The 144179-nt window shown below is 46.8% G+C and overlaps 4 protein-coding genes and 2 long non-coding RNA genes across 13 annotated transcripts; 3 read left to right on the top strand and 3 right to left on the bottom strand.

The window, feature by feature from the left end:
- Nucleotides 1–62486: 62486 nt before the first annotated feature.
- LOC147988124 (uncharacterized) lies at nucleotides 62487–72163 on the bottom strand. 8 transcript variants are annotated; one of them, XR_015617811.1, is made up of 5 exons: nucleotides 71243–72162; nucleotides 70980–71154; nucleotides 70756–70898; nucleotides 70188–70306; nucleotides 67965–70106 (listed from the first exon to the last, which is right to left on the bottom strand). It is a non-coding gene; the product is annotated as an uncharacterized LOC147988124 (long non-coding RNA). The 8 variants fall into 8 exon arrangements; XR_015617812.1 differs by having other exon boundaries at nucleotides 70221–70306; XR_015617813.1 differs by lacking the exons at nucleotides 67965–70106; nucleotides 70188–70306 and adding an exon at nucleotides 62487–62754 and having other exon boundaries at nucleotides 71243–72160.
- An 813-nt stretch (nucleotides 72164–72976) lies between these two features.
- On the top strand, nucleotides 72977–85097 carry LOC147988123 (uncharacterized). The gene is made up of 7 exons (XM_087542615.1): nucleotides 72977–73187; nucleotides 75785–75836; nucleotides 76093–76396; nucleotides 78983–79323; nucleotides 79563–80178; nucleotides 80424–81077; nucleotides 81116–85097. The coding sequence occupies exons 1-7, from the start codon at nucleotides 72977–72979 to the stop codon at nucleotides 81518–81520; spliced, it is 2583 nt and encodes an 860-aa protein (XP_087398741.1). The 3' UTR covers nucleotides 81521–85097.
- A 5119-nt stretch (nucleotides 85098–90216) lies between these two features.
- Nucleotides 90217–92068, top strand: LOC147988122 (uncharacterized). Its single transcript, XM_087545634.1, has 3 exons — nucleotides 90217–90939; nucleotides 91026–91309; nucleotides 91394–92068. Exons 1-3 carry the CDS (start codon nucleotides 90759–90761, stop codon nucleotides 92066–92068), a joined length of 1140 nt encoding a protein of 379 aa, XP_087401760.1. The 5' UTR covers nucleotides 90217–90758.
- On the bottom strand, nucleotides 91930–108564 carry LOC147988120 (uncharacterized). The gene is made up of 3 exons (XR_015617805.1): nucleotides 107727–108564; nucleotides 92357–92773; nucleotides 91930–92064 (listed from the first exon to the last, which is right to left on the bottom strand). It is a non-coding gene; the product is annotated as an uncharacterized LOC147988120 (long non-coding RNA).
- Nucleotides 99291–101802, top strand: LOC147988121 (uncharacterized). Its single transcript, XM_087545635.1, has 3 exons — nucleotides 99291–100056; nucleotides 100586–100869; nucleotides 100957–101802. The coding sequence occupies exons 1-3, from the start codon at nucleotides 99867–99869 to the stop codon at nucleotides 101785–101787; spliced, it is 1305 nt and encodes a 434-aa protein (XP_087401761.1). The 5' UTR covers nucleotides 99291–99866; the 3' UTR covers nucleotides 101788–101802.
- An 8134-nt stretch (nucleotides 108565–116698) lies between the features above and the next one.
- LOC147988119 (uncharacterized) lies at nucleotides 116699–119117 on the bottom strand. Its single transcript, XM_087542614.1, has 5 exons — nucleotides 119058–119117; nucleotides 118801–118974; nucleotides 118371–118718; nucleotides 118185–118280; nucleotides 116699–116731 (listed from the first exon to the last, which is right to left on the bottom strand). Exons 1-5 carry the CDS (start codon nucleotides 119115–119117, stop codon nucleotides 116699–116701), a joined length of 711 nt encoding a protein of 236 aa, XP_087398740.1.
- Between the last annotated feature and the right edge of the window lie 25062 nt (nucleotides 119118–144179).

Raw genomic sequence — 144179 nt, 5'->3', positions numbered from 1 at the left:
TATCATGGCGCTCCTGCCCGAATAATTACGCGGAGGGGACGAAGGCGATGCGGCGGATCTTGAGGGTATGGTTGCTCGGCGTCGCGGCATTGTTGGCTACGCAAACAAGCGATGGCAGTCAGGTAGTGCTCTCGGGTGGCTATGGGATCAAGCGCCAGAGGAGGGGAACGAGCACGAGATGAAGGTGAAGAAGCAGAGGGGCTCGGGCATGTCTCCTCGGCGAAGGGAATAAGCACGGGGGGCGATTTGGAGGCGCTAAGGAGGAAGTGGCGACCTCAAGCGCGCGTGCTACCACGACTCATCCTCCTCGCGAGGGGTTGAAGATGACCATACCCCTCGCTGGGCTGGACTGGGCCATTTACTGTAGCTGGGCTAGCAGTGGTATGTTTCTGTGTTCTTTTTATTATTATTATTTTTTACGAAGGGTAGGGGTAAAAATGTCCACGGAACGTCTCGATGACAGTCAAACCCCTTTGGTCGGAGGAAAACGGCACGGAAGGGTATTTTCATAAAGGCACTAAACGGTAGAGGGGCAAAGTTGAGCATAGGTAAAGATGAGACTAGGCGCAAATTAGGGTGAAAAATGGAATTCGCGAACATTTTTTGATATTGTAAAAAAATTGATCATTTTTAAAATTTCATGAACATTGTATGAATTTGTGAACAATTTTTAATATTTGGGATTTTTTTTGACTACGTGCTTATTTTTTAAAAAACATGAAAAAAGAAATCTCCTGAATATATTTTTTTCCAAATCTTGTACATTTTAGAATATGGGAACAGTTTTTCAAAATCACAAATATTTTCTAAATTCGGAAACATTTTTAAAGTCATGGACATTCTCTAAATTCATAAAAAATATGATTCCTCGAACATTATTTTTCCATATTTGAATTTTTTAAATGTGAATGTTTTTTGAAATCCTGAATTAAGGAACAACAAAAAAATAAAAATGAAAATAAAAAGGAAAAAAAATAAATGAAAAAAACAGGAGGCATCACAGCCCGCACATGGGATGGTCCAAGGACGTGCACGCGCGGGTGGGGGGGGGGAGGGTAGGTGTAGGCTTTCTCTCTATTCAGCGTGTAGGTCGCCCAAGGAGCTCCCTCGATAATGTAGCGATATTATAACATCTTGGAAGAAAATGCTTTCCATTGTGTTTGGATTTATTTAAATAAACACAAATAAATTTATATCAAATGAAAAATTCTGTAGAAGGTTAACATTTTTTGAAAATTCCAAACATTTTTCTAAAACATGCACGAAAGATTAACGTGGACACTGTTAAAAACATTCAAAAAATAATACGAAATTTTTCTAAAAACGCATTGTAATTTGAGATATGCTTTTTTTACAAATTTCCAACACTTTGAAATTTTCAGAACATTTTAAGAAAATACGACCATTATTGTGAAAGTGTGGACAATATTAAATCATGAGTTTTTCTAAAAAAAAGCAAACGTTTTTAAAAAATTCTGACAATTTTTTAATGTTTTGAAAACCTGAACATTTTTTTTAAAATACAACACCAAAAAAGGGAAAAAAATCCTGAAGGAAATAACAAAAATAAATCAATAGGAAAAACAGGCCAGGACCTTTTAGAAGGTTCCCAAAGCCATTTAAGACCAAACAAGAACCTGCTAGATATTTCCTAAAACCAAGATCAATTAGAACATGTGTGAGTAAATGGGCCGGTCAAAAAGGGAATCTCTGCATGAGCTGCATGTGTGACTCTCTCTGATAGTTTGAGACACAGCGTCAAATAGGGACTACCAGTTGCCCGCTTGGGCTATCGCAAACATTTTAGCTGGGTCCTACACACATGGGCCATACGCCCGCCAACGCATGCAGTGTGCAAAAGAGCCCATAGCGGGCCGATCGATTTTTCAGTTGCTAACCTAATTATATGAATTCATAGCCATGTCAATAATTAATTAAATATGATTCAAGGGGTTTTTAAATTCCAGTCAAACGCTCGCTTCTGTTGCCTTGTCCGCTCCGTATCCGCTTCGTGTCCGTTTCTATTCGTACTCGTATATGTTTTCGTATACATTTTCGGGGTTTCGGTATTCGTTTTCGCTTTTGCAAAAAAATATTTAAAACAAATATGGTAACATCATGTTCCATCCATAATAATCTTTTTCAGGGTTTCTGTATTCGTTGTCGCTCACTGGGCGGCAATGCAGAGCAGGCCGGGGCGGTGGCGGCGGCGCGCGGCAAGCAGAGAAGGCAGGGGCGGCGGCGTGGGGGAAGGGAGGGGCCGGGGCTCAGTGGGCGGCGACGACGAGGCGCGGTAGATCGGGCGGCGACGGTGAGGTCGGGGCAGAGAGGGCGACCACGTCGGGGTGGCGCGGGGCGGCGACGGCGTCGGGGCGGCGCGCGGCGACGACGGCGACGGCGAGGCGCAGCCTGGCGGCGTCGTCGATTGGGCGGGGAAGAACGAACTGAATGCAAATTTCACAAGTGCTACTTATATAGACGAAGCATTGGTCCCGGTTCGTGAAAGAAACCGGGACGAATGTCTATCTTTAGTCCCGGTTGGTGCCACCAACCGGGACCAAAGGCCACTTTTCGGCAGTCCAAAGGGCGGGAAGCAGAGGCCTTTCGTCCCGGTTGGTGGCACAAACCGGGACTAAAGGGGGGCAGTGGTACCGGTTGGTGCCACGAACCGGGACCAAAGATACTCATTGGTCCCGGTTCGTGGCACCAACCGGGACCAATATCTTGCACCTGCCAAAACCGCGGTGCGGTAGGATTCTAGAATTAGTACTATAATAGTCTGCTTGCCGCCGTCGACCTGTCGTTGTCAGCTCGTCGGTGGTGTCTCAAGTGGTGACCAATTGATGGCGAATAGGAGAGACCAGATCGGAGGATCGTGGAAGCGAACAACTAGGGCAAGAGGTCATGCAGCTGTGGTTTGCATACAAGAGATTAGGATTAAGGGCACGAAGCAAATAGGAACCCGCGAACGGGCTTGTCACGTGGCAATTCCCTTGTGGGCTTTTGAGCTTTGCATTGAGCGTCTAAGTTTGATGGGGTCAGCCCTAATTTTTTTATTAGGGTCAAAGCATGTACGTATCTGTATACTATACGCGGCCATAAAAATTCGTTGGGTTCAGCTGAACCCAACACCAATGTGCTGGCTCCGCCCCTGGGTACAAGATAACGTACATTATCATAGAGTCAAACTCATTAATTGATTAGATTGGACTGGAGCTTGGTTCAGTTAAATAATACTACTACTGTGGATATATTGGCACTCTGCTAACATATATAGTTGAGAAAAGTTTCTGGTAACTACATCTACGTACTACCCTAACTACTCTTCATCGTTAGAGATGTCCACGACAAAGGTGCCAGGCGGCGACTGGACGGGTGGGTAGGAGCGCTCCGGCTCAACCTCCTCCTACTCGACCTCATCCATGTACACGAGCATCTCCGCCTCCTCCGTGGCCTGCTGCGCCTCCATCTCCTACCGGCGACGGCGTCTTGCCTCCACAGCCGACTTTGACCGAAGGGAATGGAGGGTGGCCTGCTGCTTCGCCTGCAGATACCCGTCACCAGCATCCCCACATCCTCCTCCCGCAGCACATCCCCCTCATCCTGAAAGTCCTCCTCGTCGTCCTCCTCCAACTCCTTCGGATCCTCGTCGCCTAGCCCGGATCTACTCAAGGAGCTTGAGCCAGCATTGCGGCGTCAAAAATGGCTCGCTCCTCACCCAGCGGCGTGGGGGCATGGCTACTAGGCAGGCGGGTGGAGTGGAAAGTGGCGGCGGCGGCAGACAGGAGGAGGAAAATGTGGATGGGTGGTAGGATTTCGATGCCGTCGGTTGACTTAAATAGCCGGGTAAGGCACTGCGCGGCCTGCCGGAACTGCACCACCGTTCCGACGGAGGAGACGAGTTTCGGACCGCCGTGTTTGAGTGTGTTTCCGGCTGCAACCCCTTCGTTAGTCTGACGTGGCGGGCGGGCCCGGGCACCCACATATGCGCCCCATGTTTGGGCTGGATATGAGGGGTGCCGGTCAGTCCGGACGTTTAAGGCCCGTTTGAAGCATCCGTCTGGGTCAAAAAAACGTGACTGACCAGTGACCGAGCGGCCCGCCCGGACATATGAGGCGGGTTTGAGGGGCCCGGCCATAGATGCTCTTAAAGCATACAAATTTTCTTGCAAAAAAACGATAATATATATTGGGTAACGCTATTAGAAGCGTGAGTGTAGAATAGCTTATTCTATAACCCTAGTAACGGTATATACAAAATCTAAAGCACTATACAATAATTGTGAAATATCTTTTTTACTATTCAAGTTAGTAGTGTGTGTGTGCGCGCGCGCGTGTATATATGGAATTATGGACACACACACACACACACACACACACACCATTGAGTTGACACCAAAGTTTGGTTGCAACAGAAAAGAACAGCTGATTATTATGAAGAGGTCTGAATGTATGATATTTCATGTGGGGGAATAGTGCAATGTCATTCAGTTCTTGAAATCAAATAACACACACTTTTTGCGGGAAAACAACTCAGACTAGCACTCAGAGGTTTTAGGTTTAATAAGATATTACAAACTAGCCGTACCCTATCTGATTTCACCAGTAAGGTAGGTGCAAAGAGCATGGGTGGTCAAATAGGTAATCCGTAAGAAGAGGTTTTAAGACTAATCCGTATAGATAGTTGGGAGTTGGAGTAAGAAGAAAACCTTATGCCGTCACAAATTGAGCAACGTGCCGGCATGCGAAGCGCTTCAGGCTTCCTACCTGGGATCGAGTACGTGGGTACAGCCGTCTCCGTCCTCTCCTCACGACAGACCTCCCTTCCACTCTAGCGCCAGCACTGTGGCGTCTACTGTAGCGCTAATAGCAATCACAGTCATTTAGATTGAGACGCATGGCTGCCAACAGAGCTCCTGCGGCGCCGGGTGGTGCTCATGGCTAAAGCTTCCATTAATTGTTGTTTGACGCTGACGCATCCCCGTTCATAGTCCTGGACTCCGGGACATGCGATGTGTCTTTTTCTCTGCGAATCGACGTTGACGCATCCTTCCTCTGATCTGACGGTGAGTTCCAGACGATATTACGGAAGGAATAATGCGCGACGTGCGATGTGGTGTCACTGGAACACGTGGCGGCAGATGCGCATCGCTTCCGCGTACGAATTAGGATGCCAAATCGACTAGGGTGATGTGCTCGTCGAATTGGCGCCAAATCGATCGAACGTCTTTTCTTCACTAGCTCCGCTTCTCTGTCCCCCTTCTTCCCTCGCTCGCTCGCTCTCCTAACCTTTCTCCCCTTCCCTCAAAAAAAAAAAGAAAAAAGAAGAAACCTTCCTCCCCTTTATATATCGGTGAGGGAACCCAGGGGCTTGTGTGACCCTCAGGCGGCTGCTATCGAAATCTCCTCCACTTTCTTCTTCTCCATCAACGCGCCTTCAGGTGATCCTCCATGTTCCTCTCCGCTTTCTTCTTCTTGTAAACATGGAGGATCTTCCTCTCGGATTTACTACATGTTTCACTATCTTTAGCGTTTTGTTTTCTTAAGCTGATTAGAGCTGCTTAGGGCCTGCCATGGGCGCTCCCGATTTCTCTCAACCAAATCTAGGCCGGTCAATTCACCGGCCGGGATGCCTCTCAGACTCCTGCAATGGAAGTGGAAGGAATTCCCTCTCTTTCAATCTTGTCAGTCGTCCCAGCTTTTTGTTTTCAGCTGCCCAAGCATTCATTTTGCTCTACACGCACACTTGTCAGCGGACATGGACTCACTTACCCACCTATATCTATATATTGCCTTGCCGCACACCGCTGATTGTCGCTTGAGTAATCTATTCTTGCCATGGCCGCACGCACCTCAGCTCGATCCCCTTGTCGTTCTTCATGTTTGCCTTGTTTCGGAAACAATCGAGGCTCCCTACCTGATGGTTCTTCTTGTTATTTACTCTACTTAATTATATCATCAGATCAGTTTGAAGGAAAGGGTGATTGACTTGATGATCCTTCTCTTACCTTCTTGTTTAGGTTGACAGAAATGGAAGGGGGAGCAGCAGCAGCGATGAATAAGCAAACAAATGGATATGTTTCGCCTGCTGCATTTTGCCTTGTAAGTCAGTCCCGGCCGGCCCCTATTGCTCCTGGCACGTGGTTTCAAGTGCCCCTCCTTGAATTGATGGATATCCTTGCTCTGTTTGTGTTGCTAGGAAGCAGCGACTGGTGATGAAGGTGATTACGAACGCGTTACAGTTGTGCTTCCCCCAGTTCGGTGTCAAGACGGACCAACCTGCGTCTTCAACGCAGTAGCCTACATGGTGGAGTCGCAAAACAAGCAAGTTGTGATCGATGTCAAATCCTTTTTCGCCGACTACTTAAAAATGCTCAAGGTGCCGTTTGGCCAGGATCGAAACCGAGTGATCACAGCTCTCAATATGTTCAAGGATGAAGGCGTGATGGCTAGTATTTGCGGTGGTCTTGAGAAGACGAGGGTGCACATATCTGGGTACGAGTGCTCACAAATGACAAGCCTTGAGGTGTTTCGTAAGCTTGAGTCTGGCACGCCGCTCCTCGGCACTTTCCCAGTCCAGGAAGGCTTTCCTACCCTCGGGGGTAAAATCTTCGAGGTAAACCCTGATAAACCTGCACTAGGGACCCACATTGTTATGTTCGTTGGCTACGGTGAGAGGAAGGGACGCCCATATCTTGTGTTCCTCAACTCCTCTGGCCTCCATTGGGGAACACGGGGACTAGGCCGTGTTTACTTTGATCAGGTGTGTCAGCTGGACTATGATAAAGGGTTTCAATTCATCATGGTGACAGTGGACAATGGGCTGGGTACTTCGCTTGCTGTTGCCGTGCCTCCGTCGCCTGATGACAATCCACTTCCGCTCATCGAAACGTAAGGCAACAACCAATCTGCACATTCCCTTCCCTTCTGTATTTGATTTGTTTCTTGCCCCAAACTGATTCTATATATTTATTTATTTTGTCCTACTACATTCAGATCATCAGATCAAGTGGAGACCTACCTAGCAGGGCACAGTTACTTGAGCTTTCCATATGATGAAGCATTCACTTACGACACATTCGCTACAACAAACGATGAGCTTATGGAGTTATTCAAATCATCTCAGGTACCAAGAATACTACACTATGATTATGTCATATTGCTGGCTTAGTTGTGACATGCTGATCCATATTTAATAATCAGCGGTAGTTTTTATATTTAGCCAATAATAAAGCTAATACAACTCTATCTCTATCTGAACTGAACTGATGCAGCGGCCGGGTGTTACTCATAATGTTTTTGTATCCGCTTGATGCTACATTTTGAGATAATAAAGTCGCCCTTAGTATTCAAATATTCGTGTATGCCCCGTTTAATGATTGATGTGATGATCAAATTAATGGTATTTTTTCTTACATGACTAACTGAAAATTGAACTACCACGTGACACATGTGGTAAGCAATCCAAACAACTAAAAAAAAACTGAAAATTGAACTGAACTGAATTGTTTGTGGTTTGTTTTCCAGGAGAAGGCATGTGGCCATCAGGGTGCAACCTGCGGGCAGACTCCTTATTCCCACAAGATGCAGATCCTGAAAAACAAAGAAGCAAGTTTTGCTAGCGGTGCGTGGACTGAAGACTGAAGTTGACAAGCGGGACGATGAGTACGTGAGTGTGTACTCAAGTTTGGGAGAGGGATTTAGTCGTGTATTCTGGGATGGCCAGATTTTGCAAAGTTGGAAACTTGTTTGATCGATAAAATTTGAGCGTGTATCATCGAAACCATGGTTTATTTTTCAAAACCAATGCAAATTCAGGCCAGGCTTGGTTTGCTCGCACCTGTGCCGAACCACCATGGCTATGAAGCCTCCCACAGCACTGCTCCTCGGAACTAGACTAGCATAGCAACACATGAACACACGTTCGTAGAGCTGCAGCTAGATAAGCTATGGCGAACCTCACGATCAACCTTGTTTATCGACGACAACCCCTGATTTCTTTGCAATCTCAAAACATGAGGCATCCCCCTTCCTTTTTAAACACATTGGAAGGGCCCAAATAATCAATCCAGCATTAAGTCAAAGCGGTGGAATTCCATCTCATCAAAGGACTACAAAATATGGAATTACTACCCAGTCAATAAACTATGCCATCACCAGAGCACGAGAGGAAGAATAGATGAATCCTATAGGCCAAACTCCAACTTCCTTCCGTGGGGACACTGTTATATTATGCTTCAAATTCGTGAACAATTTTCTAAATTCACAAATTTATTGAAAATTGCGATTTTTTTCAAATTCGTTAACAATTTTCTAAATTCATGAAAAAATTTGTTAACAATTTTGGAATTTCAAATTGTGTATGAAAACTTTACAAACATGATTTTTTTTCAAAATTGTAAACAAATTCCCAATAATTGATAAAAAAATTGAACACAAATTGCAAACCACGTTTTTTTAATATTTCCTTTGCTTTGGAATGCAAACATTTCTTAAATTTTTAAATAAAATTTCGAAAAATGGAACATTCATTTAATTCCTGAATAGTTTATACAATTGTAGACAATATTTGAAACACAATACTATTTTTTGGTATTCCAAAAAATATTTATTATTTTGAAAAAGTTTAAAACAGGAATAAAAACGTTCCAAGAGGAGAAAAATGAATTAACAAAACAACAGAAGAAACAAAAACAATTAGCAGAAAAAAAACGCTTAGGCCTTGGCCCAACTACGAAAGGACACCACTCCCGAGCGCGTGTTGGGACGGCTCAATCGTTCGCGGATTTGGAAAGAGTTTATCGATTTTGAAAAAAATGTTCACGTCTTGGGAAAAATTCATAGATTTATTTAAAAACGTTTGCTTTAAAAGTTGGAAATTTGAAAAAGATTCACCAATTTTAGAAAAGGTTCGCAAATCTATTTTTTTAAGTTAACACATTTGGAAAAAAAGGGAAAAAGTAAAAAGGAAACAGTATTTAAATAAAAGAACAAAACCCAGTTTAGATAATCATGAAAAACCCGGGTTGCAAGTTCACAAAGTTATATTTGCCAGATAAAGTGCAAAAAAGAAAGAAAGTGGGCACAACAAGTAACCTGTACTGGTTGGCTACTAGAACTTGAAGTAAACATTGAGGGCTGGAGTTCAAATCTCTTGTGGTGTATATTTTTTGAAGAAGAGAAGGAAAGAGGGGGGAAATACGTCGGTCCGTGTATCGGTTGGGCTCATGTATTTGTGAATACATCAGTGTCTAACATGCCATTCACCAAGTCAGTCAGCGTGCGGTTTTTTCTCTCAGCAAACCGTTTGATTGGACGAATAGGGAGAAATACTTTGGGAAAATACTCTGCATCACGATCCAACCATAAACGCTTGATCAACTTCTTCAACCTTGTTCAGTTTCTTCTTCTTTAAGATATTAGTCTTGACATGCTTGTTGAAAATAGACTTGTTATTTCCTTCTTTTTTCTTGTTCTGGGTACTTCTCGAACATGTTGACGGTAGATTTAACCTCGCCTCCTTTCTTCGCAATGTTTTTAACCCGAGCTTTTTGTTCAGCACTAAGAGATGCTATCCGAATTTCAAATGATATCTTTTGTCTCTTATGTTTTAGATTAATGGCGAAATTTCTTTATGAAGAAGGCAACTTTGTAATCACATATATAAATGACAGGACAACGTAGAGCACGAATGGGATGAAGTTGGGTTGCGAGAGGGAAGAGAAGGAAAGAAAGTAACTGACCTCCCCTGCCTTCGTCTCGCTCAGACCTCCTCTCGCCGTCCATCTCGTTGCCGCCGTTCCTTGCGTCGAGCTCCTCCGTCCCCGTCTCTGCTCGTCGGCCAGCCACCTCATGCTCCTGAAGCTGCAGCCAGCGAGGCCTCCCCGGCATCCGTCCATCCTTTGCAGGTTCATGCCGCTGCCGGGTGCTTGGCCCTCTTGTTCAGGTCTCTGGTGCTCGGGGTCGGCGGCAAGGAACGGAGGACTGCACTGCAGCTGGAGGTGTGCTGCCTTACCTCCGCCTCCGTTCTCATCCTTTGGTCGTCTTCCAGCTCCAGCTCGCTCGCGTCGGGTGATGCTGCCTTGTCCTCCTGCCAAGATGCGGTGTGTGTGGGGTGGGGGAGAAGATCTGTCGTCTGCCGCAGTCCGCAGACCGTGGGAGGGAGTCTGGGTTGACGTAGGAGAAACGTCGATGCTACTAGTACCAACTGGGCCAATGGGCATCAATCCTCGACTTAAATGATGCTATAATTGACGAAGTAATGACGCACCCTCCTCCCCTGCTGTCATATGTCCTGTCGGCTGCTCTCGTTGGTGTGCTGTCGATGAGGAGCGAGGAGTTCGTCCACGCAATGTGCTCGGAGGCTCTCATCTCGATGTCTCGCCCCGGTGGCGGCTCCCCGACTACTACCTCCAATCATTTTTTAGTCTGCATATAAGGCCAACTCCACCACAGCCCTGTTCGTTTGGGGTAAAACGGACGAACCAGACGGCCCAGCGCGCCGTTTCTGCTCCGGTGCTCCCCCCGGGGCTGAACGCGGGGTGGAAAAACACATCAACGGCCAGGATGAACCAAAAACGGTTCATAACGAGGGGCACGATCATCTTTGTTGCCCCAGCGTATAGCCGTCGAGGAGTCATGGGAGGCCCGTACGGGCCCGGTTAGATCGTATGCCCGGCCGTATACGTATGCCCGTCCGTATACGTATTTGTTTGTATACGGCGGCCTTTCATGCACGCGTGAAGCCGCCCGCGCGTGGGGCAGCACATGTCACGGGTAGTTGCCAAAACTGTCCCATCATATAAATGTGGACGGCAACCACCTCCGGCCGCATCCCCCACCATTTCCCCCCGCCGCATCGTCTCCCTCTCTCCACTCTCCACTCCTCACTCCCTCTCCTCTCCAACCTCCTCGTCTCCCTCACCGCATCCTCTCCATCGCCATGGCGGACGAAGGAGGCGAGCGCCCCGATTGGGGCGCAGATCTGGTGGAGCAGGCGCGGCAGGTCGCTGCGGGCACCTTTGAGAGGGGGCGTGCCGGCGTACAGCGCGGTGCTCCCTCCGCTGGAGATCTGGAGAAGGCGGGGGCGGGCCGCAGCGGCGCGGTCCAGCCAGATGCGCCCGCTCTGGCGAACTCCGGCGAGGCGCAGAAGGTGGGGGCGGGCTCTGGCGAGGCGCACGAGGTGGAGAAGGTGGAGAAGGTGGAGGCCGGCTCCGGCGAGGAGGAAGCGGAGCAGAAGGTATCTGCGGCTAACTTTTAGTTGGTAGTTTTTAGATTGTAGGGTTTGTGGCCAGAACTTTGTTTGGTTAGATTTGTTGGAGGTAGGGTTTTCTCTGCATTAGGGTTTTTCTATATTTGATTCATGCAAGAATGGTGGACCACATATGATTATTAGATTAGGTTAGAAGTAGCCAGATTGAGGGATGGGGTTTTTTCAGATGCTTATTAGATTAGTAATGGAATTTTTGCAATTCTTTAGGTGTTTGGAGTCAAATATATACTTCTGTATTGGTTTGGGTTGGTGCTTGCTTTAGTTCTTTGGCTTGATGATTAATTAAATAGATGCTTAGTTCTAGGGATTATGGCTGTCATAGTTGCAATTCTTAGATGCTTGATTGATGCATGTTGTCATAGTTGCAGTTATTTGATGATTGATTGATGCCTGTCAGGCAGAGGCTATGAGATGGGTTGTGCATGGCCTTGTGTTTTTGGAAATTGTCTACGTGAGGTGATTAGATGGTGCATTAGTTTGGTTGTAAATATAATGAAGGATGTGCTCATGTACTGGGTGTTGTCATGTTAATCAAAAAGAGCTTCTCAAGGGCTGGATTTTTTGTGCTGGATTGGGGCTTCTGAAGGAGAGGGAAAGCATGGTCGAGGGGAAGGGGCAGTCTATGCTTATTTAGTTTGGGTTAGTAGTGGAATTTTGTCGTTGCTTTAGAGATATTGATAGCATTGAACATCCTCTGCAATGCCGTTGCTTCAGAGATAAAAGCATCTTGGTTTTTTTTTCAGATGCTTATTAGATTAGTAGTTGAATTTTTGCTTGTTAGAATTTAATTAATATGAGGATGAATACCTTATTTAAGGGGGAATTTAAGGTCAGATAGATGTCATATGATTATTAGATCTGTAGTTCAATGCTGCTGACATTTATGATTATTTGATTTGATCTGTGGTTCAATGATACTGGATGGAAACATATCGTCAAAGGGGATGGCTTTGGACAGCTCCGCCAACCCCAACCACCGTCGGAGCCCCCATCCCTCCTACCGACCTCCCCCCCCCCCCTCCCCCCCCCCGAAGCACCCTGCTTCGCCCCAACACGGGTACTAGCGCAGACTGGTGAGAGATCACCAACAGCTGCCCGTCCGCTGAAGAAGGAGGGTACATCCGTCACCCCCGTCGCCAAGGATGGACCCAAGGGAGGACCTCCCGTGCCGCACGCCGTCGTCCAGATGCCGGGGAAGAGGACCATGGCAAGACTCGATATGCCGCCACCAAGCCGCAGCGAGAGGCCGCGTCACCACCGGACGATGCCACCACCCCCGCGTGTGCCCGCCACTGTGCTGCTGAGCCCCGCCATAGCCCAACGCCTCCGGCAGCCAACCGTCCCTTGCTGGCTGGGGGATCCTCAAAGAGCGGAAAGGAACGGCCCCGCCGCCGCCTACGTCGGCCGGGCTTCGCCCGGCGGCGCCTCTAGGTAGCGGCGAGGGAGAGGGGGCCAGAGGGGAGGGTGTGAGTGGCGGTGGCGACGGGATCCCCCGTCCGCTCGCGGAGCTGCTCGGGGGATAAGGTTCGAGCAAATTGTTTTCAATGCGAGGTTTCGTTAAGCCTGTCAATTTGGTTGAGACTCAGATTAAGGTGAGCAGTATTGTTGACGAGGTGACATGTGGTCCCACCCCCTCTGCTTGGTACCCTGAAGCCTTTGCATAAGGAGAAGGATGATGCCTCTCGCCTTGAGCAGAGTAGCAGCGGCCTGGAAAAGAAGAACATTGCGGGTAGCATCCCGACAGCCAAGCGTGCATAGTATAGGTTGTTGGAAGTTTTTGATGAGTTGACGAAAGTGAGAAAAATGTGGGGCGCTGAGCAAAAGATGAGAGCCTACCTGGGCATGTACAAGAAACGCTTTCGCTGCAAGGCATTGCTGCATTGAGCACTTTGGCAGGCATTGTTGAGAAGTTGAAATTGCACCTTGCAGGATGTTTCTCACAAGATAATGTTTGTCCATAATGCTTCCGTGCAGAGGTGGTTGCAAGTCTCGATATGGATGAGCTGTGTTAACAATGTGATGGTCAGTTCGGTTACACTTGAGCTACGCCTAATGGTGTTGGGCATTGGTGCTTTTGTGTGTGGCTCAGGCGATGTCCCTTGATGTGGTGTCTATGTTTGCCCTACCCCAAAGTTGTAGTGTCTTTCTTGTTTTTTACTTTTTACTCGGTTTTCTCTAATTAACCAGGAGATGTTACGTTTTAGGTCATGTTTTTCTTTATATACTGGACCATCTCTCTTCTTCACAATGAAATGTAGGACTCCCTACCCACGCTTCGAGGTTCTTGAAAAAGAATTAGTCAATGGGATTATACCTTGCATTGATATGTAAATGTCTTTTTTTTTATCCTAACAAGATACCTTGCATTGACCAACATGAGCTCCGAGCCTCCAGGATTAAGTTGATTTTGTTACCTTAGATAACTAATTTCATGGACAATTGGTTAAAAGCAACTGGGTACCATACCTTCGGATAGCACATATTTCATTCTTTGTTTTAGAGCCTCTCTTTAGCATTTGGATACAACAAGTATATGTGGGTTGAAAAGCAATATTTGGCTGTCTGTGGTGTAGTGAAGTAAGAACATGAACCAATTGCAGTACTTGGCTTATGGATGTGAATATGCAGGCATGTCCTTTTCACCGAGTGGAGGTGTCCATGAGGCCGACGTGACCATGGAGGAATGGTACATGTACCTTCCAAGGCCCCGAGGATACGGTACAGCCGTGACTCGGATTAAGCTGAAAACTCCATCCGGATATTGGAAATCAACTGGGAATGACAACATAATCCGACACCAAGGCGCGATCATCGGCTACAGGAAGCTGCTCGGCTGCGGCTTTCATCTCCGTGAAAGAATGCGGTCCGAATGGTCGATGCACGAGTACCGCCTCCACGACACCACAGAGACAGAGGTACCATTCGCATCGAACGATTTCTTTGCTACAACCCGTGACAACACATTGATTTTAATGTCAAGATGATTCATCAGACCACCTATGCGTTGTGCCGGCTCTACAAGAGGAAAGGCACGACCCCGTCGCCGGACGTGTCCAGCGCCGCCATCGCTGCTGACGAAGAGGGCGCCTTGAGAAAGGTCGAGTCTAGTGCCGCCGTTGTGGTCCAGGAGGGCGTCCCTATGCATTTCGTAGCCAGCGGACCCGCAGCTAGCACGGAGGGCGTCCAGGTGCAGTTGGTGCCAAGCCACGCTGTCGCTAGCACGGAGAGCCTCCTGGTGCCGTTTGTAGCCAGCGGCACCGCAGCTAACACGGAGGGTGCCCTGATGCAGGTGATGTCTAGCGGCCCCGCCAACAATGATGAGCAGTACAACTTTCCCCACATCGAGAACTTCTTCATCGGCGAGGGCACGGAGGAAGTCCCGATGCAGTGTGTGCCCAATGTCGACACGGCCAAGGATCCCATACAGGTCGAGTCCGAGCCCCATGGTGCCAACACGGTGAATAAGGAAGGGCTACAACCCATGCCTGGCGCCGCCAACCCAGACGAGGGCAACTCCTGCATGCAGTTCATCTCCGACAACGCCTGGTACAACAATGCACTCGAAGAAGAGAATAACTCATGGACGCAGTTCACCTCCGACGACGCATGGTACAACAATGCACACGAAGAAGAGAATAAGTCATGGATGCAGTTCACCTCCGATCACGCATGGTACACGAACATCAACGGGGACGCGGATGATTCCTTGATGTAGTTCATCTTCGACGACGTTTGCTACCCGGGCGCTAACTGACAAAGAGCAATAGAAAAATGTAAAGAAAAGAATCCGAAGATTCCTACTCCATAGTTGTTTGATATTTATAAATAATATTTCCTAGTCTTTTGTATGAGTAAATGTTGAGGTCTCTTAACCTCATGAGATATTTTTCGAGAGTATTGCTACGAATAGAAATTGAGATATGAAGATTTTGAATAGAGGTCCACACCTCTAGTTTGTAAACTCATGTTTTCAAACTTAGGCGAGTGTCTGACTGCAGCTAAGTCTCTAAGTGGGAGAACTTAGGCGAGTACTGGACTGCAGCTAAGCCCCCGAGTGGGAGGTTTGCTCTCCACTCGGTAGGATTTTTCAAACTTAGGCGAGTGCCTGACTAAAGCTAAGTCTCTAAGTGGGAGAACTTAGGCGAGTACTGGACTGCAGCTAAGCCCCCAAGTGGGAGGTTTTCTCTCCACTCGGTAGGATTTTTCAAACTTAGGCGAGTGCCTGACTGCAGCTAAGTCTCTAAGTGGGAGAACTTAGGCGAGTGCCTGACTACAGCTAAGTCTCTAAGTGGGAGAACTTAGGCGAGTACTGGACTGCAGCTAAGCCTCCGAGTGGGAGTCTGGCTCGCCACTCGGTAGGATTTTTAAACACTTAGGCGAGCACTGGGCTGCAGCTAAGCCCCCGAGTGGGAGTCTGGCTCGCCACTCGGTGGGATTTTTAAACACTTAGGCGAGCACTGGGCTGCAGCTAAGCCCCCGAGTGGGAGTCTGTTGATCCACTCGGAGGACCAAATCTCCTTCTTGGAAGGCTCGACTCTTCACATTTCTGGCATGGAATCGACGCAAGTCTTGCTGATAAATGGTCGATCTGATCATGGCCATCTCCCTCTCTTCTTCTAGGAGGTCGACTGCATCTTGCCGGGCTTGTTCTGCTTCATCTTCGGTATAAAGTTCGACTCGGGGCGCGTTGTGAAGAAGATCACTCGGCAGAACTGCTTCGACTCCATAAACCAGAAAGAACGGAGTTCTTCCAGTTGACCGATTTGGGGTGGTCCTCAATCCCCACAGAACTGATGGAAGCTCATCGACCCATGCGCCCGCTGCGTGCTTGAGATCACGCATCAGCCGGGGCTTTAGTCCTTTGAGAATCAGACCATTTGCCCTTTCAGCTTGTCCGTTCGACTGGGGATGGGCGACCGATGCGTAGTCGACTCGTATGCCTTGAGAGGCGCAAAAAGCTCTGAACTTGTCCGAATCAAAGTTTGACCCATTGCCAGTGATGATGCTATGCGGGACTCCATATCTGAATGTTAACCCCCTGACGAAACTGATAGCGGTGCAAGCATCAAGATTCTTGATAGGCTTAGCTTCAATCCATTTGGTAAACTTGTCGACTGCCACAAGCACATGTGTGAAACCGCTCCTGCCTGTTCTCAATGGACCAACCATGTCCAGTCCCCAAACAGCAAAGGGCCAGACGAGTGGGATGGTCTTCAGGGCTGACGCAGGCTTGTGTGACATGTGGAGGGAGGGAGGGACGAGGGAAGGAGCGGCGCGGTGGATCGAGGGAGAGGGAACTGGCGAGGGGAAGAGGGAAGGGGGGATCGGGCGAAGGGGGAGAGGGAAGGGGGGATCGGGCACAATTTTGTTTTGATTTCTGCTCGAGCCAACAGGTTATCTTCCACCTGACCTGATCCACACCAAGTTCCCTCTACTAGCTCGACTGGTTAACAGCCAGTTCTCACACCAGGAGGTCCTGTGTTTGATTCCCAGGCTCCACAAATTTTTTTTATGCATTTAAAATGCAGTTTGATACTTATTTGTGTTTAAATATGTTCAAACTTGTTTAAATCATAACAGTAATATTTTTTTTATAAGACAGTAATAATTTTTTAAAAAATATCATCAAACAGTAATGCCGGTGGAGCGGGGGAGGGTGCGCGGGGTGCGGGGGGTTGGCGGTTGAGTAGGGGAGGGGTGCGGGGGTCGGCGGCGGCGGCGGCGGTTGAGTAGGGAAATCGAGGGTGCGGGGGGTCGGCGGCGGTGGCCGGTGGACCAGGGGGTGCTCGGCGGCGAGGGGGGCCGGATCTGGCGAGGTGGGATAGCGATCGAGATGGAGGGGGATCGAGATCGAGTGTCCATGAAATTTAAAAATATTCATGATAGTTCAAAAAGTGCCCATGAAATACAATCGAGAAATGAAGGCTACGATTTAAATACAATCGATCTTAGCTAGCTATCTGTTCACAATCTTCTTGCCCTTCTTTTTCGCAAATGGAGTTCTTCTGTGGAACGGACGTCCTTTAGGTAGGGTGGTCCTGCTTCTTCTTGTGGTGTATGCTGCTACTTCATCATCGTCGTCATGTTCGATCCTCGGGTCGCCGTACTTGTCGAAGTCTTGCTCATTGGCTACTCCATCCATTCCGATAATCTTCCTTTTGCCTCTCCTCACGACAACACGACTGGGCTTTGACGGGTCGGTAATGAAGAAGCATTGGTCCACTTGGGAAGCCAGTACCCATGGCTCATTTTTCGCGGTGACGTTTGCGCCCGCGGTCTTGGATTTGGCTTCGGGTATAACCATGGTGGTGAAATACCGGTCTTCTTTTAGGACGCTCTTGGCCCATCTGACACGGAACATCGGGACCTTCTCTCCAGCGTAGCTCAGCTCCCAGATCTCCTCGATCCTTCCGTAGTATCTGTCCTTGTCGTTATCGGTGTAGGATTCCATCGTTACCCCGGAGTTCTGATAACCATCGCTCTTCATGTCCTTGGCCTCGGTGTAGAATGTGTAGCCGTTGATATCGTACGCCTCATAGGTCATCAGGTTGTGCTCGGCGCCCTGTGACAAGGCGAATATGAGTTGTTCTTCCGCGGAAGAATCCTCATGTAAAGGGTACGACAGAAACTTCTGCTTGAACCAACGCGTGAAACATGAGTTGTGCTCTTTGAGTATATCTCCGTCCGTCCTCTGTTGGCCTCGGTCATTGTACATCTCCTTAATAAAGGTTTTGTGCTCTACCACCCAAGGATCGACCACGTCTATGTGTTGTAGCGCGACTAGGTTTGCTCTTTCAAAGTCGGCGAGTCGACCCTCGAAGTCGACATGCATTTCGCGATGACCCTCACGGTGACCCCATCCAGCGAGCCTGCCGAGGTGCCTGTTGACGGGCAGACCAACGGGGTTCTCGATGCCTAGATAATTCGTGCAGTAGGAGATGCACTCTTCGGTCAGAAAGCCCCTGGCTATGCTTCCCTCTGGACGTGACATGTTGCGAACGTATCCTTTGATGACACCATTCATCCTTTCGAACGGCATCATGCTGTGCAGGAACGTCGGCCCGAGTTGGATGATATCGTCCACGATATGGACCAGCAGATGCACCATAACGTCGAAGAATGCGGGCGGGAAGTACATCTCAAGCTCGCATAGTATCACCACGATCTCTTCATGTAGCCTTCTGAGTTGCCTCACGCCAACAGACTTCCGAGAGATGACGTCGAAAAAGTTGCATAGGCCAAATAGGGTTTCACGGACGTGCGCGTCCATGATCCCACGGATTGCAACTGGAAGTATCTGCGTCATCAGCACGTGACAGTCGTGAGACTTCATCCCGCTGAACTTCAGCTTCGCTGGGTTTAGGTATCTGCTTATCTTCCCCGCGTAACCATAAGGAAGTTTTACTCCTACGAGGCAGGTGAAAAACTGCTCGATCTCCTCCTGACTTAGAGTGAAGCACGCGGGAGGGTAGTCATTTCCGGTCTTCTTGGCCTTTTTGCCTTTGCGACGACTTTCCGTGTCCTGCTTCGCCTCATCATCATCATCATCATCATCATGATCATCATATATAGCGTGAAGCTCCTGCCTGATGCCCATTGATTTCAAGTCTGCCCTTGCTTTCGGCCCATCTTTGGTCCTCTCTGGCATGTTGAGCAGGGTACCAAGCAGACTCTCGCACACGTTCTTCGTGATATGCATGACATCAAGGCTGTGAGGCACACGGTGGATCTTCCAGTACGGCAAGTCCCAGAAAACAGACCTCGTTTTCCATACCTTCAGCAGCGGCTCTGGCGCCTTTCGCTTCTTTCCCGGCTCTGGCGCCTTTTGCTTCTTTCCCGGCAGTGGGCAGTCTTTCCAATTTTTCAACAGCTCGTCTATTTCCTCGCCGCTCCTCGTACGCGGGCGTCCTCGGGGTTTGGTTTCACCATCGAACAGATCCTTGCATTTTCTCCACGGGTCATCATCGCGAAGCCACCTTCGATGTCCCATGAACACGGTTTTCGAAGACCCGAGATCTCTATCTAGCTGGCGATACGTTGTGTCATCCATGCACCTGACGCATCCAGAAAATCCGTGGACCACCTGCCCCGCGACATATCCGTAACCGAGATAGTCGTGCACCGTCGTGAGCAGCGCGGCTCTCATAGGGAAATATTCTTTCTCTGCGGCGTCCCACGTATTGGCTGGCATTTTCCACAGCGTGTCAAGCTCCTCTTTCAGCAGCCCCAAATACAGATTGATGTCGTTCCCTGGTTGTTTCGGTCCTTCAATTAGCATACTCATGTGAATGTACTTCCTCTTCATGCACAACCAGGGGGGAAGGTTGTACATCCACACAAACACAGGCCAGGTACTATGTGTGCTTCTCTGGCTGCCAAACGGATTGACTCCATCGGTGCTCACGCCCAGCACGATGTTCCTTGGATCGTTCCCAAATTCTGGGTCTTCGAAGTTCAACGCTTGCCACTGGCTCGCATCCTTAGGGTGACTCAGCATCTTGTCTTTTTTATCTATCTCCGGATCATTTGCGTCATCTTCTCGCTTCTTCTCCTCCCTATCCGCGTGCCAACGCAGGAGCTTTGCTACCTTAGGGTCCGCGAAATACCGCTGCAGACGAGGAGTGATCGGAAAGTACCACACCACTTTTCGAGGAGCTTTCTTCCTCTTCTTGTATCGAGTGACGCCGCACACCGGACATATGGTAGACTCCGCGTGCTCGTCCCGATAAATGATGCAATTGTTCATGCACACATGGTATTTCACGTGCGGTAAATCCAGAGGACACACGATTTTCTTCGCCTCCTCCAAACTGGTCGGGCACTTGTTCCCCTTGGGAAGACGTTCGTGCCAGAATGACATGTTCTCGTCGAAGCATGCGTCGGTCATTTTATGTTTTACCTTCATCTCCAGAGCCATGAGCGTTACTTTCAGGCGGGTATCCTCGGGCCTGCATCCTTCATACAATGGAGTAACCGCGTCTAACTCAAGTTGATCCATCTTGGCTTTCTCTCGGGCGGCAGCTCTTGCGTTATCCGTCTGCTTGAGAAGCAGCTCTTGAATATGAGGGTCCTGCACCCAGCCCATCGATGGTCCAGCGCCGTCTGCTCCGCCGGCATCATCATCTTCATGATCATGCCCGTCGTCTGCTTCGGCATCTTCCTCATCATCATGTCCTGCATCTTCTACACGATGACTGTGTATAGCATCACCGTCGTGATCATCTCCTGGGGATTCTTCGTCTTCTCGCCCGCCCGAGCCGCGGTGGTTGTCTTGCTACCCTTCCTCATTTCTTGCCCGGCCCCCATGGACGACTTCGTAGTCATCTTCATCACCTTGCCACCGATAGCCATCCATGAAACCACGCAAGAGCAGGTGGTCCCGCACCTGCCCGGATTTCGGGTCCGCAATAAGGCTCTTCAGCTTGCATCTTCGACACGGACATCTTATCTCCGTCTCGTTCTTTTGAAGCATCTCGGCCTTCGCGGACCTCAAAAACCTATTCACGATGCCTTCGGTCATCATGCGGACCATGACCGCCTGCGGGGTAGAGCAAAACGATATTTTAGAACCAAGAAAAATTTTGGCATGACTTTCCCTAAAAATAGGACCAAAAAGAATGCTTAATGCCAAAATTCTCGCCGAAACGGAAATGAATCAACATTCCGGCAAAATATTGGCAACTATCGCATTTCAAATACCGGTACACCTTCAAACACAAACACATATGCAACACCACAAACATATGCAACACCACGAACATACATAGATCTAGCTAGGCCATAAAAAGTGCATGTGCACATTGTTGTAGGGAGAACAACATAAATATAGCTTCCCCCCTTACTTACCTATCAAAACAAGGTAATTTAACCACTTAAATTGAATGAATCTATGGTGGAAATGAGGTGAAAAAGAGGAGGCACCTGAGACAAGGAGGAGGTGGAGAGAATGAAGTGGGGAGAAAGTGAGTGTGGGTAGGAGAGGCTGTCCAAAATATCTTGTTGCTGCCCACTTACTAATGGCGCACCAACTCTAGATGCGCCATTATTAATCCAGGTTACTAATGGCGCACCTTCTGGTGGTGCGCCATTAGTAGTTTTGCAAAAAAAAACATACTAATGGCGCACTGTCCCACAGTGCGCCATTACTAGTTTAAACTAGTAATGGCGCACGGTGGAACAGTGCGCCATTAGTAGTTTTGCAAAAAAAGGAATAAAAAATATAATAAAAAAACAACATTAGTGGCGCACTTTCCGACAGGTGCGCCATTACTAGTTACAACTAGTAATGGCGCACTGTGTCTGGATGCGCCATTAGTATGTTTGGACAGGCACACTAGTTCAAAAAAAATTGATACTAATGGCGCACTCTGGGCCAGGTGCGCCATTAGTAGTTTCAACTCTAATGGCGTATCAGAAGGTGGTGCGCCATTAGTATATACTAATGGCGCACCGCTTGTCTGGTGCGCCATTAGTGTCAATCCCATCTATAGCCCTTTTTCTAGTAGTGCGAAGAGGAGAAGCCGTGTAAGACGAACAATGAGCTCCAAAGTGGCACCTTCAGCAAGGGAACGACACCATCGCATCGCCACCACCCAATCCAAGGACTAGGGTTTCCCCCGGAGCACTCCGACGACAAATGAGATGACGTGACATCGCCTTCAAGAAGGGGACGACGCTAGAACGCCGCCGCCGTCGGCCTAGCAAAGCAGAACGGGTTTTCACCCCGGCCAACGCTCATCATCACCGGATTGGGTTATGGACAACCGCAACGCCAGCATTGAACGACCCACCCCGTTCAACACGCCGCCCACACGGCCATGCTGACCGTACAACGCCCGAGTCGCGTGCTCCGCCCATGAGCACCCCGACTACCACCAACCGGGCCGCCGCCACGGCATCCGAGCCCCACCCTCAACCAGGACACAGCAAACCGACGCGGCCAACCGGAACGAAGCGGAAGGTCGCCTTCCACCCCAAAGCCGACACCTTGGCATGGTCCATGACCTCGGCAGCCGGATCTGGGCCAGGGGAACTCCGGCGGCCACCCGCAGCAGCTGCCAGATGCAACGGATCGGAGGAGGCACTACCCTGCCCCTTCCCGAAGTACCCTGCCACCACCAGCAAGCCTCGCGCGCACCACCACTCCATGGAGCCACCCCGGCCTAACGCGCCCGCCGCAGAATCCATAGAAGAGGGAGGGAGAGCTCACCCGAGCCCGACGCAGACGAACCGCTGCGAGAGAGGCCCACCGTTGCCGTGCGCAGACCGGACGACCACCGCGCCTGCAACAGCGCCGCTGCATACCACCCAACGCAGAGGCCCCAACGGACCCCTGCCACCACCTCCCACCATCCGCCGCCAACCAGAAGCCAGATCCGGGCGGATCTGGCCGAATTCGCGCCAGCACGCCTCCGCCTGAAGTCGATCCACCCACGGCCGCCGCACCGCAGACCCCCGCCCTTCTCGCCGGCGCGCAACCATCTGGTTCCCCCGCCGCCAAATAGAGCGCGCGCCGCCGCGCAGCGGGGCCCCACCACAGCCTCATGCCACCGCTCGACCGGCCGTCTCGCGCCAGCTGTGGAGCACGAGCAGAGGGAAAGAAGAGGCCCTGCCGCCGCCACCGCTGGTCGGGCTTCAACCGGTGGCGTCGCTGGGCGGCGACGAGGGGGGAGGGCAGAGGAGGGAGGGACAGAGCCGCGCTGCTTAGGGTTCCCCCCGGTCGCTCGCGAGAGCGACACGAGAGGGGAAGGACTCGTTCGCGAAGAGCCACAGATGCCTCGTACTCTCCTCAATTAAAGATTAGCAAATATTGTACCATATGGTAGCTAGCTGGACACGTGCAATGAGAGAACAAGCAACTTGGTGAGATAAAGTGTGCATGAGGCAATGCATGCGTTTTCTTTGTGGATGTATGCTGAAGGGTATGGGAGTTTAATAAACTGTATTTTGCAATGTCAAAACAATCGAGTCCTTTGCTTATTTGATGTACTTGTCAGGTTTACTCAAAGGTGCTGACAAGGAAAAGCTGAACAGTGGAGTGTAGATGCTTATGAAGGAGGCGTCTCGTCTAGCGACACTTCTGGTTCCCGTTGGTGATGATGGTGTGAACATCTAGAGCGGAGAGGAAACGATCATATAGCAAAAAAGTGCTTGGTGGAGTCTGGAGCGGGGCTGGAGCGACTCCTTTGCTTCGTTTTTTAATTTGCCTGTAGTCGCCTATCAATTTGGGTCTTTTCCTTGTTCTTGAGAGAAAAAAAATACTTTCAATTTAACAGGTGCTTAGTATGAGGAGAAAGTTCCCTTGGTGGTCTTAACCAAGATCATCGTTACTCTATTGTGAGGATCTTTTTGTTGATTATCTCCACTCGTTTACCATGAACCTGCCACAACCTGATAGGCTTGCACTGTGCCGTTTAGCACTTCTAACAACAATGGAGCGAAGATTCTATTTGACCACCTTTCAGTTCGTCCGAGTGAGGTATAAACTATGTATTTTTCCACGTGGCATAAAGCCAAGGTCCTAGTTCTACAAGTACACAATACTATTAATATATGATTCTGTAATGATCGTTGCTTGCTGCAAACTATAGTGGGAGGTTTGCATGAGCGAATGCTTTTGTGGATTAGGTTTCCTCCAAAGTCTCACGAAAGCTACTGAAATTGGAGGCTAGCCATTTCTTATAGAAAGTTAATTTGAGAGCACTGATATCATGGAAGGAAAACATGTGTATATATAGATGGGGTTGTATACTACGATGGGGGGTCTTTCTCATGCTTTGGATGTGCTTGAGAAACTCCAGGGAGAATCGAAAGCATGATAGCTCACACCAAATTCGACTTGTTTCCTTGGTTGCAACCTCAGTACTAGCACGACCACAACTTTCTCGCTACCAAATGGTTCATGTGAGCGGATCGTTTCAAGAGATGTTTGTTAAAACTAGGCATACGAAGTCTCCATGTGAATACATCGACATGGTTCAGGACATGATTCCTATTCCTGTTAGTATTAAGCATGGCGTCCTGTGGAAACTGACTACACTGTCGTAACCTAGTGTCAGAAAATAAGGGGGAAAGAGGCCTGAAGCTATCCCTGTCCGAGTATTAACTGACAAAGAGGCGTCACATACAGGAGTGAGAAGTTCAAGGAACAAGTTGAGAAACAGAAGCGACATCAGAGACTAGTACTCAAGTTTTGACCCTCCCTCAGCTAACAAGCCGGATGCTTCATTTCAGGCTGGCTGCTACAACTGTTACATCCGAATATATAATCCAAAATCCAAAATGGCACGGTCCATAGGCGTGTCTAGCTTTCCCACCCTAGGTGAAAATGAACGTTAGTCTATGCTAATGGCCTAAATTTTCCAACATCAGTAATGGCATCCCCACCAAGCAAGCAAGTTGTGCGAACAATTTGCGGTAAACCCAGAGTAATCAACGGACAGAGCACGAGACGACATCGAAGCATACGTTCATTCCTTCCCCGTTTTCCTCGGAGCCTACGGAAAGGCAGAAACTCTTTTTGCGCGTTAACGGTACCTGCCAGTACATCTGCCACGACACATTATTTTGAAGATTCGTGCTAATATATGGCTCACCATCCTGTATATTCTCTGTATTGCTTTCTAGCTGCCCGCATTCTTATTTAGTCAAATCACAGTAAATAATGTATCTGCACTGTAATTTTGGTGTAGGTCTACTATAAATACAGTGTAAAGAAATCTACCTTAGTTATATTGTAACTCTACTCTAAATCCTGTAATTCATATTGCAAGTTTACACTGTCAGTGTACTATATAGAAAATGCATTTTAAAATGTATCGTCTACTGTTTTTAACACTGTAACTGCAATACAGGTCTCGCTCCATTCAAGCCGGGCCCAGCGCAGCCTCAGCGCCCGTCTGAAACAGGCAATGTCCTTTATTCCAATCCCCCCAAATTTTTTAGGCGAACAACACTTCTTCCAATTCACTAGACACTTGCCGCCATTGCATTCCTCATCAGCAGCCTAAAGATAGTTTCTTCGAATCTTGTCCAACCGCTTGATCGCCCATTTGCTTGGAGCAAAGCAGGTTAGGAACTAGGTTGCCATGGATGTTAGAACTGAATTTATGTGAGCAACCCTTCCTGGTTTAGCCATAAGCTTTCCTTTCCGTCCTTTTAATCTACTGGCCATATCCTCTATCAATAGCAGTACCTCAACTCTTCTCGGTTTCCGTAGACTTAGTGGTTAACCAAGGTAGTGACAGCAAAGTCAAGGTTCTTGCAGCAGATAGGGAATGCCGTGCATTTCTACAGGTTGATCTTCAAGCAAGAGGCCTCGCAACAAATGTTAAGAATGGCTTTTGTCGCCGCAATGTCATGCTTGTCCGGGCTTAGGAAAAGAGCAGCATCGTCCGTATACGTATTAGTCCGAAGAGAGGCCGCTTGCGGACCAAAGCTTGGTCAAAATGACATGATCAGATGCTAACTCAAAAAGTCTGTGGAGTGGTTCCATGGCCAAGATGAATAGCATGGGGGACAGGGGGTCTCCTTGCCATATGGTTAAATGGGTGGCCCGAAGCGCCATTGAGCAAGATCCAGGAAGAACTGGAACTGAGTATGAACCAGCTATTGAACAACATCATGCCATCTCATAGTAAGACCATAAATAGCAGCAAATCTATGTGTAAGGGTGCGTTTGGGGGGGGGGGGGGGGGGGGGGTATTGCCCCCATCCCTGGAAATAATGTGAAGTTGGGAGAATTTGGTGGGCTTCGATTAACAGCTGAAATATCAAGGCGGTAGGTATGTACGCTCGATGAATCGATTCGATCGGCGGAGACATACTGTCAGGACCCTGATCTATTCCAGGAAGAATTCAAGATCACGTAACTGATTCGAAGACGGATCGAGAGGGGATCAGGGGAAGAAGAAGAGGAACATGAACCGTAGATATTTCACTCTAGAGAGATATGATAACTTTTCTTCTTTTCAGGGCCTGACAATACCCCATTTTAAGTTTCTGCCTGTCCACGAGCAGCTCGAGGAACGTGTGTAGCTCTTGGAGGGGGAGGAACAAACTCTGGCACTGGCGGAGCCTCTTGGAGGCCAGATGGGTCATGACCCCCCTTCCAAAACTACAATCTTTGACTACTAAATATACTGAGCGTTTTGGTCCAGCCCATCAGTGAATGATACCCCCTGCCAATTGAATTATTATCTATGTTGGTTCTAGAGCATTAGATCGATTAACTGGAAAGACATACGCACTCTCTACTAGAAGCAGCTTGATTGATTGTTTTATGAGCAGCTTCCTGCTTGCGGCTGCAACTAACACGGGATTCTTTCTTGCAGCTTCATTAGATACATTCGCTGGTAAAAATATGAGATAAAATACGAGAGAGACTAGTAAAGTCCAAAGGGACAGATGGAATTAATTGTTGCTCCTTCTCAAACGATCCAAGAAAACATGGGGTAAGAGGGAGCACCTTAAAATTTCCCAAAATTTATACCTAGGGTCAAATAGGAAGAAACTATTCTTTTTGGTTAAATAGGGAAGAAATTTTTTTAGACGGTCCAAATAATGAATTCTCTCTTGTGTGATGTTGCTGAAACTTGTTCTCCCCTTAACTGTCACATGCTAACACTATTTAGCATGACAGATCCACTGGTTGCAGGAAGCCAAGAGCACAAACTTCTGTTACATGTCTACAACTTTAACCTACCAATCACTATCTATGTGTACAAGATTGCGTCTTCACCATGGCGTCACATGAACATGTACGCGCAGATGATGGCCGTGGTCATGGCCTCATGCCAGGTGACGAGGATAGTAGTGGCGCGTGGCATGGTGTGTGAGCACCCCGATGAGCATGAGGACGTGAAAGATCTAGTGCTATAGCCTACGCTGTGTAAAATCCCCGAGCACCACTGATCCGGCGCGTGTGACGTAGAACACGATACCGCCGGCGTACACGATTGCCATGGCCAGCTCAAGCGACAGCGCCAGGTAGCACTACGGGTGGCCCTAGTTGACGACCTTGGCCTTGCGTTGGCCTCGATGCATGGGGAGCACCGACAACTTCAGTGCTGCCATGTACGTGAGGAAGATGATGGCCTTGGCACATCCACGAACGGGAGGAAGGCGACTGCCTTCGGCCTGGCGAGAGATGACTCATGAACGCATACAGATAGGAGTTGTACATCCTGTGCGTGGATTTGGTTTCCTCCAAATTCTCATGAGAATAGCTAATTAAATTAGCGGCTAGCCCTATCGTGTTGATAATTTAAGACCATTGATGTGATATTCGGAAGTAAAACATGTGTATATATAGATATATGGGTGGAGTTGCACACCACCGTAGGGCCTTTTCTCATCCTTTGTATGTGATTCAGAAATTGGAAGGAGGATCAAAGGCATGATTGCTCACAACAATTCAGCTTGGAACCTCAGTATTAGCGTGAGCATAATTTTGTTGCTGCCCCGTGATTCATGTGAGCAGGCCTGCATGTGAATTGTTTTTTATTTCAAGATATGGCTTGTCATGTTGTCTCATGGGAATGTCAACGTGGTGCACAACTTGGGTGACAAAGTGTGTATGAGGCAAATGTATGCGTTCTCTGTTTCTTCTTTGTTCATGTATGGGAATGGTAATGGTACTTTTGCTCTCTAGGTGGAAACCCACAGGAAAAAAAAGAGACAAAGGAAGCAGAAGAAGGCGGTAGAGATTTGAGGGCTGACCTGCTTTGATTTGTCGAGATATGTTTTGAGGGCTGACCTGCTTTGATCTGTCGAGATATGTTTTGAGGGCTAACCTGCTTCGATTTGAGGTCCAAGATCTCTCTTGCCCTCAACCTCCTTAGGAACAGGTTCTTTTATAAAGTCAGTGATCTGCCATCAGCGTTCTATAAAACATTTCACAATAAATGCTACCCTCTGATACAGAAAAATAATACATGCTCTCAGGTAGGAGCAATATATAAAATGAATAAGACGAGGGGGAAATAATACAGCGGGGGAACATATCTGCACCTCAGGTCTGAAATGATGGTTTTTAACCATTTGACATAGTCTCATAATTATTTTATCCAATACCTAAGGACAATGGGGGGAAAACCGAAAAAACATCTAAAAGCTGATAACGCGTACAGAAAAAAAAACTGAAGGGAGCACCCAGCAAGTGGCGTGCTCCCAGCCCATCAAAAATGACCCTTGGGGGTACTCCAAGGAGCACCCAGCAAGTGGCGCGCTCCCAGCAAGGGGCACCCCAAGGAGTACTCTCTGATTAGTTGCTCGACAAAGTCGCGAGTGAGGGCAAACTCCCTTTCGAGCTGGGCCAGCCCCTTACATTTTCTTTCTCTTTTTAAATAATAAAAAAGGTGTACGCAACTGATTTGAAATCAAGATTGCTATTTTCCAATCGCAATACGTGTGCCTAGATACTATGTTTTTATATTTAACCTTTCCCAAGTTCGTGAAAAACCCTCGTTTTGAGAAGCTTCCAACCGGGTTTTGTTTCTTTTCTCGTTGCGTTTTTTTTCTAGATCGACTTTTGTTTGGTTTTTCTATCTTTTTCAATTTCTTTTCTTGAATCTTTTTTTCAAAATTCTCTACTTTATTTATTTATAATTTCTTTTTCTTTTTATCAAAATTTACGAATTTTTTATAAACTTATGTTCTTTTTAAAGTCAATGATCTTTTTCAAGTATTAATGATCCTTTTTCCAATTGGATGAACATATAGCAAATTTGACTAACTTTCTTGAAATTCAATGAACTTTTTTTGTAAAATCAGTGATATGTTTTCAAATTGATTTTTTTTCAAATTCAATGAATTTATCAAAATTCATTCTACTTTTTTCCAAAATCGATGAATTGTTTTCAATTCCATTTTTTCAAATCTGATGTACTTATAGTTTAAATTTGATGAAATTATTTCAAATTGATGAATTTTCTAATAATTAATTAAATTTTTTCAAAATGGTTGAACTTTTTTTTTCAAATTTGATGAATTGTTTTTCAATTTTTTCCAAAATCAATTAACTCTTTTCAGAATCATTTATTTTTTTAAATTCGTGAATTTTTAAAGTTTTCTGAACTGTCTTTGAAATCCGTGAACATTTTAAAATTCATGAATTATTTTTTTCGTGTATTTTTTTGTTCTTCTTTGGAAATCAACGGCTGACCGGTCAATAGTTTAACCTCTACAATTTGAGAATATATTTTCAATTCATGGGCATTTTTTCAATTCACGTACATTTTTCAAATCCCAAAATATTTTTTGAATAATCAATTTTTCTTGACTTTACAAACTGTTTTTTGAATTCATGAGCATTTTTTAAATTCATGACCATATTTTGGATATCAAAATACTTTATAAAACTATGAAAATTTTGAATTTGTGAACATTTTTGAATTAATAATTGTTTTTTATTTCGTGAACATTTTTTAGTATACGATCGTTTTTCAAATTTGGATTTAGTTCGAAAATAGCAAACATTTTATTATTTTATGAACATTTTTTGTATTCATGATGACTTTTCAATTCATGAAACATTCAATGAATTGGTGAACAGTTTTTGAATTGAGAACTCAGAAATCATGAACATTTTTTAAATTCATGTAAACTCTTTGGTGGGCCCCTTCTTGTCTAGCCCTAACGTTTCTTCTTGGGGCCACCCGTGGCACTTTTAGTCCTTGTTTGTGTAGGAGTAAGTCATAGGATCATGCGAAACCCAAAAAGAGTGCCAGATCTAGCCGGGGCCAACGCACGCGACACCACCCTTGACCCGCAGCCGCCGGAGCAAGCTCAGCACACCGCATCGCTGACCGCACGCTTAGGCCGCCACATCGCCGACCGCTCAGGCCACCGTCCCGACTGTCTGCCGCCGCACCACCGCACCCCACGCCAATGCAACGCCTGCACACGCCCAGGCTGCCCCGCGCCAGTCAGGATGGGCGAGAGGAGGGGGAGGATGCCCCCTGGCTTCGGCGGCGGTGGCAAGGGGAGGAGGGAGGGGGACTGCGAAGGCATGGCAGCTAGGTTCCCCCCGGGGGATTTTTTGTTGCATTTAAGTCCATCGTCATGGATGTCCATATGCACTGCCCGTTCTCGTCCTAATGCCGAGGTAGTGACCAAACTCCTGTCGCGGTACGGTACAGCTACATGCCAGCTTTTCATTTGGGACCGCATGGCTACAGCCTGGGCCATAAAATCCTGAAATAACTTTAGGACGCTGATATATATTACGTCTATCTGTACGCTGTGTTAGAAAATTTCAAAATCCTAGCTGCTCATGGTGGTAATGACCGAATCCAAGGCCATCCTTAACTAGCTAGCTATTATTCGTACGTATATTTGTCTTCTTCTTCTTCTTCCTTTTCTAGAGTAATAATGCTTTAAAAAAATGGGTTTGAATTTTTGTGACAAGAACAATAAAAATTCTATTTACTTTATAATTTTTGCCTTTTCATTTTTTGTAATTTTTATGATGTGTTTTTTGGAGAGAAAAATGCCGCGAATATAAAGTACTCCAAAATACTTGTCATCAAAATGGATAAAAAGGGATGTATTTAGAACTAAAATACACCTAGATACATCCCTTTTTATTTATTTTGATGACAACTATTTCCGGACGGAGGGAGTAGCTAGGAATACTATCTGGTCAATCCCAGAAGAGCATGCAGTTTTGGAGGGAGTAGTTCTGTAGCAGAAAAACTAATTCCAGGTGAATTAAGTTGATTTGAAAAGTCTTGTTCATGCGCCAAGTCTATCTGATTTTGAGAGTGGCGGGGAAATCAAGGAGAGCATTGTTTCGTTCTGCGCACAAGCAAGCAGGCAAGCAATCAGAGGCTAACACATGGTTTCTGCCGGTCGACCGCCGGTCCGGCAACGTGTTGGAAACTTGTTGGCTCCACAAAACTGGTTCCGGCTTTGCCCTTGCGTTTTGTGCTCCTATCCTTTTCTTCTCCTTCATCATACTAGTATGTGGCCCAAGGGCATTTCAGGAAATTAAAAGGTCAATGCTTTGTAAAGATGGGCTTGCTCTCGCGTACAAGAAGTTGGCCTCCGTCTATATAAGGAGACACACACGTGTGTGCTCCCATCCACTCCAAAGTACGTACCTCACCATCGATTGCATTCCGGCGTGCTCACGTCAAGGAGGCAGCCATGGGCGAGGTTGCACCGGTGGTACATATAAAAAAATGGAGGGAGCACCCAGCAGGTGGCGCGCTCCCGGGCCATAAAAAATGACCCGGGGGGGGGGGGGGGGGGGGCACCCCAAGGAGTACTTGCTTATTAGTTGCTCTCGATGAAGTCGCGAATGAGGGCAAACCCCCTCTCTGAGCTGGGACAGCCCATTACCTTTTCTTTCTGTTTTTAAATTAAAAAAAAGGTGCACGAGACGGATTTGAAATCAAGATTTCTACGTTCCAATCGCAACACTTGTGCCTAGATACTACGTTTTTAAATTTATCCTTTCCCCGGTTCATGAAACCCTGCTTTTGGGAAGCTTCCAACTGGGTTTTGTTTCTTTTGTTGTTGCGTTTTTTTCTAGATCGATTTTCGTTTGTTTCTTCTACCTTTTCAAATTCTTTTCCTGAATAATTTTTTTTCAATTTTCACAACTATATTTATTTATTAATTTTTCTTTTTATCATAATGCATGATTTTTTTAAAGTCAATGATCTTTTTGAGTATTAATGATCTTTTTTCCAATAGGATAAACATTTAGCAAATTTGACTAAATTTCTTGAAATTCAATGACTTTCTTTTTGTAAAATCAATGATATGTTTTCAAATTGATTGAACTTTTTTCAAATTCAATTAAATTTATCAAAACTCATTCTAATTTTTTCCAAAATCGAAGATTTTTTTTCCAGTTTTAATGAAAATTTTCAAATCCGATGTACTTCTATTTTAAATTTGATTAATTTTTTTCAAACTGATGATTATTTAAAATAATGAATTAATTTTTTTGAAAATGGTTAAACATTTTTGCAAATTTGATGAATCATTTTTCAATTTTGGTTATTTTTTCAAATTCAATGAACTCTTTTCAGAATCTTGATTTGTTTTGTCCAATTCGTGAACTTTTTGAAGTTTTCTGAACTGTCTTTGAAATTCATGAACATTTTGAAATTCATGAACTTTTTTATTTTTCATGTATTTTTTTGTTCTTATTCAGAAATCAACGGCTGGCCGGTCAATAATTTAACCTCTACTGGTCCAATGCGACCAAGCAACCAGAGGGGAAAACCGGTGAGATGTGATCGAGCAATCTTCTACATGGGTTGGCCCGTGATCGTTTGCGCGTTAGAGCTAGTATCGACAAACGACGCTTAGAGCGCCGATTAGGAGCTACCGCACTTGATTACGGGCAGCCCTTTGTTTGGCCTATTGCGGCTCAGGGTGGGCCACTGAAAAGGAACGTTCCCATAACTGTGTTAACGGGCCGGGCTGCTGAAAAGGAACGAGCCACGCGCCAAATGTGACAAATAGCCGTGACGTGGTCGAGCGAGAAGAAGTGTGTCACATCCTGGGCCCGTCCAATTAGATGCTGGTCATCCGTTTTGGGAAAGTTCTCCCATACCGACTTTCCTATTTTATTTTTTGTGTTTATTTTTTTCTTTTTATTTATATTTTTTGTTTCCTCTTTTAAATTCAAGAATATTTTGTGAGTTCTTGAACATTTTCTGAGTTTAAGAAACTTCTTTAAATTCAAATATATTTTTGGAAATGATGAAGGTATCTTCAATTTGAGAATATATTTTCAATTCATGGGCATTTTTTCAAATTCACGTACATTTTTCAAATCCCAAAATGTTTTTTGAGTAAGCAATTTTTTGACTTTGCAAACCGTTTTCTGAATTCATGAGCATATTTTGGATATGAAATTATTTTATAACAACCATAAAGTTTTTGAATTTGTGAATATTTATTAATTAATGAAAGTTGTTTTATTTTGTGAACATTTTTTTAGTATATGATCAGTTTTTTAATGTGGATTTATTTAAGAAATTGCAAACATTTTCCCTTTTTGTGAACATTTTTGTATTCATGATAGGTATTTAATTCATGAAACATTCAATGAATTGGTGAACTGTTTTTGAATTCAAAATTAACTTTGGAAATCATGAACATTTTTTAAATTCTTGAAAACTCTTTGGTGGGCCCCTTGTCGTCTAGCCCTAATGTTTCTTCTTGGGGCCACCCCGTGTTACTTTTAGTCCTTGTTTGTGTTGGAGTAGGTCATAGGATAATGGGAAACCCAGAGACAGGCCTACTGCTAGTTGGAGTTGGGTCGGCGGCACGAAAGGGGGGATTCGCACTAAAGCCCTAAACCTTCCTGTGCGATGGTCTGGTTCTAAAGGAGGTGCCACTTCAATGTTGTGTATTGACCTTTTTCCTATTCAGACCACCCTAGTTGGGAATACTGTGTCAAATGATCCAGCGAAAATGACAGGACATGACATATTATGTGCCTGTCGGCGATCGTTATCATTTGATCCAGCTCCTCTGGCAGATATCGTGGAGCAACTGGGTGTCTAGACCGGAACCCATTAATTCTTCATGAAACAAAGAACCAGAAATAATAGCCATTACTCTATCCTGCCATCCCTCCTTTATAGGTAATAATCCCTTGGCCAGAGGTACAAGATCGATGTCATTTGGCGAAGCACGATCGTGTCTCCGGACGGCATGTTTGCAGGTGCACAAGACAAGATGATGTCATGCGGCTGCACTAAGAGTGGGCGTCAAGGGATACCGGCGAACGTACCTAGTCAGCTGTCCCACGACACTCCGGTGTGAGGTGCCGGCGAGTCGACGACATTGTCCGATCCAAAAGAGCTTGGTGAAGCCATGATGCATTGAGAGGCGCCGTTGTCGGGACTGTCTTGAATTGGTCAGACAAGCTAATGGAAAAATTTGGGTCTAATTCAAGGACGTCCAGAAACAACATGCATCCCTGAAATCCTTGAATTGGACCCAATTTTTTCCATCAGTTGGACCCAATTTTTTTTCCAAACACCCTCTATTCAACATGATCTATTTTTATATGCTTACCATGGCCAGACCTGAACGCCCTCTGCTCAACATGGTCTACTTTTGTACATCCTTGAGATGACCCCAACTTTTGCAAGAAGCTGGGTATGCCCATGGTAAGCATATATTTTAAATGATTTACGACACCGTATGCAGTTGGGACACATCCGGCCCATTTATCACCGTTTTGATCGAGAAAACTTCAGAAAGTGCGAAATTTGTAGAAAACCAAAACAACTAGGCATGGCGTCTTTAATTGGTCATACAAGGTCATGATAAAAAATTGGGTACACTTCAAGAATGTCGCAAAATAAGGTGCTCTTAGACGGAGCCTTGTGGCCTACCCGGACACTCTCCGTTTACATGGTCTAGTTTTGGCCATTCTTGAATTGATCCCAACTTTTCCAAGCAGGTCAGCATGCCCATGGAAGACATCGATGCCAAGTTTGAACAATTTCAGACGTCGTATGCAAGTTGCGACACACAGGGCCATTTATCGGCCTTTTTTGACCAAGAAAACTACAGAAAATCCAAAATTTGTCAAAAACGAAAACAAGTTGGCATGAAGCCTTGAATTGGTTAGACGAGTCCATGGAAAATAGAAGGGGTTAAAGAATGTCAAAAAACAACATCATCTCAGACTGAGTCTTATGGCCTTGTGGCCTACCCGAATACCCTTCGTTGGACATGGTATACTTTTGCATATTTTAAATTACCCCAACTTTTGCGAGAAGGTGGGATGCCTATGATAATCATCCATGTCAGGATTGAATGATTTTTGACATGGTAGGCCATTTATCTGTCTTTTTTTTACCAAGAAACCGTAGAAAATGAATTTTTTGTTTAAAACCGAAACAACTTGGCATAGTACTTTGAATTGGTCATATAAGGTCATGGAAAAAAACTAGGTTGATTTCAAGGATGTCGAGAAACAACACACTCTCACACAGAGCCATATGTTCAACATGGTCTATTTTTGTACAAGGCAGGCGTAGGGAGTAATCTCCCCGGACGGTGGAGCGAGCCATGGCTGGCGCTGCACCTCTATTGATGGAGATGGTCGCGGTGGCGGCAGAGCTCGGCTTCTCTCTCCGACCTGGCTTTCGATTCCACCCCACGGACCAGGAGGTCGTCAACTTCTTCCTCCGGCACAAGGTCCTCCTGTGACACGGAGGCTTCATCCCTGAGGTGAACGCCTACAGGTTCGAGCCCCACGAGCTACCAGGTACGCAGGTCTGCGCGCACTCCTGCACAACATGAGTACAACCTCAAAACAAATTTTGCCACACTTAATAAATAAAGAACCATCTAGTCTACACAAAAAGTTCAAGTGCAGCAAAGGAACAAAATAGATTGCTGAGGCATCAACACAAACACGTCCAAACAAAAAAAATGAAATGGGGGAGGGGGGGGGGGGGGGTGGTGGCGGGGGGATGCCACGAGGCGCACGAGTACAATCGTCACATGTTTCAGATTAAACCATATTTTGTGTGTGCGCACCATATTCTCATTCACTACCCAGTTGAATTTACACATGCATGAACCCATACAAAAGATAGTTGCACTATGAATTGGCTTGATATCCGTTTCATTTTTCATACTATAGCTAGGTGCTGGTTTAGGTTGATTCTTCTTTCCCATTGAAGTTGTAGTATATATGTCAATTGGCTTGATGCATATTCCATGTGTTCGCGCCTGCGTGCAGCCAAGTCTTTCTCGCCGAGCACAGCCGACCTCGGGGCCAAAGTGGAGTGGTACTTTTTCGCTCCAAGGGGCCGAAAGTACCCAACTGGGCATCGCATGGAGCGGGCCAGATTGAATGTGTTTTGGAAGTCCACCGGGAAGGACTGCCCCATCATGCACAACAGCACCATCATCGGCATGAAGAAGACGCTCGTGTTCCACATAGAGCACAGCTTTCTCTCTTCACTCTTAGAGCACAATAAGTCTTCTCTGTGGCCTTTCCCACACCAATTCTCAATCAAACTCTCTAGCGGCGAGCCGAAGGAGCACCACCGGCATCGCCCCTCACTCGCCGGAGCACGCAAAACTTGTTTTAGTAGGCCATTGGAAATGTATTTTTTGTTCCTTCTTTCTTTGTCGAAGACGGGGAATCAAAGCCATGATAGATCTCTTTGGATCGGAGTAGGCTAGATCTTTCCGGTAACCTACCTTCCTTGGGTGCGGATGAGCTCGATCCAGAGCCGGCCATGATGAAGTAGAGGCCGGTGATAGCAGAGAGATCGAGATGGAGAGGTGGCAGTGGTGCTTCCCATGAGCACTGCGATTGCCCTAGATCGGAAGGGGATTTCGGTGGGGAGTCTGGCGGTGCGGTTAACCTCGTACCGTGTGCCCCGGCCCCCACCTCTCTATATATCGCAGGTCACAGGGGCCCACCAACCATAAGAGGGTTGGGCGCCCCCGATCAGGGCGCGGATCTAAGGGCCCGGTGGGCCGTTGGGCCCACACGGAGGAGATCAACCTAACAAGCCACCCTCAACCTTGCAGGACCACACTGGATTGGACGGCCTATATATATAAGGAGGTGCACATAGCTATTTTTTTAAATAAAAAAAATCAAAAGTCTAAAAACTAAATTCACTTTTGGGGAAGTAACAAATATATTACCCTGTTGTTGCCATCGTCAACGAAGAGAGGGTCTTCATTGCCATCGCAGACGAAGATCAAGTCTTGGTTGTCCTCATAAACGAAGTGCATGGTCTTCACATAACAGCTGCAATGACAAGAGCCTCTCGTATATAAGGGAAACGAAAATGCACTCTTCATTGGCCTGGGCGACACAGTTATGCTGGTCAATCGACAAAGTTTGTATGTGGGATGCAGCTACATATAGTTGAGATCCCGGCTGCCAAAGATGTGTGCAAAGACATGATGGTGGAGGAAGTGTGCAAAGACATCGTGATCATGTGGGATATGGTTCCTGCCATTGCCAATTTCTACTAATGAAGGTCGGGCCTAGAGTTTAGTTATTGGCAGATTGGCCAACCGGGGCATCGCAGCATCAGATCTGATGCTTAACTTGACGATGTTGTTTTCCTTCTGAAGGTGGCTGGAGATGGTCGCTTGGGTCATCATGAATGTCTATATGCACTATCCCGTTCTCGAGCTAACATAGAGGGAGTGACGAAACTCCTGTTACGTTATGGTATCGGTACATGCCAGCCTTTCATTTGTGACTGCATGTGTCGTATCTATAAATTGTGTGTCATAAAATTTTGGAAGGCGCTAACAATCAGCCAGTGGATCGCTCAGCCGCATCTGCCGCCTGCTCCACTTGCCACGTGCCTTCCTTGGGCGCACCCACAATTCGCCGCCGTGAAGTGTTTTGCAACAAGTGTTGTGTTGCGATGAGATTCTGCAACAGGACCTCCATTGCAAAAAATATGTTTGAAACAATAATGATTCTGCAACAAGACTCTTTTGTCCTTATTTATCTCTTATGTCTCTTCATCATTCATCGTTAAACACACATACTAGATTACTATTCTCTCTTATTCCAAACACACATGCATATGCATGTTATTTGGTGCAGCAATTTCCCTTTCATGTTTCCTTCAGCCACATCATAGTATGAATATGAAGTGATCCCATGTGCCTGCAATTTGCTGACGAGTACTTGCATCCTTACTTCTGTCTTGCAGGTTTCGGCATTCCTGCCTGTATTTTTCTTCCTTTGCCATTTAATCAAAAGAGTGTTAGTGGTTGCGCCAAAGACACTTTTCACTCATTGGACCAAGGAGCTTTCAGTTGTCGGCCTCAAACATAAGATTAGGGAGTAATATCCGCTGTTACGTATTATTGTTCCTGAACTTGCTTGATGTCAAATCTTGTCAATGGGCACTAATTTTTTCATTCTCGTATCCATAGTTACTCTGGTCCCAGTGTAAATGTTCGCAACTCTGAGCTTCAGTATGCATTGAAGGTCAGCTTTCCTACTCTTAACATAATCATTTTTACCTCGGTTTCTGCTCATTTTGAAATTTGCAATATCTGGGAATCGGCAGATATTCATTTTCACATTACCTACTTTTTTAAGGTCACCAGAGGGGGGGGGGGGGGGGGGCAAAGCTCCCCTACTGAGCATTACCTATTTAGAAGAATATCTTATCATTTAACATATTTTAATGAGTCATGGCAGCTATTTTAACTCATCTCTTCTACACGAAGGTGGTACCTACTAACTACATATGACGTTGTCCGTAACAATTAGAAGTTGATCAGAGGTGGCTTCTACAATGGCAATGTGGAAGGCAAGTATGACAAAAGCTGCTACACTACTATCTAGTACACCTAAGTTCCACGACAACGCCCTCAAGAGGAGCAACAGCAAAGAGCTTCGCCGATGCCGAGTCCAAAACAGACATATGTCTTCACCCGGAGCCCTGGCACGGAGAAACGAAACTTGATGATGTCCTCAAGAAGAGCACGACATCGATGGGTGTCGCCATCATCAGCGCCAAGGCACGGAGCATATTCTCTCGGCAACTTACACGTGCCGCCACGAGGTCACCAAGATGAGTGCTATGGGGTCAGATCCCTAGATTCGGACCAGGGGCGACGCCACTGAGAGGATAGAGAGCATGACCAAGCCACCCAGTGCTACACCTCCCGTCACCCATGCAACCAATGAGGAGAGCCACTAACGCCGCACTGGTGCCTGCCGACGAGCAAACCATGCGGACCGCCATCTAGGGCTGCCGCCCCGGCATCCCTGTCGCGAGACACCGTCCATCACTCACTTCACAGCACACTCGGCCATGGTAGGAAGAGTAGAGGCTCGCCCCTACTCCTAGCTCGGCATCAGTCACCGAGTATGGGTAGGTGCCTCCAGCATAGGAGGCACCCATGCTTGCGTCGACGAAGGCGACGAGCGAGAGCGGCACGTAGAGCGCGGCCACGCCGGAGAACCAGCCCAAGAGCTTGCCAGCGTCGGAGGCGAAGGCGAGGAAGTTGAGCTGCACCTGGGAGATGCGCTTGAGCTACGACGAGTAGACGGTGGGAAGTCGGAGTTGGGGCCGTTGATGGTCTGCAGCCAGATGGTCCCGACGAGGCTCAGCCAATGGGCCGAGTAAGGTGACGACATCGCCGACAGATCATGTGGTTGTATTCCCATGGGGATATCATATGCCATATCTTATAAAAAATCTGCTCACAATTTACTCATCGGTCAGGCAGAAAGACAAATGTGCTCATGCTAATGGTGAGGTTGCAAGCAAGGAACCATCGATTTGTTCCAAGCTATCATGCTTTTGCTTCTCCTTTCAATTTCTCAAGCACATAGAAAGCATGAGAAAAAGGCCCCTGCGGAGATTCTAGTCCAGTCCAGCCATCTATCTATATATACACATGTTTTCCTTCCCAATATAACAACAATGGTCTTAAATTCTCAATAAGATAGGGCTGGCTACTAATTTTAATTAGCTTTTTTCATGAGAATTTGGAGGAAACCAAATCCATGCATAGGATGCTCCTGGCCGTCGCCTTCCTACTCTTGTGCCTGGCAGCGCCAAGGGCATTGGCTGTCTCCGTGTAATGAGGCTGACACCAGGCGTCCGGGCTCCGGGGTGGTGGTGGTGTTGGATTGGAGGCACTTGGAGCTCTGATAGTAATAGTAACTATTATGGCTCCTGGCCGCTGGGTATTTATGCACCGCCGCTACGTTGTGGAGACGAATTCTATCTCTCTCCCGTAGCGGTTGAAAACTCATGCGGTTGTAAGTTGTAACAACCGACCGGGCGTGGCTATTGCGCGCGCGCGGGAGAGATGCAACGCTGGAAAAAAAATTGGGTGGAGACGCCTGATTGAACACACGTGTCAGGAGCTGCAATCCGACGCCCCGCCTGATCGAGAGCTCGCTGCCTAGTTGCTCGGCTCCCAGCATTGGGTCACGCTGCGGCTCGGCTCTCTTTACGTCACGCTGCCGCCTCTTTCTGAAAGACGCAGAGTCATCTGGGCCGCTGGCACTTCCGTCTGCACGGCGGCGGCGAAGCAGCCTCCTCCCTCGTCTCGTCACCATCGCCTCGTCTTGATCCTCGCAATGCTGCTGTGAAATTCCACCATTGTGAGATGCTTATGTACATGGCGAAAATTCCAACACACACAGGCATACAATTTACAAGTTCAGATAACAATATCTGCTCAAATTGGAAGATGAATACTAACTCAGTAAACATTGGGCTGGCGACCAACGTTACCCAAGGAAAATATCAGTATTCAAATCTGAAGATGAACACTGAATCGAGCAGTGTTTTTTAAAGGAAGAGCGGCTAAGATTCCACTCAAGGAGTAGCCGATGAGGCGATGACTGAGAACATGAAGTAGACTGTATTAAGTGGTACTATTCCTGCGTTTTCATGTCCTGCTACGAGGTCAGAAAATATGTCAAAATGCTTTCTGATGACCTGCTCAATGGATTGCAATCAAGTATGTTCTTTTGCTTACAACGTACTTCCTTCAGTGAACTTCAAGATTCAGAAGCTTATGATGAAAATAATGATGAAATTCTATTGTAAATCGTTCAGAATTGTTGATTCTAAATTTCCTGATCTGTAAAACGATAGATACTGTGGATCATTAAATCTGAGAATAATGGTTGTTCTATTTATATGAGTACTATCTTTTATGGTCATGCACCCTTGAAGAGTGGTCTATTTGTGTTAAATCTCGATAGTAGTTACACATATTCATAATGTTGAAGCCAAAAGATGCAGAGTTGAGAATGATAGTGCAAATTATTTATGACACTGCCGTTTGGGTCATATTGGTGAAAAGCGCATGAAGAAACTCCATACTGATGGACTTTTGGAATCACTTGATTATGAATCACTTGATACTTGCGAACCATGCCTCATGGGCAAGATGACTAAAACGCCGTTCTCCGGAACAATGGAGCGAGCAATAGATTTGTTGGAAATCATACATACTGATGTATGTGGTCCAATGAATATTGAAGCTTGCGGCGGGTATCGTTATTTTCTCACCATCACAAATGATTTCAGCAGATATGGGTATATCTACTTAATGAAACATAAGTCTGAAACATTTGAAAAGTTCAAAGAATTTCAGAGTGAAGTGGAAAATCATCGTAACAAAAAAATAAAGTTTTTACGATCTGATCATGGAGGAGAATATTTGAGTTACGAGTTTGGTCTACATTTGAAACAATGCGGAATAGTTTCGCAACTAACGCTACCCAGAACACTAGAGCGTAATGATGTCTCTTACTGATTTACCGCTATCGTTTTGGGGTTATGCTTTAGATACGACTGCATTCACGTTAAATCACTAGTGCAGAACCGGGCAATAGCACCGGTTCGTAAGGCCCTTTAGTGCCGGTTTAGGAACCGACACTAAAGTTTCGGCACTAAAGCCCCCCCCCCTTTAGTACCGGTTCAGCACGAACCGGTGCTAAAGGGGATCCACGTGGGACGAGCCAGCTCCGGGGGCCGGGAGCCCTTTAGTACCGGTTGGTAACACCAACCGGTACTAAATGGTTGTGGGGTTTTTGGTTTTATGATTTCTTTTTCATTTAATTTTGTGTTTTCCATTTTAATTCTTTTTCGTTTGCTGGTATTTTACGGTACTACACATACATATTTTCCATATATATATAAATAGAATTTCTAATAGAATCAATCATATATATATCATCAATGTCTCGCAAACCACCATATTAATTTACACATACACACAATAGCTATATACAATTTCTCCTACATATGCATGTTGCCTTCGGAGCCAGTGACATTAGCCTAATTGGTGCTTTCGGAGCACGATGACAATTGGAAGTGGTTCATGAGGGCGGTAGCGGGTAATAGTATTCTCCCTTCGGATTTATGACCTGGTCGAGCAAAAATCCCGCTATTTCCTCTTGAAGTGCTTCTACGCGCTCCGTTGGTAGGAGCTTGTCCCGCACCTCTTTGAACCGTTAAGAAGGAGATCAATATGCATGTGTATTAGTTGTGTGACTAGATATCGATAATGGTGTAAAAATTGTGAATAGTGTTCTGACAAGCGTACCCATTCCTGTCTTTGAGATCTGCTCCTTTCGGACGCCATCATGCGAATGTTCTCGCAAACGCAGAATGCACACAGATCAGTCCCTGCGCCTGCTTCAGAGCCTTTATTACGAGAATGGAATTTAATTTGATCAGATAATAATTAATCAAGCATGATAATTAAAGAGATGGCAGCTAGCTAGCTAGTACTACTTAATTACTTACCTTGGATCGAAACCATTTCAGCTTTGGTTTCCATTCGCCTTCCGTGACGCTGATGAACCTTGCCCAAGCCCTGCCCGCCGACAAAGAAAATGAATAAAGGGGTTATTAAATAGTTCATATCATGAAATGACGAACTAAATAGGCCGAGATATATAGTTAATAATGATTGAAATTACCTGTTGACTATCCCAAACAAGATGTTATAGTCACTATTTGCTTTGAGTAGCGAGTCCAGTATTTCAACTGTTCCGGCGTCAACTTTAATGATACACAAGATCCAGTGAAATCTGCATGCACACACGTTTGCATGTCTTAATTAAGCGGGCATATGTAAGCAAAAACATGTAGCTAGCTAGTAGGCAAAAATAGAGAATTTGTAGTACAAGAAAGTGTGACTCACTGGAAGTTGTAAGGAAGTAGTATATCTTCATTGTATTTGAGGCGCTTTAAGAACTCTAGCATGCTGTCCTCTACCTGCTTTTCATAATACTTGTTCATTTTCCATGTGTATTCATTAACGGTGTTTGGGTCAATGAACCCAATGCCATAGCGTCCACCTTTTCTCATTTCATACATCTTCATCCTGCATAATACCACAGAAAAGAATATAGTGAGGATAATTACAGGTAATGATTGATCAAAAGGATCACTACAGCTAGCTTGAGACTTAAATTACAGAAAGAAATCACTTACAGACAATAGCAACTGACAATAGATTTGTCGAGTGCGTCTTGATTGTATAACTGAAACAGTTCAGAATACTCAATGGCCACAGCTTTCTCATGGTAGTAATCATCCTTCTTGACATCCACCATGAGGGACTCTCGATTGGATCTCTTGGTAATGTCCATGTACCATTGATGCAATTCATACATTCTCGTTGGGAGCTTGTTGACATCTTCTGGCTCGACCAAAGGTTGGCCCCGGACATATTTCCGTTTTATTTCCTCCTCTGTAATCCCAGGCATGTCTTCGATCTCGAGGAGTTGTCCAACAGTGATCTTGAGCTCTTCAGCCTGCATTATATGCTCCTGGGTTATTACCACATCACCCACCTCGGGAACGTAAACTGTTTGGCCACAATAATATTGGGCGCGCGTACTATGACGTGTTGTTGGCGGCACAACAAGCGGGGGGATCGATTGCGCCGCCTGTTTTCCCAGCTGGGCAACGGTTTTCCCGCATTTTTTGACAGCTGCTTGTTGTTTGCTCGAGCTCGAGCTCGCCTCCTTCTGTAGACGTCGTCGATGTAACTTCCTGATGTGGCGCTCATAGTCTGTGTCAACAGGCTTAGGAGCTGGTGGCTGAGCCATACGAATGAAGTGGTCAAGTACTTCCACAGGCACTTTCTCCCTTGGCGGCGGTGGCGGTTTCGGTCCAAAATGGGCGTCGAGTTCTGCCTGCACTATGGCATTGGTTTGCTCCTCGGTCCAGTCGTAAGCCCTCACAGGAAGAGGAGTACTGAGGTTTGGACCATATTTATATCGCTTGCCTCCGCCTGTACTTCCTGTACTATGACCTCGACTCATACCGCTACGCACCATAGCTGCGGGGTGTCTCTTCTGCGATTGCTGAGGCGGCGGAGACGGCTGACGGGGCTGAGTTGGACGAGGAGGAGTGGCCTGAAGCTGTGCCGGACTTGCAGTGGCCTGAGGTTGTGCCGGACTTGGAGGAGGAGTGGACGTCTGACGCTGTGTCGGACTTGGAGGAGGAGTGGACTGACACTTTGCCGGACTTGGAGGAGGAGTGGCCTCACGCGTTGGTGGACTTGGAGGAGCGGGAGTCTGCTGACTCGGTGGCGGACTTCGACGAGGAGTCGGGTGACGTGGTGTCTGTGGCCTTCGAAAGATGATGCAATCCTTTCTCCATAGGATGACACGATGTATGGCCTCTCCCAATGTGTGCTCGTCGTCACCTCCAGGAATGTCAAGCTGTAGCTCCGAATATGGGTCCACCACCTCATCAACCAAGACACGAGCATAGCCCGCTGGAATCGGGTTGCAATGGAAGGTTGCCTTGGGGGAATTTGAAAAAGCAACGGCGTCCGCCACCTTCATGGATATGTTCTTCATTTTGAAGTGTAGCTCGCAGTTAGTGTTCTCCGTGATGTCATCCACGGGGTATCTATCCAGCACTACTGCGTCACCCGGGGCGGAACCCACGCTGCTTCTCGGCATGGATGGGGCGGTGGTATCCAATGCTGGATCATCCGCTAGCTGCTGCAGATGCTGAGACCCCCTTTGCTGGCTAAGTGAGTCGATCTGCTCCTGCTGCCGCTGGAATTTAGCTGCCAATTCCGCTTGACTTGCTTCTAGGCCTTGAAGGCGTTCATAGTCCCGCTTCCTCTGCTCCTCCTCCATCTTCCTCTTCTTCTCCTCCGCAATCTTCTTTCTCGCACGGGTTCTGTAGTCGGTGTTCCAGTCCGAAAACCCCTCATACCACGGAAGAGCGCCCTTGCCTCGTGTTCTTCCCGGGTGTTCAGGATTTCCCAGGGCACGCGTAAGCTCGTCGTTCTCTCTGTTGGGCTGGAACACCCCCGATCGAGCCTCTTCTATTGCAACAAGTAGCGCATCGTCGGCTCCGTTCAGACATGCCTTCGTCGAAACATTGCCTCTCTTCGGGTCCAACTCCCCCCCATGCGCATAGAACCAAGTCCTGCACCTGGGGGGCCAGCTCTTAGTAACCGGAGTGACACTTGCATCCTCTATCTCTTTCTCAGACTTATCCCACTTAGGCATTGCCACCGCGTAGCCACCTGGCCCCAGCTTATGGAACTTATCCTTTTTTTCGGCATTTTTCTTGTTTATTCTCGACCGTTCCTTAGCTAATTCTGAATCCTTGAATTTCACGAAATCGTCCCAATGAGCACTTTGATTCTCTAGTATCCCCTCGAATACTGGAGTCTTCCTTCCTCCCTTGACGTACTTCTCCCACGTCATTCTCTTGTGGTTCTTGAATGCAACCGCCATCTTCCTAAAAGCAGCGTCCTTGACTTTCCGCACATCTGCTTCTGTGATATTATCTGGTAGGGTGACAAAAGTAACATCTGGACGTGGCTTTGCTGGCTTTCTCCATTCTTGAAGGGAGCTCGGGAGTTGGTCCTTCACAAGAACTCCGCACTGACGAACGAACTTGTCCGCAATCTTCTTAGGCGCTAATGGTTCGCCATTAGGTTTGAATGCCTCGATATTGTACTTTACGCCCTCCTTCAACTTTTTGTTCGGGCCTCGTTTCGTCCTTGTGCTTGAAGATTTGCTCGATCCGGATGGCTGAAAGAAGAAAGATCGATTCGTTAATATATCTTCAACTCATTTAAAACATGTGATAATCACCAGATTCCTGCTTATATAAATATATATACCTCGCCGGTGTTTGTTGTTTCAGGATCAACATGTTCTTCGTCGTAGTTCATGACTTCATCTTCTCGGTCGTCGCGATCGAATATCATATCACCCTCTCCGGTGTTGTTTAGAAATTCGGAGCCGTCAAAATCTTCTTCATTCTGATCATCATCTGGCCTGCATATGATATCGAACATGGTCTGTTCTCTCTCTCTGTCGGTATTGTCCGCCATAGCTTTTATTTAACTATGCCAAAAGAAATATAAAACAATTTAGTATAATCTCGAATAATAGATATAATCTCGAATACATCGTCTCGAATAATAGATATAATCTCGAATACATCGTCTCGAATAATAGATTTAATCTCGAATACGTCGTCTCGAATAATAGATATAATCTCGAATACATCGTCTCAAATAATATATATAATCTCGAATAAATCATCTCGAATATTATATATTGAATACATCACTAGCTAGCTAGCTAGCTAATAAAGATCGAATACTAGAGAGTAATCTAGGCGGTGGACAACCAAAGTGAAGGAACCATCACTGGATCATAGCTCGGGTGATCTTCCCAAAGAACCTGCCAGGTATTGGAGAACCTGACGTCCATAGCAGCCATGTAGCGATGGACGTGCTCGTCCTCCTCCCTGACACGGCGACGCACCACCTCCGGTGGGGCCGGCTCCCTCCGCACCGAAAGTGGCCCACGCGAATGCCACCAAAGGAGATGAGGGTCGACGACGGGACCCGGGGCCGGGTTCCTCACCAAGCGTCGCGCCCCTAAAGGTAGCACCTCCCAGTGCCAGCCCGGCGGAGCCCAGTCCCGGACATGGGTCCTCTGAAGCAGGACGTCGTCGCGAACGGGTCGACGGCGAGGATGCGGGCCGGGCATCGTCGATAACAAATACTATATGCAAATGTAACACTAATTATGCTATCATTGCATATGTCAAAATTCTATATGCTATTTCATACTAATTAAGCATCTAACACTAAAAACAGAAAAAACAACTTCTATACATCCATTAAAAACAGAAAAACAACATTATATAAAAAAATTCCATACTAATTAAACAGTAATTATATCCGGGCTCACTAAAAACACTAAGCATCTAACACTAAGCATCTAACACTAAGCATTGCATATGTCAAAATTCTTTATGCTATTCCATACTAATTAAACACTAAGCATCTAACACTAAAAACAGAAAAACAACTTCTATGTGCGCGTGTGTGTGTGTTCATCATGCATGCTTGTGTGTGTGTAACCGGGGGCGAGGGAGAGGGGTTAGAGGGGGAGAGCTCACAGCGGGGCGACGGCGACGGTGAGGCGACAGCCTGGGGCGTGACGGGGCGGCGACGCGGGGACGGCGCGACGGGGACGGGGACGGGCCCGGGGCGGCGACGGAGACGAGGGCGGCGACGGCGACGGGGGCGGCGACGGGGACAGGGGCGGCGACGGGGATGAGGGCAGCGACGAGGATGGGGGCGGCGACGGCAACGGCGCGCGACGGCGGCGGCGTAGGACGGGGGCGGCGTCGATCGATCGGGAAGAAACAGAGGGGGAGAATGAAATTGTTCAAATTGTTGTATATATAGAAGGCACCTTTAGTACCGGTTGGAGCCACCAACCGGTACTAAAGGTCTGTTTTGGCTAGCCCAAGCGGCGGGAAGCGACCCCCTTTAGTACCGGGTCGTGGCTCCAACCGGTACTAAAGGCCCCCCCTTTAGTACCGGTTGGTGCCACGACCCGGTACTAAAGGGGGTGCGCTGCCAGGCGAGGGGCGCAGAAGTTTAGTCCCACCTCGCTAGCTGAAGGGCTCTCACACCTGCTTATAAGCCCCGCCGCCGCTGCTGTCTCGAGCTCCTCTCTAAAGCAGGCCTTCTGGGCCTACCTCTACTACTCTGCCCTGTGGGGCCTATTGGGCTTGCGGGCCTGCATCCTGGCCCAACAACAGGTTGGGTTTCTAGTCGTATGCAGGCCGCTGTGGCCCGGTAGGTGGGCTTTTTTCATTTAGTTTTTTCTTTTCTGCTTTATTTATTTTGTTTTATTTATTTTTAGTTGTTTTTTGCTGTATTTAGAGTTTCTTTGTGAATATTTTTGATAGTTTTTAGAAACTTTCAGTTAGTGCCGGTAGTTTTTAAATTTGAATAGTTTAAATTTTGAATTATTTGAAATTTGTGTGAATCACTAGTTTGTGAATAACTTAACTTTAAAAATACATTTTTCAGTGATTCTTTTTTCTTATGTTTAATATTAGTGTGTTGTATCATTATATTCAATTTGGTAATGCTTAAGTTATTTAAAAAATGAAATGCCTTTGTAACGGATGAGTTTTCGTCCGAAACCCTAATACTTCGAAACAGATTGTCCATTTTGTACACGAAGTGCATCCACTTTTTGCGGTAACCCTCTCTACTTTTTTGCACATGCTATGTGGGTGAAATTATGATACCATGCCAACTTTCATCCTTTTCTGAGTTCATTTGAAATGCTTTTCAATTTCAGGGTCATTTAGCTAAAAAACTCAGTAAATGCATGAAAGAATTTGCTTGCACATAAAATTTCTTCGCGTTTCAAATGCCAAAACACATAACTAGCTACCCTAACTATTACAGAGATTCCCTCCTGGGTGTGAAACACAGAAGAAAGTTATGATAGTTAAGCCGATCACACCCCAGATCTTTGGGTGTGAAACTTTTTCTTCGCGTGTGTCCCTTTGCGTCGTAGCCATGGAAAATCTTCATCATTTAACGGGATGCTCGGGTCAATATTCACTGTGAATGGAGCAATTTCATCAAACTTTTCATAATCTTCTGACTTGTCTGTCTTGTCATCCACTCCCACAATGTTTCTCTTCCCAGAAAGAACTATGTGCCGCTTTGGCTCATCGTACGATGCATTCGCTTCCTTATCTTTTCTTTTTCTTGGCTTGGTAGACATGTCCTTCACATAGAAAACCTGTGCCACATCATTGGCTAGGACGAATGGTTCGTCTGCATACGCAAGATTGTTGAGATCCACTGTTGTCATTCCGTACTGCGGGTCTTCCGTTACCCCGCCTCGTGTCATATTGACCCATTTGCACCGAAACAAAGGGACCTTCAAACCACGTCGATAGTCAAGTTCCCATATGTCCTGTATATAACCATAATATGTTTCCTTTCCCATCTTGGTTTCTGCATCAAAGCGGACACCACTGTTTTGGTTGGTGCTCTTCTTATCTTGGGCGATCGTGTAAAATGTATTACCATTTATCTCGTACCCTTTGAAAGTCATTATATTCGAAGATGGTAACTGGGACAGCAAGTACAGGTCATCTTCAATAGAGGTGTCACGCATGGTACGTGCTTGCAACCAGCTGGCGAAACTCCTTGTTTGTTCACGTGTAATCCAGTCATCAGACCGCTCCGGGTGTTTGGAGCGTAGCAAATTCTTGTGTTCATCCATATACGGAGCCACCAAGGCGGAATTCTGTAGAACTGTGTAGTGTGCTTCAGTGAGAGAATGTCCGTCCATACATACTATTTGTTTCCCTCCTAGCGTGCCTTTTCCATCCAGTCTGCCCTTATGCCGCGATTCAGGAACACCAATCGGCTTAAGGTCAGGAATAAAGTCAATACAAAACTCAATGACCTCCTCATTTTGACGGCCCTTGGAGATGCTTCCTTCTGGCCTAGCACGGTTATGAACATATTTCTTTAAGACTCCCATGAACCTCTCAAAGGGGAACATATTGTGTAGAAATACAGGACCCAAAACGTTAATCTCTTTGCATAGGTGAACTAGGACGTGCGTCATGATGTTGAAGAAGGATGGTGGGAACACCAACTCGAAACTGACAAGACATTGCACCAAATCATTCTGTAACCTTGGTATGATTTCTGGATCGATTACCTTCTGAGAGATTGCATTGAGAAATGCACATAGCTTCACAATGGCTAATCGAACGTTTTCCGGTAGAAGCCCCCTCAATGCAACCGGAAGCAGTTGCGTCATAATCACGTGGCAGTCATGAGACTTTAGGTTCTGAAACTTTTTCTCTGCCATGTTTATTATTCCCTTTATATTCGACGAGAAGCCAGACGGTACCTTAATACTGAGCAGGCATTCAAAGAAGATTTCCTTCTCTTCTTTGGTAAGAGCGTAGCTTGCATGACCCTGATGTATGCCGTCTTTTCCGTGCATACGTTGCTGGTCCTCCCATGCCTCAGGTGTATCTTTTGTCTTCCCATACACGCCCAAGAAGCCAAGCAGGGTCACACAAAGATTCTTCGTCACGTGCATCACGTCGATTGCGGAGTGGACCTCGAGGTCTTTCCAATAGGGCAGGTCCCAAAATATAGATTTCTTCTTCCACATGGGTGCGTGTCCGTCAGCGTCATTCGGAACAGGTTGTCCACCAGGACCCTTTCCAAAGACCACCTTCAAATCCTTGACCATATCATGTACATCAGCACTAGTACGGTGGCGAGGCTTCGTCCGGTGATCTGCCTCACCTTTGAAATGCTTGCCTTTCTTTCTTACGGGATGCCTGCTCGGAAGAAATCGACGATGTCCCAGGTACACATTCTTATTAGCCAAATATATACTGTCGGTATCGTCCAAACAGTGCGTGCATGCGCGGTATCCCTTGTTTGTCTGTCCTGAAAGGTTACTGAGAGCAGGCCAATCATTGATGGTCACGAACAGCAACGCCTTTAGGTCAATTCTTCCCCCATGTGCTCATCCCACGCACGTACACCTGTTCCATTCCACAGTTGTAAGAGTTCTTCAACTAATGGCCTTAGGTACACATCAATGTCGTTGCCGGGTTGCTTAGGGCCTTGGATGAGCACTGGCATCATAATGAACTTCCGCTTCATGCACAACCAAGGAGGAAGGTTATACAAACATAGAGTCACAGGCCAGGTGCTATGGTTGCTGCTCTGCTCCCCAAAAGGATTAATGCCATCTGCGCTTAGACCAAACCATACGCTCCTTGCGTCATCTGCAAACTCCTTCCCGTACTTTCTTTCGATTTTTCTCCACTGCGACCCGTCAGCGGGTACTCTCAACTTTCCGTCTTTCTTACGGTCTTCTCTGTGCCATCGCATCGCCTTGGCATGCTCTTTGTTTTGGAACAAACCTTTCAACCGTGGTATTATAGGAGCATACCACATCACCTTGGCAGGAATCTTCTTCCTGGGGCGCCGGCCCTCGACATCATCAGGGTCATCGCGGCAGATCTTATAGCGCAATGCACCACATACTGGGCAAGCGTTCAAATCCTCGTACTCACCGCGGTAGAGGATGCAATCATTAGGGCATGCATGTATCTTCTGCACCTCTAACCCTAGAGGGCAGACATCCTTCTTTGCTTCGTACGTACTCTCGGGCAATTCGTTGTCCTTTGGAAGCATATCCTTTATCATTACCAGCAACTTTCCAAATCCCTTGTCAGATACACCATTCTCTGCCTTCCATTGCAGCAATTCTAGTGTGGTGCCCAGCTTTTTCTTGTCACCTACGCAATTCGGGTACAACAATTTTTTGTGATCCTCTAACATGCGCTGCAACTTCTTCTTCTCCAAATCACTTGCGCAGTTTCTCTTTGCATCGGCAATGGCCCGACCTAGATCATCAACGGGCTCATCTGATGCCTCTTCTTCAGCTTCTTCCCGCATTGCCGGCTCAGCTTCTTCCCGCATTACCGGCTCAGCTTCTTCCCCCATTGTTGTATCATCGTATTCAGGGAACCCATGGCCAGGATAGCTGTCGTCATCCTCTTCTTCTTCATTGTCTTCCATCATAACCCCTCTTTCTCCATGCTTGGTCCAAACATTATAATGCGGCATGAAACCGGACTTAAACAGGTGGACGTGAATGGTTCTTGACGTAGAGTAATTGTGACCATTCTTACAGCGAGCACATGGACAAGGCATAAAACCATCCGCCCGCTTGTTTGCCTCAGCCGCAAGCAGAAAAGTATGCACGCCCTCAACGAACTGGGGAGAGCATCGGTCATCGTACATCCATTGCCGGCTCATCTTCATTACACAACACCGAATAGACCAAATTAATACAAGTTCATAAAATTAATACAAGTTCATACATAAAGTTCATACAACACTTAAATGCAACAAATAAATAACTCTCTAGCTAAAGCATTTAAATGCAACAGCAAATACGATCAAGATCGCAACTAAGGTAACAATGGATCCAACAGCATAATGATACCAAGCCTCACTATCGATGGCATATTTTCTAATCTTTCTAATATTCAAGCGCATTTTCTCCATCTTGATCTTGTGATCATCGACGACATCGGCAACATGCAACTCCAATTCCATCTTCTCCCCCTCAATTCTTTTCAATTTTTCTTTCAAGTACTCGTTTTCTCTTTCAACTAAATTTAACCTCTCGGCAATAGGGTCGGTTGGAATTTCCGGTTCACATACCTCCTAGAAAAAATTTCTATGTCAACTTGATGGGCATAATTTGTCATAAACACGAAATGCAACTAGTTTTAAAAGAGAATATACATACTACATCCGAATCATAACAAGGACTAGGGCCGACGGGGACGGATATCAAAACCATGGCACTATATGTATAACAAACAACGTACGGGTAAGATAATTATATGAGTAACTATATATCCAAATCACACAAACATCAATTTTTATATAAAATTTCATGAACAAGAGGCTCACCACAAGGTGGTGCCGGCGACGGGACGGTGCGGGCGATCGACGGTGGCTACGATGGAGATTTAGAAGGCACTAAGTAAACCACACCTACATATGCAAACTAAGTGTTATTTTTTTTACCTCAAATTGCATATAAGTCAAATACTAGCACATATATATATCCTCCCAAATTACTAAACTCACAAATTAATCACTATATAAACCAATGCAAGAGCTAATCTAGCAATGAGAGATGAAAGGACAAAGTTGCTAACCTTTGTGATCATTTGAATGGATGAGGGCCTTCAAATCTTGACAAATTTTGGGCAAATTTTGTGATGAACTCGAGAGGAAGAAGGGAAGAACAGAGGAGAGGGAGAGGGGAAAGGGGGAAGAACAGAGTGCTAGTGGACGAAGGGTTTATATAGGACGACCTTTAGTACCGGTTCGTGGCACGAACCGGTACTAAAGGGGTTGGAGGGGCCCCAGTCTGACAACATCCTGCCACCACTCTCATTAGTACCGGTTCGTGGCACGAACCGGTGCTAAAGGTTCGCCACGAACCGGTACTAATGAAAGCGGCCCGGCTAGCCGTTGGAACCGGCACTAATGTATACATTAGTGCCGGCTCAAATACAAATCGGCACTAATGTGCTTCACGTTTGACCCTTTTTCTACTAGTGAATAGGGCACCATCAAAATCCGTTGAGACGCCGCCTTATGAACTATGGTTTGGCAATAAACCAAAGTTGTCGTTTCTTAAAGTTTGGGTCCGCGATGCTTATGTGAAAAAGCTTCAACCTGATAAGCTCGAACGCAAATCGAAGAAATGTGTGTTCATAGGATACCCAAAGGAAACTGTTGGGTACACCTTCTATCACATATTCGAAGGCAACACATTCGTTGCTAAGAATGGATCCTTTCTAAAGGAGTTTCTCTCGAAAGAAGTGAGTGGGAGGAAAGTAGAACTTGATGAGGTAACTGTACCTGCTCCCTTATTGGAAAGTAGTTCATCACAGAAACCGGTTCCTGTGACACCTACACCAATTAGTGAGGAAGCTAATGATGTTGATCATGAAACTTCAGATCAAGTTACTACCGAACCTCGTAGGTCAACCAGAGTAAGATCCGCACCAGAGTGGTACGGTAATCCTATTCTGGAGGTCATGTTACTTGACCAAGGCGAACCTACGAACTATGAAGAAGCGATGGTGAGCCCAGATTCCACAAAATGGCTTGAGGCCATGAAATCTGAGATGGGATCCATGTACGATAACAAAGTGTGGACTTTGGTTGACTTGCCCGATGATCGGCGAACCATTGAGAATAAATGGATTGTCAAGAAGAAGACTGGCGCTGACGGTAATGTTACTGTCTACAAAGCTCGACTTGTTGCGGAAGGTTTTCGACAGCTTCAAGGGGTTGACTACGATGAGACTTTCTCACCCGTAGCGATGCTTAAGTCTGTCTGAATCATGTTAGCAATTGCCGCATTTTATGATTATGAAATTTGGCAAATGGATGTCAAAACTGCATTCTGATACGTCTCCAACGTATCTATAATTTTTGATTGCTCCATGCTATATTATCTACTGTTTTGGACTATATTGGGCTTTATTTTCCACTTCATATTATATTTGGGACTAACCTATTAACCGGAGGCCTAGCCCAGAATTGTTGTTTTTACCTATTTCAGTGTTTCGAAGAAACGGAATATCAAACAGAGTCCAAACGGAATAAAACCTTCGGGAACGTGATTTTCTCACCGAACGTGATCCAGGAGACTTGGACCCTACTCCAAGGAAGCCAAGAGGCGGTCACGAGGGTGGGGGGCGCCCCCCCTAGGGCGTGCCCCCTGCCTCGTGGGCCCCTCGGAGCTCCACCGACATACTCCTTCCTCCTATATATAGCTACATACCCCCAAACGATCAGATACGGAGCCAAAAACCTAATTCCACCGCCGCAACTTTCTGTATCCATGAGATCCCATCTTGAGGCCTGTTCCGGAGCTCCGCCGGAGAGGGCCGTCATCACGGAGGGCTTCTACATCATCATAGCCCCTCCGATGAAGTGTGAGTAGTTTACCTCAGACCTTCGGGTCCATAGTTAGTAGCTAGATGGCTTCTTCTCTCTTTTTGGATCTCAATGCAATGTTCTCCCCCTCTCTTTTGGAGATCTATTCGATGTAATCTTCTTTTTGCGGTGTGTTTGTTGAGATCGATGAATTGTGGGTTTATGATCAAGTCTATCTATGAATAATATTTGAATCTTCTCTGAATTCTTTTATGTATGATTGGTTATCTTTGCAAGTCTCTTCGAATTATCAGTTTGGTTTGGCCTACTAGATTGGTTTTTCTTGCCATGGGAGAGGTGCTTAGCTTTGGGTTTGATCTTGTGGTGTCCTTTCCCAGTGACAGAAGGGGCAGCAAGGCACATATTGTATCGTTGCCATCGAGGATAACAAGATGGGGTTTATTTCATATTGCATGAATTTATCTCTCTACATCATGTCATCTTGCTTAAGGCGTTACTCTGAATTCTTTTATGTATGATTGGTTATCTTTGCAAGTCTCTTCGAATTATCAGTTTGGTTTGGCCTACTAGATTGGTTTTTCTTGCCATGGGAGAGGTGCTTAGCTTTGGGTTCGATCTTGCGGTGTCCTTTCCCAGTGACAGAAGGGGCAGCAAGGCACGTATTGTATCGTTGCCATCGAGGATAACAAGATGGGGTTTATTTCATATTGCATGAATTTATCTCTCTACATCATGTCATCTTGCTTAAGGCGTTACTCTGTTTTTAACATAATACTCTAGATGCATGCTGGATAGCGGTCGATGAGTGGAGTAATAGTAGTAGATGCAGGCAGGAGTCGGTCTACTTGTCTCGGACGTGATGCCTATATACATGATCATACCTAGATATTCTCATAACTATGCTCAATTCTGTCAATTGCATAACAGTAATTTGTTCACCCACCGTAGAATACTTATGCTCTTGAGAGAAGCCACTAGTGAAACCTATGGCCCCCGGGTCTATTCTCATCATATCAATCTCCATCACTTTATTTTTGCTTTGCTTTTTTACTTTGCTTTTTTACTTTGCATCTCTATATCAAAAATACCAAAAATATTATCTATCATCTCTATCAGATCTCACTCTCGTAAGTGACCGTGAAGGGATTGACAACCCCTAATCGCGTTGGTTGCGTTGAGCTATTGTTTTTGTGTAAGTACAAGGGACTTGCGTGTGGCCTCCTACTGGATTGATACCTTGGTTCTCAAAAACTGAGGGAAATACTTACGCTACTTTGCTGCATCATCCTCTCCTCTTCGGGGAAATACAACACAGTGCTCAAGAGGTAGCACATTCCTGAATGGATTTCTGGAAGAAGAGTTGTATACGATGCAACCAGAAGGTTTTGTCGATCCAAAGGGAGCTAAAAAAGTGTGCAAGCTCCAGCGATCCATTTATGGACTGGTGCAAGCCTCTCGGAGTTGGAATAAACGTTTTGATAGTGTGATCAAATCATATGGTTTTATACAGACTTTTGGAGAAGCCTGTATTTACAAGAAAGTGAGTGGGAGCTCTGTATCATTTCTAATATTATATGTGGATGACATATTACTGATTGGAAATGATATAGAATTTCTGGATAGCATAAAAGGATACTTGAATAAGAGTTTTTCAATGGAAGTCCTCGGTGAAGCTGCTTACATATTGGGCATCAAGATCTATAGAGATAGATCAAGACGCTTGATAGGACTTTCACAAAGCACATACCTTGACAAAGTTTTGAAGAAGTTCAAAATGGATCAAGCAAAGAAAGGGTTCTTGCCTGTGTTACAAGGTGTGAAGTTGAGTCAGACTCAATGCCCGACCACTGCAGAAGATAGAGAGAAAATGAAAGATGTTCCCTATGCTTCAACCATAGGCTCTATCATGTATGCAATGCTGTGTACCAGACCTGATGTGTGCCTTGCTATTAGCTTAGCAGGGAGGTATCAAAGTAATCCAGGAGTGGATCACTGGACAACGGTCAAGAACATCCTGAAATACCTGAAAAGGACTAAGGATATGTTTCTCGTTTATGGAGGTGACAAAGAGCTAGTCGCAAATGGTTACATCGATGCAAGCTTTGACACTGATCCGGACGATTCTAGATCACAAATCGGATACGTGTCTATATTGAATGGTGGAGCTGTCAGTTGGTGCAGTTCTAAACAAAGCGTTGTGGCGGGATCTACATGTGAAGCGGAGTACATAGCTGCTTCGGAAGCAGCAAATGAAGGAGTATGGATGAAGGAATTCATATCCGATCTAGGTGTCATACCTAGTGCATCGGGTCCAATGAAAATCTTTTGTGACAATACTGGTGCAATTGCCTTGGCAAAGGAATCCAGATTTCACAAGAGAACCAAGCACATCAAGAGACGCTTCAATTCCATCCAGGACCAAGTCCAGGTGGGAGACATAGAAATTTGCAAGATACATACGGATCTGAATGTTGCAGACCCGTTGACTAAGCCTCTTCCACGAGCAAAACATGATCAGCACCAAGGCTCCATGGGTATTAGAATCATTACTTTGTAATCTAGATTATTGACTCTAGTGCAAGTGGGAGACTGAAGGAAATATGCCCTAGAGACAATAATAAAGTTATTATTTATTTCCTCATATCATGATAAATATTTATTATTCATGCTAGAATTGTATTAACCGGAAACATAATACATGTGTGAATACATAGACAAACATAGTGTCACTAGTATGCCTCTACTCGACTAGCTCGTTAATCAAAGATAGTTGAGTTTCCTAGCCATGGACATGAGTTGTCATTTGATTAACGGGATCACATCATTAGAATAATGATGTGATTGACTTGACCCATTCCGTTAGCTTAGCACTTGATCGTTTAGTATGTTGCTATTGCTTTCTTCATGACTTATACAAGTTCCTATGACTATGAGATTATGCAACTCCTGTTTACTGGAGGAACACTTTGTGTGCTACCAAACGTCACAACATAACTGGGTGATTATAAAGGTGCTCTATAGGTGTCTCCGAAGGTACTTGTTGAGTTGGCGTATTTCGAGATTAGGATTTGTCACTCCGATTGTCGGAGAGGTACCTCTGGGCCCTCTCGGTAATGCATATCACTATAAGCCTTGCAAGCAATGTGACAAATGAGTTAGTTGCGGGATGATGCATTACATAACGAGTAAAGAGACTTGTCGGTAACGAGATTAAACTAGGTATTGAGATACCGACGATCAAATCTCGGGCAAGTAACATACCAACGACAAAGGGAACAACGTATGTTGTTATGCGGTTTGACCGATAAAGATCTTCATAGAATAAGTGGGAACCAGTATGAGCATCCAGGTTCCGCTATTGGTTATTGACGGGAAACGTGTCTCGGTCATGTCTACATAGTTCTCGAACCCGTAGGGTCTGCACGCTTAAAGTTCGGTGACGATCGGTATTATGAGTTTATGTGTTTTGATGTACCGAAGGTAGTCCGAAGTTTCGGATATGATCACAGAAATGACGAGGAGCCTCGAAATGGTCGAGACGTAAAGATCGATATATTGGACGACTATGTTCGGACACCAGAAGTGTTTCGGGAGGTTTCAGACATTTACCGAAGTACTGGGGGGTTACCGGAACCCCTCGGGGAATATATTGGGCCTAATGGGCCTTGGTGGGAGAAGAGGAGGGGCGGCTTGGGCAGCCGCGGGCCCCCTCCCCCTCTAGTCCGAATTGGACAAGGAGGAGGGCGGCGCCCCCCTTTTTCCTTCTCCTCCTCTCTCCCTTCCTTCCCTTCTCCTACTCCAACAAGGAAAAGGAGGAGTCCTACTCCCGGCGGGAGTAGGACTCCCCCCCTTGGCGCATCCTCCTTGGCCGGCCGCCTCTCCCCCCCTTGCTCCTTTATATACGGGGGCAGGGGGCACCTCTAGACACAAGTTGATCTGTTGATCTATTCCAGCCGTATGCGGTGCCCCCCTCCACCATATTCCACCTCGATCATATCGTAGCGGTGCTTAGGCAAAGCCCTGCGTCACCATCGATTGCATTCCGGCGTGCTCACGTCAAGGAGGCAGCCATGGGCGACGTTGCACCGGTGGTACATATAAAAAAATGGAGGGAGCACCCAGCAGGTGGCGCGCTCCCGGGCCATCAAAAATGACCCGGGGGGGCACCCCAAGGAGTACTTGCTTATTAGTTGCTCTCGACGAAGTCGCGAATGAGGGCAAACCCCCTCTCTGAGCTGGGCCAGCCCATTACCTTTTCTTTCTGTTTTTAAATTAAAAAAAGGTGCACGAGACGGATTTGAAATCAAGATTTCTACGTTCCAATCGCAACACTTGTGCCTAGATACTACGTTTTTAAATTTATCCTTTCCCCGGTTCATGAAACCCTGCTTTTGGGAAGCTTCCAACTGGGTTTTGTTTCTTTTGTTGTTGCGTTTTTTTCTAGATCGTTTTTCGTTTGTTTTTTCTACCTTTTCAAATTCTTTTCCTGAATAATTTTTTTTCAATTTTCTCAACTATATTTATTTATTAATTTTTCTTTTTATCATAATGCATGATTTTTTTAAAGTCAATGATCTTTTTCGAGTATTAATGATCTTTTTTCCAATAGGATAAACATTTAGCAAATTTGACTAAATTTCTTGAAATTCAATGAATTTCTTTTTGTAAAATCAATGATATGTTTTCAAATTGAATGAAATTTTTTCAAATTCAATTAAATTTATCAAAACTCATTCTACTTTTTTCCAAAATCGAAGATTTTTTTCCAGTTTTAATGAAAATTTTCAAATCCGATGTACTTCTATTTTAAATTTGATTAATTCTTTTCAAACTGATGATTATTTAAAATAATGAATTAATTTTTTTGAAAATGGTTAAACTTTTTTGCAAATTTGATGAATCCTTTTTCAATTTTGGTTATTTTTTCAAATTCAATGAACTCTTTTCAGAATCTTGATTTGTTTTGTCCAATTTGTGAAATTTTTGAAGTTTTCTGAACTGTCTTTGAAATTCGTGAACATTTTGAAATTCATGAACTTTTTTATTTTTCGTGTATTTTTTTGTTCTTATTCGGAAATCAACGGCTGGCCGGTCAATAATTTAACCTCTACTGGTCCAATGCGACCGAGCAACCAGAGGGGAAAACCGGTGAGATGTGATCGAGCAATCTTCTACATGGGTTGGCCCGTGATCGTTTGCGCGTTAGAGCTAGTATCGACAAACGACGCTTAGAGCGCCGATTAGGAGCTACCGCACTTGATTACGGGCAGCCCTTTGTTTGGCCTATTGCGGCTCAGGGTGGGCCACTGAAAAGGAACGTTCCCATAACTGTGTTAACGGGCCGGGCTGCTGAAAAGGAACGAGCCACGCGCCAAATGTGACAAATAGCCGTGACGTGGTCGAGCGAGAAGAAGTGTGTCACATCCTGAGCCCGTCCAATTAGATGCTCCTCATCCGTTTTGGGAAAGTTCTCCTATACCGACTTTCCTATTTTATTTTTTGTGTTTTTTTTTGTTTCCTCTTTCAAATTCAAGAATATTTTTTGAGTTCTCGAACATTTTCTGAATTTAAGAAACTTCTTTAAATTCAAATATATTTTTGGAAATGATGAAGGTATCTTCAATTTGAGAATATATTTTCAATTCGTGGGCATTTTTTCAAATTCACGTACATTTTTCAAATCCCAAAATGTTTTTTGAGTAAGCAATTTTTTGACTTTGCAAACCGTTTTCTGAATTCATGAGCATATTTTGGATATGAAATTATTTTATAACAACCATAAAGTTTTTGAATTTGTGAATATTTATTAATTAATGAAAGTTGTTTTATTTCGTGAACTTTTTTTAGTATATGATCAGTTTTTTAATGTGGATTTATTTAAGAAATTGCAAACATTTTCCCTTTTTGTGAACATTTTTGTATTCATGATAGGTATTTAATTCATGAAACATTCAATGAATTGGTGAACTGTTTTTGAATTCAAAATTAACTTTGGAAATCATGAACGTTTTTTAAATTCTTGAAAACTCTTTGGTGGGCCCCTTGTCGTCTAGCCCTAATGTTTCTTCTTGGGGCCACCCCGTGTTACTTTTAGTCCTTGTTTGTGTTGGAGTAGGTCATAGGATAATGGGAAACCCAGAGACAGGCCTACTCCTAGTTGGAGTTGGGTCGGCGGCATGAAAGGGGGGATTCGCACTAAAGCCCTAAACCTTCCTGTGCGATGGTCTGGTTCTAAAGGAGGTGCCACTTCAATGTTGTGTATTGACCTTTTTCCTATTCAGACCACCCTAGTTGGGAATACTGTGTCAAATGATCCAGCGAAAATGACAGGACATGACATATTATGTGCCTGTCGGCGATCGTTGTCATTTGATCCAGCTCCTCTGGCAGATATCGTGGAGCAACTGGGTGTCTAGACCGGAACCCATTAATTCTTCATGAAACAAAGAACCAGAAATTATAGCCATTACTCTATCCTGCCATCCCTCCTTTATAGGTAATAATCCTTTGGCCAGAGGTACAAGATCGATGTCATTTGGCGAAGCACGATCGTGTCTCCGGACGGGATGTTTGCAGGTGCACAACACAAGATGATGTCGTCCGGCTGCACTAAGAGTGGGCGTCAAGGGATACCGGCGAACGTACCTAGTCAGCTGTCCCACGACACTCCGGTGTGAGGTGCCGGCGAGTCGACGACATTGTCCGATCCAAAAGAGCTTGGTGAAGCCATGATGCATTGAGAGGCGCCGTTGTCGGGACTGTCTTGAATTGGTTAGATAAGCTAATGGAAAAATTTGGGTCTAATTCAAGGACATCCAGAAACAACATGCATCCCTGAAATCCTTGAATTGGACCCAATTTTTTCCATCAGTTGGACCCAATTTTTTTTCCAAACACCCTCTATTCAACATGATCTATTTTTATATGCTTACCATGGCCAGACCTGAACGCCCTCTGCTCAACATGGTCTACTTTTGTACATCCTTGAGATGACCCCAACTTTTGCAAGAAGCTGGGTATGCCCATGGTAAGCATATATTTTAAATGATTTACGACACCGTATGCAAGTTGGGACACATCCGGCCCATTTATCACCGTTTTGATCGAGAAAACTTCAGAAAGTGCGAAATTTGTAGAAAACCAAAACAACTAGGCATGGCGTCTTCAATTGGTCATACAAGGTCATGATAAAAAATTGGGTACACTTCAAGAATGTCGCAAAATAAGGTGCTCTTGGACGGAGCCTTGTGGCCTACCCGGACACTCTCCGTTTACATGGTCTAGTTTTGGCCATTCTTGAATTGAACCCAACTTTTCCAAGCAGGTCAGCATGCCCATGGAAGACATCGATGCCAAGTTTGAACAATTTCAGACGTCGTATGCAAGTTGCGACACACAGGGCCATTTATCGGCCTTTTTTGACCGAGAAAACTCCAGAAAATCCAAAATTTGTCAAAAACAAAAACAAGTTGGCATGAAGCCTTGAATTGGTTAGACGAGGCCATGGAAAATAGAAGGGATTAAAGAATGTCAAAAAACAACATCATCTCAGACTGAGTCTTATGGCCTTGTGGCCTACCCGAATACCCTTCGTTGGACATGGTATACTTTTGCATATTTTAAATTACCCCAACTTTTGCGAGAAGGTGGGATGCCTATGATAATCATCCATGTCAGGATTGAATGATTTTTGACATGGTAGGCCATTTATCTGTCTTTTTTTTACCAAGAAACCGTAGAAAATGAATTTTTTGTTTAAAACCGAAACAACTTGGCATAGTACTTTGAATTGGTCATATAAGGTCATGGAAAAAAACTAGGTTGATTTCAAGGATGTCGAGAAACAACACGCTCTCACACAGAGCCATATGTTCAACATGGTCTATTTTTGTACAAGGCAGGCGTAGGGAGTAATCTCCCCGGACGGTGGAGCGAGCCATGGCTGGCGCTGCACCTCTATTGATGGAGATGGTCGCGGTGGCGGCAGAGCTCAGCTTCTCTCTGCGACCTGGCTTTCGATTCCACCCCACGGACCAGGAGGTCGTCAACTTCTTCCTCCGGCACAAGGTCCTCCTGTGACACGGAGGCTTCATCCCTGAGGTGAACGCCTACAGGTTCGAGCCCCACGAGCTACCAGGTACGCAGGTCTGCGCGCACTCCTGCACAACATGAGTACAACCTCAAAACAAATTTTGCCACACTTAATAAATAAAGAACCATCTAGTCTACACAAAAAGTTCAAGTGCAGCAAAGGAACAAAATAGATTGCTGAGGCATCAACACAAACACGTCCAAACAAAAAAAATGAAATGGGGGAGGGGGGGGGGGGGGGGGGGGTGGCGGCGGGGGGATGCCACGAGGCGCACGAGTACAATCGTCACATGTTTCAGATTAAACCATATTTTGTGTGTGCGCACCATATTCTCATTCACTACCCAGTTGAATTTACACATGCATGAACCCATACAAAAGATAGTTGCACTATGAATTGGCTTGATATCCGTTTCATTTTTCATACTATAGCTAGGTGCTGGTTTAGGTTGATTCTTCTTTCCCATTGAAGTTGTAGTATATATGTCAATTGGCTTGATGCATATTCCATGTGTTCGCGCCTGCGTGCAGCCAAGTCTTTCTCGCCGAGCACAGCCGACCTCGGGGCCAAAGTGGAGTGGTACTTTTTCGCTCCAAGGGGCCGAAAGTACCCAACTGGGCATCGCATGGAGCGGGCCAGATTGAATGTGTTTTGGAAGTCCACCGGGAAGGACTGCCCCATCATGCACAACAGCACCATCATCGGCATGAAGAAGACGCTCGTGTTCCACATAGAGCATAGCTTTCTCTCTTCATTCTTAGAGCACAATAAGTCTTCTCTGTGGCCTTTCCCACACCAATTCTCAATCAAACTCTCTAGCGGCGAGCCGAAGGAGCACCACCGGCATCGCCCCTCACTCGCCGGAGCACGCAAAACTTGTTTTAGTAGGCCATTGGAAATGTATTTTTGTTCCTTCTTTCTTTGTCGAAGACGGGGAATCAAAGCCATGATAGATCTCTTTGGATCGGAGTAGGCTAGATCTTTCCGGTAACCTACCTTCCTTGGGTGCGGATGAGCTCGATCCAGAGCCGGCCATGATGAAGTAGAGGCCGGTGATAGCAGAGAGATCGAGATGGAGAGGTGGCAGTGGTGCTTCCCATGAGCACTGCGATTGCCCTAGATCGGAAGGGGATTTCGGTGGGGAGTCTGGCGGTGCGGTTAACCTCGTACCGTGTGCCCCGGCCCCCACCTCTCTATATATCGCAGGTCACAGGGGCCCACCAACCATAAGAGGGTTGGGCGCCCCCGATCAGGGCGCGGATCTAAGGGCCCGGTGGGCCGTTGGGCCCACACGGAGGAGATCAACCTAACAAGCCACCCTCAACCTTGCAGGACCACACTGGATTGGACGGCCTATATATATAAGGAGGTGCACATAGCTATTTTTTTAAATAAAAAAAATCAAAAGTCTAAAAACTAAATTCACTTTTGGGGAAGTAACAAATATATTACCCTGTTGTTGCCATCGTCAACGAAGAGAGGGTCTTCATTGCCATCGCAGACGAAGATCAAGTCTTGGTTGTCCTCATAAACGAAGTGCATGGTCTTCACATAACAGCTGCAATGACAAGAGCCTCTCGTATATAAGGGAAACGAAAATGCACTCTTCATTGGCCTGGGCGACACAGTTATGCTGGTCAATCGACAAAGTTTGTATGTGGGATGCAGCTACATATAGTTGAGATCCCGGCTGCCAAAGATGTGTGCAAAGACATGATGGTGGAGGAAGTGTGCAAAGACATCGTGATCATGTGGGATATGGTTCCTGCCATTGCCAATTTCTACTAATGAAGGTCGGGCCTAGAGTTTAGTTATTGGCAGATTGGCCAACCGGGGCATCGCAGCATCAGATCTGATGCTTAACTTGACGATGTTGTTTTCCTTCTGAAGGTGGCTGGAGATGGTCGCTTGGGTCATCATGAATGTCTATATGCACTATCCCGTTCTCGAGCTAACATAGAGGGAGTGACGAAACTCCTGTTACGTTATGGTATCGGTACATGCCAGCCTTTCATTTGTGACTGCATGTGTCGTATCTATAAATTGTGTGTCATAAAATTTTGGAAGGCGCTAACAATCAGCCAGTGGATCGCTCAGCCGCATCTGCCGCCTGCTCCACTTGCCACGTGCCTTCCTTGGGCGCACCCACAATTCGCCGCCGTGAAGTGTTTTGCAACAAGTGTTGTGTTGCGATGAGATTCTGCAACAGGACCTCCATTGCAAAAAATATGTTTGAAACAATAATGATTCTGCAACAAGACTCTTTTGTCCTTATTTATCTCTTATGTCTCTTCATCATTCATCGTTAAACACACATACTAGATTACTATTCTCTCTTATTCCAAACACACATGCATATGCATGTTATTTGGTGCAGCAATTTCCCTTTCATGTTTCCTTCAGCCACATCATAGTATGAATATGAAGTGATCCCATGTGCCTGCAATTTGCTGACGAGTACTTGCATCCTTACTTCTGTCTTGCAGGTTTCGGCATTCCTGCCTGTATTAACATCGGTTGATCATCGGTAAGGCTAAAAAATTCGTCTGCCGCCCGGTAGGCGTCGTCGCAATCACCAGAACCCTGTCCTTCATCGTTGCTAGCCATGTTTCCGATGATTAAATCTAGTCAATTAATTCTAGACCTAATAAAATGAATAATGACATAAAAAAGGCCTATTGTTTTGCAGGAACGTTGACTCCTTCCTGGTGCGGCAAATCACACGGGCACTCGATATGTCCTAGTTTGTAGCACAAGTCATGCCGAAATTCACGGAAAATTTCTGCATGACCTTTGCTAAAAAGTGGACAAATCGAGAACCTGAAATTTGCCGGAACGGAAATGAATCAACATTCCCTCAAAATATATATAGGCCACTCAGCTTCATTGAAACAACAAAGCCACTTGGGCACAAACAATATGACCACTTCAATGAAAAGATATAATCAACAATAAAAGTCTAGGAAGGGATCATCTTTAAAATAAAACTTGCCTAAATAACCTAGATAATTAACCTAATCAAACTAGTTAACCTGACTAGTTCTCTGTCAAAGCCCTAACTAAATTTTTGCACTAACCTAGGTAATTAACCTAATTAAACTAGTTAACCTAACTACTTCTCTGTCAAAGCCCTAACTAAATTTTTGCCCTAACCTAGATAATTAACATAATTAAACTAGCTAACCTATGCATGAGAGAGAGAGGAGGGGTGGGGGCTTACAGAGGATGGCTCCGGTGGTGGCGAGGGAGGCAGGGGCGTCTTCGGTGATGGCGAGGGAGGTAGTTCTGGCGAGGGAGGATCCGGTGGCGTCGACGGCGGCTCCGGTGGCGTTGATGAGGCCGGGCGGCTCCGTGGCGTTGGGAGCGGCTCCGATGGCGTCGACGGCGCACGGCTCTGGTGGCTCCGGGGGCGTCGACGTCGGCAGGAGACGGCGGCGAAGTGGGGCGACGACGAATCGGGGAGACGGCGGCGGGGTGGGTTGAGAGATTTGGGGGGCAAGTGGTGGCCGGGGGGGGGACGGTTTTTTGGTTAAGTCAAAACTAGCGGTAGCGCGTTTCGCAGAACGCGCTATAGCTAAGGTAGCTATAGCGCTTTTTCCAAAACGCGCTACTGCTATACATATGTAAGTTTCTCTCTTTTTTATTTCCTTTTCTGTTTCTATAGTGGGGGTCCTCGAAACGCGCTGCAGCTGCGTTAGCTACATCGCCTTTTACTAACACACGCTACAGCTAAGCCTTTCTCTGTTTTTTCACTTTTTCATTTATTTTGCTTTACATTTTATTTTTTTCTTTCTCCTTTTTATGTTTCTTTCATTTTCATTTACTTTTTTATTTGTTTTTCATTTTATTTTATTTCTATTAGCAGTAGCGCTGTTATAGGGAAACGCGGTGCTACTCATGCCCTAGCGGTAGCGCGCTTCCTGCAAGACCGCTACTGCTATGCGTAGCCCATCGTTCCAGCAATGGGAATATTAGTAGTAGCGCTTTTACGGGCACACGCGCTACTGCTAGAATCGTATCTGCAGCGCGGTTTATTTTGAACCGCTACTGCTATCTAGCACTAGCGCCCTTTTTTAACCCGCGCTGTTGCTAAATTTCTGTGTATAAGGTTTTCCCTAGTAGTGGTGGCTCCGCGGGCAGCGTCTCCCCCGAGGTCGCCGGGATGACGACGAGTGTCGAGGAGGATCCAGAGGAGGCCATCGCGGGCGGCGGCGGCGCGACTGGTGCTGAGGCCGTCGCGGGCGGTGACGGTGGGATCGCCGCTGAAAACAGGGAGCCGACGGCGGTGGTGCCGAAGAACTGAGGCACTGACGGAGCCAGGGGGCGAGGTAGGACATTGAGGAGGGCGGCAAGCGACGCGTTGATAGACCCGGAGCTGGCGGCGCCCGAAGCGGAAGCGGTCATGGCGCCGGCGGCGGCGGCCCTAGGGTTTAGGGTTTTGGTGCGGCGGCGGCGGCGGGTGGGGTGGAGGTGGAGGACCTAGGTTAGACTCGATACCATGTAAAACGTAGGTTTTGGGAAAACTGGCTCGACCCTCAACGGGGTGGCCTATCACATATATATAATGATGAAATACAAGTCCAATACCAATAAGATATGGTTTACACAGTAGGACTCAAAGAAATGGCCTATCACATATATATAATGATGAAATACAAGTCTAATACCAATAAGGTATGGTTTACACAGTAGGGCTACAATTCGAAGTCTAACAGAGGGCGAGCTCCAACATAGTCTAGCTACAAGGACGATCATACCAAATTTTGATTGGGATTAAAACAGGACGAACTGTATATTTCCTCGTGTCACTTACTCGTAAACGCATACAGCTAGCAGTTTTGCGTCCCATCTGTTGCTTTGGTTTCCAAATTCTCATGAAGCTCAGTGGTGGTGGCTGCGCGACGAGACTGATTAGCTCCGTGACAATACTCCCAGCCTGACTCGACGGAGGTGGTGAAAATGTGGATTTCAGACCCCAACTCCTGACCTACTGGATCTTGCCTTTACACCTGACCGTGTCGCGGTAGGACAAGCGCTCGGAGACCTGGGGCTGGACATCGGCCGGTTCTTGCGGCCCTGCTAGCGCATCAGGCAGAAGAAGCGCGAGGAAGATGCCTTTGTCCGAGGAGCGAGAGTTATTAGCGACTTGTGTACCCAAATGAGATTGTGTGAAGTAGACATTCAGGCATGCAGTATGTGTTTCTTCAGTTTGTAGAAAGACTGCAGGGCACAAGTGCTTGGGCGTCATCGCCTGTTGATGGTGTATGGTTCCTGTAAGAGGAATAGAGGGGACATTGGTGGAATTGATGATTGTATTGCTTAAGCATCGTTGGCGTACTTATAGTGAGTACATGATCTTCATAGAGTACAAGCTATGATAGAATAAATCCTGGGCTATTCTATGTTATCTAAATAATCACCATGCTCAACAGTTCCCCACGAACATCCCTGCAACAACCGGCCCTTATGTACTCCCTAGCCTAGCTAGAAGGATGATCCTACCAAGTTTTTATTGGAGTGAATGCACCATGAGCCGTACGTTGTTGCACAGGTTGGTAGCAAATGATATTACTAGGGTAAAAAAATCGGTATATTTCCTCATATCATTGACTCATGAACTCACAAAGCTTGCCGTTTTGCATCCTATGCGTGGATTTGGTTTCCTCCAAATTCTCATGAAAGCTAATAACACCGAAAGGTTAACCCTATCTTATTGAGAACTTGAGACCATGAATATGATACACCGAAGGAAGACGTGTGTGTGTATATAGTGGATAGGTAAAGTTGCATACCACTCATAGGGTGCACTTCTCATGCTTTTTATGTGTATGAGAAGCTGGTAGGAGAATGAAAAGCATGATAGCTTATAACTATGGTTGTGTGCATCGCTTGATGCAGAGGCCAGTCGTTATCCTTCTTTTCAGAAAAAATGATAGCTCATAACAATTTGACTTGGTTCCTTGCTTGCAACCAGTATTAGCATGAGTAAACACTTCTTACTACTTGATTGGGAGAGGATGTAGGGCACGCTGATTCTGTGTCGTTGATCTGCGCTGGGATTCACATATTTGGCGATGTATAGAGAGATTTCTATTTTTGCTTTTATATGTAATATGTTCATATATCATGCGTATATACCTGTTCGTGTGGGGCCGTATACCTGTTCTGTGGGGTGCCTTAACAGTGAAAACAGGAAATAACAAATACTTATAGAATAGATAGGGAAAAATGATTCAACATGCCCTTGTTCCGTTGCTCTTGTTGCTTCCTCTTTGTACTTCTCTCATGTTCATCAAAACAGGTTATTCACCTTTAGGCATTCCTTTGACTAAGCGAAAGGAAGGAGATCATCTTGTCTCCTCACAGATTGAAGCGTCCAAGATAAGAAGCCCCGAGGCAGTATATTTGGTGCAAAAAAAGGTACAGATTCGGCCCCAAAGTTTCATTTTCTTGTGTACTCCTTGGTAGCGATCTTGTTTGTTCAAGAACAAGCTTTTCTGGCATTTCATTCATATTTGTCTTCGTTTCATGTGCTCGCCGTGGTCATTTGTTATCTTGGAAGGCACTACTTGTCTGCTTCGTGGTCTTAATGTTGAATTTGCACTCAAGTATTTGGGCAATCTTCACTATTTTCTTGGTAAAGAAGTAAAGCAGATTAAGGATGGGATACTTCTAACACCAGAAAAATACACCACGGATATCCTATAAAGGGTAGGACTGGAACACTACAAGCTTGTATGTACACCACTCTCAACTTCAGAAAAACTTACAATTGAGGAAGGAGAATTACTTGGTTCAAATAATTCAACAAATTATAGAAGTGTTGTTGGTGCACAACAGTATCTGACTTTGACTCATCCAGATATTTCATATTCTATTAATAAATTATGTTAGTATTTGCATGCTCCAAGTACGGTTGCTTGGTCTGCAGTTAAATTAATTTTGAGGTATCTTAAGTTCACGATGGTGCTTGGAATCAAGATTACCAAGTCGCCATCTATGCTTGTGAGTGCATATTCAAATGCAGATTGGGTAGGGTGTGCTTATGATAGAATGTCCACATGTGGATTTGTTGTATTTCTAGGATCAAATTAACCTTGTACCTTGAAGTGCAAGGAAACATGCTACTTTGAAGCATAATACAAAGCTCTAGCTAATGCAAATGCTGAAGTCATGTGGGTCGAGACTATTATTTACGAACTAGGAATCAAAGTTCCATAAGCTGCAATGTTATGTTGTGACAACATTAGTGCAACTTGCCTTTGAGCAAATCTTGTATTCCGTGCACGTAGAAAACAAATAGAGGTTGATTTCATTTTGTCGGCGAAAGAGTAGCTGGTAAGCTACTTGACATCAAGTTCATTCCACAGGATATCAACTTGATGATGACTTCGTCATTCCATTGCACACCATGGCGTTCTGCGGATCCAGACTAAATTGTTGTAACCTTGTGTCGGAAAAGAACAAGGAAAGAGAGATATGACGAAACGTGTTAGGAACCTGGTTATTGTAGCCGAGTACAGGTTCCCTTACCTCCAAAACAACGCTCAACCCACTCAAGTTTCCCTCCCAACCTAGCAAACAGAGGCCGCAACCCACTGAAGTTCCGTGAGGCAGGCCTGGAAGGGAATGGGACGGTGAACCCTTGCCTCCACCCAAGCACCTCCAATCCCAATCCAAGCAATAAAAAGTAACTTTCTTTTTTACAGCTAGATCCATCCATGTTCGGATGCAAAGGGCATAATAAATTAGTTCACAGAGTAGATATAGCAGAAGCATCTGATTTTGTACATCCATCAAATCATAATGAGGCGTCAGTATGCTACCATGTCAGCACACAATGCAGAAGTAAGTGTCCTGAATTCCATTCTTAGGAAGGAACTAAAATCAAACAATAATGTGCAGTATTAAACTGACAGAGATTAAGTTACCCACCACGATTCCAATTGATTGTCAAATAATAACAGTGTCAACACTTAGGAACCAAAGGCTTGCATTAATTTCCTCTGTCATTTGTGTCAATGCGCCACTTTGACACAAAAAAAGTACTGGGATCAGATCAACTTACTTTGTGGCAAGATCAATGTGCTGCTGCATACCGAACCCAAAGCGTCTGAAGCGCCTTCCTCCTAAGCAGCTCGTACTCCTTCACCTTCAGCCACTCTCCAGCAGCTATACTGCATACTGCGTACTTAGGCAGAATAAACAAACCTGAATCAGCGGAATAAACAAACTTATAACAACCGACATATCTCAAGAAAGATAATTGTAATGCAAACGGGTGATACTTGCCAATGCCTTGCACAAATTTGCAGTACGCCACGACCCAGCAACATGGTCACATCTGAAACATATTCTGAACAGCATACATCCACCACCTCTAGCACGACCCAGCACCGGCTCTCCGAGCCACCGCCGTCGTCGACGAAATAACCGTTGGTGCCTTCGAGCTCGCCGTCGTCAAAGCCTGCCATGGCACAACACGGTTGTCATCTGATGTCAGAAATGAAACAGGGGAGATGGGCTCTTTCACTCGAAAAAACTGAAACAACAACCTCCCACGCACGCCAGCCAGCATCGTTGACGTTCCTGGCTACGCGTCTAAACGCGTCGACGACACCGGACGCGTCCTCTACCGCCACCCTCCTCGGCGACGTGAGCTCCTCGCAGCTGCCGTCAAAGCTCATTTGGGGGCTCACCAGATGATGCCTTTGCCAGGTGGCGTCGCCGGCGCCGGGCGCCGGCGTGCCAGAGCTGGCAGAAGAAGACGGCGCCCTTGGCACCCATGGCGTCTACCACGAGCTTCCACGCCCCAACGTGCTCTGTTGCCCAGATCCCGGGGATGTCCCTGAACGACGACGGCTCCTCGTCCGGCTGCGCCGGTGCGACGCGAGTGCCCTCGGTGATGAGGAGGAAGAAGCGGTGTGAGGAGGACCTCCACCTGCAGCCTGACTTGTGCTGAAAAAGAAATAACAAATGGGTTGTAGAAATGAGATGATTGGTGAAGGTAACGCATGTGCAAAGGTCAACTCCACGAGCAGCGCAAGCAACCACCGACGAGGTGTGACCATGCGAGGCGATGGTCTAGATCCGACGATCACCAGCACGGCCAAGCGAGCAAGGGGCAGCCCTCGTCATCGACGGCGCGCGGCGGAATCGAAACCAGCTAACTAACTGATGAACTCAATCGATTGACGACCGCCTTGGCTTTTGGAGAGAGCTCCTGGCCGGCGGCGGAAGCGATAGCCAGAAGAGCTTCTAGGGCTGCGCTGGTGTGACGGGGAAGAAGGTGAGCCATGAAGGGGAGCTGGCGTGGTTGAAGAAGGGAAGGGGCTTGGTATTCACAGGACGGTAGCCGGTCAGCCGGCGTGGTTAGAGAAGGAAGGGGCCGACGTGGTATTCACCGGAGCCGGCGTGGTTAAAGAATAAGGGAAGGGAAGGGGCTTGGTATTCACCGGAGCCGGCGTGTTTGAAGAAGGGTATTCTATTCACACTCTCAACTTGACACTGACCACTGGGTCCCGCAAAGCAGCCAACTGGCATGCATCTCTTACTTATCTGTTTACGCGCTTTCTCTACCTTGCACGCCACACGCACATGATGATGTGACGTGCCGCCAACCCATTGGTGAGAGGGTGATCGCTCTTTGCTATTTTTTTCAACACATAGTGTACGGACACACACAGAGGCGGCTACGGTGACTTCGTAAAATCTCAAGATAATATGCCGGCTCAGTCTCTCAGAGGTGAGCATAGAAATAGGGTGTGTGTATTCATAGGGGTGAATGTATGCACGTATATATGAGCGCTTGCGTCTGTATTATGTTATAAAAACCACCTTAAAGCATCTGCAACTGACCCCTTAAGAGGGATTAGGGCATCTCCAACGGCAACTCATAAATTTTCTGATCATAAACCTACAATTGGCTTAAATAGTTTAACCAAAATTGCACGAGAGAGCCGGTGACTACGGGCGCTCCGGCGATGGCGAGGTCATCGCGCTCGTCCTCCCCCCTCCTCTCTGTCGTCCTCCCTCCGCTCCCCCGCGGCTTCTTTCCCCGCCCCCTCCCCCTCGCGGTCGGCCTCTCCTCGCTCTGTCCTTCCCGCCCCTCCTCCGTCCAATAGGTTTTGGGCGCTCGGATCTGAGGACTCGGGGTCGGACTCCTACGACCCCCCTTCTCCTCCGCGTCCGGTGCCTGTGTCTGGTCTCCATGTCATTTCGGCTCCGGGCCGTCGCAAAATTCGCGCCTGGTGGGCGGGGGCGGCCTGCTGGTGGTGTGCTGGAGGTGGATGGGTGGCGTCGCGTGGCCCGCGGTCGCCGTCGCGCTCCTGCCCCGTCCCCCGCTCGGGGTCTCTTGGGGTCTGGCGTGGATGGTGTGGTGGTGCTGGTCCCGCTGTCTCCCCCTCCCCTCCGGCGCCGTCCCCTGCCTGCGCTTCGTCTGGGGTTTCGGTGTCATCTCCGTCACCGGCGGCGGCGTCGCCAACCCTAGATCTAGCACTGGTTGCTGCGGTGGACTCTGCCCCTGGGCTGCGGGCCCCCGTGGCTCCTGGTGGGCCTGTTGGGCCTGGGTTGGTGCTTCCCCTTGACTTTGTTTCTATTTTCCCCTCCCTCTTTTGGTGTGTGGGCCGCGGGTGGCCCAGGCCCACCTCCCGGCCCCCCTCGGCCCATCCATCTGACCCTGGCCCGGCGCGGTCCGGGTATATCTGGGTGCGGAAGGGTTCCACTCCCCCATTTCTAGGGTTTCCGGCCTCTTCCTTTGACCTGCGTCGTCGCCGCTTCCCCATCCGCTTATTCTCCAGATCTACCCCCCCTCCGCCCTTGTCTCTCTCGTTTGCGGCTGTGGTCGAGATGGACCGCTCACGTGGGTCCTCTAGTGAGGCTGTCTTCGGCCAAAAGCGTAGGAGGGAGGGCTCGGGTGAGGCGGAGGCGGATCTGGAGTTGGAGGTTGCGCCGCCCTCCAAGCTCCAGGCGGCGGCTAAGGGCGGCTCCCCGTCGCTTGGCTCTGGCTCGGTGGCGGCTGGTCCTTCAGTGCCCGCGGCCGGATCTGTGGCGGCCTCCGTTGATCCTTGGGAGTTGGCGGCTGTGGCCAATAGGGTGGAGTCGTCTGGCCCGCTCCCCTTGGGGGTGGTTCGTAGCGGGATCCGGCGGCTCCTGGGGGGGGGGGGGGGGGCGTCGCGGTTCGTGCCCCGTGGTGCTGCGGGGGCACCGGCTCGCCGTCCTGCCGGCGTTCCTGCTGGGCGTGGCGTCGGCTCTGCTTCTGGATCTGCCGGCGATGGCATCCTCGCTCCTTCCCCTCCTGGATCTACTTGCGCTCCTGCTCCTCCTCAACCCTACGTGGCCAATCCAACTATCACCTGCTTTGCATGCCACCGTCCTGGTCATTTTCAATCTTGCTGCCAAAATCCTCCATTTTGCCTCATATGTAGGGAAGATGGCCACCTCACTGTTGATTGCCAGAATCGCCTCAAACCTCCAGGTTTCGTACATTATGGTCTTGGTCTCCCTGCTTGTTCCTTCTTTGCCCTTGACCGTGAGGTCCCTGTTGTCGTCCCAATCCCAGCGCTTCCCAACTCTGGTATCATCTCCACCCAGTCCAAGCGCATCACCCCTCAGGTCCTCCTCGATGAACTCCAGCTCTGGGACGATGGGGGATGGGACTGGCAAGTTCGCCAGCTGTCTGATTTCGAGTTTGTTGTGACTTTTCCGTCCAAGGAAAGCCTCCGGATGATCTTTTCCTGCACTAGCTTCATGCTTCCCCTCAATCAACTAGTTGTCTCTGTCAAAGCTGCATCGGTCTAAAGCCTTGCAAGCTCGTGATCTACAATCTCTTCGTCCTCCTGCATAACATGACCATGTGATCCATGTAAAAACAAAGGAGCGGATGAAGATCATGTTTATATTTTTATATCCAACATACAAACAAACACCCCTCTTACTTGGAACCTAGCTATACCACTAATTCCAAACAAGCCAGCCTTTCATGCACAAAGGAACAAGACCACCAGCATTCCATGCATAAAGAAACAAAGGGCATAGAGGTACACTCCACAAAACAAGCAAAGAGAATAATACTCCTGCCTTTACCAGAATCAAGACAAGAAAAAAGGCCATCATTGGCCAGCCCGCGCACCAGTCATATCTCCATACAACCGTGCACCTAACCCTGGAAACGAAGAGGAGTGGAAAGGAGGAGGAGAGAAGGGGTTGACCTGCAGAACCAAATCACACCCCTGTAGCTGCCGTCGTTGGTGATGGCCGCTGCTGCCGTCCGAGGCTAGGGGTCGCTGTTGGACGCGTGCGTGCACCTGTGTACCAAAAGCAGCAGCAACATGAGGGAAAGGGAAGGTCCAAAAACAGCAGCAGCATGAGGGGAGGGGAGGGGCCAAGAGCACCTTGACTAGCAGCAGCAATGCTAGGGTTAGGGTTGGAGCAGGGGGGAAGGGCTGCGTCTCGAGCAGGCCATGGCGTGAGCACACTCAGAGGCCGAGGTCGGACAACGGCGCCGGCGGATCTGTGAGCCCTTGGCCGCCGGCGAACCTGCTGGCTCTCCCTCTTCTCTTCCCTTCCTTTCTGATGACGGGAGGGGGGAGGTTGCAGGCAGCGTGGCGCGAGGGAGACGAGGAGAGAGGTCCACCGCGGCGTGGTCTGAGGGGCGTCAGCGATGTGGGCGGGGCGGCGAGGTCTGAGGGAGGGAGAGGGAGAGGCTCGGCGATATGCCATACCCCCTGAATTAATCTGCAATGTGGAAGCAGCAATGAGTAGTACCTCATTTTTTCTTGAATGAAGACCTGAACCAGCACTACTTAACGTGAAAACAGCAACGGGCCTGAGAAGTCTTCAACGTAACAAACTATCTGGCACTAACCTAGACGCCAATCGACCGGGTGATGCATCCCACACACGTTAGTACGCGTATCAGCTGAGCTTTTTCCAGGAAGATGCAAATTCACTTGCTCCCAAAGATAGAAAGACAAACATGTACGATGATATCTAGGTGTGAAAAGGGATGAAATAAGCTTATGGTGCATACCGCGGCATAAGGACTTGGCAACAAATTGACTACGTGTATATATAAGAGACAAACCGTGCGTGAACAGCTCAAAACCCTTGGCAGCTACAAGTCCTCACTCTTGGCAGCCTTGTTATCCAGTACTCCCTCCGGTCCTTTTTAGTTCGTATATAAGATTTGTCTGAAGTCAAACCTCGTAAACTTTGATCAAGTTTATAGAAAAAAATACAAACATTTAAAATGTGAAATCAACAACATTAGATGCGTCATGACTTTGCTTTTCATATTGTATAAATTTAGCATTATAGATGTTAATATTTTACCATATAAATATGGTCAAACTTTATGAAGTTTGACTTCAAACAATCCTTATATGCAGAGTAAAAAGGACCGGAGGGAGTACGTCCTCGCTATTTTCGCCAACTTCCGCAAGTCCGATACCCCACAGTGGTTCAAACTTGTCACCTGGTTAGCGTTCCTTGGAAGCGATGCGGTCGCCATATATGCTCTTGCCATGCTCTTCAACCGGCAAAGGTACCAGCCGCCATACAGCTCTGCCTCAGAGCAAGACAGACGTGGTCTTCAGATGCTTTGGGCACCTATCTTGCTGATGCACCTTAGCGGGCCGGCTGGCATAACAGCCTATAATATCGAAGATAATGAGTTATGGAGGCGGCATATTGTTACCGTGCTGTCTCAGGTCAGTAGTATTTTTTTTCTTTTTTCTTTTTTGGCTATTCCATTCAGGTGTGAACTGGTTATATTTTTCATCTTGGCGTACAGCCTATTCGTATTTCAATATTTCCGAAGAAAATAGATCATGTAGAGCAATAGATTTCATATGCACAATATCGCACAATTCTGACTGCATATTGTATGATATACAGTGTTACTTGAGGGGATCTTTTAAGGAAACACTAACATTCAGCCGACTAATTTCCATCACGCCATCCGCCGCCAAATTTGATACTACGTTTGCAGAGTCTTGAACCCGAGACCTCTTAGCTCGAATACCATATTGAATCCATGCTCCGGCCAATTGCAACAAAAGTCCAAAATAATGGTGAGAGAAAGGCAATATATTTCAACAAGGATCATCTCTATGTACAGCAAGCACAGCTTAAAACATTCGAACTTGCTCCGGTATCAACTACCGGATATCGCCCTGGAACGATCAACACTAGATAATTTTGCCCATGTCTGGCATTTTTTCCCTTTTTCCCTCTGAACGCCATGATCCAACATTACAACTTACCTGATCCAAGACTAGTTAGCCTAATAGGACTTGTACTGAACCTGACAGGGAATCAATACTAAACACACGACATGCAAGCCCGATATTAATTAGTAAGTACACCAATCATACTAAACCATGGACTCACGTACGGCAATATTCTGGTCATCTTCTAAGCTTGCTATATTTGATAGCAATGTATTGTAAAACCATAGTATTTAGAAACTGCAATATTTTTTTCTATAGGCGCATGATACCTCAGTAATAATATAGTGAAGTATTTTGGAGTATTTGTAATACTGTAGACCTGTTTGGCTAGAACTTATATGTAATATAAATTTGTAGTTAGCCGTTTGTTAACAAGTCATGAACACGCGCGTACGCAACTCGCTTACCATTGCATACTGAACAACCAGCCGCATCCACAAACTTGGGGAACCGGATCCTCTAACATTGAAAAGGAATGTCACCGTTTTACAGTGTTAGGCTAGTGTAAAATGAAGAAGAAAAGTTAGGGACTGTTAGTAGATAGTTAATAGGTTATCTAGTGTTGGTATTAACTGTAGATATAAATAATTTAAATTTAATTTTGTTTCACCATCAATTTGGTTACATGTAATTACTATAAATGTACACGGTAGATCATCAAATTGCAAATTAATTTAAATCATTTTAGACATAATCATATGAATAAAAATAAGAAAAGTTAGAGTACCGTAGCTTCTCTAATATTCCTTCTTAATGTTAGAGGATCCGGTTCCCAAACTTGGACGGACATGCACTAAACATCTATGCACAAAGCTAGCTTACAATAAGAAGAGGCAGCTGAACTAGTCTGACGTAGCACTGCATGCGGCCTGCAACGCTGGCGGGTCTTCAAACTCTGGAATGAGTCGTCGTGCAGAGGCACCAGTAGATGCACGTCGAGAGACAAGACACAGGATTGTGCATGGAGTCTCTTTTTCAGCGTGCTCAGTTTTTTTAAAAAAGATTTGGGGTTCTTATTTTAATACAGAGAAAAACCTGCGGTTTTGCAAATACTATAGTATTGAAACCACCGTTTTTAGAGGTCTCCAAACAGCTCTCTGTAATTAAAACTGTGATAATATAAAAAAATGTAGTATTCATAAAATACATAGAAAATACTTTATTACCAAACAGGGCCTTAACTCTGATTACAACTCGAACATGACAACTCAAGATTATTTCTAACATCATTTCGTATCCAAGTGAGATGGATTCACTTCAAGATATATTGTTGCACAAGTATGCTAGATGTTAGTTGACTGCTTCCATGAGCACATCACCAATTTTATTTATCCCTTGGACTCAAATTATCTCAGATTTCGGTTGTTATATGGGTGATCTACAAGTCATGGGGGTCTACGACTGTATTGTATCACAATGGAGCTATTATGATTTCCATCGGTGGGATTCTAAAATGCTTACAGAAGGGAGACTGGCAATATATTAGCACTTCTCACGTATAGACATTTTTTTAGTTCTTAGAAGTGGTTTTTAGTCCTTAGAAGTAGGATCGATGTGATACTGTGTTTGCGGGATCTTGAACTCGAAATCTCTCGACTCGAATACCATACTCAATTCATGATTCAGCCAGTTGCACCAAAAGTCCAAAAATATGAAGAGAGAATGGCAATGTATTTCAACAGGGTTCACCTCTATGTAGCAATCACAGCTTCAAATATTCGAACTTGCTCTCGCATCAAGTATCGGATTTCGCCCCTGGAATGATCACAACAAAATAACTTTGCCAACGTATGGCATTGTTTTTTCCTTTTTCTCTCTCAACTCCACGATACAAGTTACTTGGTCCAAGACTAGCTAGCCTAATAGGATGTGTACTGAACCTGACACATAATCAAAGTAAACACATGGCATGCAAGCCAGATATTAATTGGCAGTACACTAATAATCATACTAAACAATGGATTCACTTCAAGATATATTGTTGCACAAGTATGCTAGATGTTAGTTGACTCTTTCCATGAGCACATCACCAATTTTATTTATCCTTCGACTCAATTGTCTCAGATTGCGGTCGTTATATGGGTGCTCTACAAGTCATGGGGGTCCACGACTGAAGTGTTTAACGATGCAGCTATTTTGATTTCCATCGGTGGGATTTTAAAATGCTTACAAAAGCCATGGGCTCTCAACAGCGCTAGCTTTAATAGCCTAGCTAATTCTTGCGGTCCAGCACAGAGGACTGCAAGCAGAGAAGAAGAGCTTGAAAAATATGTTGAGCAAGCAACGGATTTCATTCAAGGCGAAGATACGCCGGGCAGTGCCACGGAATATATGCCCGGGATGCTATTCATAGACTTTGCATATCCATACTGTGATCGCTTTACTAATCTGAAGCACTTCTTTTGGTATGGCGACCAACAGACTCATCGTCAACTGAAATACATACTCTCCAACATTTTCATAGTTCTCTACACCAAAATGTCATTACCGAAAAAGGCTTTCGCCCCGCTTTATAGATAAGCAAACCACCAGAGCCATACAGTACCACAAGGTTAACCCACACACACACAGAGTAGCACAACACGAAGTACAAAGGGGTTCTGCTGAGGGCACAGCTCAACAAGCCCTAAAAATAAACAAAAAGGGGGGGCGATACAACCGCAGCGCACGATATAGCATCGAAGGATCTAATCCGGCTCGGGAGGTGGCGGGGGGAGCGGCGGAGCAAAGCGGAGAGCCATCAAGCGAAGGTCGGTGATGATGGAGATGATGGCGTCGCGATCCTGGTGACGGCTAAGCGGCCGCCAAAGCTGCAAGAAGCCACACAATTTGAACACAGCGTCAGTAGCACGTCGAAGGGGAACCCGTTGAATGACAAGCTTATTACGAACGGTCCACAGCGTCCAGGCGAGCACCCCAATGAGCAACCACCTAATGTGGCGACTGGACAAGGGGGAGGACTGAACCTCAGAGAGGAGATCAGGGAAGTTAGTGTGGCACCAGTTGCCACCGATGACCTCTCGGAGGCAGCCCCAAAGAAACTGGGCGGACACGCACGAGAAAAAGATGTGATTCGAGGTTTCCGCAGTCCCACAGAGGGGGCAGATACCATCACCGGGACCCTGGCGCCTCAGGACCTCCACGCCCGAGGGAAGCCGGCCACGGATCCATTGCCACATGAAGATTCTAATCTTGAGGGGGACGAGAATAGACCATATGGAATCGAGGACGCTTGGTCCGGGAGCGTGTGCGATGGCGCAGTAGAGTGACTTCGTGGAAAAGCGGCCCGAGGGCTCGAGACGCCAAGATAGGCGGTCGTCGAGGTGTTGCGATAAGTCAGGCTCATGGAGGGCCACTGTGTCAAGGAGCTCATGCCAAGCGGCAACCTCCGGCGGCCCAAATGGCCACCGGAACGCGAGAACCAAAATGTCATTCCCAAATCATCCAAAAAAAATTGTCTCTCTTTTTGGTATATTGACAGTTATGTTTATTTTCATGCCAATAGTTTTGGCTCTACTTCTCACTGGTCTTGTTGCAAAAAAACAGTGTGGATCGAACAGTGACACTTGCGCTATTGTTTGGCACTCTTGTGCTAGAGATCCTTACATCAGAAGTTAAGGACTCTTTTAAATACAAGCAGTGGCCTGACAAGGTTGCCAAACATAGCGTTTTAGGATACTTTGCCCGCAACAGAAGGCACAACATGTTGGTGAGATTCATGAGCTTCTTCCAATGCAAAGACTTTCTTGACCAAAATTGGTCCATGGAGCCTTGCTACTCGTCTATGGACATCACAAAGCTAGTCCATCAGCATATTCGAGATGGGTGGAAGGATTATATAAAAGACGCTGAGAGTTACAGGGAGTTCAACGACATAAGGGGCCAGTGGACACTTGTGCGCGAGAGCTGTGATCAAAGCCTGGGCTGGAGCTTAGAGAAGCCATTTGATGAGAGTGTCCTTCTTTGGCACATTGCCACAGATTTCTGCTTCCATGACCATGAATGTGCATCTCGATCTAGAGAAATATCCAATTGCATGATGCACCTATTGTTTATGAATCCTGAGATGTTAATGCCAGGCAGTCGAAGAAATCTTTTCAAAACTATACATCGAGAACTCAGAGACATCCTCAAAGGTGAGGGAACTTTTTTTTTCCGGGTGAGGGAACATCCAATCAGGAAAAGGGGATTGCGCAGAAAACCATTGATAAGTTGAAGCACAATGCGGATTTGAAAATCAATTTTATTTACGATGTTTGGGTACTTGCTAAAGGGCTCATGGATATAGGTGATGACAGCAAGATGTGGAAGGTGATCCAAGGCGTGTGGTTAGAGATGCTCTGCTTTTCGGTTGGCAGATGCCGAGGCTACCTGCATGCCAAGAGTCTAGGCTCCGGTGTGGAGTATCTCTCTTTTGTTTGGCTCCTCCTGGCATATATGGGGATGGAAACATTCTCGGAGAGGATTCAGCGAACCATGTCGATTAAATTGTTGAAACAGAGAATAGAAAACCTTCCAAACGGAGAATCAGGTAATAACAACTTTTCTGTTTCCCCAGATGAAGGCGCCGCTCCGTTTGATGAAATTGTTGTCCTACCATAACAAGAGCCGCAACATCCTTGTTTATCTTCTGCTCATGTCTGCGCCCCTACTCTAGATTATTCTACTAGACCTTAGTGCACATGTGTATGTGATGTTATGATGTTATTCTCACTTATGTTGTTATACTAAATAAACTTCTATGATTTGAGCCTCATTTGCCCGTAAGATGTCATGTACACTAGTAGAAATGTATTTTTATTCTATACTCATAGTCATATATGTCGTGAATATTGTGAACACTTCAATCAATGCTTGAGCAGTGCTCGTATATCTTTATTTAAACATCTTTGATCAATATAAAAAGAAGGTCCTTTTTTGGGCAAGAGAAAAAATATGCAAGAGTATATAGGCCTCAAAGCTATCCTTATACAAGTGTTAACTGGCGAAGAGGCGTCACATGAATGAAAAAGCTCAAGGAACGAACAAGTTCAAAAACACAGGAGAAAACGGAGACCACTACTCAAGTTTTCTTGTCTGTTCCCTCCCTCCCTCAGGTAACGGTGCCTACACTCAAGTTCCATGAGACCTGAAAGGGAATGTGACGGTGAACCCCCAATCCCAATCCAAGCAATAAAAAGTCAATCTCCTTTTTACAGCCAGGTCCCACCATGTTCGGATGCAAAGGCCATAAATATTTCTCACTTTCAATGCATATCCTAAGATGAACAGTCTTAGGAACTGGGTGTGAAAAGAGTGTGTAATCTGAATATTACTCGCTTTCAATGCATATTACTACGGTCGAATAACAGTCATATATTTCATCATATGCCGTTGACCCATGAAAGCAAAGAGAGCAATTATGCATCCTATGTGTGGAATTGGCTTCCTCCAAATTCTCACGAAACTAATGAATCAAATTGGAGGCTAGGCCTATCGTATTGAGAGTTCGAGACCATTGATACCAAATATATATACACGATGGGACAGTCGGAGTTTTATACCACGATGGGGGGCCTTTCTCATGCTGTGTACGTGCTTGAGAAACTGGAAGGAGAATCGAAAGCATGATAGCTCACAACAATTCGGCTTGCTTCCTTGCTTGGAACCTCAGTACTAGCATGAGCAACACTTTGTTGCTACCAAACGGTTCACGTGAGCAAATTGTTTCAGGATATGTTTGTTAGAGGTTGGCGTATGATGTCCCCATGGAAGTATGACCACATGCTTCAAGACATGGTTAGCATGGCCTTCAGGGATCCCCTCCGTTCCCTGTGCTTGTTCATTCCTATTCTTAGGCCTAGTGTCATTCCGCTGCACACCATGCAGATCCTGACTAAATTGTTGTAACCTAGTGTCAGAAAAGAACAAGGAAAGAGACATCAAGGGAAGCTATCTGACGAAGAGGCGTCACATATAGTAATGGAAAAGCTCATGGAACGCATAAGTTCAGAAACAGAGGAGCAAATGGAGACTACTACTCAAGTTTTCTCCTCTGTTTCCTCCCTCCTTCCCTCCCTCAGGTAACAGAGGAGACATCCTGGACAAACAGAGCCTACACCTCGGAGGCCCATGCCCAGAGCAGTAGCCGACACCAACTCAAGCTGCACCACCGGGACTCCTCGAGCAATAAGACGATACCTCCAAGGAGGAAACACCGCCATCGTCTGGTCCGGAGGCCGGACCAAGAGTTTCCCCACGAGCACGAGGGAGGGAGTCAGATTGGGGGTCAAAACATTGCCTTCAGTGAGGTCGGACATGGCAAAGCAGGGATTTCTCCTAGCCCCTGACCACGAATCCCCAAATCCACTGAAACTGCTCATCTCGTAGCATAGCAGCCCCTACCACATGGCTACCAAGATTGGAAAGTAGGCACTACTCTCGGGTGTAGTGTAGGACACCCGAGTTTGCAAAAAACTGAAAAACATGATAAAATCAAATCCAAAGAATTTGGAAACTTGAGACAACGAACCTTACTAAATGTTCGAGCTACTTGCAAATTTTGAGCCAAAAATAACATACAAGGTGCTCTCACCAAAATATGTTGGCGGAGCCCTAGCTAGCTCTCTGTCACAGCTGGACGGAGGTAGAAGAAAGAAGAACGAGCTCTTTCTATTTCCTTTTCCTGAGCACGAACTCAGCTGCTGCAGCGATACACAGACAACTTTCGTGGTTTTTATACGCGCACCCTTGTAGCTAACTAACTAATCCATGCACCCACTAACAGCCCGCTAGTCAACTACTCCCTCTGTTCAGAATTACTTGTCACAGAAATGAACGTATCTAGATGTATTTTAGTTCTAGATACATCCATTTCCAAGACAAGTAATTTCAAACAGAGAGAGTACATGCACAGCCACCCTTGTAGCTAACCACCTAGCCAAACACACACGGTCGGACTATGGCCAGACACACTACACACGTGACCCCGCCATGGTCCGGCGCGCGCACGCACACACACCCAACGTGGTCACCACCGTGACGGCCACGGCTTTATTCATAACAAAATAAGCAATATCCATTCCACTCTCAACCAAGATGAAGAATAGGGAGGTTCAAAAAAAAAAGATGAAGAATAGGGCAACCACAGCCCCGCCTGGATCAATCCAGCAACCACCTGCACCGCGCCCACACAAGGCCATCACCTCCACCAATCCGCGCACCACCAAGACAACCAGATCTGGATCTCGGCAACAGCCCCTCCGGCCAGCCCTTCCTTGGACGCACTCTGCCTGCACCACGCAGATACACATCCGAAGGCCAGAGCACAAGAGGCAACTCCTCTCCTCCCCAGCACCACGCCGGCAGCAGCAGCACACTGCGCCCAAGTGCGGGGCGTATGGAAGCGCGCACGCCCACGCCGGCGCCAGGCGCGCCACCACCACACCGGGCTGCAGCTCGCTGGCAACCCCTTCCTCACCTACCCTCCAGTACGACATGACCGTGAGGCCGGAGCGCCGCCTCAGCGGTGAGGATAGACGCCGTCGGGCTCCCAGGGACCGGTCCCCGCGGATGGAGACGTCGATATGCTCGTCACCACATCACACCCAGCCGCCACCGCGGCCCAAGCCTAACGCAGGGCCGAGCGAGCCACGGGCAGAACTCGTCACCGACGGCGGTGCACGGAATCAAAACCAATGTTTTAAATAGCGGGCTATGGCAAATAGCGGCGGACCTCAAAATCAGCTATAGCGGAGCTATAGCGGGCTATAACAGGCTATAGCGGGAAATTCGTACATGAGTCCATTTAGCGGCACCCTGCTGAAAAGGCTATAGTGAGCTATAGCCGGCTATTTAAAACTTTCGCTATAGCCGGCTATTTAAAACTATGATCGAAACCAGATAACTAATGAACTCAACCCGTCGATGATGGGCATGGCCTTGGAAGGGAGAGAGCTCCTGGCCGGCGGCGGAAGCGCTAGCCAAGCCAGAAGAGCTTCCAGGCCTGTCACTGGTGAGCCCGCCTGTAGCTGTGTACCAGGCCACCGGTGAACCACTCCCTCCTTGATTTGTAGCGACACTCTCAACCACCGGGGAGCCGGCGTGGTTGAAGAATGGAAGAGGCATGAAGGTATTCTATTCAGGTTTGCAGGCAGCGACACTCTCAACTTGACTTTGGGGCGGCCGGGCAGGCAGATGAGGCGTCTTAAGTAGCTGATTATGAGACACTGGCCACTGGGTCCCGCAAAGCAGCCAACTGGCATGCATGTTACTTATCTGTTTACGCGCTTTCTCTATCTTGCACGCCACGCGCACATGATGATGTGACGAGCTCGGAGAACGATTGCTCTTTGCTAACTTTTTTTCAATATACACACTCACCCCTTTGAACACACACGCACATCCTACCTCTATGAGCACCTCCGAAAGATTGAGCCGGCATATCATCTTGAAATTTATGAAGTCACCGTTGGCACCTCGTCATCGACTGGAACGTCTCCTCCCACTGAATGCACATCGCTGAAAATCTTGAAATAAATCCAGAAATAAATGCGAGCACCAGGACTTGAACCCTGATGGGCCGGGATACCACAGTCCCTCTAACCATCTAACCATAGGTTGGTTCGCCCCATTCCTTTGAACACCTTAGAGCATCTACAACCGATCCGTTTTAAGCAGGGCCGTCTCGAGAAATTCGGGGCCCCGGCGCGTAAAGCAAAATGGGCCCCTAATATTTGGAAGAAGAAAAATATAATAACTCAAGCCTAATCACTTATAACTATATAATTCAAATTTATGTTATTTCATACAATGTTCAGAAAGTTCTCAAGTATCAATGTAAAATACGAAAACCAATAAACTGACCTGATGCTCTATTGAAAAGTGTCATCCGTCTTTTGTTTCTTGAAATGAAATTTTTAATTATATTTTCATAATTAGTCTTCTTCAACACATCATTTTCAAGTGCTATTGTCGTCGAACCATTGAGTCTTTCTTGTGTCATAGTAGAATGCAAGTAGGATTTCAACAACTTGTGACAGAATGAGCACCTAATGAAATTCTTGAATCTCTGACAAAATATCATTCCAAAATATATTAGTAAAATCTTAATACAACTTCGCACTTTGTATCAATATTAGAGGAAAGAGGAGGACCGTACAGATAATCTTATTCTTCGTCTTCTGTTCCTGTTCGGCGGCGAAACGATTAGGAAATATGAAACACAAGTTATGGAACGTACGTACACACGTACTACGCTGGGGCTGCCGTTTCGTCTACTGCTGCAGAAAATCCCACCTCTCGGCCCCATCCATTCCAATGTCAGTGCCACCCAATCCACTGCGGCAGAAAAGGCTAGCAGTGGCAGGCTTTGCTGCGGTAGGCACCCACCATCGACCTCCCGCGCACTGTTAATATGTCAGTTGTGGCGGGCAGAGTGGCCGCCACTACTAACTAGTTCGCCAGTGGCGGGTGCCACTTACATTGTCATCCAGGTCAAAACCAAAATGGTGCCACGGCTCTGGCATGGCAGCATTTATATACATGACTTCTAAAGAGTAAATTGACATGGTTATATAATTCTTAACATAACTAAACTAGGTTTTATCCATTTTGAAATCAGACGACAAAGCTTCATATTTGTTTCACTTAACAAACAAAACATCAATGTATCACACCCATCTTAACAAACTAGCTAGCTACCACTTCACTGGCTTACATATTCGTGTGTTGGACCTTATTTCTAAATGACGTCGAATACAACCATATTCTGCAAATCATTCTGGCTGTTGCTCCTTATTGTGATTAGCACAGGTCTGTCAACATTGATTATCTTTCCCGTAAGGAACTCCTCCCACCAAGCCTAATAGAAGGATATGCGCCCATCTCTGTCATCTTGTACTGAACGGTGGTGACAGACCCTACTCCAGGGTGTACTCCACCAAAGCCAAACCCCAGGCATGTTCAGCCCGAAATCATCTTCATAGGTACTCTCTCCGTTCGGAATTACTTGTCTCAAATATGGATGTGATTACAAGCAGAAAGAGCAAGCAATGTTAGACATCTCTCCATATAGTATTATGAACAAAAAATAGGAAGAATACAAAACATACAATTTTGTGTTTGACGATGTTGGTCTAAGTCAAACGGTGCATAAAGGCCACCCCTATGTAGTCATCGGTGGGTGGTAGGATCTTGAAGAGATTTCTACTCTCATCGTCAGTAAGCTTCTTCATTTTTTTCAGAGAAAATTTCAGAATCGAACGGATCATCATCCTCATCATCTTGGCTGCAGAAATAGATAGTCCTTAACCTGGGGACCCCTCCTTTCTAGTAGAAGCCTATATACTCTCCCCGGATAAGCACATTCTCTGAAATAAACTTCTCCCATCCATTGGCCCATATGAGGGACCTGTCATGTCTTTATGCACTACAAATTGAAATGAGCGCTCCTTATCATCCTCAAAAACCATAGTGCCACCTATTGCATCATAGCTGTCCACCCTTACGTTGCATGTGATATATAGTACCCAGTTCGTCCAGCATAGTAGAATGCAAAATTATCCAAGTAATGCAGATATATTAACTGGTTATTCTACACAACCATTAACAAATATACCAACAATAAACAAATATACCAGAGCATGTCATAGTAGTAGTAGTAGTAGTAGTAGTAGTAGTAGTAGTAGCAGCAGCAGCAATAGCAATAGCAATACATTATCTGGCTATTCTACACAGCCATTTATGAGACTAATTGTCAGTTAAAAGACCATGGCTCCGAAAGCTGTACCTGATGTAGCCGCCATCATTGATGCAGATCCACCGCGGTGCCCCTGTTCCTACCCTGCCGTAGATGTAGGTCCACCTTGGTGGCTCTCTTCCTCTTTCGCGCCATCGATCGATGTGGAGCTCGGTGGCCTGATACTTAGCCCACCATCGAGTGGATCCAGGCCAGAGGCCGCTCGGCTAGAGTTAGCTAGTACGCGGCTCAGAAGCACATAGGGGTCGGAGTAGAAGGTCAGAGGCATTTTGTCCTTGCCGTCATAGGGGACGAAGTAGAAGGTCGCAGTCTCAGGGCCACTGCCCCCACACGTGACCATGGACCGTCTTCGCAGAGTCTATGTAGAAGAACTGCATGAAGATGGCGTCGTCCTTCTAGGGCCCGAAGGTGTGTACTGTTCGTCCGAAAACACCACCTAGAAGACATCCCAAATGGGGTGCTCACGGTGAGTTGGCTTGACGTTCTTTGTCTCTGCCCACACCCATGAAGAGTTGGAGATGAAGTCTGGTACCACGCAAACAACGTTGTTATTTGCTGCCATTGCGTGTTGTCTTCTCCGGCAAACTTCTTCTGGATCGAAGCTTCGGTGGGAGAGGAAATGTAGGGAGAGTGTGCCCTCGTTGAACAACCTACCATCCTATTACAGGGCAACGGGTGAGAGGAAGGACTCCAAACCTATTTGGTTTCACACTAGATTTCATGACCACATCACCATTTAATTCTTTTTGCCGGTCATTAGTGGCACCGACATCGGAATGCACACCAGAAGATGCAACTACCAACGCCACTCATGTAGGGGCGCGGGAGTTTTACGCGTGGATTTTTGGAACCGTAAGTACGTAGTTGTGTGGAAACATCCGCCAACGCCGCAAAATTCAATTCCACCGTTAAGCTACTAAGTAATTAAATCCACCAGTTGTTATGTGGGCCCGGCTCATCGGTAATGTGACGCCCTGGGAAGTTCTGGCGACACTGTAATCTACCAGTGGCGTTGTCCTAGTATCAACGCCGCTAGTATTGCCATCGTACTCCATATGTTCGGGCCCACGCACTAGTGACATTGGATTTCGAGAGCACGCTTGTGATAGCTTGAATTCAGTAGTGTCGATTGGTTTACCAACATCGTTGCTATTTTGCAAAGATAGCGGCGGTGTGCGCCAATAACATGCAATTCCTATAAGGATTTTCCTACTCCAAGGCTGTGATGTTTCTACTCATATGCCTTTTGGCTCTCCTTGAAAATAATAAAATAAAATCTTTACCAGCTTTGTGCGTGTAATGAAAAGTTGCTCCACTTATATATAAACAAGATGGATTGCTCATCCGCTCAAGCATATATATTGTAGCTTTTGCGTGGTGAAATTCTAAGTGCAATACATCTGTGTGCATGTTGCGGAGGGGGGCCACACGATGCTCCGTTCGTTCGTCCATGGAATGAAATGCAAATGATGACGTTGTTGTGCGTGTCGGTGGTCGGTGGCTCTCGCCTGAGAAATGATCTCAATTATACTTCGCACCCGACGCTTGGGATGACAAGCCAAGCCAACTAGCCAAGCACATCTGTGTCAGCTTATCTCTTCTTGAAGGACCCACTTGTTTATGATCTGTAGTAGTTATAAAATACGCGGAGCACATCAACGCCTGTAACTTTCCATTAATTCGTTTCAATCAGTTTCTTGTATTAATTTAAATCACTTTATGAAACAGTGAAATAGGTAAAAAACATATTGTTATAAAATAACTGGCACCCATGTTTTACATAGAATAACAGAAATCTTTACATTAATTTTGGACTATGTCAAAAAATGTATTTAAACGATATATTAATTAGTTGCTGCAAATAAAATAGGAATAGTAATAATAATAATAAAATAATGTATGATCTAAAGAGAACGTAACGTCGAGAAGAGAGAGAGAGAGAGAGAGAGAGAGAGAGAGAGAGAGAGAGAGGTACGTGTGTTTGCAGCGGTGGCGCAGGGTGATTGGCTCCCAAGAAGCAGACCGGCCTTGTTGCCATCCCAGTTGAGTTGGTTGGCTTAGCAGCAGGATGTTGACGCGCTTTCTGGCACAGCAAATATCTCTAATTATATCTAGTTAAGAAAAGAAAGAGTAGCCGAGGGAGGTTACGTCGCGCGTAGTCGTAGTCGCAGTGGTAGACTTTGGCGCGCGATCGATCAACCGACGACGACGACGCTCTCCTCCCTCCGTTGCTCCCGAGGCATTGAGATCGATCCCCAACTGACAAAGCAGATATTTTTTTATGGGCAAGCTAGCAAGCAGACTTAATCATTTTTTATGGGCAAACTCTTTCTCCAGAATAATAAAGCACTTCACTATCGATTGTGAAAAGAAGGTTGCGCTTTATCATTTTTTTCCTTTCCATATATATATATATATATATATATATATATATTTCATGATTTTTAAGGGTCTGTTTTTAGAAGAAAAAAATGCCACGAATATAAAGTACACCCTCCATAAACTAACATAAGAGCGTTTAGATCACTCTCTTATATTAGTTTACAAAAAAAGAGGGAGTAGCTAGGAATAGTAGCATGCAGTTTTGGAGGAAATAAAGGTTGATAATTGTGTAGCAGAGAAACTAATTCCATGTGAATTATAAGTTGATTTAAAAAGTCTTGTTCTTACGACTAGTCTAGCCCCTAGCAGCAGAGATGGATGTGACGGCGGAGAAAAGAAGCAAACAGGTGCCCGCTGGACCGCCAAAAACCGTGAGAAAACCAAGCAATTCCACCATTCCAAACTCCTACCAGGTGCCAGGCGCGCCGAGGAAACAATGCCTTATAGCGCTCGTCTTCGTCTATATAAGGAGCCACATCCCAAATCCAAAGCATCCATCCAATTATATCTCAACACAAGACACAACAGAATACACCAAGATTACCATTTAGCCACCTTGGCTGCCTATATTTCTGTTTAGGGTTGTGATCGAGTTCCTCCATCACTTTTACCCGAGGGTAATTATCCGCGGCCTCTCCGTCACCATTTCTCAATCAAATCCTCATTCGCCGTTGACCTGATATCCTTTCTTTATAAAAAAACACACAAACCAACAAAGCCATGTCGGATATTGCACCGGTGCGGCCGTTGGATCTCCTCCCCCAGCCCGGCTTTCGCTTCCACCCTACCGACCAGGAGCTTGTCATCCATTACCTCTACCGCAAGGTCCATGGCCTCCACGACCACCACGCCTTCATCCCTGAGGTCCACGTGTATAAGCACGAGCCCTGGGAGCTGCCAGGTAGTATTACTATTACACACACACCTATATCTACATGTATGTGCAGGCCAATATATGTATTGACTTGCTGATCAACCATGTTGCAGGCAAATCCTTCTCGCCCAATACACATGACACCGGAGCCAAAGTGGAGTGGTACTTGTTCGCGGTCAGGGCCCGAAAGTACCCCAATGGGCTTCGCATGGAGCGGGCAACGGTCGCCGGGTTCTGGAAGTCCACAGGGAAGGATCGCCCCGTCATGCACAACGGCGTCATCGTCGGCATGAAGAAGACGCTTGTGTTCCACACCGGCCATGCGCCCGGCGGCACACGCACCGACTGGGTCATGCATGAGTATCGTCTTCACGGCCAACGCAACCACCACATTCAGGTATATCTCCATTTCTTTCTTTTCTTGATTAAGTTGTAACCGAGCTCCACAACTCTCATACACCCTAATGGTTGATTTGTTCAGGACGCCTATGCATTGTGTCGAGTCTTCAAAAAGAACACAGTGGCTCCGTTGATCGATTTATCCTATGATGCTGACACATATAAGGATCCAATGCAGTCCGTGCCTGGCGGCGTCGACACACACAAGCATCTGATGGGGCACATGTCTGACGGTGCCAGCTCAGACAGGGATCCAAAGCATTACGTGCTTGGTGGCATAGAATCAGACATGTATCCGATGCAGCCCCTGCTCGGCGGCATCGGCACGGACAACGATCCCATACGGGTCGAGTCCGATGTTGCCTACGTGGGCAAGGAGCAGATGGAGTCCGTGCTCTGTGGCGTCGGCACAGACAAGGATCACATACAGATCGAGTCCGAGTTCGATGGTGTTCACGTGCGCAAGGGAAAGAAGCCGTTCCTCACCGATGGTGGCGACACGAGCATGGTAAATATGGAGTTCCTCACCGGTGGCGCCAACAAAGACAAAGAAGGGATGCAGCCTGTGTACGCCGGCGTCAGCGCGGATGAGGACAACTCTGGCAACGCTTGGTACACCGCAGCCCTTGCGGAAGAGGATAACTCATGGATGCAGCTCCCCTCATATGACGACTGGTACACTAGAGTCCACCTGGACAAGGATGATTCCTTGATGCAGTTCATCTTCGGGGACGTTATGCTCTTGAGCGCCGACTGAAAAGTAAAATTTGAGAAATGTAAAGAAAAGAATGAGAAGAATCCTACTCCAATGTCTATAGGTTGATCCTTAAGTCATACAGTGTTGTATTTTCCTTTTTATGTTTGAATAATAGTTTGTTTCTCTAGAGCCTTTTATATGAGTAAACGTTGAGGTCTCTTAACCTTCAGAAATATTTTTTGAAAGTACTCTGCTATGAATATAAATTGAGATGTGAAGGCTTCACAAATCCTATATATAAAGTTACTCAGCTATAGTTTGCTTTAATAAAGCATATTTTCAAAGTACCTATGCGGTCGGAGGAAGCGTAGTCGAGCATGAAGGATTGCCGGCATCCGGGGCATGCAGCTCGACCGATCTTCACCGACATCCGTATTGGCATCTCCAGGCGGCACCTCTTCCCCGTCGACATGGAGTCACCTCAGGTGCGTGACCTAGGACCTCACCGTCGTCGGTCTTGGCATCCTCAGCTAGCACCTCCTCGCCGGGCATGACCATGGCAAGCTCTCCTAGCTAGGTCGCCCATGCGCTCCCCGTGCTCGCAAGCCGTGCGGGGGCAACAGACACCTGTACACGCCGGCCGACGGATAGCGCCACAACCTTCCGCCCTCTCCCCACTAAGATTTTTTCAGATGAAATCGGAGATGGCTAACTACTTGGATCTGGATCTTGGAAGCCAAGGGAGGTGATGCCGATGCGTTCCATCTGGAGGAAGAAGATGCTCAAATTAAGCCACTAAAAAAAGGAGGCATCTGGTACATGTGTGCTATTCAATATGTACAAGATAGCATACTTTATCATGGAGTCAAACTCATTGATTAGACTAAAGCTTGGTTAAGTTAAATAATAATTCTAATACACCGTGGATAGATTGGCACTGTGCTAACATAGCTGAGAAACGTTTTCGGTAATGCTCATGGAAAATCATAGTCCTGATAGTGTGTATTTGCTAGCTTGTGGACGAATTATACACATAATACTAACTTGTATGCGTTTCTAGTTGCCATGCAAGTCTGTCTACAAAAGATGGTCTCTGCATGTAGTTACAATCTCTATATGCTGATGATGACAATACATTCCTTACAATAGTTGGCAGAGAGGGACGTGACGGTTAACACATACTAACCGCACGTTAGTTACAAATAAAGAGGAGATTATCCACTTAATTTAATATAGTTAATTTCTAAGACTCCCCTAATCTCCACTTTGACTATATAGAATCATCATTTTAAAAAACGCTCCTCCAAAAACCCTGTTGGGAAATAATTAAGAGATATACATAATATGCCACCAAAAACTTCTTCCAAAAACTCATTGAGAAAATAAGGAAAACGACATATTAAAATATTTGTATTATTACTGCCTTATTAAAAATCTTCTATGAGAAACCATCTGGGAAAAATACTCACAATGGAAAAGCATGCAATATCAAAGATCTGAGGATGTTGAATAGGTCAAAGTTCAGGAGTGCACTCCGATGGACCTTGCAAATAACAAAGTCATCTTGTACCAATTCCATTAACATATGTTTCTAGAACAAAGAATTTGGTAAAGACTTAGTGAACAACTCATTGAGATCATCACATGGCTTCATTTGCAAAATATTTAGCTTTTCATTTCTTTGCAACTCTCCAAGCTAAATAATTTCAAAGCAATACACATTGTAATGTTGCTCTTTATAACATGTCTGCATCTGCGTAATACAAACAACATTATCTATATATATAAAGGTAGGTGATTCCTACCAATCAACCCCAATTGAAATTTCAGCAAAGTTCATCATTATATGAAGCCACACACATTCATGTGATGCTTCATACAAATCAATGATTCCAAAATGATTAGTGGATGCAATCACTAAAGTTTGTCTTCTTGACTTTCAAGAAAAGGTAGTACCTCTATTTAAGAAGACAAAACCAGTCTGTGATCTGAGATCAAGGGGATATGATATATGCTACATATCATGATGTCCAACTATGGTTATATATTATTTTTATCTCATAATAGGAACCAAGATTGTGGTGTTGATAAGATATCAAAAATATTCTTCACACTAATCCACTATCCTTTCCTTAGAGATGTATATTGTATCTAGTCGATAAATTTACTGCACATTATATACCAAGCATGGTGCAGTTCTCTAGATACATAGTTCATCAATTGCACTAGATACATGGGTGCCAATATATATTCATCACTGTCATTAGTTACAAATGGTTATTTATCTGTATTATTCAAGAGATCCCACACACCATAGTCCTTTTTGGACAAATGCAGACTGATGAACAAGTGTTCTCAATGGAATACACTCAAGTTCCAAACTCGAGAAAAGTTTGGTCACAACCAAATATTTCATCTCACACTCTGTCTTAAGATGATTTGCTTGTCTCATGTATTTCTTGTGTCGTTCCAATGATATTTACTGCATATTACCATTGGACTACTTATTTGATGATTTTTAAAATATTTCCTTTGATCTATTACAAAGAATGGAAACATTTATAACTATGTTGTTGATTGATCTACACAACTAAACATAGTACCGATGAACGACATCAAATTATAGAGATATATTTTAGTTTTTGAGATTAATGTCAGATATCGAGAAGCAAGGGACTTCTATAATTTTGCAAATATATATTTTATGTATTTGTTGTGTCATTTTGTGATTGTTTGTGTTTATTTTTTAGGTACCATGGAATATTCTAAGACAGAACCCCAAGGTAGTTCCTTGCATTTATATCCCAGATAGTAATTGTAGTACACTTGAAATTCTACATCGTCATATACACCCAGCTGCTATCTCATAAGCTATATCTTTTAACAAAGTTTAGATACATGATTAACCATTTTCATTTATAAATATATCACAATAGAAATACTAGTAATATATTCTGAACCCTATCATTGAACAAAGTGACAACTTATCCACAATCGGCTCAACCAAATGCATTGCTACATATTTTTGGAATATGCTATCCTGAAATATAAATAGCAAACTATTTACAAAACATATACAAGTCTGCATAGAGAATAGATCAACCACATGCATGAATGAAGAAGGAAAAAAAGCATTTGTTCTACGTAATTAGAGGAAATAAGGAAATGTGGGAATAATACCTTCTCTATTCCTGAGATCAAATCTTTTTCATGTTGTTTTTGGGAATTTTTTAGGCTACACACTGATCACGCCGGTGGTGTCATGTGTAGTTCTAGGGATCGGATCCTAGCAGGTTGTCTCATGCGGGTCGTCTATGAGGTTGTTTGCTTTCTTAGTCTTGATGACCATGTCATCGGCATACCCCTCGGCGGTGGATCCGATCTGCGGTTGTAGACACTTCTGGATCATCTTGTGGTACGTGGACTCTTCACACTTTAACCCCTCTTTTTGTATTGAAGGTAAGAGTATAAAATAGATCTTAGCCGTTGATCTCATCAATGAATGGCTTGATTGACTCTTACCTTCTTACCTCACATGTAAAAAAAGAAGGTAAGAGGGACCATGTTAAAATTTGCCTTTTTCTTTTTGTATTGTCACATGATACCAGTCTTTGAAGGCATATCAATATTTGTGCTTTGTTTGATTGAAAATTATTTTGTTATATTAAAACACTAGTATTAGCGGTTTGATGTGAAACGAACGGTCAGATGTCCATCTTCAACCTCCAACCTTGTTGTTCCTCTCCTTCCCCAGACCGACACATAGAGCACCGGCCAAACCGTCTACCATCACTGCCCCGCCCTCCCACCGGTGCTACCCCCTCCCCTATCCATTCCTCTAAATAGTCGAAGAATCATATTTTTTTCAGCAAGCCCTGCACCCCTTGCGCCTAACTGTCAAAATTTCCACTCGCCTATGACGGTTGTCGTTGGTTGTGGCTCGTTCCTTGCCGAGGCCTTGCCGGCGTCCCCAGGGCTCAGTTCCCTTACCCCAGCCCCGCCGTCTATAGCGTCATGCTGCGCAACATCACCTCCTTCCTTCGTAATCGAAATTGACTGGCCCAATTTTATTTCAGGGGACTTATTTCCAGCTAATTGGCTCATTTATATAGGATTAATCACTCATTAACAGGCGAGGGTGGTGCGTGGTGTCCTTCATAAAAGCAATAATTTATTTCAGGATTTGCAACGATATGTGTTCAGTGGGAGGAGACGTCCCCATCGACTACGAGGCACCTACGGTGACTTCGTAAAATCTCAAGATAACATGCCGGCTCGGTCTCTCGGAGGTGCTCATATGGGTAAGGTGTGCGTCTGTGCGTTCATATAGGTGAGTGTATGTGCGTATATATATGAGCGCTTATGTTTGTACTGTGTTAAAAAAGCAATATACAAACGGACGTGGGGCAATGTATGGAGGCAAGCGGCAACCACTTGTCGATTGATTTACAATGCATCATGGATTATTAAGTGAAGTACCAAAAAAAGATTAATAAGTTGAGTACATAACAAAGCGGTGCTCGGATGCAGAGGAAGCCAAAGTCCATGCCCTCTCTTTTGGCCTTAACCAGGCTCGTAAACTGAATTTGAACAAAATGCAGATGGAGACCGATTGCAACGCTATTGTGGCCGCTGTGAATGATAGTAATGTTAGCAGGGCAGTTGGTGAGCTTGTTATGAGAAATCTAAGGATATGATCAGCAAGGATTTTGGAGCTTGTTCTGTTTCCAAAGTCCATAGGGAGAGCAATGTAGCTGCGCATGAGCTTGCTGCCTATGCTAGAGTGAATGGGGATTTCTTTCCATTAGCCGATGTGCCACAAGCTTCGAAACATGTAATTGCTTCTGATTGTAATTCAGACTTATTGATATGAATGAAGCTCTCCCTTTCCTAAAAAAAAATGCGGCACCGCTACCCAAGATTTGTGTTTTTTGGTGGAGAATAATTCGGCGAATTCTACCAGATGAGAAAACACAACACCGGCAACATATTCGTGATATTAGTCCTTTTAAACTCTGTTTGGCAGCGGAAGAGGACCTAATGCATGCGCTTATACACTGTTCGCATGCCAAGGGTTTTTGGGATGAAGCTCAGCGGTGGTTTGATTTCAAGTTACCTCGACTACATCCCGAGACATGGGCGCAAGACATTCTCTGTGACCCAATGTTCACTGATCAGGTAAGAGCGAAGATAGTGTCAGTTATGTGGATCATTTGGCATTCATGTAATAAATGGACACATGATGAAGAAGGACCCAATCCGGCAAATGCGCTCAAGATCATTCGAGAGAACCTGGCCCTATTGGAACTACCAAAGGAGAAGGCCTTGGCTCTTCTCGGGTATGGGTGGCGCCCTCCTGATGGTGCTTGTGTGAAAATAAATACTGAAGCTGGCATTGACAGCGGTCCAGAGAAAGGAGGGGCGGGCGGTGTAGCCCGCTCTTCGTCGGGCTTCCTTGGAGCATGGTGTAAGCCTCATGCGGGCGTTACAGATCCTCTGGTCGCCGAAGCGCTCTCTTTGCGTGACGATGTGATATATGCTACACTTCAAGGTCTGCAAGATGTCGTGATGAAGATGGACTGCCTGGAGGTGGTAGACCGTTGGAACACTTGCCACAACTCACGTTCTGTTGTGGCACCGATTTTTATGGAAATTGGGGAGCTGACTGTTAGTGTTAACTCTTTTAGTACTCCCTCCATCCCAAAATAACTGTCTAAAGGTTAGTATAACTTTATACTAAAATTAGTACAAAGTTGAGATACTTATTTTGGGACGGGGGAAGTATTCAACATATTTCTAGATCTTCCAACCCCGGCTCATCTTTGTGCCAAGCGAGCCTGTTCGCTGCAAGTGACGGAGGCTTGAACAGATAATGTACCGTTCCTGGTAGCCTCATGACGGACTGTGCCAGGTTTGTTTTTGTTGAATAAAGAACCCCAAATTCCAATGAAAAAGAATACGGCACTGCTACGTACTCTGGCGGGCCTACGCCTTTCCGCTGGGCAATGTAAATTTTCTGCTGCTCTGTCCTTGAAGATTTCCCTTTGCTACGATCTACCAGCAGCTCGGCTGCTCGGCTGGACATTCCAGGATGACATGAATGCAACCAAGCAGCATGCCGCTTCCACCGGCCGGAGCTTGACTGGAAGATAATCGGAGCTTAGAGCTGAACGCCCCAAACCCACCTCAAATGTTCGCGCGGGCACAGATTGATTACGAAAATGCGACCCAGACATGCGCCGAAAATGTGCCTCAAACGCACGGCCCTGACCAGGCCGATGCCCCCGTGATTGCCGAGCGAGCAACGAACGCGCGCACACTTTGCCATTGAGCGAGCAACGGGCGCGTGCACTTTGCTGGTGACAGGGACAGGCGCGTGACGGCGATCTTACACAAGTTGGAAACCGGCGCCGAGCAAAGCCGCTTAATATCTCTTAATTAAATGCCGACGCGAAGCCCCTACGACGGCGGGTTCTTAGCGCATAGCGATGACTTGATCGTGCATGTCAACGACTCCAACCCGGTCGCCTCACAGGGCAAATCGAATATATACAACGACCAAACTAAATGGACAACTCTAGTGTCATTTCTCTCTTAGAGGCGTTATTTTTGAAGATACACACGTCATCGAAGAACTAGAGGACGAATTCTTTGGTGGAGCTGTGCTTCATCCTACACACTGATGGCGACGGATCTTGACAGCATGGCGTAATGCAGGTTCGAAGTTTGCTGTGGGAGGATGGACTCACGTAGGAGGATGACGTTGTCGGGCGTCGTGGTGGCGTCGATGGCAGAGAGCCCTGACACGGTACATGCAACAGTATAGCTCTGAAGATGGATTGGTGGCAGGTGGCTATGGCGGCCTCATACCTGGCAGGCGTCCCGATTGAGAAGTGCACCGGACTGGTAGGTGCCCCATATCCGGCAGGCGTCCTGGTTGGAACCTCAGGTCTTAGATGTTTAGGTTTGGCTGCGATGTCTGTTTGGTATTAGGCCCAGATTATATGTGCCCCTTCATCAATTGGATAGGTGTAGCGACAGTTGTTGCTTAGACGGTAGCTTTAGTATTGCTGTTGTATGGCTTTGTAAGGTCTTACGACATTAATTAATAAAGTGACCGTATGCATCACCCAGATGCAGAGGCCGGGGTAATCCTCCTTTTCTAAAAAATAACTAAATGGACAACGATTTAATCATGAAAGTAAAACTATATATATATATATATATATATATATATATATATATATGGTAAGTAAAAGTATTAATTTGACCCATAAACATTTTCTTTAGAACATATACTTTTCAGATGTGTGTGGGAGGGGGCGGTTTAGAATACTTGAATGAAATGATGTAAAATAGTCAATCTATAAATGAATGGTTAGGAGGACATCCTTGGACACCGTGGAGCGAATTAACGGCTGGATGGAAGCTGCGAGCCGAGTGAGGGCCTGCAATCCTCACCCCGGGTCGCCACGTTGAGGGCATCACAGGACACGTGGAGCATCCGTCTGACAGTGGGATAATTAGTTTTGTTAGACGCCGTCGCGCGCTACCTGACGGTGCATCGTTTCCTTGACAACCAATTCGAGGATCGGGATGAGCGGCGCGCAACCGGCCGGCTATATAAACCTCTCCTCCCCTCTCCTCTCCTCTCATCATCTACTTGTCTGCAACTTCTCCATCTCATCGTCTACAGCGCCATTTGGATCAGGTCTGAGCTCTCTCTCTCTCTCTCTTCCTCAGTTGAGCTTCTCTCTCCTCATGGGAGGAGACGAGATCACATGTTAACTTCTTTCTCGCAGTCGGTCGTCACAACATCCTCGATCATACGCCTCGAACGCCCAAGGAGCCGACAGCCATGGCGGGCGTTTCAGTACGGGCGGCCACGGCAGAGATGGAGCGCGCCTTCTCTCTCCAGCCCGGCTTTCGCTTCCATCCCACGGATCAGGAGCTCGTCAGCTTCTTCCTCCGGCGCAAGGTCCTCCTGGGACACGGCTGCTTCATCCCGGAGGTGGACCTCTACAAGTTTGAGCCCGACGAGCTACCAGGTATATATGCACCTACGGTAGTACAATTCTATTCTCCTATTTTTTGCATTGCCCCGGCCCCGGTGACGCCTCAAGTGGCCACCGAGCGCCTGGCCGACGCCCGACGGCAAACTCGACGCCGCAGACGGAGCAGCCGTGCATCGGCTTGAGGTCCCCGTCGCCGTCCAGCCGTGGCTTCTTGTGGTTGGAACGGTGGCCGCCCAGCGCCTGGAATGACGGGAACACACAGTCGCACGTCTTGCACATGAACGCCCGCTCTCGGGCCCGGTCACCGCGATACATTTAGGAAAGACATCGCTGCCATTTTGGATCACCAATTTCAAAACAAACAAACCTGAGGCCCATTTTTTTTTTTTTTTGCATTCCCTCCTTTCTACTCATCAGTTCAATTTAGGCCTGTTCTGTACGGAAGATCGCCGTAGTATATATGAAAATTGAAAATTGAATTAAGTTGATTTTCCTTTCCAAGTCACGTAGTCTATGTCAACTCACTTATGTTCCATGTGTTTTCACCTGCATGCACGCACAGGCATTTCATTCTCACCGAGCACATGCGACCCCGGGGCCAAAGTCGAGTCGTACTTGTTTGTGCCGAGGGGACGGAAGTACCAAACCGGGCTTCGCATGGAGCGGGCGACGCTCAAAGGGTTCTGGAAGTCCACCGGGAAGGACCGCCCCATCGTGCACAACGGTATCATCATCGGCATGAAGAAGACACTTGTGTTCCACATCAGACGAGCGCCTAGCGGCACGCGGGCCGACTGGATCATGCACGAGTACCGTCTTCTCAGCCACCGCAACCAACACATCCAGGTATCATCAATTTTCTTTTATTTTATTTTCTTGATACAACAATTGAGCTCCACGTCTTACATATACTTGCATGGTTGATTTCTTCAGGACACATATGCGTTGTGTCGGGTCTTCAACAAGAACACAGTGTCCCCGTTGATGAATGCATCCGGTGATGCCGAAGCAGATGAGGATCTAATGCAATTCGTGCCCAGTGTCATCAACATAGGCAAGGATCTGATGGAGCATGTGTCTGACGACGCCGACTCGGGTAAGGATCCGAAGCATTTTGTGCTTGGTGGTGTCGAGACGGACAATGATATGATGGAGTACGGGTCCGGCAGCACCGGCTCGAACAAGTTCATGCTTGGCGGCATCGACCAGGATCTAATGCAGTCTGTGCTCGATGGAATCGGGGCAGACAAGGATCCCATACAGATCCAGGCCGAGTCCGATGGCGCCGACGCGGAGAATGATTTTATGCAGTCCGTCCTCGGTGGCGTTGGCACAGACATTGACCGCTTACAGGACGAGTCCGAGTCTAATGCAGCCGACGCGAACAAGGATCTGATGCAGTACACGCTTGGCGGCGGCGGCACTGACAAGAATCTCATACATGTCGAGTTTGGTGACATGGGCACATACAAGAATCCCATGCAGATCGAGTCCGAGGTCGATGGTGTGGACACAGACAAGCGAGAGAAGCAGTTCCTCACCGATGGCAACGACGCGAGCAATGGAGAGATGCAGATTCTCACTCAAGGGGTCAACAAGGACCAAGAAGGGTTGCAACATGTGACCGGCAGCACCAGCATGGATGAGGACAACTCTGAAAATTTCTGGTACACTAGATACCTCGCAGAAGAGAATAACTCATGGATGGAGTTCCCCTTCGATGACGTCTGGTGCACTAGCGACGATGTGGGGATGATTCCTTAACTTAGTTCATCTTTGGCGATCTTTGGCTCTTGACCATGGATAGACAAGGAACAATAAAGAAACGGTAAAGGAATGAATGAGAAGACTCTATATGTAGGTTGATTGTTGAGTCATATGTTGTTGTATATTCCTTTTTATGTTCAAATAATATTTGTAAAGTCTTTTGTGTAAGCAAACGTTGAGGTCTCTTCACCTTAAGATTTTTGTTTGAGAGTACTCTGCCTATGAATATAAATTGACATGTGAAGGTTTCACAAAGCGTATATATCAAGGTCCCCACCTCTAGTTTAGGGCATCTCCAGCCGTTCGGCCCTCCAGGATGCCTAAATAGAGCGGCATGGGGGCGTGCCGGCGCTAGTTCGGCCCCTGGGGCGACCTAGCGCCCAGTCACGCCCCCACGCGCTGGCCCCAGGATGCAGGAAATTTAAACTTGGTCGTTCCCGCTCACAAAAGACGCCGCAAATCCGGCGATCGGACGTAGTCTGGCGTTACAAAAACAGAGTTCGCGTGCACAATGATTCACTCGGCGGGGTCGGCTCCAGGCGTTGGCGGAGTCGGCGTGCGCGGGCTCGGCGGTGTCGGAGCTGCTTCGGTGTTGGGTTGTGTCGGCGCGGCTTCGGCACTGCTGGGCGGCGACATAGAGGCGTCGTTTGGGATTGGCGTCCGGGTGGTCGTGGGCGTCATCGGCGTCGTCGGCGTTGCCGTCGGCAGCTCGTTCAGGATGAGGCCGCGCTGCACCAGGTACCACGCCTTGAGCTTCTCGTCGTTGCTCTGGAGCATGTCCGCCTCGCCCATCAGAAAAGCCATGTCGGTGTTCCTCTTCTTCGCGGCGACGTTCGTCCGGAGCAGGTCGAGTTTGATGGCGCTGTTCTTCATCAGCGACGACCACCGCGCCTCGGTCTTCTCTTCGCGCAGGACGGCCCGGGCCTGCGCGTCGGCGAGGCAATGCTCGATGGACTCCTGCACTCGCGCGGTTGCCGCGTCGGCGTTTTTCCCCTTCTTCGCCAACTTGTGGCCGTCCGGCCACCCCTCTGACGCGCCCGGAGTCGGCGCGTCCGGCTTGTATGTCTCCTTGGCCTTGTCGAGGGCACGTCGGACTTCCGCCCACTTCTCGCAGTTCTCAATGCGCTTGTAGACGTGCAGGTGCTTGAAGTCGGCGTCTTGGTTGTCGCCCCGATACATGGCGAACATACGCAGCAGCTGATCCTCAACGCTGGGCCGCTCTCCGGGCGAGCCACGACCTCCTCGACGATTCCATGCCATTTGTTGCACGCCAACTGGACACGACCCCAATGGTTCGCCATCGCCTTGGAGCCGCGCTGCATGTAGACGCCTTTGAAGTAGGGGTCGACGAGCTTCCGTTCGTCGAACTCGGCCTTGATCCGGTCCCAGTATGTCTCCAAGCTCTGGTTCGTGCCGGTGGTCGGGTTGAGGCAGACGACTTTCCATGCTTCGGCGAGGCATTCCTCCTCCTTGGACGTCCACTTGATGCGCGGTTCGCCTGGCCTGGCCGCCCGCTTCTTCTTCTGGCGCCCCTTCGTCGGAACAGGAGCCAGCTCATCCTCCTCCTCCTCCTCCTCGGGTTCCCGCGCGTCCTCGCCGTAGACGTAGCCGATCTCGGCCTCCATGTCGCCGCTGAGATCCACTACCTCGTCCTGGGTGGCGAACCCGGGAGAGGCGGCGGCCGCGGTCGATCCTGTCGCGATGATGTCGTCCATGTCGGCTCCCGTGTCGTCGGCGTCGCCGAGGTGCGAGAAGGGCAGAGGTCCACGGTAGAGATGGGGCGTCGGTGTGGACGCGTAGGAGGCGGGCGGCGAGTAGTTTTATGGAGGGTACTGCACGCCGACGAAGGCGGGCGAGGGCGTGCGCGTAGCGGGGTGACCATGAGGGAAGGTCACGTTCGGGTTGAACCCACCGTGCGCGTCGCCGTCGGCGTAGCCGGGCGACGATGAACCCCATGAAGATCCGGCGCCTTGCTGTCCCCAGGACGCGTACTGGGCGTGGCTGACGACGGGTGGATTCATCCCCGCCTGGTCGACCGATGAGGAAGACGCCGCCAAGCGCGCCGCGTTGTCGCGGGCCTTCTTGGTGATGGCCCTGTTCCGCCTGTCGGCGGTGACTGCTTCGCGCCGCTGAACTTCCACCCTCCACTCGGCGTTCGACAGGCCCGGCGGCTTCGATGGCGGTGCCCTCGGCTTCCTCTGCTTCGGCTGGACCACGGCGCCAGTCGCGTTTGCCGCCGCGCGCGGCATGGTGTACCTCTTCGGCGGCATGGCGGCGACTGGAAGGCGATCGGGAGGGGGTTTGGCGGGAGAAAGGGGAAGAATGGCGGGAGGAAGGCGATCGAGCGGGAGAGATGCGAGGGAAAAGCGTCAACAAACGGCGTGAAAAGGCCCTGGGTCGCTTCCAGGGCGGGCCCACGCGCCTTTTTCGCTTGCGCCGGCTCCCCAAGCGCCCCTCAGGGCACCGGGTTCGGCCTGGGTCCGCCGGCACCAGTTTTGACCCGAGCCGGCGAAAAACGGCCTTCTGGGGACGCGACTGGGGCCTTTTTTTAGCGCCGGCGTGGCAAAATCGCCTGGGGAGACCCTGTTGGGGGTGCGGCTGAAGATGCCCTTAGTATTTAGAATATGCGCGCGCAAAAGCACATCCTTTAATTTCTTCACTTAGGTCCTGGATGACCCGGTCACTGTCGACTGAGAAAACAAACAGCTATCTTAATAAGCAATAATCAATAAACAATAATCCTACACCTACTATGTACACTTACTTAAACTTCCTGATCTACTTCTCCCCACCTCCTGATTTTCGCCAGGCGGGGCTACTTTTCCTTCCAATCAAATCACCCCAAACCAATTTACACGTAGCTTTACTTAGAATAACTACGTGCGTATCACAAAGCCCACCCACCCTCTAATCTCCCTCTTCCTCTTACTTGGATCTTATCCACTAAATGTCTTTATCCTTTTTTAAAATTGCAAGTTCCATAGATGGGTAAAAGTGCATTTATTTATTTGTGAAGATTATTTGGCCTACATATGAAGTCACACCATCAACTTCCACCTTTATGTTTATTCAATTTGAATCTGTGTAGCATGATGTGCTGTATCAGTACATCGAAGGTTCGGGTGTGCCTGCTGCATGCATTCATGGGGTAGTGTATATGCATATGTATAAATGTGTGTTGAAAAAGACATCTATCTATGTTGTGCTTCTGTTCTTTAAAAAAATAACTCTAGAAAACGGATGTCTGATGGACACGCGGGGATAGGATGGATTTCGGACCCGTCGTTGTGCACGCGTCCAACCCGTGGTCGCGCACGCGGCTCAAGCAACCTCATCTTCTGCTATAAGAGGACGGACAGATGGAGCTCCCTTCGAGTCCATGTTTGTCTTAGGAAGGAGACCATGCACGCTGAGGACAAGGCATGTAGTATTAAGTACTACTGCCTCCATTTTAATTTACTCGTCGCAGAAATAGATATATCTACAATTAAAATACATTTAAATACATCTATACCTGCGACAAGTAATTCGAAACGGATGGTAGTTACCTTACCTGTCTCGTCGTCCCGGGGCGGCACCTCTTGACCGTGGTGTGGTGTGCCGACATGGAGTCGGGCACGGAAGATGCACCCTGCCGTTCGCCGTCGTCGGTCTCGGCATGCATCCCGAGGCACCTCCTCGCCTACATGGAGTGCTCGGCGGCGACAACCAGGGGCGGGCGCGAGCCGTCCGTGCCACGCCCGGAGCAAGGTACCCCATGGTGACGGAGTCCCGGCGACGCGGGTGCGTGGTGTTGTCCGGGTCTGCGGGAAGAGATTGGTGAGGCTGAAGCTGCCGATCTTGGCGCCATTGAAGGATCGGGTCCCCCAGGCCGGCCGTACTCTCACGCTGCGCCTGCTCCTCCGGGTGAGCTTGGACTTGGAAGGACCCCTGCTAGGGGAAGCACGGCAGCTCACCAGCTTCGAGTGCTTCATGCATGGACGCCGGCCCCCACTTCCCGCGCACGGAGCAGACCACGTCTCCTCTCCCGTCGCCATGGCCAACAAGACTGACGGAGCTGAGCGGCAGTTGCCCACTCCGGCGACATGGGCCGCCGTCAACAAGGATGCCGCGGACGATGTGCCATCGCACCCTGGGCGATCGGCACCGCTTCCCCGTCGACATGGAGTCAGGTTAGGTCAGCTGCATGACCTGGGGCTGGGACCCCACCGACCACCGGGCACGATCAAGGCCAAGCCCTCCTCTCGCGCGCCGTGCGGAGGCAGGCGAGCGCCGGTGAAGCTGGGGACGACAACGCCTCTACAAAGGGCGTGCGCGAACGAAGGGATCTGGATCTTTGGAAGCAGATGCGTTGGATCGGGAGGAAGAAGATGCTCTAATTAGTTGAGCCACTATAGAAAGGAGGCAGCTGGAGATGGTACTAATCAATACTCCCTCCTTTCCGGTTTATAAGGCTTATCTCAAAATTTTAGGGTTTTTTTTCTATTTTATAAGGCTCAATTTGGTTGTTCCCCATCACATGTTCAGACTTCAAGGTGCATTAAATCATTGCATGCAAGTATTAAGAGAAAACTGACCAATGCACATGAACTTTATGCATGCATTGCAATTAATCCATTCGTAAACATAATTTTTTAAGGAAAACAAAAGCATTAATTGGGTGTTTTTGCAAATTACAAAAAATATTCCACCACTCATCATCTATCTTGGTTGGTGAGATTTTTAAATTGAGTGTTATAAACCGGAAAGGAAGGAGTATTTACAAGATAACATACTTTATTAGGGAGTCAAACTCATTGATTAGACTGAAGCTCGATCGAGTCCCTTAAATATATAATAGTACTACTACTGTAGATAGATTGGCACTGTGCTAACATAGTTGAGTAAAGTTTTTAACGTTCATGCAAAATCATGGACTCCTGATAGTAGTCAGTGCTAGCTTTTGGAGGAAAATTATACTACACTGAAACTTTATTAAACTTAGTATGTGTTTCTAGTTCCCATGCAAGTTTGTAAAATATGGTTTCTGCATGTAGCTAGTCACAAACTAGGAGTAGATAGTTTCTACTCCCTCCATCTATGTGTTTTTTGCGGGAAAACGTGAGAACTCGATGTTTTTTTCTAATTAATAACATTGAATGTAATGAACTAACCACTGCATGTCGTGTTTGGTGGTCTTAAGTCATTTAAAGCATGCATGGCCGACATCTTTTATTGGTTGATATGTCAGAAACAAGAAACGAGATAAGAGTTAATGTACATCGCCTAAGTGTTTTGGAATTATTTGGTTTTCGTAAGATGACTTACACACCTAGACGGAGGGAGTAGTTGCTCTGCAAATTAGGTCATACATACAATTTAGGCTGGTAACATCTAAACAATTTCCAACTAGTGTGCTACTAAGTTTAATCTAGTACTCCCTCTATAAGCAAATATAAGACAGTTTAGTTCACTAGTTTAGAAATCTAAACGGTCTTAAATTTGTTGACAGCGGTAGTAATATATATTTGTTAACAGTGGGAGTATCTGTTATTCATGAGAATATATCTTGTAAAATAAATGGAATGATCAAAATTTACCATACATAAATGGACAAAGGATATATGTGTCATCTCATCGAAAAGCACAAAACGGTGGCTCATAGTTATGATCGGACATGACTCTAGGGGTGTTTGTTTACAGGGACTTAAAAAAATTCATTTTAGTCCTATCTAAACCAAACAGAAGGGACTTATAGGGACTTAAAGTAGGCATTTGGAACTTATGAAAGAAGACTCTCAGGGAGAGTTGTTTGGGACTTTTAGTTGTAACATGGTCTTTTAGTCCATATTTAGTTTCATAAACTAAACAGGTAGAGACTTTTTAGGGACTAGCGACTTTTTAGTTGGGACTAAAAAAAATTATAAAACTTATGAACCAAACAGGGCCTTAGGTACCTCTGAAGCCTGGAGGAGCAGGTTAGGGCATCTCCAACGGCAATCACGATGCTCCATTCAAATTAAAGCAACTCCCCCAGAGATGCATGGCGAAGCACGATGAGGACGGCATGTTTTGCAGGTGAACAAGACAAGATGATGCCGTAAGGCTGCAGTAAGGGCGGGCGTCAAGGTCAAGGGATGCATGCCGGCGTACGTACCTGGTCCACGACCACGACTACTCCGGCGCGAGGTTCCCAGCGACAAGTCTTGGCGCTGACGAGGAGGGCGTACGTGACCCGGACTACATCCATCTATGATCTATCTCCTCCACGCAGCACCCCACCACCACCACCTGGACGCCGGAGCACACGAAGCAGACCAACCCACAGCGGCACATCCTAAGATAGCCTTGCTCACCCCGCACCTCCTCCACCCCCACATCCATGACGCTCCTGAGTCCTGACCGCCGCCTCCACCACCTCTCTCGCTCTCCCCACTATGACTTTGCTTCTTCTTTTCAGATCTGGATCTTCGGAGGAAATGCCGATGCGGGAGGAAGAAGATGCTCCAATTACAATCCATTAAAGAAAGGAGTCTGGCAGCTGGTACATCACATGTATGCTAATCAATATGCACAAGATAACATAGTTTATCATGGAGTCAAACTCACGAATTGGACTGAAGCTTGGTTGGGTTAAATATGGCTCCTGTACTCACAAACAACTAGTGGGCAATTTGCGTTATGTATTGGAGTGCCAAGTTGTAGTTCTCGGGTACGTTGATGCCCAAATTTTTGAATTTTCTTTAAAACATATTCAAAAGTTAAAAAAAAAGTCAAAAGTAATTCTGTGGAAACATGTATATATTCACTACGAATCCATGAAACATCGTTCTGAAAAAATGTAATTTGTAAGCTGTAATAAAATAACAAAATTCTGGCTCAATAACCAAAAATGAAGCCCATTTGAAAATACACACTTGTCTTTTCTTTTGTACGCCACATGTGCGAGTAAAATGAAATTAAAATTTTCAGATACATAATATACATGTGCGTGTGTGTGTGTGTGTCTGTGTGTGTTGACAAAAAAAATTATCAGTTTTCTTTGTTTTGTAGAAAAATGTTTTTTGAATATATAGTTACTACTCAGGCTAACTCAGGCTAGTAACTACTCAGGCTAGTAACCAATATACTAGTTAGCATTGAGGATAGTAACCATTATTAGGTAGTACGTACAACAATTTAATCTAGTAATACATTGACCGCTTTTGGATTATACTATATGCACTTACAATTTAAGATAAACCTACCATCATCGTCTGACTAAAGTTGCCATAAAAATGTTCGATTTGCCTTGCTCAAATCCCGAATGTTTGGGATTTACGCTCGTAGTAAAAGTTGTACTACTGTAAGGTTTATTACGCTTTGGTTAGGTGCGGATTAGAGAAAAAAAAGACAATTTTTTTCTTCTTCAAACTGGATTTAGTGATCTGCTAGAGTCGCTCTTAAGTAGCTCATCATGAGACAGTGACAAGTGGGTACCACCCATCACCACACCGTGGCAGGGCCTATATGTGTACGCGCTTTCTCCTTTGGTCACCAAAACTATGTATGTATGTATGTATGTATGTATGTATGTATGTATGTATGTTTCTCAAATGAAACAATAAAAACTACGGATCAGAGTGTTGGAATTTTGCTAGTATGCCTTTGGCCCAAAGCCCAACTAAAATTCTGAAATTCTCTTGGCCCATTTATGCACACATGTGAGTGGAGTGAGTGATACTAAAGTTTAGTCTCACCCCGGAAGTTGAGAGAGAGTTGCACCTCTTTATAAGGTGAGCTCTTCTACCACTTGTATGAGCATGAGAAGAGGAGACCTACACGCGCGCCCCTCCTCCTCCTCGCTCGCCTCGCCACGCCTCGGCACGCCGCGGGATTGAGCCGAGGCAAGGACAGAGCTATGCACGTTGTCTATATTTTTGCTTCTCGGGAAAAATTAATGAGTCATTAATTAATAATTAACAGACGCATTAATTACTGAACCGTTTTCGATTCTTTTGGATCGTGACATCTCGGACGTGGGGTTTACTCCCACGACCTACCCGGCCCGCACTATATAGTCAGGCAGACGTCTATCCTAGCCACCGCCGCTTCGTATGGTTTCTCACCACAATTCCAGATCATTGCGCCGCCAAGTAAGTCTTCTCCATCCCTCCTTTCGGCGTGCACCGGGAGAAGGGACAGCAGGCCTCCGAAACCTCATCCTCGACAACATGGGCGACAACGTCAACGCCGGCGGTGCTGCTCCCGCTGCACCGTATGTGATTCTATCCTTCCTGTTCGAGATCGTGGTAGAATTCATGTTTCTAGTATGTGCCCTAGATCGTGGAACAATTTTGCTACTTCCCTAAAACACAAGAGACAGGAGTTTTCCGTTGCGGATCTCATTGGTACTCTTGATGTTGAAGAGAAGGCGAGAGCAAAGGACACACGTGCTCGAGTTGCTGAGGGAGGTTCTAGTGCCCACATGGTACAGAAGAAGAACTCCCAGCCCAACAAGTTCAAAAACAATAAAAACAAAACTCAGGGCAAAGGCAAGTTTGATACAAAGAACAAGCCATCACATTCTACCAACTTCAAGAAGAATTCTCATAAGAAGGGGAAAGGACTTTGCCATGTCTGCGGTGATCCTAATCACTGGGCTCCGAAGTGTCCTAACTGCTTTGAGGAGCGCGAACATGAGAAGAGCGGCAAGTCCGCTAATGTTGTCATCGGTGATATTGATATGAAGGAATCAGGATACGGTATTTTACCTACCATCCTTTCAGTATTTCAATCCCTTGATTGGTTAATTGACACCGGTGCCAATGTACATGTTTGTGCTGATGCCTCCATGTTTTCTTCTTACCAGGCAACAGGGACTTCACCCGTGCTGATGGGGAACGGGTCACATGCCATCGTTTGAGGTGTTGGTACGGTTGATATGAAGTTTACTTCGGAGAAGACTGTGCGTCTGAAGAACGTTTATCATGTGCCGTCCATAAATAAAAATCTCGTTAGCGGTTCCCGTTTATGTCGAGATGGTTTTAAGTTGGTTTTCGAATCCAATAAAGTTGTAATTTCTAAGTATGGACAATTTGTTGGAAAAGGCTATGAGAGCGGAGGCTTGTTCCGCCTGTCTTTGTCAGATATTTGCACTAAAGTTATTAATAATGTTTGCCACAACAATGAGTCCGATATTTGACATTCACGACTTTGTCACATTAACTTTGGTTGCATGACGCGGCTAGCCAATATGAACTTAATTCCGAAAATCTCTACTGTCAAAGGCTCTAAGTGCCAAGTATGTGTCCAAGCTAAGCAACCTCGCAAGTCCCATAAGACTGCAGAGGCAAGAGACTTGGCGCCACTAGAGCTTATACATTCTGATCTTTGTGAGATGAATGGCGTGTTGACAAAAGGTGGAAAGAGATACTTCATGACGTTGATTGATGACTCCACTAGATATTGTTATGTGTATCTTCTGAAACCAAAAGATGAGGCTTTGACTTTCTTCAAAAACTATAAAGCTGAGGCAGAGAACCAACTTGATCGAAAAATTAAATGGCTTAGGTCCGATCGTGGTGAAGAACATTTTTCCAATAAATTTGATCTGTTTTGTGCGGAACATGGTATAATCCATGAGAGGACGCCTCCCTAGTCACCCCAGTCAAATGGGGTAGCCGAAAGAAAGAACCGAACTCTAACTGATATGGTTAACACCATGTTAGACACTTCGGGTCTATCCAAGGAATGATGGGGGGAGGCGCTAATGACTGTGTGCCATGTCCTAAACCGAGTTCCCACAAAGCATAAGACCATGACTCCATTTGAGGAATGGGAAAGGAAAATGTTGAAACTCTCTTACCTACGTACTTGGGTTGTTTGGCGAAATTCAACATACCAATTCCCAAGAAGCGCAAGCTTGGACCAAAAACCGTGAATTGTGTTCTTCTGGGCTATGCTTTTCATAGCATCGGCTATAGATTTTTGATAATAAAATCTGAGGTATCCGACATGCATGTTGGTACGATTATGGAGTCGAATGATGCAACTTTCTTTGAGGACATATTTCCTATGAAGGATATGTCGAGTTCATCAAATCAGGAGATACCTACTCCATCTAGTGAGGAATTCACTGTAATTCCTGAACCCACCATTGCGATGGAACACGTTGAGAATCCTGCTGAGGGTGACAATGGAACTCCTATGAGGAGTAACAGACAGAGGACTGCAAAGTCCTTTGGTGATGATTTCATTGTGTACCTCGTGGATGACACACCCAAGACTATTTCAGAAGCCTATGCATCTCCTGATGCTGACTACTGGAAGGAAGCTGTACGTAGCGAGATGGATTCCATCTTAGCTAACGGTACCTGGGAGATCACTGACCGTCCTTATGGGCGCAAACCTGTAGGATGCAAGTGGGTGTTCAAGAAGAAGCTTAGACATGATGGTACGATTGAAAAGTACAAGGCACGACTTGTGGCCAAGGGTTATACCCAGAAAGAAGGTGAATACTTCTTTGACACTTACTCATCCGTGGCTAGACTGACCACAATTCGGGTGCTACTATCACTGGCTGCCTTACATGGTCTTCTCGTTCATCAAATGGACGTTAAGACAACTTTCCTCAATGGAGAGTTGAAGGAGGAAATCTACATGGATCAGCCAGATGGTTTTGTAGTACCTGGTCAGGAAGGAAGGTGTGCAAGTTGTTAAAGTCTTTATATGGCCTTAAACAATCTCCTAAAGAGTGGCATGAGAAGTTTGAAAGAACATTAACTGCTACCGGCTTTGTAGTAAACGATGGTGACAAGTGTGTGTACTATCGCTATGGTGGGGGCGAAGGAGTTATTCTTTGTGTGTATGTCGATGACATACTGATCTTTGGAACCAAACTTGATTTAATCAAGGAGGTTAAGGATTTCTTATCTCGCTGTTTTGAGATGAAGGATCTAGGAGTAGCTGATGTTATCTTAAACATCAAGCTTTTGAGATATGAGAATGGTGGGATCACACTGCTTCAGTCTCACTATGTGGAAAAGGTCTTGAGTCGTTTTGGGTATAGCGACTGCACGCCTTCTCCAACTCCATATGATGCTAGTGTGTTGCTTCAAAAGAACTGATGGATTGCTAGAGATCAACTGAGGTATTCTCAGATTATTGGCTCGCTTATGTATTTGGCGAGTACGAGGCCTGACATCTCTTTTGCTGTGATCAAACTGAGTCGGTTTGTATCAAAACCGGGAGATGATCATTGGCATGCGCTTGAGAGAGTTATGCGCTATTTGAAAGGCACCGTGAGCTATGGGATTCACTACACCGGGTATCCAAGGGTACTGGAGGGTTATAGTGACTCAAACTGGATATCTGATGCTGATGAGATTAAGGCCACAAGTGGTTATGTTTTCACACTTGGTGGTGGCGCTGTTTCCTGAAAGTCTTGCAAGCAGACGATCTTAACGAGGTCAACTATGGAAGCAGAACTCACAGCATTAGACACTGCCACTATTGAAGCAGAGTGGCTTCGTGAACTCTTGATGGACTGACCTATGGTTGAAAAACCAATCCCCCCTGTCCTGATGAACTGTGATAATCAAATTATGATCGTCAAAATAAACAGTTCAAAGGACAATATGAAGTCCTCAAGGCATGTGAAGAGGAGACTGAAATCTGTCAGAAAATTGAGGAACTCCGGAATTATTACGTTGGATTATATCCAAACATCGAAAAATTTGGCAGATCCCTTCACAAAGGGTCTATCACGTAATGTGATAGATAATGCATCGACGGAGATGGGTCTGAGACCCACCGCATGAGTTGTCCATAGTGGTAAACCACTCTATCTGATCGGAGATCCCGTGAAGTAGAAGTGGGAGACAAGCTGTTGGTCAGCTGGGAGGAGAGTATCCCTATATTACCTATCCCACTCCATGAAGATGCAATACTCTCCTGATCTGCATGACAGGTTGATACTTATCTTAATATGTTCCAAGTGGCTTATTCGGGTAAGCAGAGATGTTGTCCTGCAGAACATCTTCTGAGGAACACACCTATATGAATTTGACTGTTAACGTCGCAGTCTGTGAGAATTGGGTGTTCTCTAATAAATTCATGAAAAGGCCCTGGAGTATGACGTATACGCTCCACCAGCGGGGATGTCTTGCGGCAGCCCAGTATCGGTCAAGAATTTGTGTGAAACTAGTCTCGTAGAAAACTTGTAGTTCAAGGCATAGTTCACTATTCAAGTTGTGATCTAGTGTAGCATAAATCTCTAAGTGGAAGTTCAACTTCACAATCTCCACTAAGCACCAGTATATAAACAATGTTTTGGAACTAAATGATGAGATGTGCCAATGAGACTTTGTGGGGGAGTGTTGGAATTTTGCTAGTAGGCCTTTGGCCCAAAGCCCAACTAAAATTTTGAAATTCTCTTGGCCCATTCATGCACACATGTGAGTGGAGTGAGTGAGACTAAAGTTTAGTCCCACCCCGGAAGTTGAGAGAGAGTTGCACCTCTTTATAAGGTGAGCTCTTCTACCACTTGTATGAGCATGAGAAGAGGAGACCTACACGCGCGCTCCTCCTCCTCGTTCGCCTCGCCACGCCACGCCTCGTCACGACGCGCCGCGGGTTGCGGGATTGAGCCGAACCGAGGACAGAGCTATGCACGTTGTCTATATTTTTGCTGCTCGGGAAAAATTAATGAGTCATTAATTAATAATTAACAGACGCGTTAATTACTGAACCGTTTCTGATTCTTTTGGATCGTAACGACTCGGACGTGGGGTTTACTCCCACGACCTACCCGGCCCACACTATATAGTCAGGCAGACGTCTACCCTAGCCGCCGCCAATTTGTATGGTTTCTCACCACCGTTCCAGATCATTGCGCCGCCAAGCAAGTCTTCTCCATCCCTCCTTTCGGCATGCACCGGGAGAAGGGACAGCAGGCCTCCGGAACCCCGCCTCTCGTGATCCTGTATGGGAGAGGGGCGATCAGGTTTTTGGGGGGCGCACTCGCGCGACTGCTGGCAGCGACGACTTCGCGAACGACGACTTCTTCCCCGACCTCGACAACCTCATCCTTGACGACATGGGCGACAACGTCAACGCCGGCGGTGCTGCTCCCGCTGCACGGTATGTGATTCTATCCTTCCTGTTCGAGATCGTGGTAGAATTCATGTTTCTAGTATGTGCCCTAGATGTGATCTGTTCATCTATTATGCTAGTTTGCATGATTAGTTTAATCTCTGCTATTGCTGTCATGATCTATTTCCTATTTATTCAGATTAAATCTCGTAGTAATTTGCTCATATTTCCAACACAGAGCACCCGCAGCCCAGCTCTTCTGTGTCTCTGCGTTCTATCCATCTCCGCTTCAATTCTGCTGTCGCTCGCCGCCCCAGTCCAGGTCTCTCTCCCTCCCTCTCTCTCTCTCATCAGGGACATCAGCTCAGCTCGAATCCAGTGATCCGTTACATTCCTGCGTGCTCACGCCAAAGCTAAATTAACTTGTCTTCTCGCAGTCGGTCGTCACAAAAAGTCCAGGCCGGTGGCCAAGGGGCCATGGCCGGCGCTGCATCTGAGGCGAATAAGGGCGAGATGCACTCCGTACCTGTTGGCCTCGATGCGAATAAGGAAGGGATGCAGCCCGTGGCCGGCGATGCCAGCGTAGATGAGGACAACGCCTGGATGCAGTTCATCTCCGACGGCGCCTGCTACACCAGCGCCGTCGTGGGAGAGGATAACTCATGGATGCAGTTTACCTCTGACGTCGCCCGGTCTGCCAACGTCGACACGGACAAGGATGGTTCCTTCCTCCGGTTCATCTTCGGCGACGCCTGGTACCGCAGCGCCGCCGACGGACAGGGAGCGATAGAGAAAAGTAAAGAAAAGAATCAAAAGACTCCCATTCCATCGTGTATAGGTTGATCCTTATGTCATAGTATATGTTGTTGTGTTCTCTTTATATTTGAATAATATTTTCTAGAGCCTTTTTTTGTATATGAGTGAACATGCACCTGTTCTTTCAATAAAGCATATCCTTCAATTTCTTCTCTCACGATTTCTGCGACGGTGGTTTTTGGAATTTGACTACTAACTAGGAAGCTAGGAAGCCAAGTGAGGTGATGCCGATGTGTTTGATCTGGAGGTAGAAGATGCTCTAATCAATAACCTCTATAATAAGAGACTAAAGAAGGAGGCAAGTACACATGCTAATCAATAGCCAGAAGATAATATACTTTATCATGGAGATGAGATGACAGAGTCAAACTCATTGATTAGACTCAATGTTTCCATAGACCGTAACATATAATTGAGAAAAACTCGGTGTTCACAATCACAATAACATGGATAGTCAGAGAGTCGTGTATTTGCTTGTGTAGGAAAACCATAATCTCTAATCATTCCCTCAGAATTCTAATTTGGAGAGTTGACACTCCCCAAGCCCTTCACCTAAACCTAGAAATCCTCAAAGCTCTCATCAAAATTTCCCGAATAATATTTTATTGCCATATGTAGCTTGATGAGTGAAAAATTGTAATAATGCCCGCATTTTCCGGTGCAATAATTTTTTTGGCTCTCATAAATAGATCCGCAGTGATCAATATAGTACTCCCTCCGTTTCTTTTTAGTCTGCATATAAGGTTTGGTCAAAGTCAAGCTTTGTAGAGTTTGACTAACTTTATATTAAAAAATATAAACATTCACTATATGAAATTAGTATTATCAGATGCAACATGAAACGTATGTTCATACTATATAGTTTTAGTATTGTAGATGTTCATATATTTTTATATAAATTTGGTCAAACTTTGTGTAGTTTGACTTTGACCAAATTTTATATGCGGAATAAAAAGAAACGGAGGGAGTAATAACCAAGCAACTGACGCTCAGTGGGCGGCAATGTATGGGTGCAACCAGCAACCGCTTGACGGTTGATTTACCATGCATCATGGATTAAAAGGTTCAGTACCTGTAAAAAAGATTAATATATTTCGCAAAAAAGATTAATATGTTGATCCTAGCTAATGGAATGAAAAGGACAGCAGGACCCACTACCGGACTCGCGGACTATGCCTACGGCCCAGGGCCGTCGGCATAGGTCATATGCCGTCGGCATAGATCTATGCCTAAGGCTGCCGTCGGCATAGACCCGTCGGCGTAGATCACGTCAGCGTAGTCTTGTCAGACCGTCGGTGTAGTATAGCCGTCGGCATAGGGGGCTATGCCGACGGCCTGGCGTCAGCCGTTGTCATAGTATAGCCGTCGGCACTGTTTTCCGTCTGACGGCAATGGATGGTGCCGTCAAAAGCGCGGACGAATCGTGGAATGCCACGTGGTAGAGGTACGCCGACGGCTTGGCCGTCGGCGTAGATATAAATCTATGCCGACGGCTAGGCCGTCGGCATATTTATGCCACGTGGCATCCCGTGGTGCCTCCTGGTGGCAGGCCGTAGGCATAGACGGAATCTATGCCGACGGCTTTGCCGTAGGCATAGTTCTGCCACGTGTCGGCCCCTGGTTTCTCCTTGTGGCAGAGATATGCCTACGGCAAAGCCGTGAGCATAGACCGAAAACTATGCCGACGGCAAAGCCGTCGGCATATCTGTGCCACGTGGCGCGTCATGGTATCTCGTGGGCTTATATATGCCGACGGCTTTGCCATAGCATAGTTTTTTTATTTTTTTATTTTCTCTGTTTTCACTTATTCAATTCATTTGACAGCATTTCAAAGCAGAATAATATAGAATTATGCAGAAATATGACAGTTCATCATCTAAACATACTCAAGTTCATCATCATCATCTAAACATACTCAAGTTCATCATCATCATCTAAAGATCATCACCGGCGAAAGTTCATGAACATAAAACTAGTGCAAGACATGGAACATAATAAAAGTAGGAACATGAAAGGCATGGCACGACGGCCAAATGCACGGAATCATCATCAACATCAAACAAGACCGCCTCCGCCAAAACCACCACCACCAAGACCACCTCCGCCAAAAGCACCACCGCTAAGACCACCTCCGCCAAAACCGCCACCGCGACCACCATCACTCTGGAAGATCGGAGTGACTGGGATCGATGGAGCAGGAGTCGAGCCACCGGTCCCCTACATGTTTGAGAGAAGATTCTAACGGTAAATATGATATGATAGTGTTGAGTGAACGAGAACTAATTTGTCAGTAGTTAGGCAAATGTACTAACCGGACTATCACTGCCTAGTGCCACCCATTCATCGAACGTGGGCACGTGTGGGGGTTCTCCCGAAGGTGGTGGTAGGGGTCCCATTTGTGGTGGATCTGTGCGGTTACTCCAAGACGCCAACATAGCCTGGATGTTAGTTAAACAAGCAAACTAGAAGGTCAGAAGGAATGAAAGTGCAAAAATTTAGCTTGGTTTTAAGAGGGCAAAACTAACCGCCATCATCTGACGGTTGTAATCATTGTTTGCCTTCACTCGTTGCAAGTACTCTCGCACCTCGAGATTCCTATGCTCGACAAAGGCCTTATATGCCTACATAATTTAGGTTGTTTGTAAGTGAGCAATGCTGAAAATAAACTGAGAATGCTAGAGAGAAAAAGATAAAGGGGAAGTACTTATAGCATGCTGGCGGGCTAAGGGAGTCTGTGAACGCCCTGTACTCTCTAACTGGCTCGGGTTGCTAGACCGAAGCCGTGTGTACAAGATCGAAGGAGTGATCAAGCCATCGAAACACGGATAACGGCCATGTGACTTCCCCTGGATGGCCACCACCGCTGTGTCATCGATCTGAGACTGGGCGACCTCAGGAACAGGAACATCCAGATGCAACTTCTGATAGTGCTGAGTGTAAGACTCTAGGTGCTCCTCGGTCTTGCCGTAGTACTGGCTCTCACCCTCCTTGGGATGACTCCGCTCGCAGGCCAGCTTCCACGACTCAATGTCTGAGAGCGTCCTCTTCAACTTGTCCTCCTGCAACGTCAAACAAAAGTTAGCCATACATAAGAACATGACGGTAAAGAAGAACAAAAATGCATCATGCATATAGATATACCTTCATGGCCTTGAAGCCCCAGTGGTTCCTGTTTCCTTGGCCGTGTGTCCCGTCTTTTCCACGGTTAGCCCGGGCCTTGATGCTCTTGGCAGCAAACTCTGCATCGTCGCCGAGCCATCTATCCACCAAACTCGCCCATCCGTCATGCCTTCCATAGCACCAACGAGGAACAACCTATGCAAATTTTGGAAGCATGACATGTGAGCACGAAACATATAGTTGATTGCTCGAAATGATGAAAAGTTAGTAATAGTTACCATCATGAACTGCTCCCTGTTCAAGGTAAGTCGTTGCTTCTGCGCTTGAGTTTTGGTCATCTTTTGTTGCAGGTAGATGTGGTAGTACTGCGAGATGGCAACCCAGCGCACCTCGTACTGCAACTGACGAGCTTTCTTCTTCGCAGCCGCAAGCAAGACCACGTCAGCTCTGTCCTTGTGCTTGTCAAGAACTCTATAGAGTTGCTGCAATCATGCATAAACCAGAAGCAAACAAGGCATGATTTGAGTGATTCAATGATAAACTATGAACGAAACTGAAGACAAGTGATTCAGAAGAGAACTTACCCAAAATTTGGTGATCACGGCCTTAGCGGCCGTCCTGTACTCCGTGTTGCTGCAATCCTCATAGTGGGCCCAGCTCGTGGCCAAAACCCGCAGCTGCGGGTCCTTGTCTGGCCACGGGCAGAATTGGCCAGGCCAAAACACCTTCAACAGGACAGTGATAAGGCCGTTCGGTTTACGTCCCTTTCCGCGAAGGATCTAGTTTCTGCAAAAGAATCAAAGGATTGCCATGTGTACAATAAGAAAATGTTGTCATGTGTTGAAAATATGATTGAGAGGCACTTACTCTGTCCCCGCAGGTTCAATGAGCCACTTGTGCGCCTCGATAGAAGGTGGTGTAGGTAGTCCGGCATTACCACGCAGCCACCCCTGCGGAGCCCCAGGTGGCAAGTCACCCCACAACTCGGGATCAACCTCCCCTCCACTACCCTCCTCGCCCTCCTCCTCACCCTCCTCCTCGACCTCCTCCTCCTCGGCCTCCTCCTCCTCACCATCAGGAATGTAATACTCCTCCTCAGACTCAGAAGGTGCCTCTGTATAGGAGGGCATCCAATAAGACCCTCCTATTTCTGACACGGCCCGGAGGTTTTTGCCCCGGCTGCCTCTCCCCCCACCGCCTCCTCCTCTAGTGGCTCTCCCCCCACTGCCTCCTCCTCTAGGGTCTCCTCCCCTGACCCCTCCACCTCCCTGTGAGGTGTCATCCTCACGTAGTCGGGAGGGAACCTTGTGGGCTCGTCCACTCCGAGTATGTCCTTTGAATTTACTAAGGAAACTGGCGCCGGTGGATTTTCCCATGATTAGCAAACCTGCATTGAGAAGAGAATAAACAATTAGTAAGGATATCAAATAAACAAGCATACAGGAAAAACATTAATAACAGAAGAGCACATTAAGCATACTATTGTAATGATCATTAAAAGAACTTACATTTTCTAGAACCCATATGAATCATCACTATTGTAATCTATTTGTGGACCGGTCTCATCATCACTATCACACATATCTTCTTCGTTGTCTGACGAAGGTGGAGGCTCTTCCTCATCGTTAGCGTCTTCATTTAACTTTTCAAGCATAATTATGTCTCTTTGATTCACAACTGCCTCACCATCAATCCGTGCGTCATCGTCATTTGGGTCCAGGTCAACATAACCCAAGTCATCATCCTCGTTGTTTCCGACCACGTCATCATGTTCCTCTGGATGAACACTCCCTCATATGTCATGGGGTTTATGTTGTAGTAATCATCATCGTTCGGGTCTGGTAGCTTACCATGTGGCGACACCTTGAACACAACTTCCCAACCCTTTAGGTACTCTTTCTGGCATGGCTAAGGCAGATAATATACTTGTGTGGCCTGGGTAGCGGTGATAAAGAGATTAGCTCCGGCATAGACGGTTGATGGTTTAACTTCAACTAAACTAACAGAAGGCGTATGTCTCAGAACCTTTTGGGGGTCGAACCATCGGCATTTGAACACAGTGAGACTTAGGTGTTCGCGGCCACATTTGAATGTAAGCTCGTATATTTTTCCTACCCTTTCGTAGTAATCTACTTTATTATCTCCTTCAGTGTAGACTCCGGTATATTTTTCCTACCCTTTCGCGGCCACGTTTTGGGATCAGGCCAACTGTTCTGGTGCTCCTCTGTATGGAAGCGATACCCATTCACATCGTACTTTTGGCATGTCATGACGGCAGGGCCAAACCCATGGAAACCCATCTCAATTCTTCATCCATTGATTCGGTCGGATCATTTCCCTACAAGTTTAATTGAAATTATAGGGTGCATTAGTTTAATTGAAATTATAGGGTGCATGAGTTTAATTTAAATAGATAATAGTGAAGTGTGAAAAATTACTTTCTCCATGAACCACGCAACGAAATTTTTCCTTCCATCAACACCCTTTCGGAGAAGAGCAAGTGCCTCCGCTTTAGTTGGAGGCAGCATTCCCGTCCACTCTTCTTCAACGAATCGACTACAATAAGAAAAGCGGTATAAGAACTAGGCAAAGTGAACATAACAAATTGAATAAAAGAATGGTGCAAAGGTATTAACTCATCCACTCATCCTCAACTTCCTTGATGTTGTGCAAGATATAGAACATGACATCCTCCCACTCATCTCGTGGCATGAGATAAGGTGTCGAGCATCCAACCCTGCCACCTTGCCCGATGAATAGAGGCAACTTGGGTTTATACTTGGGTTCTTCTGTATTGTATCGAGACACCTTATTGTGCAAATTGGGAACAAGGTCCGGATAGTAGGCTGTCCTGAGGTCTGCCACCTCCTCTAGGATAACTGCCTCAGCTATGGAAGCTTCAATCTTAGCTTTGTTTCCACATTTCTATCTCAGATGCTTGTTCTATCTCTCAGGGCCGTACTGCCAACGATTCTGCACAGGCCCCCCCAACAATACCTCGTTCGCGAGGTGCAAAATGAGATGTGTCATTGGAGTAAAGAAAAGCCTGGCGGGAAGATCTTCTCTAGCTTGCATATCAACTCCGGCGCATTCTTATGCATTTCTTTTATCTTATCAGGACATACTTCTTTAGCACAAAGCGTGCGGAAGAAATGGCTTAACTCCACAAGCACACGCCAGACATGCTCGGGAACATAGCCCCGAACCATCACCGGCATAATCCGCCCAATCCATACATGATAGTCATGACTCTTGAGCCCGATCACTCTGCCTGTTGAAAGATTGACCCCCTTACTTATATTTGACGCATAAACATCAGTGAACTTCACAACATGTTTCAGCCACTTGAATGCCTCCATCTTATGATCCTTTTTAAGTACGAAGTCAGCATCTGGTTTGAACCAAGATTTTCGACTGCCTGTGGGAGGCTGCATGTGTAGACGTGGTCTATCACAAATATTCTGTTGATCGACTCTAGCATTAACATTATCCTTTGTCTTATCAGGAATGTTGAGGATCGTGTGAAAAAGGGACTCTGCGACATTATTTTCGGTGTGCATCACGCGGATGTTGTATGGAAGTTTGAGGTCCTTAAAGTAGGGAAGCTGCGTGAAGGGGGTAATGTGAGTCCAGTTGTGCGTCTCACCATATCCTTCAAAACATTTTTCCCTTTACCTTTTCCTTTGCCCTCGCCCTCGTCTTCGCCTGTGGCTTTGCCTTTGCCTTTCCCTTCACCAGCAGGCTTAAGAGCTTTTAGCTGAGCAAGCACATCCGCACCAGAAAAAGTTGGAATCTCGTTTACTTCATGGACAACTTTGCCTTTTGTGAAGTTCTTCTTGTCTTCCCTATCAGGATGGTCTGAAGGGAGGAACTGTCGATGCAGGTCAAAGGCAACATACTTGCCACCCTTCTTCAGCCAAATGAAAATCAAGGCCTGCATGCACACTGGGCAAGGCATCTTTCCACTTGTACACCATCCGCAGAACAAGACATAGCCGGGAAAGTCATGCATGCAATATTGTAGCCAAACTTTCATCAAGAAATTTTTCTGCAGATGCCAGTCGTATGTCAACCTCGGGAAGTACCAAGAATGGTGCAAATCATCCACCAATGGCTGCATAAACACACTCAAATTCTTCCCCGGATATTCAGGCCCCGGAAATATAAGCGACAGGAACATGGTCTTGCGTTGCATTATGGCGCCGGGAGGGAGACTGAGTGGAATAACAAATACGGGCCAGCAGCTGTATGGATTAGACGGCATACCATATGGATTGAACCCATCACCTGTTATAGCAATTCTGAAATTCCCAGCCTCGGCTGCTTCCTCCGGGTACTCTATATCGAATGACTTCCATGCTTCACCTTCTGATGGATGTACAATTTTTTTTCTGGATTGTACCTTTTCCCTTCCTTGTGCCACTTCATCATTTTGACAGACTCCTCGGTGACGAAAAGGCGCTGCAGTCTTTTTATAAAATCAAGATACCAAAGAACCTTCACAGGGATTTTTAGCTGCTGCTTCTGACCATGCTTATCGACCACCTCAATATACCGAGAGGAACCACACTTCCTACAGTACTTGTCATCCGCATACTCATGCCTAAACAAAAGGCAATTCTTTGGACAAACATGTATTTTCTCATAGTCCATGGAGAGCGCCTTCATGATTTTCTTCGTAGCGTACATGGTTTTCGGCAGTTCATGGCCCTTAGGCAGGCTGTTAGCCCATACTCCCAGAAATGCTTCGAAGCAACCTCGGCTACAGCCGTACTAAGCCTTGACTGCCATCAGTTGCGAGATGGCATCCAGCATAGACAGCTTGGCACCCTCATAGAGAGGTTTTTTTGACGAGGCCAAGATTTCCAGCAAGGCCTTTGTGGTTTCCTCCGGCTCCTCCGGTTCATTGGCTGAATGTGACGGAGGTGTCGGCTGTGCAGCAAAGACATCATCTAGCATGTCTCTAACCCCATCGTCCTCATAACCAGCGACGCGTTGTCGTATCACATCCTCTCTACCACGGTCCCACTGGGCGAAGTTTATCAGCATATTAAAGTTGGGCATAAATCCATGCGTGCGAAGGTGCTTAGTCATCTCACTCTTATCTCTACGGATACGTCTCTTACATTTGGCACACGGGTATTCTGGCACCATCCTCATTGGACTGCGGAATATCTCTTTCAAAAACACATCAGTTTTCTCGACCCACTCTGTTGTTACTTGATTCCTACGGAAAAACCCACTATACATCCACTAATTATCTGCCATCTCTACTTTATTGAAAGCCACACAACAAAATTAAGGATTCATTTAAATTACTCACAACAATATTTTATTTTTTACAAGGTTGACGAGAAACGACATTTAATCCACCTACATCTCTAATAGGTAAAGATGGGTCCTAATCCCACCCGAGAATGTGTAGATTGAGTACGTTGTCTATGCTCTACCCCATTCCGACACAAAATTTCGGCAGCACCTCCCCGCTGTTCTCCAAATACACGTCTCGGCAAAATGTCGAGAGAATGTGCATCCGGAGAACAACAGGGAGGCGCCGCCGAAATCCTGTCTCGGAACGGGGTAGAGCATGAACAACGTACCCAATCCACACATCCTCGCGCTGTCCGTGGAAAGCGCTAGACAATCCGAAAGAGCTGCGGTGATAAACATGAAATTGAATGCATATTTATCGATGCAACCCTTTCGGACGGGAGACCTAGGTTACGCGACTTGATGTGAAAATTTAATCTAGTGACATGGAAAAAAAAGTGGACGAGGTCATGGAATTGTTGCTCACCCTCCGATGTAGTCGATCAAAGGAGAGGGACGATCGTGGACCAACACCTCCAACGTCGACGATCACTCCACGAAGATGGAACACCACAAATCCTGTTAATTACACCGAGTGAAAAAAATTAGGTCATCATCTCACATTAAGCATTGACACAACATTATGAATGAACATGAAACATCATGTCAAATTGTAAAAAAAGCTTCATTAAGTCTTTTAGAAACCAAGTGCCTCAAATTGCTTCCATCTAACACTAACTTGACCAAACACAAAACTTACTAATATCCATCAATTCATCCATATTTTAAACTAAGTGTTTACAAAATGCAAAACTTGACCAATATCCATCAATCTATACATGCACATATTCAAAAACTTGACCAATATCATCTATCCATATTTTAAACTAAGTGACCAAATTCACAAACTTGACCAATATCCATCAATGCATCCATCTATCACAAACTTCACCATCAATCTGTACATGCATATATCCATTCATCACATATATATCCATCTATGCAAAAACAGTAACAAAATGCAAAAAATTGAAAAAAAGCTCACCTTGGCCGCCGGTGCAGCGGGCAGCAGGGAGGCCTGGGGGCAGCCGTCGGGGAAGGGTGGACGGGGCCGGACGGGGCGCAGCAAGGCGTCGGCGGAGGGGCGCCTCCTAGCTCCGGCGCCCCCTAGCACGGGGTCGGGGCAGGACACAGGGAGGGCACGGGGTCGGGGACGGGTGTGGACGGCATCGCCGAGAGGTGGCGGGGGGACGGGGGTGGTGGTGGGGTGAGGGGGCGGAGAGGGGGGTGGTCGCGGCGGCGCAGAGACGAGGTGGCGACGGCGTGGCGGCGGTGGCGCGAGAAGGGCCGGGCGATGTAGGCGGGAAGGGGGAGGGCCGAGGGAAGGGGAGTGGCGAGGGTGGAGCGCCGGCGGGCGGCGGGGAGCGACACGGGCGACGGGGAGCGACGCGGGCGACGGGGATCGGCGGCGGCGGCGTGGGTTGGGCTCTAGGGTTGGGGAGGAATGAGTGGTGGAGGGGGCGACCGCGGATGGATAAGGGCAACTAAGTCGATGGCTAAGCCGTCGGCATATGTAGCGATGCCATGTGGCACCTATGCCGACGGCTTAGCCGTAGGCATAGTTATATATATTTTTTATTTTTTTAATGTTTTTAATAGTTTAATTTTTTTTCTTCTTCATGTTTTTTTATTTCATATAAATTTTTTCATGTTTTATTATGTTTTAACGCCGCTCGGCCCTCTCCTCTCCCGGAACCACACAGAGGGGAGGGGAGGGGAGGCGCCGAACTCGAGCAGCTTCGTCCGCCGAGGCCGTGGCCTGGTCGCGGGTCTACGAGCGCATGGCCGCCGCCTCGCGTGCTCGATCTGGAGCTTAGTAGGTCAGGTGACTAAAGGGGGAGGGGGTCGTCGACCGGGGGGGGGGGGGGGGCGGCGGCGGATCCAAGTCCGTCGGAGGGAGATGCTTCGCGCGGGGACACCTGGGAGCAACATCCGGGCCTAACCACAGCTACATCCCCTCCGTGTAGACCCGACGCGTCCGTTTCCCCCCTCCACGTGTCGGTGGCAGGCAGGCTTTGACTTTGCACAGACGGGCTTTGACCAGTGGACCTCTCCACCCGGTTTTGTTAGGTCAGCCCATAGGAACACTTTGGAGCAACATCCGGGCCAGACCCACAGCAAGATCCCCTCCGTGCAGACCCGACGCGTCCGTTTCCCCCTGCAGGTGTCGGCGGTGGCACCGTCCGTGAGGGGGGCCAAATCCCGGAGACGCGTGCCGCCTCTTCGGACATGCCACCACAGTACCCCGCATGTATGAGGGGCTGGTGCGACGCTCCGGTGGCATTGATACCCCCCTAGGGCCCCCGTCCCGCCTAACCCTGGAGTAGTTGACCACGAGATCTAACCCTTTGACTTTCCACGGACGGGCTTTGAACAGTGGACCTCTCCACCCGGTTGTGTCAGGTCAGCCCATAGGAACACTTTGGAGCAACATCCGGGCCAGACCCACAGCTACATCCCCTCCGTGTAGACCCGATGCGTCCGTTTTCCCCCTCCAGGTGTCGGCGGCGGCGCTGTCCGTTAGGGGGGCCATGCCCCGGAGACGCGTGTCGCCTCTTCGAACATGCCACCACCACCCCGCATGTATGAGGGGCCAGTGCGACGCTCCGGTGGCATTGCTACCCCCAGGGCCCCCGTCCGGCCTGACCCTAGAGCGGTTGACCACAAGATCTAGCCCTTTGACTTTCCACGGACGGGCTTTGAACAGTGGACCTCTCCACCCGGTTGTGTCAGGTTAGCTCAGAGGGACACCTGGAAGCAACATCCGGGCCAAACCACAGCTACATCCCCTCCGTGTAGACCCGACGGGTCCGTTTCCCCCTCCACGTGCCGGCGGCGGGCGGGCTTTGACTTTGCACGGACGGGCTTTGACCAGTGGACCTCTCCACTCGGTTGTGTTAGGTCAGCCCATAGGAACACTTTGGAGAAACATCCGGGCCAGACCCACAGCAAGATCCCCTCCGTGTAGACCCGACGCGTCCGTTTCCCCCTCCAGGTGCCGGCGGTGGCGCCGTCTGTGAGGGGGGCCAAATCCCGGAGACGCGTGCCCCCTCTTCGGACATGCCACCACACCACCCCACATGTATGAGGGGCCGGTGCGACGCTCCGGTGGCATTGCTACCCCCCCCCCCCCAGGGCCCCCGTCCCGCCTAACCCTGGAGCGGTTGACCACGAGATCTAGCCTTTGACTTTCCACGGACGGGCTTTGAACAGTGGACCTCTCCACCCGGTTGTGTCAGGTCAGCTCAGAGGGACACCTGGAAGCAACATCCGGGCCAAACCGATAGCTACATCCCCTCCGTGTAGACCCGATGCGTCCGTTTTCCCCCTCCAGGTGCTGGCGGCGGCACCGTCCGTTAGGGGGGGCACGCCCCGGAGATGCGTGCCGCCTCTTCGAACATGCCACAACACCACCCGGTTGTGGTAGGTCATCCCATAGAAACACTTGGGAGTAACGTCCCCTCCGTATAGACCCGATGCGGCTGTTTCCGCCCTCTATATGCTGGCGGCGCGCCGTCCGTGAGGGGGGCACACCGCGGACGTGAGTGGGTCACACTCCAGAGACGGGTGCCGGGCGTTTGCAACCGCCACTCAACTTCTGTCGCATAGCTGTTTTTGATTTTAATAAAATATAAGGACCTATATTCAAAAGAACATGACGGCAAATTATTAATGTGCTAAAAAATACAAACTATATATATATTTATAATCTATGGAAGAAATTACAAACTACATATATATTCATATAATACATAAAAAAGAATGAAAACATATTTTTAAAAAAAGCATAAAAACATATGTAAAAAAAGCATAAAAACATATGCAAAAAAGTATGTAAAAAATAGCTACGCCGACGGCATTGCCGTCGGCATAGAGACGGCAGGGTTCTGGTGGGTGCCGTGCCGCGGATCGGTGACGTGGCACCTATGCCGACGGCTGCCATCAGCATACCTACGCCACGGATCGGTGACGTGGCATGCGGAGATATGCCGACGGCCGCCCGTCCCGACCGTCGGCATAGGTTTGACGGCGTTAGCCGCTAGTCACGGGCGGGGTCGCCGGGCCCATAGGTATACCGACGGCTGATGTATGCCGACGGCTGCTGTCGGCATGTCTGCGCCTAGGTCGACGGCCGTCCTGTGCCAACAGCGGCCGTCGGCATTGATCCGTGTAACCCGACGGCCAGGACAGGGCTGTCGGCATATCTCAAACTAGTCCGACGGCAGCCGTAGGCATATGTTTGGCTGTCGGGGTAGGGCCGTTTTCCGGTAGTGACCTAGTAGAAAACGGGGCTTTGGTCCAGGCCGGGTCAGCCCATTAGTCCCGGTTCAGTCCAGAACCGGGACCAATGTGGGCATTGGTCCCGGTTCCTGAGCCCAGGGGGCCGGCCGGGCCACGTGGGCCATTGGTCCCGGTTCATCTGGACCTTTTGGTCCCGGTTGGTGGGATGAACTGGGACCAATGGGCCTCACTCCTGGCCCACCACCATTGGTCCCGGTTGGTGGCTTGAACCGGGACCAAAGGCTCCCCTTTAGTCCCGGCTCATGTCACCAACCGGGACCAATGAGGTGCCTATATATACCCCTCGCTCGCGAGCAGAGCACGCCAGTGCTCTGTTTTTCTCTGGCCGAGGGGGAGAGGGCTTTGTGGTGCTCTAGCTCACCTCCTATGCACATGAGGTGTTCGATGGAATGCCCGAGCCACACTACTTAAGCTTTCTCCTCTCGAAGCTCGACCTCCAAGCTCCATTTTCCTCGAGATTTGTCTAGATTTAGCGGTCCGTCACGCCCCGTCCCCGGCTTCACCACCGTCGATCACCCGCGCCGATCTCATCACCGACACCACCGTGGTGAGCCTCTTGTTCTTATCTTCTTTCTGAAAGGAAAAATATTCTTACTTGTATGTTTAGATAGATACTTGTATCATTTTCTTACATTTATTATTGCATCTTATATAGTGCGATGGTTTTGGTATCCGCCCCCATCGGCCCTCGTCCTGTCTATGATTCGGATGTGGTATGTATATTATCTTTGTAACTATTGGTTCATTTATTGTTTATGAAAATTATGCCGACCAACGTGACATAGATTTTATTTATCTAGGATGTATGTGAATCGGAAATGCCAACCGAACCTATTGTCGAGAGGTTAAATTTAGTTGAAGAAGAAAACAATTTGTTGAAGGAAAAAATAAAAAAAATTGAGGAGGAGAAGATGATATTGGAGTTGCATGTTGCGGATGTCGTCGATGATCACAAGATCAAGATGGATGCAATGCGCTTCAAGATTAGAAAGATTAGAAAATATGCCATTCATATCGAGGCTTGGTATCATTATGCCGTTGGATCAATTGTTACCTTGGTTGCGATTCTGATCGCATTTGTTTTCGCATTGAAATGTTTTACATAGTTTCAATGTATGGTTTAATTAATTAGATGCTCTGGAGAGCTATATGTTGTTAGATGAGAACTATGTATGCACTTTGGTTTTAATGTGATGATGAACTTCTATTAATTTGGACACTTAATTATATATAATGCACGCAGATGAACCGGCAATGGATGTACGGTGACAAACACACCCGCGAGTACATTAAGGGCGTGCATGAGTTTCTCGATGCGGCTGAGGCAAACAAGCAGAATGGTTTTATGTGTTGTCCATGCACTGAATGTGGGAATACGAGGTCTTACTCTAACCAGAAAATCCTTCACTCCCACCTGCTTTACAAGGGTTTCATGCCACACTATAATGTTTGGACGAGGCACGGAGAAATAGGGGTTATGATGGAAGACGGCGAAGAAGAAGACTACGATGACAACTATGTGCCCCCTGAATATGGTGATGCTGCAACGGGGGGAGCAGGTGAAGATCAAGAGGAACCAGACGATGTGCCCAATTATGTTGCAACGGGTGAAGCTGCTGAAGATCAAGAGGAACCAGACGATGTGCCCGATGATGATGATCTCCGTCGGGTCATTGTCGATTCAAGGACGCAATGCATTAGTCAAAAGGAGAAGCTGAAGTTCGATCGCATGTTAGAGGATCACAAAAAAGGGTTATACCCCAATTGCGAAGATGGCAACACAAAGCTCGGTACCGTACTGGAATTGCTGCAGTGGAAGGCAGAGAATGCTGTGGCTGACAAAGGATTTGAGAAGCTACTGAAAATATGGAAGAAGAAGCTTCCAAAGGATAATGAATTGCCCGACAGTACATACGCAGCAAAGAAGGTCGTATGCCCTCTAGGCTTGGAGGTGGAGAAGATACATGCATGCCCTAATGACTGCATCCTCTACCGCGGTGCATACAAGGATCTGAACGCATGCCCAGTATGCGGTGCATTGCGGTATAAGATCAGACGAGATGACCCTGGTGATGTTGACGGCGAGCCCCCCAGGAAGAGGGTTCCTACGAAGGTGATGTGGTATGCTCCTATAATACCACGGTTGAAACGTCTATTCAAAAACGAAGAGCATGCCAAGTTGATGCGATGGCACAGTGAGAACCGAAAGAAAGATGGGAAGTTGAGAGCACCGGCTGACGGGTCGCAGTGGAGAAAAATGGAGAGAAAGTACTGGGATGAGTTTGCAAAGGACCCAAGGAATGTATGGTTTGCTTTAAGCGCGGATGGCATTAATCCTTTCGGGGAGCAGAGCAGCAATCACATCACCTGGCCCGTGACTCTATGTATGTATAACCTTCCTCCTTGGATGTGCATGAAGAGGAAGTTCATTATGATGCCAGTTCTCATCCAAGGCCCTAAGAAACCCGGCAACGAAATTGATGTGTACCTAAGGCCATTAGTTGAAGAACTTTTACAGCTGTGGAATGAAAACGGTGTACGTACGTGGGATGAGCACAGACAGGAGGAATTTAACCTGAAGGCGTTGCTGTTCGTGACCATCAAAGATTGGCCCGCTCTCAGTAACCTTTCAGGACAGACAAACAAAGGATACCACGCATGCACGCACTGTTTAGATGACACTGAAAGTATATACCTGGACAAATGCAGGAAGAATGTGTACCTAGGCCATCGTCGATTTCTTCCGACCAACCATCAATGTCGAAAGAAAGGCAAGCATTTCAAAGGCGAGGCAGATCACCGGAAGAAGCCCGCCATGCGCACCGGTGATCACGTGCTTGCTATGGTCAATGATTTACACTACGTAATCTTTGGAAAGGGTCCCGGTGGACTAGCTGTTCCGAATGACGCTGAGGGACACGCACCCATGTGGAAGAAGAAATCTATATTTTGGGACCTACCCTACTGGAAAGACCTAGAGGTCCGCTCCTCAATCAACGTGATGCACGTGACGAAGAACCTTTGCGTGAACCTGCTAGGCTTCTTGGGCGTGTATGGGAAGACAAAAGATACACCTGAGGCACGGGAGGACCTACAACGTTTGCACGAAAAAGACGGCAATGCCTCCGAAGCAGTATAAAGGTCCTGCCAGCTACGCTCTTACGAAAGAAGAGAAAGAAATCTTCTTTGAATGCCTGCTCAGTATGAAGGTCACGACTGGCTTCTCATCGAATATAAAGGGAATAATAAATATGCCAGAGAAAAAGTTTCAGAACCTAAAGTCTCATGACTGCCACGTGATTATGACGCAACTGCTTCCGGTTGCATTGAGGGGGCTTCTACCGGAAAACGTCCGATTAGCCATTGTGAAGCTATGTGCATTCCTCAATGCAATCTCTCAGAAGGTGATCGATCCAGAAATCGTACCAAGTCTAAGGAGTGATGTGGCGCAATGTCTTGTCAGTTTCGAGCTGGTGTTCCCACCATCCTTCTTCAATATCATGACGCACGTCCTAGTTCATCTAGTCGACGAGATTGTCATCCTGGGGCCCGTATTTCTACACAATATGTTCCCCTTTGAGAGGTTCATGGGAGTACTAAAGAAATATGTCCGTAATCGCGCTAGGCCAGAAGGAAGCATCTCCATGGGCCATCAAACAGAGGATGTTATCGGGTTTTGTGTTGACTTCATTCCTGGCCTTAACAAGATAGGTCTCCCTAAATCACGGTATGAGGGGAGACTGACTGGAAAAGGCACTCTTGGAAGAGACTCAATAATATGCAGGGACGGATATTCTTGGTCTCAAGCACACTACACAGTTCTACAGAACTCTACCTTGGTGACCCCGTATGTCGATGAACACAAGAACAGTCTGCGCTCCAAACACCCGGAGCAGTGCGACGACTGGATTACATGTGAACACATCAGGACTTTCAGCAGTTGGTTGGAAACACGTCTCAGAGGTGACAACACTGTTTGTGATGAGTTGTACTTGTTGTCCAGGGGACCATCTTTGACTGTATTGACTTACAAAGGATACGAGATAAATGGGAATACATTTTACACGATCGCCCAAGATCAAAAGAGCACCAACCAAAACAGCGGTGTCCGCTTTGATGCAGCAACCGAGAGCGGAAAGGATACATATTATGGTTACATAGTGGACATATGGGAACTTGACTACGGACCTGATTTTAAGGTCCCTTTGTTTAAGTGCAAATGGGTCAATCTGTTAGGCGGCGGGGTACAGGTAGACCCACAGTACGGAATGACAACAGTGGATCTGAAAAATCTTGGGTACACTGACGAACCGTTCGTCCTAGCCAATGATGTGGCACAGGTTATCTATGTGAAGGATATGTCTACCGAACCGAGAAAAAGAAAAGATAAGGAAGCGAATACATCATATGATGAGCCAAAGCGCCACATAGTTCTTTCAGGAAAAAGGGACATCCTGGGAGTGGACGGCAAGACAGACATGTCTGAAGATTATGAAAAGTTTCATGAAATTCCTCCCTTCAATGTCAAGGCTGACCCAAGCATCCTGATAAACAATGAAGATTATCCATGGTTACGGCGCAATAAGCAAATGACACAAGCGAAGAAAAAGTGAAGACTTTCTCCCGCAACTTTGTAACACACGAACATGCTACCATTGTCCGTTTTGTACATGCACATGCTATGTGGGTGAAATTATGATACCATCCCAACTTTCAACTTTTTCAGAGTTCATTTGAAATGCTTTCATGTCTTATGGTTCGGCCCTCGTAATACCATGACCATTAGTCCCTGGCCCATGCCAACTTTCAACTTTCAACTTTCTAAAACTAATGGCACTAACAGAAAGTTTATAATTTTTCTCCTCGCCCCTGGCCCATGACCATTAGTCCCGGTTTGTGCCACAAACCGGGACTAAAGGGTTGGTCCTCGTTGCGGGCCGAGTTTAGTCCCACCTCGCCAACCGAAGGGGGCTCACACCGGTTTATAAGCCCTTCCCTCTCTGCCTTGTTGAGCTCCTCTCAAAGTGAAAATAGATGCCCTAATAGAGAAAAGTTTAACCTAAATTCATAGTGAATTTCTCTGAAATTCATCAAAATTTACTAGGAATTTAGGTTGAATTTTCTCTATAAGCGCATCTATTCTCATTTTTTAGTAAGTTAATCACAAACTTGTGATTCAAACAATTTTCAAAGAATTCAAATTTTAACTATTCAAATTTGAAAACTAATGGCACTAATAGAAAGTTTATATTTTTTCTAAAACTAATGGCACGAACACAAAGTTTATAATTTTGCTAACCTAAAAGCAAACAGAATTAAAAATTAAAGAAAAAAACAAAAGAAAATAAATAATGCAAAAAACAAATAAAAAAAACAGGAAAAAACTATTTTTATAGTAAAGTTAATCACAAAATAAAATAAATAAAGCAACAAAGAAAACAAAAAAACTAAAAAAGTGTTTTCAAATTTGAAAACTAATGGCACTAACAGAAAGTTTATAATTTTTCTAAAACTAATGGCACTAACAGAAACTTTATAATTTTGCTAACCTAAAAGCAAACAGAATTAAAAATTAAAGCAAAAAACAAAAGAAAATAAATAATGCAAAAAACAAATCAAAAAAACAGGAAAAAACTATTTTTATAGTAAAGTTAATCACAAAATAAAATAAATAAAGCAACAAAGAAAACAAAAAAAAACTAAAAAAGTGTTTTCAAATTTGAAAACTAATGGCATTAAGAAAAAGTTTATAATTTTTCTAAAACTAATGGCACTAACACAAAGTTTATAATTTTGCTAACCTAAAAGCAAATAGAATTAAAAATTAAAGCAAAAAACAAAAGAAAATAAATAATGCAAAAAACAAATCAAAAAACAGGAAAAAACTATTTTTATAGTAAAGTTAATCACAAAATAAAATAAATAATGCAACAGAGAAAACAAAAAAACTGAAAAAGTGTTTTCAAATTTGAAAACTAATGGCATTAACAAAAAGTTTATAATTTTTCTAAAACTAATGGCACTAACATAAAGTTTATAATTTTGCTAACCTAAAAGCAAACAGAATTAAAAATTAAAGCAAAAAACAAAAGAAAATAAATAATGCAAAAACAAATCAAAAAAACAGGAAAAACCTATTTTTATAGTAAAGTTAATCACAAAATAAAAAAATAAAGCAACAAAGAAAACAAAAAAACTAAAAAATTATTTTCAATTTTGAAAACTAATGGCATTAACAAAAAGTTTATAATTTTTCTAAAACTAAAAGCATAAAGAATTAAAAAATAAAGCAAAAAACAAAAGAAAATAAATAAAGCAACAAAAAATGTCACCTATTGGGCCACCACGGCCTGAATACGACTAGAAACCCTACCATGGGCCAGGATTCAGGCCCGCAGCAGGCCCAGTAGGCCCACAGGCATTGCAATGACAGATTAGGCCCGAAAGCCTGCGGTTGAGAGGAGCTCGGTAGGGTGGGCGCAGCAGCGGTTATAAACCACTCCCGAGCCCTCTCAGCTAGCGAGGTGGGACTAAACTTTTGGGCGCGAGGCAGCACAAGGCCATTGGTCCCGGTTGGTGGCACCAACCGGGACTAAAGGGGGCATTGGTCACGGTTTAAGCCACCAACTGGGACTAAAGCTTGGACTATATAACAAACACTTGTGAAAATTTTCAGTTTGCATCGCCAGTTCCCCCCTCCCCCACCGACGACGCCGTCAGGCTGCTCCACCTCACCGTCTAAGCCGCCGCCAACGTCGTCGCCTCCACGAGCCTGTGTCGTCCTCATCGCCGGCATCCCCGAGCCCGCCGTCCTCGTCGTCCTCGTCGCTGCGTGCCTCCCCGAGCCCACCCCTCCTCGTCCCTGTCGCCGGCCGCGCGCCGTCCCCGTCACCGCCTGTCGCCCCGAGCCCGCCGTCCTCGTCGCCGGACTCCTACCATCGCCGCCCCCTCGAAGTGAGCCCTCCCTTTCCCATGGTCCCGATCGAGTGTGGCCCTTGCTCTCTGCCCCTGCTCCATGGTCGCCGCCGGCCCTGACGCATTGAAGAGCAGAAGGAGAGGAGAGGAGAAGGAGTGGAGCAGCAGCAAACTTTTCTGAAATTTCTGATTTTTTTTACAGGTATGAACAGTGCATATAGAGGGTGTTTGATCAAATGCTAGATGGCTTTGGGCATTTTTAGGATTTATGATATTTTTTGTGGTGAGGTACTGATGCAAGACAAAGGTGATGGCAAAATTTCAGAATTTTTTGATTGGTTTAGAATAGGTTTTCAGCAAGGAATTTGAATCTGGTTCAAATTTCATTTGAATGAAATTAAAAAAATTTAAACTATGGATCAGAAGGTTTTTGGTGAAATGGAGTGTGTGTACTGTCATGAAGTTGGAGTAATTTTTGTGGTTGTAAAAGAGTTAGGAAAATTTAGAATGTGCTAAATATGTCAAAAATGTCAAAACTTTATGTGAAAAAGTATGAGAGGAAAAAGGAAAATAAGAAGAGGAAGAAAGGAGAAGAAGAGGAGAGGAAGAAGAGGAGAAATAAATAAGAAGAAAAAAAAGAAAAAGAAGAGGAAAAGAAGAAAGGAATAGCGGAGAAGAAGAGAAAATAGAAGAGAAAATAGAATATTCTATTTTCTATTTTTCTCCACTATTCCTTTCTTCTTCCCTTTTTTCTTCTTTTTTTCTTCGATCTTCTCCTCTAGCTATTCCTTTCTTCTTCTCCTCTTTCTTCTTCTTCTTCTTCTTCTTCTTCTTCTTCTTCTTCTTCTTCTTAATTTTTATCAGGAACGAGGGTGTCGAGGATCGCCAAGGGGTCGAGGGTCGGGAACTAGGGTAGAGGGTCGAGGGTCGGGAACTAGGGTAGAGGGTCGACGGTCATTAAGGGGTCAAGGGTCGAGGGTTTCAGGGTCGAGGGTTCGAGGGTTCTATAGGGTCGAGGGATCGAGGGTCGAGGGTTCCAGGGTCATCTAGGGGTCGAGGGTTCTAGGATCGTCGAGGATAGGAAAGAAGAAAATAAGAAGAGGAAAGAAAGAAGAAGAGGAGAGGAAAAGAAGAGGAGAAATAAATAAGAAGAAGAAAAAAGAAGGAAAAGAAGAGGAGAAGAAGAAAGGAATAGTGGAGAAGAAGAGAAAATAGAAGAGAAAATAGATATTTTCTCTTCTTCTCCACTATTCCTTTCTTCTTCTCCTCTTTTTTTCTTCTTTTTTTTCTTCGATCTTCTCCTCTAGCTATTCCTTTCTTTGAGGGTTCTATAGGGTCGAGGGATCGAGGGTCGAGGGTTCCAGGGTCATCTAGGGGTCGAGGGTTCCAGGGTCGTCGAGGGTTCGAGGGGTCGAGGATCGCCGAGGGGTCGAGAGAGGTCTCCTAGTGTCAAAGTATTGAAGAAATCCATGGCTTCATCATTACCCGGAAGTAACCAGGGCATGACGAAGTCCTCCAAAGTTATTTTGGAATGGTGTCTCGGATAGGATAATTTGCCTTTTTGTATGAATTCCAACAAAGGCCTTCCAAATAACGATATTTGGAAGGTGTTGCTGAACTTTGTACCAAAAAGCGAATTATATTATCTGGGACTCCGTTCCAAAATAACTTTGGAGAGCTTCGTACCATCATGCACATGTTACTTTCGCCTAATGATGAAGACATGGTTTTGTTGAATCCTTTGACACTAGGCAACCTTCCGACCCCTCGGCGATCCTCTCGAACATGAGAGGAAGAAGAGGATAAAAAAAGAAGAGGAAGAAGAAAAAAAGGAGGAGAAGAAAGAATAGAGAAGAAACTCCTCTATTCTTTGTTCTCCTCTCTTTTTTCTTCTTCTTCCTCTTTTTTTATCGGGAACGAGGGTCGCCGAGGGACATATAGATGTAGTGTAGTCGTTGTCGATATATACCCCCTCCCGAGAGCTTCAACACGTGGGGGGGGGGTCGAGGCCACTAATTAATATATATGATTCCTTACTATGATTAGGTAGCTAGTTCTACGTTTGGCACTAATATATCCATCTGTCATGTCTGAATAATAATTGCCATGTTGTAAATATTTGTAGAAACTATGGACACCGCCCGAGACGAAGCAAAAGAAGCGTTGTTGAGGGACATAATCGCAGCAGGAAGTGATGCCGTCTCGTTGTTTCTCAACGACACCGATGGTCTGGAAGGAGAGGGTGAAGAAGCTGGCTACGGTGACCTAATGCCGGTGCAAGAAGAAGAACATGAGGACGGCTCCGGTGACCCAATGCCGGTGCAAGAAGGAGACCGTGATGACGACTCCGGTGACCGAACCGAGTCTGGCCAGGTATATATATTAGTTAAGCCTGTGCTGACTAGCTGATTGATGCATTCATTGTTTTGGTACGTACACATATTAATTAAGTCTTTGTTCTTTTTTCTAGTCCTCCGGATCGAGCATAACTTCGGTAAAGAGACGAGGCCCAAAGAAAAAGTTGAGCTCGGATGAAAAGTTTGAGATCATAGCAATCGCGCCCGACGGCCAACCGATTGAACCCCTCCGGACAAAGAGCGCATTTGTTGCTCAGTGCGGGGTTCTGGTTAGGGACAAGATCCCGATAAGCATCCAGCAATGGTTTAAGCCGGCTACAGAAGACCCTGAGGTGTCTTATGTCAATGATATGCAGAAAAATGATCTTTGGACTGAGCTGAAGTAAAATTTCACCCTACCGCCAGAGGATAATCCAGAGAACCCAGTTAAAGAGCAATTAATCAAGTCTTTTGCTCTTAAGAGGATGGAAGAACTATTCAGGAGGTGGAAGAAAGAGCTGAATAAGTTTGTCGAAAATAATGAGACACCAGAATTCAAGGGCAGATATGAGAAGATCAGAGATCACTGGCCCGCATTTGTGGCCCACAAGACATCGGAAAAGAGTAAGAAGATGTCGATGACAAACAAGCAAAATGCTGCGAAGAAGATGCTTCACCATCGCACGGGGTCAGGTGGCTACCTCGTAGCCCGGCCTAAGTGGGCCAAGACTGAGAATGATCTGGTTGATAAAGGGATCGAACCAGAGACAATTAGCTGGCCAGACCGTTGCCGGACTTGGTTCTTCGGGGCTGGCGGAACCTTGGACCCTGTAACAGGGAAGTGCATTTGGACGACCGATCAAATGGACATACTAGTCAGGAAGCTTAAGCAGTATATCGAAGCAGCGCAGCAAGGGAAGTTCTTTCCAGACAGAGAGAACGACGAGCTCACAATGGCCCTCGGGAATCCTGAGCACCCTGGACGGACACGAGGCACGCCTGGCTCCATTCCGTGGAAGGTTGGGTTTCCAGACGCAGGCGGTTACAAATCCCATGAGAGGAGGAAAAAAGTGCAGTAGACCCAAATGCAGGCGCTGCAAGCAAGGGTAGACGCGATAGAGGAACAAGAAGCAAATCGCAGCAAACGTACTGCCGAAGCTTCCCCCGAAGCTACCCCGCCATCTCAGCGCAGAAGCAGCGTGGCTTCCACCGAGCTGCTTCAGCCGAAGCATGCCTTGATGGCTCCTGCCAGCTATCCCGTGGATGCTATCACGGAGTCTCAAAATTGCCACCTTATGACGCAATGGATGAATTTGAAGGTCAAGGCGGCTGTTGGCTCTATTTATCCTACTGAACCCGGCGCAACTTTTCACTGTCGGCCGATTCCAGAAGGATATGCTAGGGTGATGGTGGATGAAATAACGGAGGGATTTGAGGACCTCCAGCTTGACCACCCTACCGGTGAAGGGGAGACTCGACTGGGGTCTGCTCTGAAGACTCCATGCCTATGGCGGAAGGAGCTCATCAACCTTCCGAACTGGACGCCTCCGCCTCCTCCTCCTCCTCCTCCGGCGAGTCAGGGCACTCCGCCTCCTCCACCGCCTCCTCCTCCGGCGAGTGACGATTAGGGCCCTCGGCCGGCTCCTTCTCCGGCGCGTGGCGGCACTCCGCCTCCTTCTCCGCCTGCGCCGACGTGCCCGAGCAGCCAGCGTCCTCCTTCTCTGCCTCGTCAGCAAGGGCGGAAGAGACCTGCCGCCGCTCCAGCTGCTCCGGTGCGTCGTAGTCCTTCTCCTCCGCCTCGTAAGCAAGTAAAGAAGACAACCACTCCGTCTGCTCGGTCGGCGTCTAGCAGTACAACCAGAGGCGGGAGGACATACAGATTCGGTCCTTCTCTGAAGACTCCAGAGAAGTTACCATATGAGAGGACCCTAGAGGAGAACGCCGAGATCGTGCGAACCGAAGTGGATGACTGGTTTCAAGGGTTGAGAGAAAAGAGACATCCACCTCCGGAGGAGAAGGTAGATCCGGTGAAAGTGAAGCGCACTATGGCTGCCCTGGCAAAACCACTCAAGTCTCCGCCGAAAGGCAACTATGAGCGCATTATTGCAAAGACATGGGCCAAAACGGAGTGGTCGGGAAGTACAGTCAGTGATCAAAGGCTGAAAGAACGACGAGCAGCTGGGAAACAAATTGCCCAGCTCGACGAACAAGCGAAGCAATCGTGCCCCCCCCCTCAAGGTGCCTAGCGACATCGTCGATCCGAGGATGGTGCCCGGTTATGGCAATGTTGACGATTACCCACCCGACGATGTACATTATGATCCCATGGAGGTGCAGATACACATATACGAGTACGGGAAGCCTCTCGTCAAAGATGAAAAATCTTTAACAACGATGATGCGAAGATTACATGATTGGTACTTGAAAATCTGCAGAGAGTCTGGGGGGAGGAGTACTTTGTATGCGAGAGTTAAACCGGAGCATGACCTCATTGGAATTGAACTGTTGCCTATTCCATTTGAGGAGTTCTATCAGTTTTTCAATCAATTGGCCCTCGATAAAACAACGATCACCTGCTGTCGTGGTTCTAACTCTGACAGTGATGTAGGGGGGTGTGTATGGAGAGGCTAGATCTTAGCTATGGAGGAGTTGTAAGCACACGAGGATTACGAGTTCAGGCCCTTCTCGGAGGAAGTAACAGCCCTACGTCTCGGTGCCCGGAGGCGGTCGATTGAATTATGCGTGTGTGAATAACAGGGGTGCGAACCCTTCATACTGAGGAGGGGGGTGGCTTATATAGAGTTCGCCGGCCCCCTCCTGCCCTCAGTAATGCAGGGTTTAAGGTACATTTAAGGTTGGGCGTTACTGGTAACGCCCCTAATAAAGTGCTATAATGATCATAAAGACTACTTAATAGCCGACCGTTTGCCTGCGGAGTGACTTTAGGTCTCCTGGCAGTCGAGTGGTTGGCTTCATGGTCGAGTGATAGCTTCGTGGTCGAGTGTCTTGAACCCGTCGAGTGGGATACCTTCAAGTCGATTGAAAGGTGACTTATTCTAGGGATGTCCTAGGGTAGGGCTCTTTGGACGGGTCCGTGCCCCTACCCTAGGTACATGGCTTCATCATTAGCCCTCGAATGGATCGAGGTTAGAGTGGGGAAAGAGTTGGAGATCTTTCCGACTGGTTCTTTGGGCTACGTGAGTGCCTCGTTTTGGGCCAACCGTCACGGATGACGTCATCAACCTCTTTCAGTCGCCTTGATCCATTCCAGGCCTTTCGTCGAGTGAATTTCTTTACTTGTGACATACCGAGTGTCGGTGCGAGCGGGGTCTTCCATTTTGACAAGTTGTTCTGTGGCCCGTGGATGTCGCGGGATTCGGATTTTGGGAAGTGCGCGGGACGGGAGCGGCCGGAGTAATCGGAAGCGATAAAGCGGAAGCTCCTCGATCCTCGTGTCGCCTTTTTCGCCATGTACTGCATGCACGTCTGCTGCGGGATTTGACTGGATAGCCTGGGCCTACCAGTCAGCCACTCGGAAGCGGCCCCTTATAAGTTGCCAGCTCGGGGTTTCCAAACAGTGCGCTTTCTTCTCCTTTCTTCTTCCTCTCTCCCTTCGCAAGTTCTTCCGCCACCTCCGCTCTCACCCTAGCGCCGCAGGCCTGTGCGAGATTTGCCGGCAACGATGGTGAAGGACAAGACATCCGCTCTGGAGCGCGCGAAGAAGGCGGCGGTGAAGGGGAAAGGGAAGAGGTCCGCTCGGGGCGGATCCTCCTCAAGGTCTGCTCTGCCCGGGGGCTGGATCCAGGGCGATTGGATGCCGTCGGTGATCTGGCAAGAGGATCTCGACGACATGGTCGAGGGGGGAGTCATTCCCCACGAAGCTGCGCGTCTCCCGGGGAGAGAGATCGAACCTCAACCCCGCGACGGTGAGTGCGTGCTCCTAGCCACCCACATCGACCGCGGGTTTTCTCTGCCGCCCCATCCTTTTTTCCGGAGCTTCCTGAACTTCTTCGGAGCGCAGCTCCACCAGTTCACTCCCAACTCCATCATATACCTTGCTGCTTTCATTTCCATGTGTGAGGCTTTCTTGGGTTGCCGCCCCCATTGGGGACTCTTCAAGCACATCTTTACCTGCCGTTCTCAATCGGTCAAGAAGGCCAAGTCGAGTGACGAAAGGACGCAGGTGATCCAGCTGTGTGGGGGCCTGGCGATCCAGATGAGGGGAAAGAGTTGTTTTCCATCTATCACTTTCCTGGAGTCGGTCCGCGGTTGGCAGGCGACCTGGTTTTACTGTCAAGACCAGGCGACCCCAGGGCAGTCGACTGGTCTTCCACCTTTCTCTCTCGACCGAGCTGAAAAACCTGCTTCTCTGAAAGTGACGCCGGAGGAAAAGGCCCAAGTCAAAGTGCTGGCTGGTCGAGTGGTTGAGCTTGTCCGTGAGGGCGTGACTGGTATGGACTTACTGGAGGTCTTCCTCCGGAGGCGCATCCAACCGCTCCAGGCTCGTGACCACCCGATGTGGCTGTACTCGGGTCTCGACGACACCACTCGGGTCCACCCGGAGGAGGTCACTGACGAGATGCTGGAGGGGTGGCTGTCGAGCATCACGGGGAACAAAGACATCCCCCGAGGAGCCAGGAGGGTAGTTCCACTCGACAATTCGTATGAAGTGGACCAGGTATGTCTTTATGCTCCCGACTGAGGTCTTGTTTCCTTCATTGGTCTTCTTTGAGTTGGTCGATTGACTTTTGTCTTGTCTGTTGTTTTCCAGGCGACTACCGAGATGTACTCGACGCCCAACGGGGCACAGGAGCCAACTGAGGAAGGGGAGGCGAGTGGAGGCGAGAGTGGGGACGATCAAGGCAAGTGGGAGTCTGACGGTGAAGGAGAGGGAGGCGACGACGTCGACTCCAGCGAAGAGGAGGAGGAGGTTGAACCCCCCCGCCCGGAGAGGCAATCCAAGCTCACACACGATCCAGCGCGGGAACGTGGCAAGGCGACTGCTCCTGGTGGGCAGTCGTCGAAACGCCCTCGGACCTCTTCTCCTACGCCGACTGGGAAGGCTCCCAAGCACCCACGCGCGACGCCGTCCAAGCCGCCCAAGGCTCTGCCCAAGATGAAGATGGTTGTTCCTACCATTTCTGGGTAATAATAAAACTTGCTTTCCTTTGTCGACCGTGGACAGATCCTTGGTCGATTCATTGAGCCAACTGACTGACTTTCGAGATTTGCAGCGCTGCTACTTCTGAGGTCTCCGCCAAGGACGACGACCAAGAGATGGAGGATGCTGTTACCTCCAACCCTGGTACGATTACTGACGTTCTGCTTTGAGTCGACTGAACATTTATTGCAACTCTGGTCGATTGAATGTTTTCCTTGTAGCTCCTCCTCATGTTATCGACCTTCCGGATGACGACGACAACGAACCGCTGAGAGTGAGGAGGAACAAGAGGGCGTCGGCTGACAAGACCCCCCAATCTGCTCCGGCGTCTGAGGCTGTAGCTCGGGATGGTGGTGACACCACTCAGGCTTCTGTGACTTTCGCCATTCCTCTGACGAGTGTGCGGCCCTCGACATCGACTGCGGATCCGCCTTCGCTTTTTACCGCATACCCCGTCCCTGAGGACCAAGCGGCTGCTGCAAAAGAGGCTATACGCCAGGCGGGGATCATGATGGAGCAGGTGAAGGTGGCTCGGGAGGCCAGCCAAGCAGCTTATGACGCAAGTTCGGCTCTTCAGAGTAACGTCTAGGTCAGTCGACTCAACACTTGGTCTGTTATGATATGCTGTTTGAAGAATCTCTTTTCTGAAGATATTTGTATCTGTACACCCGCTGGGTGTGTCTACCAATTCTTGGTCGAGTGGGGGCACGCTAAGTGCACCCACTGGGTGTAGTCCCCGAGACTACGGTGGACTGCTGGCAGTCGACTGTAGTCTCTATATTGTGTTGCCGTAGCTATATTTCTTCACTCGGTCTGGTCAGGCCATGTCGAATGGAACTGTATCCGGTCAACTGCGGTCAGTCAACTTTTTTTTTACAGTGGGGGCACGCTGAGTGCACCCACTGGGTGTAGTCCCCGAGACTACTGTCGAATGTTTTTGATTCGGCTGTGGTCTTAGAAACGTCATCATTGTCTCTTAGTTACTCGGAAGCAACTTATCTTGGGCGTCTGTCGACTGATTTTTCTTTTTACAGAAATCTTGCGAACTTGTAGCCCGCTGTACTGAGCTGGAGAATCAGTAGATCCAGCTCAACCTTAACTTGAAGCTTGCTCAGGAGAATTTGAGGAAGGCGCAGGAAGAAGCAAAAGGTATGGCTGGTGAGGTTCTCCATTCTTGATGAGTGGCTTTTCTTTCTTGTCCATTCTTGATGTTGATTTCACTCGACGCGCCGCAGATAAACTGGAGGAAGCTCTAAAGAAGAAGGATCAAGATCTTGCAGAGGCACAGAAGGATGTCTTGGACAAAACGAGGTTTG

The sequence above is a fragment of the Triticum urartu genome, chromosome 2A (assembly GCF_056163025.1).
Source record: "Triticum urartu cultivar PI428250 chromosome 2A, HENAU_Tu73, whole genome shotgun sequence".
Taxonomy (NCBI): domain Eukaryota; kingdom Viridiplantae; phylum Streptophyta; class Magnoliopsida; order Poales; family Poaceae; genus Triticum; species Triticum urartu.
The sequence above is the reverse complement of the archived record's forward strand: the minus strand, read 5'-3'. Positions and strand labels throughout refer to the sequence as shown.

What these genes read in the sequence shown, in the direction of transcription:
- LOC147988123 (XM_087542615.1), top strand. Translation starts at nt 72,977, where the DNA reads ATGGGTGGCGTCGCGTGGCCCGCGGTCGCCGTCGCGCTCCTGCCCCGT. An exon ending in CTTGGCAGCCTTGTTATCCA is followed by an intron (nt 75,837 to 76,092) that starts GTACTCCCTCCG and finishes AAAGGACCGGAG; the next exon opens with GGAGTACGTCCTCGCTATTT. An exon ending in AGGGAACTTTTTTTTTCCGG is followed by an intron (nt 81,078 to 81,115) that starts GTGAGGGAACAT and finishes GGGATTGCGCAG; the next exon opens with AAAACCATTGATAAGTTGAA.
- LOC147988122 (XM_087545634.1), top strand. Translation starts at nt 90,759, where the DNA reads ATGTCGGATATTGCACCGGTGCGGCCGTTGGATCTCCTCCCCCAGCCC. An exon ending in CGAGCCCTGGGAGCTGCCAG is followed by an intron (nt 90,940 to 91,025) that starts GTAGTATTACTA and finishes ACCATGTTGCAG; the next exon opens with GCAAATCCTTCTCGCCCAAT. An exon ending in AACGCAACCACCACATTCAG is followed by an intron (nt 91,310 to 91,393) that starts GTATATCTCCAT and finishes TGATTTGTTCAG; the next exon opens with GACGCCTATGCATTGTGTCG.
- LOC147988121 (XM_087545635.1), top strand. Translation starts at nt 99,867, where the DNA reads ATGGCGGGCGTTTCAGTACGGGCGGCCACGGCAGAGATGGAGCGCGCC. An exon ending in TGAGCCCGACGAGCTACCAG is followed by an intron (nt 100,057 to 100,585) that starts GTATATATGCAC and finishes ATGCACGCACAG; the next exon opens with GCATTTCATTCTCACCGAGC. An exon ending in ACCGCAACCAACACATCCAG is followed by an intron (nt 100,870 to 100,956) that starts GTATCATCAATT and finishes TGATTTCTTCAG; the next exon opens with GACACATATGCGTTGTGTCG.
- LOC147988119 (XM_087542614.1), bottom strand. Translation starts at nt 119,117, where the DNA reads ATGACCAAAACTCAAGCGCAGAAGCAACGACTTACCTTGAACAGGGAG. An exon ending in GGGGCTTCAAGGCCATGAAG is followed by an intron (nt 118,719 to 118,800) that starts GTATATCTATAT and finishes TTGACGTTGCAG; the next exon opens with GAGGACAAGTTGAAGAGGAC. An exon ending in ACAACCGTCAGATGATGGCG is followed by an intron (nt 116,732 to 118,184) that starts GTTAGTTTTGCC and finishes TCTTTTTTACAG; the next exon opens with GTACTGAACCTTTTAATCCA.